This window comes from Salmo salar, chromosome 17 (assembly GCF_965601325.2).
Source record: "Salmo salar chromosome 17, fSalSal1, whole genome shotgun sequence".
Classification (NCBI taxonomy): Eukaryota; Metazoa; Chordata; class Actinopteri; order Salmoniformes; family Salmonidae; genus Salmo; species Salmo salar.
In genome coordinates, this window is record NC_138307.1 from 53,067,976 (window position 1) to 53,189,118 (window position 121,143).

At 44.0% G+C, this 121,143-nt stretch overlaps 1 protein-coding gene and 1 pseudogene across 7 annotated transcripts; both read right to left on the minus strand.

The window, feature by feature from the left end:
- Positions 1-2,535: 2,535 nt before the first annotated feature.
- On the minus strand, positions 2,536-91,181 carry LOC106576123 (pleckstrin homology domain-containing family A member 5). Of its 7 annotated transcripts, XM_082963853.1 has the most exons (29): positions 91,029-91,181; positions 79,933-80,016; positions 58,083-58,202; positions 54,511-54,652; positions 43,157-43,261; positions 39,044-39,116; positions 37,251-37,351; positions 34,204-34,319; positions 31,824-32,921; positions 19,774-19,949; positions 19,115-19,452; positions 18,817-18,900; positions 17,756-17,875; positions 17,050-17,103; positions 15,595-15,675; positions 13,385-13,450; positions 13,114-13,194; positions 11,079-11,228; positions 10,826-10,927; positions 10,575-10,727; positions 10,129-10,317; positions 9,348-9,486; positions 8,967-9,100; positions 8,504-8,704; positions 7,690-8,313; positions 6,546-6,697; positions 6,177-6,343; positions 4,499-4,633; positions 2,536-3,904 (listed from the first exon to the last, which is right to left on the minus strand). In XM_082963853.1, exons 4-28 carry the CDS (start codon positions 54,589-54,591, stop codon positions 4,539-4,541), a joined length of 4,680 nt encoding a protein of 1,559 aa, XP_082819979.1. In that variant the 5' UTR covers positions 54,592-54,652; positions 58,083-58,202; positions 79,933-80,016; positions 91,029-91,181; the 3' UTR covers positions 2,536-3,904; positions 4,499-4,538. The 7 variants fall into 7 exon arrangements, with proteins under 7 accessions (XP_082819979.1, XP_082819980.1, XP_082819981.1 ...); XM_082963854.1 differs by lacking the exon at positions 58,083-58,202; XM_082963855.1 differs by lacking the exon at positions 15,595-15,675.
- LOC145861455 (toll-like receptor 13) lies at positions 24,066-24,888 on the minus strand (annotated as a pseudogene).
- Positions 91,182-121,143: the final 29,962 nt, after the last annotated feature.

The following is a 121,143-nucleotide window of genomic DNA, read 5'->3' on the forward strand; positions in this document are numbered from 1 at the left end:
TAAAATGATTATATAGAATTCTTGCCACCAACAAAATGTTGAATATTTGAGGCATAAAATCGTCGAAGCTCTGCAGATTTTGTTGTGAGGATACAGAATCAATAGACCATTTGTTTAGATGTTGCCCTCGGGTAGCCTGTTTCTGGTCTCAGGTTCAGGAATGGCTGAAAATGCATAACATTGATCTAGAAATAGTACTGTTAGGAGATCTGGAGAGACCGGGTCAGTCAATTACTAATATACTAATACTCTTAATAAAAGTATTTATCTTCAACTCGCAATCTGTGGATTCTATTCGATTAGACAGATTGATATTGAACGTTAAACATCATAGCATAGTTGAAAGATATATGTTGCGTAGAACTTTGAAGAGGGTGGCCAGCAGAGATAGGTGGGATGGGCTGAGGGAAGCTGAGGGTTGGGATGTGGAATTGGAGACAAGTGGGAGTGGAGTTGCTGTGCGGGAGACAGAATGATAGTCAAAAATAAGTAAAAATAAAACAATAAAAAGTACGTTTGAATGACACTGAGGGGCAGTGTTTTTACAGCTAATGCCGGTGTTGTGCCGAAAATCTCCCCCCTTCTAATTTCCATATTTTTGTGGCTAGAGTCAAATACTTTCTGTGGCACACATCAGAGTCAAATACTTTCTACAGAACGCACTTCACGTCAGGATAGGAAACCGAAATTAATAATTAATGTATGTGTGTTACATTAAACAAAGAGGAGGGAGTAAAATGTTGGCAAGCAATAAACATTTCAGAACAACTACTAGTCGAATAAGACATGGGAGAGATGACGAATTTTGGCAAAGAGATTTATTTATAGACTAATACAAATCAGTAGCGGATTTAGGTACGGACGACATGGGCAACCGCTGACCGCGGCGGGGACCGGGGGCGGGCGCTGAAGGGGGGGTTCACCCAGGGCGCCATATAAGCAAGAACCGCCACATACACTTGAAACAAATAGCCAAATCGAAAACTGCATACAAAAATGCTTTCTGCTACTAAGAACAGTGAAATGTAGGCTAAACTGACAACGGAGTGAAGAGCAGAAATCTCAACTAGCAAGCAAGTCCCAGCAATGAAGAACGGGAAGGGGGGGAGAATTCTGGCAGGGGGGAGATTTTCGGCACAACAACGGTTTGCCTGAGGCTGATGCCGTGCAGGTATTTGTACACATGCATACACACACACTCATTCAAATAAACGCATACAAGAACACACACATACATATACAGTTAGCATTGCTGTTATGATTTTAGTTGTCGTTGATGTCCATTGGAGGAGGGGGGTCACGAACGATTGAGGGACAGCTACTGGGGAACTGTGGGGGGATCTTGGAGGGTTCGCGTTCACGTTTTTTGGCCTGGTGGGAGACCTGTCAAAGTGCCCTTGAGCAGGGCATTGACTCTGGATGCTTCTGTGTCGCTCTGAATGGGAGTCTATTGGATGACTGGTATGGTGTAGCTGTTGAGCTGCAAGTATATTGTATGTTTTGGGCATTCAATAAACATTAAAAAATAAAAAGTGTTCCAGGAAACAGAACATTGGCCCTGGAATTTCACTTTAAATTATGTCAATCACCCATTAACACATTTCAGTCATAAATGTAGACAATTCTTACCACCATACCGGTGCTCCACTCTATTAGTAGGCCTAGCGTATGTGTAATTATGTTTTTGTATAAAGCCTTGATTTTTATGCAAATTCATCAAAGCAGATATATTTTATTTTCTTCTTGACCTCCAGGCCTTATTCTGTTGTACAAGTAATGTAGGAGTTCATGACCACATGTAAAGGACTCTTCCAAGTACAGGCATTGCCATTCAAGAGACCATTCCAATGTCCAGTCCATGTTGGACTCCATTGCTGAAACTTGATGGAGTGTCTGCACTGACTGATATTCAGTGGACCCCAAGAAGAGTAGCTAATGGGTATCCTAATAAAATACTAAATACGTAAGGTGGTAGGGATTAGGAACTATAGGGTAGGAGGCATGGAAAGGGTAGGAACTAGTGGAAGGAGTGGAATGGAACCAGGCCCACGTATCCAGTGTGCTACAGGCCGGGACCACAAAAGATTCACAGCCTCATTAACATAGCTACTCATGTGTGTCCAGCATGAAAGGAGGGAGGGGGAAGGGAAGAAGGTGGAAGGATGGGGAAAGAGGGTGAGAATGGAGGTGACTGACCTTACTGTGTCGATGACCTGAGTGGATTGGCTGCATCTAGTCTTGACAGTGGCATTGTCCAGAGCAGAGATCATTCATTTACCAAGTGGAAGGCCAGAGTCCCAGAGTCCCAGTCCCTCAACGGATGCAGAAAAGAGCTTCTTGACCTTTAAAGTTTGTCAATGTCTCGTCTTCAGCACCATCAGAGCTTCGATCATATCAGTGACCAGGAAATCATATTTGTAACATGATAAAACCAAAACAGCAGGAAGCATTGGAAATGGAATTCCTTCTATCTCCCAATGTTTAAAACAAATGTAAATATTTAGCTTGTGTCATAATATAAACCCCACCACAGCATTTAAGAACATCAACATTTATTTCACATGATATAAAACAGATGAGATATGAACATTTTGCATATTAACTCTAATAATAATAACCTCATACTTATAATTTCTGCTCTGCTCTTTCTATGGTGTACATCATTTACACAATGAAACTTTACATTTTATGTACATTATATTTTAATGTCCTGGAGGAACAAAACACCTGCTTATTGCTTATACATGTGCTATTCTCTTCTCTCTGTCCAGGACTCCACACAACCAGACAGAATCTAACACACAACCCTAATCTCATAAAACTATTTTCTCTCTCTTCTATATTTTACTTTAAATATATCTCAGCCGTAGAAAAAAAAAACAGAGAAGCAGATCGATTCTAACCCAGGACATTTACGTGTGGTTGTCAGCGGCGACCAGATCCCGATCCTCCCGACATAAATAAACACAACCTTTATAAAATATTTAAACTCTGTCCAACAGCAGCAATAGGGTGGCACCTTATTGAAGTATAAACCCATTGTATAGTTAGTTCATTCTATATGTTTTATATATGTATATATTAACAACTTCTTTGAACAATGAGGGAATGTGCGGTGTAAAATATGTGGAAAATGAAACGTTTAGGGCCTCAGGTTAAAAACTTAAATGGGAGTAAAACCAGTAAAAAAAGACAAGAGCATATGGCGCCCCCGTGTGGTTAAAGGAAAGCACTGCCTTAGTGTGTGTAGATTTGGTGCTTCGCCCTCTCAATAGTGTGTGATTGTGGGAAGACCTCAAATGCATACTCCTCCCGTCCTCAGATCCTTGTCTCCTTCTCAAAACCCATTAGATGAGAAAGCCAGATATCCTTCCCCTCTGACCTTCTCCTCCAGTGGGATTTGAGAAGGAGACGAGGAGACAGGACACAAGTAGTATGCAATTGAGATCTTCCCAGTGTGAGACTCCTCTAGTGCTCTTATTTACAACTGTACAGTCCTCTCCTTTTCACAGCAGTGCTCTGCTCATAGACACTCAAGACATCCTCACAGAACATGTCCAAAATAACAGACCATCATAATACCTGTAATAAGCATTGGAAATGTAATAATAATCATCATCATCAATTATCACTCTGGTAATACTATCTTGTCCTCTGATATCTCTGTGTGAATGAAAAAGTTTTGCATCACAGTTATTGTGTAGGCCGGCAGTAAGTAATACGAGCAGGCCTGTGGATCTACTCTTTCTATCTGTCTGGCTACAGTCGTTTCTATACATACAGAGAGATACTGGGCATGCTCTGTGCAGACTGGCTGGTGCCATCATGGCTCTGTAGGATGCCATCTTGGGTCTCCAGGCTGGCATCGCTTATGAGTCACTGCTCACCAAGGTCAATGTCTGGGCTGCAGGGATACGTGCAAAGAGAGGGAAGAGGTGAAGAGACAGATGAGCACACACAAAAATAGCAGAGGTCACAAGCCTCAATGTCTACAAAAAAAAAATGTTGAGAAAATGTTTACGCTGACATGACTAGATAGTGCTTTTCGCTTAGATGACAAATTATGGCTGTGTTTAAATGGCTGGTGTGATGTTGCCTGCTGGTAAGATCTGTGTCGATTGGAGGGTAGATCTCTGAGGGCTGAGCATTGCATCCTGAAGTTGAGGTTAGGGGGTTGATGGGTAGAGTTATTAACTCCTACAGTACATATTACCTCAATTACCTCAACTAACCGGTGCCCCTGCACATTGACTCTGTACCGGTACCCCCTGTATATAGCCTCGCTATTGTCATTTTACTGCTGCTATTTAATTATCTGATACTTTTATTTGTTATTCGTATTTTTTGTTGTTGTCTTTTACATTTTTTTAAACTGCATTGTTGGTTAGGGCTTGTAAGTAAGCATTTCACTATAAGGTCTACACCTGTTGTATTCGGCGCATAACATTTGATTTGATAAAGGTCAAAGGTTGTAGGTAAGGACAGAGAAGTCTCTTACTGAGTGTAGTTCAGTTCACAGAACCACCTCCTCGACACGTCTACACACACATGAAGTGGGATCCGTCAGTGAGTTGAGGAGGAGATGGAGGAGCGGGAGAGGAGGAGGACTGGGGCGGAAAGGGCAGGCTTTTCACTGCAAACAACACACACAGTACCAGTCAAAAGTTTGGACACACCTTCTCAATCAAGGGTTTTTCTTTATTTTTACCATTTTCTACATTGTGGAATAATAGTGAAGACATCAAAACTATGAAATAACACATATGGAATCATGTAGTAACCAAAAAAGTGTTAAACAAATCAAAATATATTTTATATTTGAGATTCTTCAAAGTAGCCACCGTTTTCCAGCTTTGTAACTCTTGGCATTCTCTCAACCAGCTTCATGAGGTAGCCACCTGGAATGCATTTCAATTAACAGGTGTGCCTTGTTAAAAGTAAATTAGTGGAATTTCTTTCCTTCTCTTCTGTATACCTGGTAAAAGACCAAGTCATATTATGGCAAGAACAGCTCAAATAATCAAAGCGAAACGACAGTCCATCATTACTTTAAGACATGAAGGTCAGTCGATGCGGGAACATTTCAAGAACTTTGAAAGTTTCTTCAAGTGCAGTCTCAAAATCCATCAAGTGCTATGATGAAACTGGCTCTCATGAGGACCGCCACAGGAAAGGAAGACCCAGAGTTACCTCTAATGCAGAGGATACGTTCATTAGAGTTAACTGCACCTCAGATTGCAGCCCAAATAAATGCTTCACAGAGTTCAAGTAACCGACACATCTCAACATCAACTGTTCAGTGGAAACTGTGTGAATCAGGCCTTCATGGTCGAATTGCTGCAATGAAACCACTAATAACGGACACCAATAACAAGAATAACTTGCATGGACCAAGAAACACAGGCAATGGACATTGGACTGGTGGAAATCTGTCCTTTGGTCTGAGTCCAAATTTGAGATTTTTGGTTCCAACCGTCGTGTCTTTGTGAGATGCAGAGTAGGTGAACGGATGATCTCTGCATGTATGGTTCCCACCGTGAAGCATGGAGGAGGTGTGATGGTGCTTTGCTGGTGACACTGTGTGATTTATTTAGAATTCAAGGCACTTAACCAGCATGGCTACAATAGGATTCTGCAGCGATACGCCATCCCATCTGGTTTGGACTGGTGGGACTATCATTTGTTTTTCAACAGGACAGTGACCCAAAACACACCTCTAGGCTGTTTAAGGGCTATTAGACCAAGAAGGAGAGTGATGGAGTGCTGCATCAGATGACTTGGCCTCCACAATCACCCAACCTCAACCCAATTGAGATGGTTTGGGATGAGTTGAACCGCAGCGTGAAGGAAAAGCAGCCAACAAGTGCTCAGCATACGTGGGAACCCCTTCAAGACTGCTGGAAAAGCATTCCTTATGAAGCTGGTTGAGAGAAAGCCTAGATTCTGCAAAGATGTGTTATTTAATAGTTTTGATGTCTTCACTATTACTCTACAATGTAGAAAAATAGTACAAATACAGAAAAACCCTTGAATGAGTAGGTGTCCAAACTTTGACTGGTACTGTACGTAAGTGCTTTGACATTTATCAGTTATATATCAATCAATCAATCCATCAATCATTCCATCAATCAATCATCATTAATTAACAAAGCAATCTTCTGACTGTGTTCTCTTACCTGCCATCAGGTTGTTGAGTTTAGCTCCCTCTACTGGTAGTTCATAGGATATGTCAATGTTGTTCCCCTGGGTCTCATGCTCCGGGGCCTCCCCTTGCATCACCTCACTCTGCATCATGTCCTCCTCAAGTTCAGGAGTCAGTGCTTCTGACACAGCAGCTGGCAAACTGGCACAGTCACACCTTCACATTCAGGCCTTATTCCAATACTTACAAATGCATCCTTCCTTACTGCCTTTAATGAGGTAGTCACTGATCTAAATACAGTTGGATGAAGGAAGGGATGGTTTTAAAGTATTCAAACAGGGTCAAAGTTGCTATCGATCCAGAGAGGCTAAGATATGTCCTGGTGAGGCCCGGCTAGTCTCACCTGTTGTGGGGAATGAGGGTGTTGGGAGTGTGGGTGTTTCTCCTCTCTGCCTCCCTCTCCCCCTGCTGTCGATGTTGTCCAGGGATCAGGTACTGTACATACAGGGGCTTCACACCCTGATCTGATATCACCATCATCTGGGTCTCTGACACCTGCAACACACGGACAGTGGGATAGACTGTAGTCTGGGCTGTGTTCAGGAGGTACCAAACAGGAAAATATGTTTTGAAACAGAGCTCTTATTTTTGCACTACTGAACACCGTCTTGGTGGTCTAATGTCAATCCCTAGCAGCGACCTCTTCGATGTTTGGGGATCTGAACAAACCGGGTAGGTGTAAGGCACCACTCTGGTCCTTGAGTAACTCCAGCAGTAATTTTTTAAAATTCTAACCCCTGACAAGCACACCTGTTTCAAATTGTCAACTAATCATCAAGCCATCCATGAGTTGAATCAGCGACGTTTGCCCGGGACTACAAGAAAGAAATGTGTACTGTTGAGGATCCACAAGGACTGGAGTTGAGACACATTGGTATAAGACACATGGTGATAACCAATGGTCTTAAGCAGCTTTCGCCATATTATTTTTAAACTGGGCTACTAAATTAGAGGACATTAATTGAGCCAACTGCATCATCAGATCATGAGATTCCGTGGAGCTCAGGCCAGCTCTGGGAGGTCTCTCTCTCTCTCTCTAGCCCAGTGTGAGTCACCACGGCTGGGCTGAGGCCCAGAGATAAACCCCTAAATCCAGCCTGGATCCTCCTCACGCCCACAAAGCCTCCCAGATCAGATTAAAGGACATTAACACGGAGACCAGGCTGCCAACACAACACAGCCATTTACTCCCTAAAACCCTGAAACACTCTTAGCTCAACGTTATTGGATTAGATATAAATTTGTACTTGTACAAGTCTTTCCTCTATCTCTGAATACTCTCTTTGAAAACATTCATTTTTCAGTTAAGGAACACAGTGCTCGGTGCATCCTCGGTATGGATCTTTCTTATTTATACAGAGAGTTACAGTACACCATGCTGACTCAGTCACCACTCCTACTAGTCATAAACATACATATCAAATGATATTGTCTGCCATACATATTCTGCTCTCTGGTGGTCTGTGTGAGTAGGGACACTCTCCTACCTCTGTGTCCATGTTGGAGCTCTCCGTCTGGGGCTGTGACTGCTCCTCACTCAGCCTGGGGACAGGGATGACATCCACCTCCTCAGCTCTGTAGCTGATCTCCTCCACCACAGTGATTTCCATCTCCAGCTCCACCAATGCAGCCTTGTCAACATCTAACGCCTCTTCTGAAGACACTGCAGTCCTCTCTCTGACTAGTTCTTCAGCTGCAGCTCTAGCCCTCTCCAATTCTTCTGCAGCTGCTGCCACTGCGGCCCGGTCTCTCTCCAGCTCCAATTCTGCAGCCCTGTCCAACTCTTCTTCTACAGCCACAGCAGTCCTGGCCATATCCTCTTCTACAGCCACAGCAGTCCTGGCCATCTCCTGCTCCACCACTGCAGCCACCTCAGTCATGTCTCGCTCCAGCTTTTCTATTGCAGCTCGACCCCTCTCCATTTCTTCTTCAGCAGCTGCTGCAGCCCTGTCTCTCTCCAGCTCCAGTTCTGCACCTCTGTCCCTCTCCAGCTCCACTGCTGCAGTCCTGTCCCTCTCCAGCTGCTCTGTAACTCGGTCTCTGACCTCCTCCAGGTCTTGCAGTGCTGCCTCCAGCTCCTGGGTGTCTGTGGAGAACACCTCCAGCCTGACCTGCAGTAGACACACATGCCAAATGAATAACTCCGTTTTACAGTCTGTACACAACCACGTTCAATTCTGTGAAACATGGTTTATCAACACACGCACAGACACATGCACCCCCCCCCCCAGCTTTCTCTGTCATCATGAACACATCAAGTCCTATCAAACACACACACACACCAAACCGAGGAGGACTTACCTGTGTAATGAAGGGGTTCTCCTTGGAGAAGGATGGAGAGCGTGAGGGGGAGATACTGCTGCTACTTCTCTTCTTCTCCCTGAGCGAGGCCTGCTGGTGTCTCCTGATCCTCTCCAGCTGCTCCTCTACACTCATCCTGGCTCTGCCGCTCTCCCTCTCCCCCGGACCACAGGTCTGCTCCACGGCACTGTGAGGACGCTCCTACAGGGGGAGCAGTGGAGCAGGGATCAGTCACGTTGGATTATTATTACGCTGAGAATGTTTTATCTGCCTGGTGACATATTATGTCCTTCTCCAGCTCTTGAGGTGGTAGAAACGGCAGGGAACGAATAGCAACAGTAGCACTTCAGAATCCAAAATCAGTGCTGTCCTGTCTATCAAAAAAAAGTTTCTAATATGTTTTCTAGGGTCAGTTTCTAGTTCTGTTCCCCTGCTATTCCCTAAAGTGCTGAGTCAGACTTACAGTCCTGGGGTCAGGCTTCTTGCTCTTCCTCAGGGTGACGTAGGAGGCGATGGTGCAGGACTCTGGGGGGCTCATGGGGGATTTGGTCCTGGGGGGCACGATACCCACTGGGTAGACTGGTACTCCTAATGGGACTGGGAGGGGGACGAAGTCAGTTACAATGCCATTAGGGGTGTTGAATTTTTTTATATTCAGTTAATAGAGTACTTATAAGCCCTTTATAATTCATACTTATAATATTCTTTATAAGTTGACCTATGGAATTTATAATTACTTCTTGAATTCACTGAATTACAATAGTTTTGACCCTAGCACGTATCCAGCTTGAAACAGCGGAGGCAGCGTGACCAAACTGGACATTGTTGACAGACATTGACTGACCTTTAGTGGCCGGAGGCTCCTTGTCAGTGGTCAGCCCTGTCTGTAGTCTGTCATTGTCCTCTCCGTTGTTATCGTCCACCTCCTCGGCCACAGTGGTCAGCTCTGGCTCACTCTTATACAGACGGTAGTCTGGGCCTTGCTGTAGAGGGACAGAGAGTCAGCATACTGAGAGGTACACACATAGGAAACACCCGCAGGTCACAAAGTGGTCACGATGGATGTGACCGATGGATGGTCGAGGGAAATTTAAAACGGAGCAGAAAACAGTTAACTGACACTCTAAACACTAAAAGTAGTCACACCACAGCACAGCACTCAGACACAGTCAGAATCACACACGCTTCCAAGGAAAGAAGAACAAGCCAAACTGAAGAGCAAACAGATGATGAACCAAAGGAATGAACATGTCAAACTCAACACTCCAGGGTAAGAGGCAGGGAAAAACCTGAATGTCTACAAATGGTAAAACAAATGACAAATGATTCAGAGCAAATGAAAGAGTCACAACGGTGACCCAAGTTGGCGATGAGAGATGAACCATGTATGGGGAGGGTAAAGGTAGAGGGTCAGGGGTCAACTTGTACTGGTCTTGTACAGAGTAGGATAAAGCTGCCCCTAGACACTGACCTAAGATCAGTTTTGTATTACCTCGCCCTAAAGGTTAAGATTAGAATTTGGTGAAGTTAAACAGATCCTAGATCTGTGCTTAAGGGCAAGTAGCGATGATGAAGCACAAGGACAGGGGTTGAAGGGTCAGGCGTGACGGGTCAGCGTGTCTTACACTGCTGTGTGTTCCGTTCCTCTGGCCGTGCTTGCTTGTGTGTGGTGGGGGACGGGCGCCCGAGGGGGAGGGAAGGGGGGGTACAGCGGGAGGGCGCTCTGTTGAGCCGTAGGACTGGGGGAGGGGCGGGCGTGGGGGCTGACGGTCACCCTCCGTAAGAGAACAGAGTGACCGGAACAAGGTCACCGGCTGCCGCATGAGGAGAGGATAGATAGAAAGTTGTTGTTGTTGAGACACTCTTGGGACAACAGTAAGCCACACCACACAAGAGTATTAGACAGATCAGCACAGTCTCCTGTGGTATTGAGTGGAGCTGTCTGGCTCACATCCGTTTCACATGTAGGCTGCGGACAGCTCTAAATCAGTTCACAAAGACTCCATGCACAGATTATATACAGTATTTATCTGGTGTTTTTCTTTATCCATAGAGTAGAAGTGAGACTCACCTCATTCTTCTGTAGGTTTGAGATGGGTTTGGAACCAAGGAAACCAGTGTCAGTGGTCCTCTGGGGTTTGTTCTTGGCCAGAGCCTCCATCACATCCTGGATCCTCCACAGCTCCTTCTGGATCTGGACATGCTGCTGGCTGGGAGGTTCTGTCTGCTCACACAGTGACAGAAAATGATTAAAAACACTCTCCATCTTGCAAATGCATGTTTGCATGTGTGTGAGTGGTTGAGAGAGAGAGAGAGTCTTACCTGTGGGCTGCCCAGGGCCTCTAGCTGTTCCAACAGATTGGTTTTGGCCAGAGAGACGCCAGACTCCATTTTATCATAGTCCCTCCACGACCGCTCCAACTCCTGAGAGACGAGAGGGTGTCACTACTAGACAGCCTGTGTGTGTGTGTGCGTGTGTTTATGCACTGACTCACAGCATTGACCCTGGAGAGATCTTGACAGGTGCTGATCAGTGTGTGTGTGTGTGTGTGTGTGTGTATACATATGAACTCACAGTGTTGACCCGTGCCAGTTCTCTACAGGTACTGAGCAGTCCATTCTGCAGTACGTCTCTCTGCTGTATAAGGCTCTGTACGGCCGCTGGGTTGTCAGAGCTCTGCTCTATCTCCTGACTGGCAGACAGCAAAGCCGTCTCCAGGGTGTGCTGCAGAGAGACAGGAAGAAGAAGAAGAAGACAACGACACAGGTCAGCACAACATCTACAACTAACATTTGTCTGACGACTACACACAGAAACACAAACAGAACCACAGGCAAAGAACCAACCAAACATTATCATAGCATCTCCACCATCAAAAGTGTGTACCGCCACTCCAACGACCCTAGGGGGCAGGCTAGGGCTGCTGTCTGAGAGGGAGAGAGTTAGTTCCCAGCTGTGAGTTTGCTAGCTAGTCTATACACTGTGGTACAAGCCAGGCAGAGGAGGGTTGGTAGCGTTGGAGAGACCATGACAAAGTATTCATACCCCTTGACGTATTCCACATATTATTTTGTTACAGCCTGAATTCAAAATGGATAAAACCCCAAAAAAAGTCACCTGTTTACACACAGTATCTCATTTACATAAGTATTCACACCCCTGAGTCAATACTTTTTCGAATCACCTTTTTCAGCGATTACAGCTGTAAGTCTTTCTGGGTCTCTAGGTCTCTCTTCAAAATTCTTCAAGCTTCTTCAAGCTCTGTCAAATTGGTTGTTGATCATTGCTAGACAACCATTTTCAGGTCTTGTAATAGATTTTCAAGCAGATTAAAGTCAAAACTGTAAATCGGCCACTCAGGAACAATCACGGTCTTCTTGGTAAGCAACCCCAGTGTAGATTTGGCCTTGTGTTTTAGGTTATTGTCCTGCTGAAAGGTGAATTAATCTCCCAGTGTCTGGTGGAAAGCAGATTGAACCAGGATTTTCTCTAGGATTTTGCCATTGCTTAGCTCCATTCAGTTTCTTTTTTATCCTGAAAAACTCCCCAGTCCTCAATGATTACAAGCACAAGCATACCCATAACATGATGTAGCCACCACTATGCTTGGAAACATGGAGAGTGGTACTCAATAATGTGTTGTATTGGATAACACTTTGTATTCAGGAGAAAAAGTGAATTGCCACATTTGTTTGCAGTACTACTTGTAGTAAACAGGATGCATGTTTTAGAATATTTTATTCTGTACAGGCTTCTGTCTTTTCAGTCTGTCAATTAGGTTAGTATTGTGGAGTAACTGCAATGTTGATTCATCCTCAGTTTTCTCCCATCACAGCCATTAAACTCTAACTGTTTTAAAGTCACCATTGGCCTCACGGGGAAATCCCCAAGTCGTTTCCTTCCTCTCCGGTAATTTAGTTAGGAAGGACGCCTGTATCTTGGTAGTGAATAGGTGTATTGATACACCATCCAAAGTGTAATTAATAACTTCACCATGCTCAAAGGGATACTCAATGTCTGCTTTGTTATTTTATTTTTACCCATCTACCAATTGGTGCCCTTCTTTGCGAGGCATTGGAAAACCTCCCTGGTCTTTGTGGTTGAATTTGTGTTTGAAATTCACTACTCGACTGAGGGACCTTACAGTTAATTGTATGTGTGGGGTACAGAGATGATTATTGAGACTATTATTGAGTCCATGCAACTTATTATGTGACTTGTTAAGCAGATTTTTACTCCTTAACTTATTTAGGCTTGCCATAACCAAGGGGTTGAATACCTATTGACTCAAGACATTTCAGCTTTTCATTTTTATTAATTTTTAAAAGTGTCTAAAAACGTAATTCTACTTTGAAATTATGGGGTATTGTGTGTAACCAAGTGACCAAAAAAATCTCAATTTAATCAATAGTAAATTCAGGCTGTAACAAAATGTGGAAAATGTCAAGGGATGTGAATACTTTCTGAAGGCACATTATCTCCTTCAGTCTCGGCACTCTCGCTCCTTCTCTCCCTCTGTGTGATAAAGGTCTACTCCGGCCTCAGATAGCCCAGTGTGTGTGTGTTTGTGAAGCAAGTTGTCAGGTGAAAGTCTGTGTACAGTAGTTACCTTCTCTCTGTGTAGTTGCTGTAGTTTCTCCTCCTGTGTTCTCACCACTTGGTCCTGCTCACACAGTCTGCTCAGCTTAGTCTGAAACACACACACACACACACACACACACACACACACACACACACACACACACACACACACACACACGCACACACATGTTGGTAAGAATTATGCATTGAATTAGGATTTTTCCAGGAAGCTGACCAGTGGGAAAGGAATACTTTTCCCTCTACCTAGACAAGACAATAATAAAAGGACTTGGTCTTACGTCTATGTCGATGTCCTCTGGCCTCTGGTGGCTGTAGGAGTTGTCTTTGTAGTCCTCAGGGCTGATCTGAAACACCAGACATCCTTAGAGACACACATGCTGTGTTTACACAGGCAGCCCAATTGTGATCTTCTTTTCACTAAATGGTCTTCTGACCAATCAGATCTGCTCTGAAAAAGATCTGATTTGAAAAGATCTGATGTGATTGGTCAAAAGACCAATTAGTGGAAAAACATATCAGAATTGGGCTGCCTATGTGAAAACAGCCACAGTCAGGGGACCGCAAAACAACCTGTAATACAGACCCATGACATGGGGTGCTTCTCAATAGTCTACTTGTCTCCTTGTTAAAGAACTGGACAGGTGAAAGCACATTTCTAGTAGGTATCCACCATATTGCTTACAGCCATCCCATGTCTTCCGATCAGTGCAGATGAAGGAGATGACACGAGGAGAGGAGGCCACAAGAGTATTGAGATGCACCCATGGTCTGGTTATTCATTTGTGATGTGATTTTCGTGGTAAATATCTGTGTCCTTACAAGAGTTGTCCACAGGGTCAATGAAGCCCAGAGAGAGAAGAGAGAGAAGAGAGAGAGAGGGATGGTGAAATGATGGAGCTCTCCATGCAATTTCATTGACCTTCTTATGACTTAACAGCACTTCGGATACAACTTCTCAGCCCAAATGTCCATTTCATAATAAGGAGTGTCAGGCCCCCTCTGCTGGGAAATCAGATTGTGTTTTCCACCTCACTAGCATCATTGATAACAGTCCTACTGATGGAGGCTCCAGGGGTGTGAAGAAGCTATGAAGAGGACAGGAAGCTGGCATCAGGAGGTCACCAGAGACTAGAGGATGTTCTAACACACACACACACACACACACACACACACACACACACACACACACACACACACACACACACACACACACACACACACACACACACACACACACACACACACACACACACACACACACACACATACCCTTAAGAGAGGCTAGAGGGCTGCTGTAGTGGTTGGCTAGGCTGGATGTATAGTCCTCTGTGCTGGCAGCTCTGTGCCCTGTGCCACACTAATTACCGTCCCCTCTGTGCACTCTTCATTACTGTCCCCCGGTACACTCTGTCATGGCTGGAGCTTGACTAATGAAAACCTCTAAAAGACCTGGGCTAAATCTGGCCCTCACGGAGGCACACACATTACCGCACACAGTCACACATCCCGCGCACACACACACAGCTGGGAAAACCAGCCATCCTGACACTCCTGACTACTTCAGTTAAGGAGCAGGCAGGTGATTTTCAACCCCAGGACGGCTAATGAGGGGGAGGTTTAAGAGAGCAGGGCTGAAGTCATACCTGTAATAAAGTGATCATATAGCACAGTGGAAAGGCCAGACTATGGACCCCACACAGTACTCCCTCCAGGACAATTTCCCCAGCTAAAAATAAAATACCCCTGCACTCATCACTTTCATTCACTGTTACACTATTGGGCCACCACCCAAATAAGGAAGTCATTGTATTTGATCAACTTTTTATTTAAGCTTTATTTAACTAGGCAAGTCAGTTAAGAACAAATTCTTATTTACAATGACGGCCTAGGAACAGTGGGTTAACTGCCTTCAGGGGCGGAAGGACAGATTTTTACCTTGTCAGCTCGGGGATTCGTCCAGCAACCTTTCAGTTACTGGCCCAATGCTCATACCACTAGGCTACTTAAACAACAGGTTTTGCATTGAGCTCTTATCATACCCACATAGACAGACTGAACATAATATTCCAAAGCGCAGAGAAGAGAGGTGTTGATTTGACTGTGATCGTACAGCGCCAAGCCAACATAGGATCCATCAACAACAGCATTGGTATTGCAGGAAGATGGGGTATGGCTCTAAGGTAACATCCACCATAATACCCAACAGCAACAATACCATCAAGTTACAATGAGGTAGGATGGGCATGGCTACGTAGCATCCACCATAACTCAACCTCGGACTGATGAATAAAGCAAAAATGGATGACGAGGTTGTGGTGTAGTCAAAACAACACATGAAGGTACATATCAAACAATGTTGGGATCATGACACCGGGAAGAGGGGAAACCGACTGACTGCATCCAACGTGTACAAAAACAGGAGGGATCGATGATGGAGGGAGGAGAGGAGTGCGGGAGAAGAGTCATTGGTTTGCCAATAAGACCTTACTTGGTGGTACAGTTGAGGCCTTGGAGCAGAGTTCTCAATCATAGTGTGAATCATGAAGATTAACGGCTCATTGTCCTTCGTCTAGTGGGAGATCGACGTTAGGTAGGGTGGAAGGGAGCAACAACACACAACAGTACAATATAGGTGTTAGTTATTGAAGACAGCAGCACAGCCTAGAAAGGATCCATAGAAATAAAGAACACATTGTTGTCATAAGGTACTAGTGATTGAGTGAGACGGGGGCTTGAGCCAACAACCCTGGGGCCATAGCTACCACCTGTACCATAAAGGCCCAGAACTGTTGGGAGAAGTCCTAGTATGTTTACAGTACATACAAGGAGGCTACAGTTGGGTCCAAAGACAATATTGCCAGTCCCTCTCAGCAGACGGAGGAGAGACATAACGGTCCTGCTTTTCTTAATATCATCCCGACCAATAATTACCAACAAACAGCAAAACAATTGCATGCATCAGAGCCTACGGACCAGGGGGAAGGAGCACGGCGGTGAGATAAAGTTCATTCATAACCGCTGTGAAATTGTCTGCCATTAGAGGTGAAAGCCTTTGAAATGGCAGATCAAATCATTTCACATTTGGTTAGAGGGGTCCCAATCAGACTCCGTGAAGTCACTAAGTGAGGTCCCTCGTGTACACATGGTAGAGTGGTTTCTCCTGCTACACATGACCTTTTCAGAAACAGGAACTAAATTATTTACCAGTTCTAAACCAAAAAACAAACGGCACCTTTAGACGTCTGCCCTGATTATCTGTGCCTGAGTGAGCGTTAGTCAGAACGTCAGTCGCGAGGCCTAGCCACTTTACCTGAAACCCCGGAGGTTGTTTCCATACAGTCTTAATTACATTATGATAATGACATGACTAGCTTACTACAGGTACACATCATCAAGTTAAAAACGTAATGAGAAAACACAACATCCCTTAAGGTTCCCTTCATCCTCAAAAGTTGAAGTTTGCTCTCGTGCTTTCTCAAGCTTGACTTCCATTTACTTTTTTATAAAGACAGTTCTCCAGGGACTGTACGAACTATACAGCACAAAAACATACGAGTAAGCTTATTAGCTTAGGGCAGCATTACCATGCCAAGAAAGGCGTTTTAAACATTTTAAACAGTATTTTTTTTACTTTTCTTGTACTGAGCTAGACAATATGTCCTCCCGTGGGAATGCAGGTTTGCGCAGCTCCTATTCTGCAGTGAACGGTATATGCTTCAGGAGGGCCGGAGAGAAAAGAGTGAAAAGGAGAAAGTATAGAAAAGAGAAAAAGGAGGCGGCCCTGGTATTTGAGTCACTAATAACCCTGGGCAGCGTGAGAGCAGCTGGGTGTATTGACCAACCCCGGGGAGTGCCTAACCCTGAGAAACACACACACACACAGATAGACAGAGAGAGGGAGACAGAGACGGAGAGCAACCAGAGATAAAGCAGTACTCCTCACCTGGCTCTCCAGATACATGAGGTTCCTCTGAAGGTGATGAGACAGAACCTCACTCTAACATCAGAAGGCAGTAGAGAAAGAGGGAAGAGAGAAGAGTCAGACAGGAGAGAAAGAGAGAAGGGAGATTGAGTAAGGGAAACGGTAGGAAATAGAAGTAGAACTGGTACAAGCTGATAGTGAAAGATGGAGATGAAAGAGGAAGTCACTACTGTGGCTTTGGCATTAATCCGAAACATGAACCACCCCCATTTACTGTTGATTACTGAGCTAAACCAAACCATGCAAAACCCACTGCAAGACGATTTGTTCACCACACATCAAATCAAACTACTTACCAACACTTTCCTCGTAAAGGTTATGGGAAACCACAGCAGACAACAAGCAGGCAATCACATGATACTCATACCATGCTGTCCTCTGCATGTCAACAGATCAAAAGATGAAATCAAGGCCAGATGAACACAGCACACCAAAGGGTTGAAAGGAGTTCAAAACTCAACCAAAACTCAACCATACACCACTGAACCACACAGGTAGGAGCAAACACATAATATGCATTCACTGGAATGCATGGCCTGCTCATAGAGCCTTGAGCTGCATGGAGATGGCACATCAACACCCAACCACACACACACACACACACACACACACCACCCCTGGAGGTGACCAATGACATGCTGTGTATGTGCACCCTCCTGATGCTAACCTTGGCGTTGGGCCCCTCCATGCTCAGGATCATTAGCTGAGCCACAGTGTGCTCCCGGATGCTGTTAAGCTCAGCCTGTTGCCGACGCAGCTTTATTAGCAGCAGGGTCAGCTCCTCTGGCTGTACAACGCAGCGTAGACACAGAGGAGATACCGAGACAGTCAATTCATCCAGCGGTCGATCAATGAACAAATACATTAACCAAACCTCTCTTGATTTTCCATTTTCGACGATTTTAAACTGAGGAAAAGTAGTGTTCGCTTTTGTAATCCCTGCCCTAACCTATGTTTCTAACCAGGACTCTGACAAGTCTTTAGGGACAAGATGCCTTTGGAAACACTGGTTTTGGGTCTCGGCCTGTGCTGGGGCTGGGTTATAAGACTTGCACCTTTAGAGAATCTGGCTGAAATAAACTCCCTCAGTCTCCTGACTCCAAATGGAGGTGAAAAGTGAGAGAATATATTCAGTAACAGTAAAAGCGATCATTTCAAATCACTTATCACAAATATTTCTCATCAACTGCAGTGCGAAGCCGCCGCTCTGTGCGCCTTCCACTGGAGTTAGACAATCCCAATAATATTCAGAGAGTTACAAAATGAACTGTGCAGAATATCAATCTCTCCGGCTCATTCTAGTCTACTCAATTTGAGAGGACAAAGTCAAAGGCAATTTCATTGGTGCCACTGTCTCTCTCTTTCCGTATCATCACCAAGACAATGCCATTATTTTAATCAAATTGTGTCTGCTACTGACAGAAATAACAGATGCTTGCAATAAAAAGACAGCAGAGAATGTAACAAGGCACATACTCTGACAGAAATGCAGTACACATACAGGCTATCCATTGTAGCATGACAGAACGACAGTAATACATGATAGCTTGTGTGCTTGTTTTTATTCCTGTCACAAAAACAGATTTGTATTTGCTTCCCATCGAAATCATACCAATAGCATAACTATCATTCACAATGCATTGTTGCCGAGAGAAAAGAGGACAGTGGAGAGGAGAACAAGAAAGCAGAGAAGAGGTGAATGAGGTAAGAGATAGTTAGGTGACTCACCGTCTTGCCCTGTAGTGACTGTGGGGTAATGGTCTGCACTGGGATGCCTGCTGGCATGGATCGGCGGTCAGGTGGGTAGTTATACTGAGAGAGAGAGAGAGGCAGGACGAGGACAGGATGCTCTGTTACATGTACTGATTTCAACTGGCCGACAAGTAAAATGAATGCTTTATTAATAAACTAAATACCTACTGCCCAATGCAGAGCAATTCCAGTCATTTCTGTGTTAAAACCCCTGGTGATTATTTGGATGTGTAAGACTGGCTTAGATGATTGTGGTCCATTCTCTGTCAGTTACCTTGGTGAGGTGAGTCCTGTGCCTGCAGTCTACAGTCATAGTCTGGTCCCCTCTGAAGACGGGTGAGGACACCTCGGACCTAGTCGACCCTGGTGGGTTGTCTCTGCGGTGCTGGCCCGGAGGGGAGAAGGTGTGGTAGAGGGCCAGGGATCCATGGGAGGGGGATGTGGGGATGGAGTGGGCCACCCCCTGGTGCTCAGAGATGTTCCCCATGGTCTTGGGGCTAGGCAGGGTCCCGTAGTGGCCTGGTGGTGGTGGGCCCTGCCTGGAGAAGGCCTGCCTCTGCTGCCACTCATACAGCTGCCACATAGTGTCGTCCCTCATGGAGCGCCTCTTGTCTGCATTTACAGTTTTACATTTTAGTCATTTTGCAGAGGCTCTTATCCACACAGACTTTAACTAGGTTAAAACAACCAATATATCGCAATCATTACAAGTAAAACCGTACAACCTCAAGATAGCCACTATCTGCAAAATCAGTGCCAGAAAGAAAAGAAGTGTGAGTGCAAGAAAGACAAGTATAACAGCAAAGTCTTCAACTGCGTCCCAAACGGCACCTTATCCCCTATAGTCCCTGGTCAAAAGTAGTGCACTACATAGGGAATGGGGTGCCATTGGGGACATAAACTTTACTGTTGTACTTGGCTAAAACCCATCACCTGAGTTGGATGTGGGAGCCAGGGCGCGGTCGTAGACGGAGCCGGCCACGCTGCAGATGCTCTCGGGTCGGGACAGCATGTTCCTGGGGAGGGTACGGTAGCCCTCGGGGTAGCGGGGAACGATCTGGGCATGGTGGCTGGGCATGTTGCGGGGCAACGTCTGGTAGGAGGTGATGCTGGAGGACAGGGGGACAAGGAGGGGGAAATCAGTCAATGAATCAGCTAATAAAACATGATTTTCAATAGCATGATTTACAAATACTTTGATCAACCAATCAATCCACTCATATAGCATTTTATAAACTGGGTGGTTTGAGCCCTGAATGCTGATTGGCTGACAGCCGTAGTATATCAGACCGTATACCACGGGTATGACGCGATGTGTCGTGCCTATGAACAGCCCTTAGCCATGGTATATTGGCCATAGACCACACCATCTCATGCCTTATTGCTTAAATATAGTTCTAGAGAAGAACCTGGGCCCCTAAAGAGCAAAAATAGGCACTTAGTAGTGCAAGTACAGTACGCTTACTGCCTCTCTCTGTTAGTCTTAACAGTACTGTACAGCACGCTTACTGCCTCTCTCTGTTAGTCTTAACAGTATTGTACAGCACGCTTACTGCCTTTCTCTGTTAGTCTTAACAGTACTGTACAGTACGCTTACTGCCTTTCTCTGTTAGTCTTAACAGTACTGTACAGCACGCTTACTGCCTCTCTCTGTTAGTCTTAACAGTACTGTACAGTACCTACTACCTACTGTAAAAGGCACTGTACAGTACCTACTACCTACTGTAAAGGTACTGTACAGTGCCTACTACCTACTGTAAAAGGTACTGTACAGTACCTACTACCTACTGTAAAAGGCACTGTACAGTACCTACTGTAAAAGGCACTGTACAGTACCTACTACCTACTGTAAAGGTACTGTACAGTACCTACTACCTACTGTAAAGGTACTGTACAGTACCTACTACCTACTGTAAAGGTACTGTACAGTACCTACTACCTACTGTAAAAGGTACTGTACAGTACCTGCTACTTAATGTAAAAGGCACTTGGCTCCAGCTCCCTCTCACAGGAAATGGGCTGTAGGTAATAAAAACCAGTCTTAACCATTTAACTGCCTCTTCTTAAAAAACATGTTGAAAGAAATATGTCACCTTAAATTCCAAGTACGAACGACTCAAATAATAACATCTAGCAGCTTTGTTTTACAACTAGATGTTAATTTGGGAAATTACAGAGCTCTACCAGGCGCTTGAGATGTCAAGAGGGTCATACCAGCAATGTCATATTAGAATAGTAATTTGCATAGCATTTTTACTCATCACAAGAATATTATATACATTAATTTAGATCTCCTTGAATTGCTTTTATACAGTAGATATGTTATTATGTTAATAAGAACGATGTCAAATTTGAACAAATCATGGTAATTTTGTGTCCATTTTTAGGTGCTGTATAGCGCAATGTCCCCAAAATAGTTCTTTCATTTCTAATGATCCAGGTTTTTCCACCATGTTTCACACGTTCAGGCTACCTTTTGAGATCATGTATGACTTAGTGCATTTTTTTTGTACTAGTATAGGCAAGTAGGAGAGTTGTTCAGATTTCCTATTTTCAATACAGAACACACATTTACATTTTTTAAAATTTATTTAGTATAAATATGGGTTACAGGAAAGCTTATCAGGCGTCTGTAAATAGAGGAAGTTCTTGGAAATTATCTTAGCAATGAAGATCTCAGCAATAATGCTACAGGCACATACACACGAACACACACCACATGTGGAAAGGGAGGAGACAGAGCAATGTGTCCTCCCGCGACTAAGTCTTCTTGACCATTTTGGAGTGCCGCCATTTCCTAATGTTCTTGAACTTGGGATTTCACTTGAAGTATGTCACCATAATCTGCTACTGTCGTCTTCTCTATGGGCTTATTTATAACAGAAGCGATCAATGGCAAAGATCAGAGGTTCACCCTCTATACATTTCTATGGACAGCCGCTGTCATGACATTTCTCCAAACAGCCTTTTTCTGCTCACTGGAGAATTAAATGAGGAAACAAGTCGAGATCGGATCATGGAAACACAACACTGAAAGTAATGCACTCGTTGTTTGACAAAATAAATGTAATATAGTACCCAATTTGAAAAAGTAATGGGTTACTCTACTCTGTTACTCATAAAAGTAATCGGATTACGTAACGAGTTACCTCCAGGACAAGATTCATCCCAATAAATGCCAACCTGCTGCCTTTATAACTACATTATTACACTGGGAGGACGCATGTTTGGCTCGCCGACAGACTCCACTCTGGGTCGATATCATACTGTACTCACTGACAGGTATCTGGTCGACTCTATAGGAATGTACAGTACGACGGAAGCAAATTGCGTGGCGGAAAAAGTAGCAGAAGTCCTGAGATTCGTCTGCCGCGCCCTCCGCTCTGTAAATCTACCCACCCACCTAGGCAGCGCCGACATTAACAGCTTTCCAGTCTGATCCCCCTGGCTTTCCCTGTGACAATGTCATGTGTGTGCAGCCCCCTAATCTCTATGGAGTCCATAGTCACCTTGATAAAGAACGGGACCCCCTGGTCCGTCTGCAACTTTCACCCTGGACGACCACTAGGAAGACCTGGGGAGGGCTTAACTTGTGGCTAGAGAGATGCTTCTGTGACCAACTGGGTATGAACCCGGGTCTACTACTTATGTTTGCCCACAGAGCTCAAGCCTCAAGGAGCTAACATAAATTCTTCAGGTCTTAGGCAGGTTACTCCCAGTATAAGCTTCTCTGTGGCTTATACTGATAAGGCTGTACTCTCCATCAGACGCCATAATAATGGAGGCTAGACAGCCATAACAGGCCTACTCTGTGGCCTACCATAGTCGGTGCATTGCTGGTCTAGGCAAGCTGCTGAAAACTGGTCTGATGAGAGGACAGTTCTCTGTGGTCTTTGAAAATATAAATAACTCCTTCTGCTAAGGCAGGGCAATTGTTTTTTGAAGGCACAACGCAGTCAAAAGTGAGATTTTCCTGTGCTTTATAAATATTTACACACAATGAGGTTGGAATTATACTGTGAATATGTGAAAATGATAATGCCCTTTTAGTGTAAGAGCTGTTTGAAAAGATCGGCTGAGATTTCAGCCTGTTTTGTTGGGATGGAATTTTGCCTGCCTGGCGACGTCACCAAATCTTGCTTGAGAAATTGCTATTTGCTAAAACCCAATTTTTATTTCATTTTTACCATTTTAATTGAAAACAATCACTGTAAGGTACTTAAATGTTAACAATATACAATAAAACTAGGTTCCCTCCAACTCACAAATATAGCGCAGAAATAACTTAATTGTCCAGAAAGGGAGACACCTCCCTACACCCATGAGTTAAGAATTGTTGTAGTAAACCATATACAGGCAAAACATTTGTTAAACAACTAGCAACTAAATGTATGTACAAACCTCTGATCTATGTTAAAATTAAAATAAATGGTTCATGGTTATTCATGCATTGTCATTCAAAGCAGCATACAGCAGATGGTCACATTGGTTTTACCCTGATATACGACAAAAATAGTATACAACCAGTGATGGAGCCTTTTTCAGGTCCTCTAAGCAACAAAGACGCAAACAAACATATGTGTTAGTGATAAGGTGTTGAATTTCTTTTTATAGGAACTGATTGGAGACAAAAAAATAAACAGGCTTATTTAATTTAAGGAATCAGAATTGTCTAAACAAACCTCAAATACCGGTAGACGTTTTGTACCGAGGATTATTAAATTATTTTTTTAAACTTTTTCTCCCCAATTGGTAGCTACAGTCTTGTCCGTAGGGAAGTTGCAGCTTTGGGACTCGGTAGAGGCGAAGGTCGAGAGCCATGCGTCCTCCGAAACACGACCCTGCCAAGCCACACTGCTTTTTGACGCGGAGGAAGGAAACACTGTCTAGCTGGCGACCGAGCTTGCAGGTGCTTGCCCGCCCCAAGGAGTCAGCCTGCAGGCGCTCGGCCCACCATGAGGAGTTGCTAGAGCTCGATGGACGACGCTGGGCCAATTGTGTGCCGCCTCATGGGTCTCCCGGTCACGGCCGGCTGTGACACAGCCTGGGATCGAACCCGGGTCTGTAATGACGCCTCAAGCACTGCAATGCAGCGCCTTAGACTGCTGCGCCACTCGGGAGGCTCTTAGTACCGAGGACTTTTAACTGCAAATGCAATACCTCAACAAATCTGCTAACATTATTTGTCTCAGCATTAATACAAGGTCCTACATAAACATCTGATCTCAGGCTTCAGTTGGAGGTTTCAGTTTAGCCAACAGTCTGTCCCAGAATGCCTGGTGCTGATGGGGGTCCTGGGGCCAGTCCAGATAGGTCCTAGTCTTGACCAGGCGAGCCAGTCTGTGGTGGGGAGACAGCCGGCAAAGGGGGATCTTCTCCAGGAAGACCAGGAGGAGGATGTCCCTTTGCTCCACCTGCAGCCTGGAGGAGGCCAGCTTCATCTCCAGGGAACACCAGTTACTGTGCAGGTAGTGGCGACTGACCAGGCAGAGTGTGCAGCGGCTCCGGTAGAGGCTGTCTGTGATGTTCTCCACAATGTCCTTCCCCAGCTGGAAGTCCCTGCAGGCTGTGCAGACAGAGGCGTAGGAAAGGGGGACCCCTCTTCTCCAGGTTGGGTAGTAGCTCCTCCACCACCCATCGCTCGTCCTTCCGGCTGTAGGAGACAAACGCATCGTAGTGGTAGCGCCCCTGGTGTTTGATCGCGTTGCCTCCGACAGCCAGCCAAGGATGATGTCGTAGAGATGGAGGAGGTAAGGACCAGCCAGATTATGGACCAGCACCACAAGCATGAAGAACAGGACTCCCAGGCCAGTCACAGCAAAGAGCACAAAGCCCACCTCTGTTGTGCAGTTGGCTTCTGTGTACTTGACAAAGTTAGGTGTGTCTAGTCCATTGTCTGACAAGCATATCAAGTCCTCTAAATTATACATAACTTCATGATTAAGCATGATCACTTCAACCAGCCTGTACCCCTTTGCCCATGCAATGAGCCAAGCATTGTCACAACTGCAAAAAATCTGTAATGTATCAAGTATCAAATACTTTAGGCTAGAGAGAGGTTCAGTAAAGCTGTAGATTACATGATAAATGTTCTCGATACGCAAATATAATGTTTTCAAGGATTTAAAGTCTTTAGTTAAACCCCCCTCCAAAGAGTCAATCCTGCAGTTTGAAAGTTTCAGAACCTCCAGTTTGGTCCGGTTGTGAAAAATGATGTCGGCAGAACGCTGTATTAAAAGATCCACCTGTATTAGAGTCAGTTTCCTCAGGTGAATCAGCTGATTCATTGATGTTAAATCCACTTTTAGCTGAAAGCTTTGATCTGTACACAAATGTCTCCACAGACCTGAAGTACTTTCCCATGAATTCAGATCCACAAAGGAATTCTTCAGCATCAGCATTAAGATGGGTTACAGACTGAAAGAAGGGTCTGTCACAGTCTTCAAAATGACACTGTCTGGCCTTTGAGTTGGAGACTCAGGTTCTGTTTAGATGTGACGTTACTGCCAATGATCAACTGCATTGGCCTCATACCTGAACTAATGTACAGATGAGTCAGGTGACTCAGAATGTCACCGAATACAAGTGTCAGATTCAGCTTGATCACAGGTTCTCTTGGTGGATAGTTCAACTACCCCAGAAACACTCGTCTCAGACATGTAAGTTGTGCGAAAGACATTGCTTCAATATTGTAGATCTGTGGATTTTCCCTGAGGTCTAACAATGTCAGACTATGTAAATCAATAAACGTGTTTGCATATAACTGGGTTATATTATTTTGTGTAATGTTTAAGGACTCCAGATTTGCCAATCCGAAGAAAGCAAAGTCTTCAATGTCTGAAATGAAACTACACGATAAATCTAGAGACTGCAGGTTCTCAAGACATTAGTATTAGTATAAAATAATATAATTTCCCAATTTTGTGAGCATACAATATAGCTCAAAATTTTATACAATCATCATTGCTAATCTTAATCCTTTTAACTCTCTTCTTGAAAAACATATTGTTGATAAAGTAAGCATTCCTATAACTTAAATAACAACTGCCAATATTTTTTTTTTACAACTTCATATTTATTCTGGAAATTACAGACCTCTACCAGACTGTTGAGGAGTCAAGAGGGTTATTACTAGCAAAGCCATATTAGAATGGTAATTTGCATAGCATTTTTTATAATCTAAACAATATTTCTAAATTTACTTCAGGTTTGCTTCGATGGCTTTTATATGTAGGTTAACCATTGTTAAATGAGGACTGATGTTATGGTAATTTCGTCAGTCCAAACATGAAAAATCAATTACATTGAAATTCATGCGTTTTCAGGTGGTTTATAGGGTGCAATGTCCCTCAAAATGGTTCTTAAATTTCAAATGATCCAGGTTCTTCCACCATATTTTCCACATATTCAGACTACATTTTGAGAAAATTAAGTGCAGTTTTCAATTACTATTATATTGATTATTTTATAGGCGACCTTAAGTCTGAATAATGATTAATTGACCCCATGGGTCATGAAATGTGGTTTAACACCAATTTATGCTGCCTAATATAATGAGTTGACAACAATTTAATCACATTTTTCACCAAGTATTTTGAAGAAAAAAAAAAGATTAATCCACCATACATTTTACCCACATATAAACTAGTTGGTTGAGAACATTTAAGAATTCTTGCTTTATAGCCTTTTACATTTTAACTATTTATTTTCATATTCCTACTCTTCAATGTCTAACAGGAATGGTGCAACTGAATTCCTGCCTATTATCCCATATTTTTGGTGACTGATTTTGAGTTCTCTTACAGCCCTCTCAGTGGGCAAAGTGCCAAAACACTAAACTGCAGAAACCCAAAAGGATACAAATGATGTAAATTTTTGCAAGAGGGCTGGGGGAGTTGACCAATCAATAGGGATGTGCAGCTTTCCCTTTCAAGGCAATTCGATACCTCCAGTGCCTTCGGAAAGTATTCAGACCCCTTGACTTTTCCACATATTTGTTATGTTACAGCCTTATTCTAAAATTGACTAAATAATTAAAAATCCTCTACACACAATACCCCATAATGACAAAACGAAAACAGGTTTTTAGAAATGTTTGCAAATGCATTAAAAACACAAAACAGAAATAACTTACTTACATAAGTATTCAAACTTATGTATTGAGTCTATGAGACTCAAATTGAGCTCAGATGCATCCTGTTTCAATTGATCATCCTTGAGATGTTTCTACAACTTGGAGTCCACCTGTGGTAAATTCAATTGATTGGACATGATTTGAAAAGGCACACACCTGTCTATATAACATTCCACAGTTGACAGTGCATGTCAGAGCAAAAACCAAGCCATGAGGTTGAAGGAATTGTCCATAAAGCTCAGAGACAGGATTGTGTCAAGGCACAGGTCAGGGGAAGGGTACAAAACATGTCTGCAGAATTGAAGGTCCCCAAGAACACAATGGCTTCCATCACTTAAAAAGGCAGAAGTATGGAACCAACAAGACTCTTCCTAGAGCTGGTCGCCCAGCCATACTGAGCAATCAGGGTGGAAGGGCCTAGGCCAGGGAGGTGACCAATAACCCAATGGTCACTCTGACAGAGCTCCAGAGTTCCTCTATGGAGATGGGAGAACCTTCCAGAAGGACAACCATCTCTGCAGCACTCCACCAAAATCAGACCTTTATGGTAGAGTGGCCAGATGGAAGCCCCTCAGTAAATGCATGACTGCCCACTTGGAGTTTGCCAAAAGGCACCTAAAGGTCTCTCGGACCATGAGAAACAAGATTGAATTCTTTGGCCTGAATGCCAAGCGTCATGTCTGGAGAAAACTATGGTGAAGCATGGTGGTGGCAGCATCATGCTGTGGGGATGTTTTTCAGCAGCAGCGACTGGGAGACTAGTCAGGATCGAGGCAAAGATTAACAGAGTAAAGTACAGAGAGATCCTTGATGAAAACCTGCTCCAGAGCGCTCAGGACCTCAGACTGGGGCGAAGGTTCACCTTCCAACTGGACAACAACCCTAAGCACATGGCCAAGACCACACAGGAGTGGCTTTGTGACAAGTCTCTGATTGTCCTTGAGTGGCCCAGCCAGAGCCTGGACTTGACCCCGATCTAACATCTCCGGAGAGACCTGAAAATATCTGTACAGCGACACTCCCCATCTAACCTGACAGAGCTTGAGAGGATCTGCAGAGAAGAATGGGAGAAACTACCCAAAAACAGGTGTGCCAAGCTTGTAGCGTCAAACCCAAGAAGACGCAAGGCTGTAATCACTGCCGAAGGTTCTTCAACAAAGTGCTGCGTAAATGGTCTGAATACTTATGCAAAAAAACAGTTTTTGCTTTGTCATTATGGGGTATTGTGTGTAGATTGATGAGGGAAACAAAACAATTTTGTCAATTTTAGAATAAGGCTGTAATGTAACAAAATGTGGAAAAAGTCAAGGGGTCTGAATACTTTCCGAATGCACCTGTAGATACATGGACTCTGATATGACACAGAAATGATGCGTTTAGTTTGAACCTTTCATTTTTGATTAGAGAACGAATCGATGTGATTCGATATGGTTCGCTGCACTAACATTTGTTGCATAAATACATTTATTTTCCATTCTACATTAAAATCTGCTGTTGATGGAGCTCATGAGCTGGGCCTCTCTGAGCTGGATCTGTATGAGCTGACACGTGTGTGTGTGTGTGTGGACGTGTTTAACATATATAGCACAATTTGGGATTTCACTACCATCAGTTCTTAGAGTGATTTTCTCTTCTCCTTTCTTTACGGCCATGAAGTGCGCCTCTCAAAAGTGATTGCTGTCCTCGTTATGAAATGATCAACTTTACCCTGTATATCTAAAAATGACCATATACACTGATTGTTTAAAAAACGATTGCCGATAGAGAACCTGAACAATCAAAATAAAACCTGTTGTAAGCCCCGTTCAGCAGGTATAGCCAGATGAGAGTTGTGTTTCCGGTTTATTTCACACAATTTTCAACAGCGAATAAATAACAATAAACTAGCAAATTACATAGGTTGTCACTCAACTATTAAAGCCTAAGATCACACGAGCCATTTTAGCATTTGCAAGCTGAAGGTGGAGCACAGATGTGCAAGATCAGGAACAGGCTGCCTACCTTCGCGTTGGTCAGCGTGCGAAGCTGCGCACAGTGCGCAGTTTGACTAGGCTACTGATTTTGCCTGGGGGTTGTTCGGCTTGCAAATGTAGACATTGTAGATCAATGACCGTCAACACAGTTACATGTGGTTCGACACTGTTGTCACCAAATATTAGGTATTTTCGGAAGGCAGAAATAATGTAATATGAGCATAAAAAAAATGCTGAACCGACGATTCTTAACATTTTAGTAGATTTTTGGACCGGCATGCAAAACACGCTCTACCTGCCGGTTGAGAATATTAATTACCTGTATTTACATTTTTGCCATTTATCAGACACTCTTATCCAAAGTGACTTCCAGGACCAATTAGGGTTAAGTGCTCTGCTCAAGGGCACATCGACTGATCTTTCAACTCGTCGGCTCAGGGAATCGAACCAGCGACCTTTCGGTTACTGGCTCAATGCTCTTAACCACTAGGCTACCTGCTGCCACTAATTACCTGTGTGTTTATCTAATTAAGGCATTATGCTAATAAGTCCCAGCTTTAGCTTTACCTTTCCTTTATATACCTGGGAGACACAATTAACGGCTGGGTTATTAACATATCACAGACACACTCAGGTCTTTATCAGGAGAGGAGAGCCATGGATAGGTCATGACATCATTACAGTAAGAGGTGATTGGCTACTAGTGTTAATATGAGTCAGTGATTTGCCAAAGGTACAGTACTTTCTAGCTAATAAGTCACTACATGCCAGTGGAGTGACAATGTGCTTATTAACAAGGCTAAGTACCAGACACAAAGACACCAACGGCCTTTATGAAGTCTCAAAATGGTGTCCAGAAACTAGCCTGTATATGATAAGTAAAAGCATATCCCCTTGAGGATGAGACAGAGCATCTGACAGTATTATAAGCCTACAACAACTGCATGGTAAGAGTCCATTTGGCATTACAACAGTAAGCTAAAAGGGACAGGGGACATTAAGAGAACAGGGGGCTCAATTGAACCAGTCCATTGTTTGTGCTGTTTAGCATCAGTTCCTCTGAGTCCTTCCTCTTTTCAGAGGCTTAATTGCCGTAAACAAATGCAGTTTAATGGATGGTAGAGAGGGAAAATGGAAAGTAGGGCGCTGGCTCTAATCTGTATTCTCGCTGGCTCTGAGACTAGGCTATAGCAGAGGCTGCAGGCTGAATGTCTGGGCTCCTAATATGGGCTTAGTATAGTAAATTCACAGCCAGAGAGTTGGGACAGAGAGAGCTCAGTGGTAAAGAAGACATAACCTCAAACACAGCCAATAGCCAATGTCATACAAGCACAGGGGCATAAAGTATGCATCTATAACCTATGTTCTACAAACACAGGCACATACGGTCTTCCATAGAGCCCAGTGAGCTATAGCTATATGGCTCCCGAGTGGCGCAGCGGTCTATGGCACTGCATCTCAGTGTGAGAGGCGTGTCACTACAGTCCCTGGTTTGAATCCAGGCTGTATCACATCCAGCTGTGATTGGGAGTCCTATAGGATGGCGAACAATTGGCCCAGCGTCGTCCGGGTTTGGCTGGGGTAGGCCGTCATTGTAAATAAGAATTTGTTCCTTATCTGACTTGCCTAGTTAAATAAAAAGGATAAATAAAAAAATAGCCAATACCTTTACCGGACAGCTATCTTCAAATACATAATAATAAAGTCCTGTACTAGGTGCAATTGATATGAATTTCATTGATCTATATTTCACAGTACAACAGCTCTAATATCTCACCTTGCTGCCCACAGTTCAAATAGAAGCTTGGGACCTGAGCGTTTGCTTTGCACTGCTATTGTACACACTATCTCCGTCAAAGGGAATTGGAAACGTGAGAACACCAGATTGTTGGAATAACACAGAGAGGGAATCAGTATTTACACGTACCAAATGGCACCCTATTCCCTATGTATAGCACTACTTTTGACCAGATCCCTATTGGCCCTGGTCAAAAGGAGGGCACTACATAGGGAATAGGGTGCCATTTGAGACACAGCCAAAAAACATGTCATCAGGAAGTTTCCCTCCTATTCCCTCGGCTGTTATAGAGGACTGATGATGATGCAATAGGAGCATTCAGCGGTGCTCTACTTGTAACAGGGACACAGGTCCATAACTTATTCATCTAAAGGAATGGGAGGAGGAGACGAAGAGACAGGGAGCAAACATTCCCTCGCTCCTGTTCTCAAACAAGCCCAGCAAAATGAGTGCATGATCCCTGACGACATACAGCGGTGACATGAAAAGCTTTTAGCTCTCGAGGCCAAGGATGCTAGAGTACTGAGCAGAGACAGCGAGGAGAGAGAGAGAGAGAGAGAGAGAGAGAGAGAGAGAGAGAGAGAGAGAGAATGAAAGAGAGAGAGAGAGGGGTATGGTCAAGATAAAGAGGTCTGGGAGATATAGCCACGAGCAAAGAGGTTGTTTTTTATTTCTCTGTCTCTGTCCGCCCGGTACTCTTAGAGACATCCTAACCTCTAGATGGCTGGCTGACTCACTGACAGAGCGCACTGCAGACACAGAGGTGGATTTTGCTTGTTAGATATTACTGCATTGTCGGAACTAGAAGCACAAGCATTTCGCTACACTCGCATTAACATCTGCTAATCATGTTTATGTGACCAATAAAATTTGATTTGATTTGAGGTGGTTTTTGCTTTGACAATGAGTTTGCACTATCTGAGAGAACAGTAACAGATTTCAGAGAGGCATGGGTATGCACAGACCAATAAAGAAACAGACAGACATACAGAAACACAACCAACCCCAACACACAACACCCCAAAACACACGGGTGTGCACGCAGACAGACAGACAGAAAGACACACCAACCCCATACCTCCTGGTATCGTCATCCTCTTGTGTCCTCTGGGTCCTAACCCAGTTCTCCAGCTGCCTCATGGAGTTGGTTCTGGTCAGACTCTTCTCTGGCTCCTGGGCTTGCTGGTTATGGGTCTGGTTCTGAGGCGGGTCCTGGGCCTTTCCTGCTCCTCTGCCCAGGGTGCCTACCACCTCCCCTGGGCTGTGGTCCCCAGCCCGCTCCCCAGAGCCGTTGACCTGATGTGGGGCCATGTGCTGGGAGACCTGTACCTGGCGGGAGGCTGTAACTGCTGCTGCGATGGCTGCTGCCTGGGCTGGTTGGAGCTTGATGCTGTTGATTTTAGTCAGAGGCCTCTCAGCACTGCCATCCCTCTGGAATCCATACTTGTTCCCTTCACGGAGGGTTCCATACTTATCCACTTCCCTAAGGGTACCATACTTATCGAGCGTCCCATGCTTCTCTCCATCCCTCACGGTACCACACTTACTCCCTTCCCGTAGAGTTTTATACTTCTGTCTTTCATCAAGGGTCCCATAACGATCTGACCGATCTTTCTCAGTCATAGACGTTTGTCTTTCTACCCCTTTCTGGAGGTTGTATTTCTGTCCATCTTTCTGGAGGGTGTATCTCTCTCCTTCTTTTTGCAGTGCATATCTCTCTCCATCTTTCTGTAACATGTACTTCTCCCCGTCTTTCTGAGGTGCGTATTTCTCCATCTGAACATCTTTAGGCACAGAATATCGTTCGCCTCCATCTTTCTGCAAGGAATACCGCTCCCCGTCTTTTTGCAGGGCGTACCTCTCTCCGTCTTTCTGCAAAAGGTACCTCTCTCCGTCTCTCTGCAGCGTGTAGCTCACCCCGTCTTTCTGAAGGGAGTATCTCTCTCCGTCTTTCTGCAGGGTGTAGCGTTCCCGCTCTCTCTGGAGGGTGTGTTTCTCGGGGTCTTTGTGTTTCCTGTCCCCATCTGTGCGGTCCATGCTGCGGGTGATGGAGGGCTGGCGCGGCTCAAGGTTCCTCTCGTTGTTCTGGATCTCTGGTCGGGTCAGAACCCGGTTGTGGTTCAGGATGTTGTTCACCTCCTGGGGACAGCAGCGGTCCACCTTCAACTTATCCAGTCTGGGAGAGAGAGAGCAGGGAGGGAGCGTGATGGACGTGAGAAAAGGAGGGAGAGAACAGGGATTGACAGGGATTGGAAACAGTAAGAGAAAGAAAAAAAGACAGATGAATGATAAAAAGATGAAGATAAATATACATCAACAAGCCATTACCAGGCAGGTTCACAGAAAAACATATTTTCGCATTCCAACAATGGACTCCTGCTGTGTGGGTGTCAGGCGTTGGGCTCTACTGCTACGTCTACCCTCCTCCAACCTGCCTGACTATATGCCTGCCTGCCTCGGGGGACCAGAGAGGAGCAGAGAAAGTGAGTGGTTTTTAAAACATCACTGTCTGTCCTCAGCACTCTGAGGGCACAGTGAGACATGGCTACTTTGACTGAGCAGCCATTCACTGCTGCAACCTTTCAGTCTGTTACAGAAAGGCCATTAACAGGTCTGGTACTCCAGAGGGAAATAGCTCAATTCTAGGCTGGCCACAGTCCTTTAACGCCTACTGCGCTCAGGGACAAGTCACAGTGACGGCCACTGGTGACTGCTAATCTAATGCCCCAGTACTTTATGCATTTCTACCTGGGGTTTTCCTAGTATTTCTCAGTGAGGTAAAGGTACAGTAATGGCAGTATGTCCAATTTCTATTGCCAGACTTTAAGATGAGAGCAGTGCTGAAGTACTTGCAGTGTGCAGACATACAAACAAACCTCCAGACGCGGCCTGCATCACGCCGCAATGATGAAGCTAGGACTGCTGGTGTGCTGTGCTTCCAGGACAGTGAAGAGAAGGTGTCACTGTCTATCGGAGTCTCTCCAGAGTATAAAGCTCTGTATGCCCATGTCGATAAGCCTTCACGAACAGCTCACGGCTAAAACACTGCAATTACCAACAGCACTAAAAGTATTTTGTTGTATGGAGTGTGAAGTGCAGAAGCAAGAAGAACTAACGCTTCAATTTTGTTGCCTCTGATGTGCCACACCAACAGAAGAAAGAAAGTTTGACTGGAGGCAGTGAGGATGGATACCATTGCTGTGCTGTATAGCCCCAAAGGTATAGCTTCTTCTTCTCAGCAATGCATCTTCAACACACCATCTGGTAATTGTCTTTAAATTTATGCGATTTCTCGCTTCTGCAAGAAATACTGCAGTCTTTCACGGCTGTCCATTTACTTACAAAACAAATGCAATCGCTGTTGGTAGGTTTCATTGCCATAGGTCAGGCAATCAAGGCTGGCTGGCTGCTATAGGAGGGATTTGGGTTTGTGGGCAGTTCTATCTGGGTTTACCCACCTTCTGATTGGCTCTGTGTGGACCAGGGCTGCGTCCGTCATCACTTTCATCCAGGACTCCATGTCTTTGGCCGTGTCTGTGCAGAAGTAGTATGTCCTCATGTTGGAGTGGGTCGCCTAGCAGGGAGAGAGAGAGGGAGAGTTGGTAAGACAGAGGAGTGTGAGGAAGGTAAGTGGGTAACCTTGGCAAGACCACAGGGAGTGTTTACATCACCTTCTTTGGAAGAGGTGTGCATGTGTTTGTCAGTCTGTCTGTGCACACACGCCTGTGTGTTTGAGCGTGAATGTGTGTGTGCATCCCTACCACTCCAAGGCTGTGTAGCTAACTTTAATTACCTGCTAAGGCTTAGGACCATAAATATGAGCGACAGGAAGACACTCCAAGCTGAGTGTTACTCTCGTTTCCTGCTGCAGAGGCAGAGACTGACACTAAGTCAGCGTCCCAATTGGCACCCTATTCCCTATACAGTGGCTTGCGAAAGTATTCACCGCCCTTGGCATTTTTCCTATTTTGTTGCCTTACAACCTGGAATTAAAATTGATTTTTTTTGGGGGGGGGGGTTTGTATCATTTGATTTATACAACATGTCTACCACTTTGAAGATCAAAATATGTTTTATTGTGAAACAAACAAGAAATAAGAAAAAAAAAAAAAAACTTGAGCATGCATAACTATTCACACCCCCAAAGTCAATACTTTGTAGAGCCACCTTTTGCAGCAATTACAGCTGCAAGTCTCTTGGGATATGTCTCTATAAGCTTGGCACATCTAGCCACAGATTTTTGCCAATTCTTCAAGGCAAAACTGCTCCAGCTCCTTCAAGTTGGATGGGTTCCGCTGGTGTACAGCAATCTTTAAGTCATACCACAGATTCTCAATTGGATTGAAGTCTGGGCTTTGACTAGGCCATTCCAAGACATTTAAATGTTTCCCCTTAAACCACTTGAGTGTTGCTTTAGCAGTATGCTTAGGGTCATTGTCTTGCTGGAAGGTGAAGCTCCATCCCAGTCTCAAATCTCTGGAAGACTGAAACAGGTTTCCTCAAAAGAATTTCCCTGTTTTTAGCGTCATCCATCCTTCCTTCAATTCTGACCAGTTTCCCAGTCCCTGCAGATGAAAAACATCCCCACAGCATGAACCTGCCACCCCCATGCTTGGTGTTCTCGGGGTGATGAGAGGTGTTGGGTTTGCGCCAGACATAGTGTTTTCCTTGATGGCCAAAAAGCTCAATTTTAATCTCATCTGACCAGAGTCCCTTCTTCCATATGTTTGGGGAGTCTCCCACATGCCTTTTGGCGAACACCAAACGTGTTTGCTTATTTTTTTCTTTAAGCAATGTCTGTTTTCTGGCCACTCTTCCGTAAAGCTCAGCTCTGTGGAGTGTACGGCTTAAAGTGGTCCTATGGACAGATACTCCAATCTCCGCTGTGGAGCTTTGCAGCTCCTTCAGGGTTATCTTTGGTCTCTTTGTTGCCTCTCTGATTAAGACCCTCCTTGTCTGGTCCGTGAGTTTTGGTGGGCGGCCCTCTCTTGGCAGTTTTGTTGTGGTGCCATATTCTTTCCATTTTTTAATAATGGATTTAACGGTGCTCCGTGGGATGTTCAAAGTTTCAGATATTTTTTTTATAACCCAACCCTTATCTGTACTTTTCCACAACTTTGTCGCTGACCTGTTTGGAGAGCACTTTGGTCATCGTGGTGCTGTTTGCTTAGTGGTGTTACAGAATCTGGGGCCTTTCAGAACAGGTGTATATATACACTGAGATCATGTGACAGATCATGTGACACTTAAATAATGTCCAGCTGTGTGCAATCTAACTAATTATGTGACTTCTGAAGGTAATTGGTCGCACCAGATCTTATTTAGGGGCTTCATAGAAAAGGGTGTGAATACATATGCACGCACCACTTTTCCGTATTACATTTTTTTCAATTTATTGAAAGAAGTTATTTTTTGTTAATTTTACTTCACTAATTTTGACTATTTTGTGTATGTCCATTACATGAAATCCAAATAAAAACCCATTGAAATTACAGGTTGTAATGCAACAAAATAGGAAAAATGGCAAGGGGGGTGAATACTTTTGCAAGGCACTGTATAGTACACTACTTTAGATCAGGGCTAGTGTACTATATAGGGAATAGGGTGCCATTTGGGATGTGCCCTAACACACAGCAGAGGAGAGGACAGACAGTAGGGGATGTGGGGGGGTAGAGAACGGATGGGTTTGTTACTGAGTTATAGACGGTGTCAATGTGTAGGAGTGAATCGGTGTTGACTGTGATGATTGTGTGAAACGGTATGTGAGGATAACATGCTCAGAAGGTGGATATAGTATTGTATCAGTATATACTTTCCTTCATATTCTCTCTGCCCATCTTGCTCCAATCACTCTCTTGCCTATTGAGACTAGAAAATCTATTGACTTTATCATGGATCTACGCACAAAGAGCTCTCCATATAAAAAACGCATTTCCAGAGATTCTCTGAAAGGAAAGACCAAAAGCGCAGAAAAGTGTGTGTGTTACAGTGTGTTTACACTAGAAAGCAGCATCGCGTGGTGAAACATAGAAGCCATTCACTTTCAATGGAAGGAAAGAGAGAGAAGAAGAGTGGGCGAGGGCCCGTTGAGCGATGCGAGCATGGGCGAGGGAGCTGAACAGGATGAGACTAAAGCTGAACTATTCGAATCCTACACGATATCGCGACGTGAGTGACCAATGGCTTCCAATAGCTTCCAATAGCTTCCTACCCTTAATGGATTGTCTGACAATGGCTGTTGATACATAGCACTACAATAATTCAGTACAAAAGCAATAACTCTGCTGTGGTATACAGCGGGAAGATGTGCTTCCGCGTAAACTACCGCTGTCTATCACAAAAAAAGGTTAGTTTCTTTACAGATATCCATACATTATACAATCCAGACTGACGGACAAGGAGATACGGAGTTATTTTTCGGGCTCCGCATTGCAACCACCTAGGCCGTCCACTCGCGGAAGCGCAGCGTCCTTAATAGGGCTGTGTCTGTGTGTACAGTACTGACCTTGAAGGCGTATTTCCTGCTGATGTGGTCGTCGACAGACAGCATGGAGATGTGGAAGCTGGGCAGCAGGATACTACCCAGAATGCCCTCCTCCTTCTCATCTACAGGACAGAGGATGAGAAGAATCCTCATATATGGTTTATAATGTCGATACAGGCTTTGGAATAGTGCATTATGGTCCATCTGGTGGAAGAAAGTCGGGAGAGATCAGAGGAGGGGAACTATCAGCATTCTAACAGGACAGTGGACACTGGATGTACCAGAAACATAAAAGGTGCCTACGAAGTTCTGACGCATTATCTTCGGTCTGGGCGTGTTAACCGTCTCAGATAGGACCATTTAAGCTGGAGTTTATCAGAGCATGGCAGGGAGGGTTGAGCATGGCGGGATGTTCACTTTCTTTCTTTACTAAGAACCCCCAAATCCCGGGCTTACAGCATGTTACACAGTAGGGTACCCAAACCAGACAGAACAACAAAACCGTTTCTCCTCAGGCAGCTTTGCCAAACAGCTATCATTTCGCAGTCAAATTGAATCCTAACAGCGCAACTTGGTAAACAAATACACTGACTGGGGTGTGAGAGCATACAACAGTGTTACTACCGCATCAAAGACAGACAAGTAAACAATGATGGAATCAATCCCTCTGCTTCTCAGAGTGTTACGTAAAGCTGGGTTGTATAATGCCAACAGTGTGTTGTAACACACCATCTGTAGAGTGCAGCATGACTGCAGCAAAACCAACAGAGCCCAAACTCAGCTTCAGGGTTTACTTTAAACAGGCAAGTACAGCAGAATTCCCTGCAGCACTCCATCCCCGCTTCTGCCCCGCTCGCTCTACTGCTGCTGCATTATTAACTGAGAGGAGAGGGAGAGAGATCGAGAAGATGAAATGAGAACACAGCACCTCATCCTTCTGAAAGCAACACCTCTACTCACATGTATATACTGTATTACCTCAATGACCTACCTCGTACCCCTGCACATTGACTCGGTACCGGTAGTCCTTCTATACAGCCTTGTTATATTTTTACTGTGTTACTATTTCCTTTTTTAGTTAGCAAATATGTGTCTTCTTTTTTTTAACTGCACTGTTGGGAATGGGCTTGTAATTAAGCATTGCACTGTCAAGTCTACAACACCTGTTGTATTCGGCACATGTGAACAATAACATTTGATTTGATTTAAAAATGGGGTTTCACTAGATTCTACAAAGAAGAAGCAAGGTGACCTTGACCTTTAAGCTATGTGGTGATATGAATAGATTTGATTTGATCATTCTGTGGCGACAGAGATCCTGACCAGAGCCGAACCATCAGTCAATCAGACATGGTCATTCATATTCCCCCAACAACCTCTTTCCTTCCTGCCTGCAGATAGACACAATTCCTAGTCAAAACCTTACCTTTGAAAACTCATTGACAGACAGCACTTAAGTTCAAATGAAGTGAGTGAAGAAGATAAGAGCGCGAGAGAGAGCTAGATGTTGTTATCAGAAAGCATAGCACGTCAACACTCTTAAGAACTCTTCTCTCGTCTCTTGGTTTGCCAATAAACAGGAAATTCCCCTCCGGGCATGTCATGAAAGAGCTGGCTGATTGCACTCTGGGACCATTTAATTTGAACAATTTATGGAAATTAAACTCTCTGAAACCTGGGAGAATTGTGATATGTCTACGTCTGCAACAAATACGTTTGCCTTTTACTGCTAGCTATGATGCACCTGGTGGATGTCCTATACTCAAACTTTGACCGTGTGTAGCGTTTTGAGTGTGTGTGTGTGTGTGTCTCACCTCTGTAGTAAAACAGGCACATGTCAGACAGCACAAACCACCTCTTCTTCCATAGCTTCATCCCTGTGCTGTCCTACAGGGTAACAGAAGATAGGAGAATCCAGTCAGATACTGAGAGAGCAAAACATTTGGTAGAAGCGCTTCCTTGCCCTCTGATAAGCTAGGTGAGCCCTTCGACAATAATTGGCAAATTGCTTCCATCTATTCAAGCATTCGCTATCAGATCTAGTGCATAGAGCGGTGTTCCTCAATCCTGGTCCTGGATACCTATAGGCTACGCTTGTTTTTCATCTAGACCTACCTTGATTTGCTGAATTAGATGCGTAAGTAGAGCTAGGCTAGAACCAAATCCTGCACACCCTGCTGTCCCTCCAGCTCGGAGTGGCCAACTCTGTCACGGAGTTCAGGAAGTAACGTACACACTCCCTCTGATCCCAGACGGTTTCATTAACCACAGCTATCTCCTCCCACTGAAGCAAATTGGCCCGATTTAATTTATATTTTTAATAACTACCAGACAAGTTTCCCATTTCTGTTTTCATAGCTGTGTGTGTGTGCTTCAGTTGGCTTTAGTCTCTAGATAATAAGCTCCAGTCTATTCTCTAACGGCTTCTCTTCTAACGTTGCCTTTCTTTTTTATTCATAACATAAATAATCTAAGACTGTTTTGTTGTTTTTCTTGTTTTCATATTCAACTTCTTTTGATGCATGAGTAGGAGTACAAAGCCTTGCCACCATACATAAACTATGTCCCCTTTAAGAGAAGACTTTGGTTGTCAGGTTTGAGAAGGAGAAAAGGCACGTCTTTCGAGAGAGAATCAATGCAGCTTTGAAAGGGTAATTCAGCATGGTAGAGAGGGAAGCATACAGGAGAAAGGTTATTGACAACAGTCCGACTCTAGTTGGAAACTGAGTGATGCGAATGTTGATAGTTGTCAGGGAGTGAGGGAGTGTGGGTGTGTTTGTGTCTTGTGTGTGCCAGGGGGTCGAGACACATTGACAAATTGACCCACAGCCAGAGCTTGGTGAGGGAGAGGAAATGCTCAAGTTGCATTGTACAGGTTGAAAGATAACGAGCAAAATAGCTCAGCCACCACACGGTTGGTCGAGCAAGTCTGTAAAGTGACCTGATTAATTGAGACAGAGAGAAAGAGAAAAAGTTACATCCAATCAAGGATGGTTGTCACTTTGCTTGAGGGACCAGGCCACCGTATCAGTACTAGCTAAAACAAAAGACTCAGGCTATGTAAATGAGAATGACAAAATGATGCATCAACATTTAGACTGAATACAATTGCCAGATAACAAGAGAGGAGGTCACTCTGTGGCACCCCATTGAGGAACCCTGTGGAACCCTGTGCCACAGGAACCCTGTGGCACCCCATAGAGACTGCCAGAGGTCCGGACAACAGGCCCTCCGATTTGACACACTGAACTCTATCAGAGAAGTAGTTGGTGAACCAGGCAAGGCAATCATTTGAGAAACCAAGGCTATTGAGTCTGCCGATGAGGATGTGGTGATTGACAGAGTCGAAACCTAACAGACGGGGGTGTGTGTGTGTGTGTGTGGAGTCTGATGCTACACATTTAATCTTTACTAGGCAAGTCAGTGAAGGGGTTAGGGTCCCAAACACCCTCCCCATTATTGATTAAGGGGACCTTAAGATTCATATGTTTTGCTGCAGGCCTTATAATAAGATACTGTTGCTATGTGTCTACAATCTCTGCCACTAAAGGTTGAACAAGCATCTATATTAGTCTTTGTGGTTAAGCCCTGGCTGTTGTGAGAGTGTGCTTGCAGGCTGGGTCTGAGTCATACCGAAACTAGATAAAGAGAAGTAACCACTGTCTGGTTTTGACATTTTGATCTTGTGTGACAGTGGACAATGCTAATCAATTCAGAGAAGCTACTGTACTAGGTTACTTTATAAGGTAACCTCAGCTTATTGTTACACACATACATTGACGTAGGTGATCAAACCACTAGGGAGTGATCAAACCACTAGGGAGTGATCACATGTATAAAATCAGCTGCACCCTTAGGTGGGGTGCAGAACTTACTCTGAAACATACGTGCTGTGTTCCCGTTGTCAACTTCTGTCTGCAATTGCATTAATAAATGTTTGACTGATTTACTTAAAGAAGATATTGTCTGATTGCTGATTTCACCAATAATCCAATGATTGACAAGGAACAAGGAACCTACCCCGACATCAGTTAAGAACAAATTCTTATTTACAATGATGGCCTACACCGGCCAAACCCGGATGACGCTGGGCCAATTGTGCTCCCCCCTATGGGACTCCTAATCCTGGCTGGTTGTGATAAGCCTGGATAAGCCCCGATGACATTGTCACATTCCCTTTGAGTGTGTGTGTGTGTGTGTGTGTGTGTGTGTGTGTGTGTGTGTGTGTGTGTGTGTGTGTGTGTGTGTGTGTGTACAGTGCCTTCAGAAAGTATTCAGACCCCTTGACTTTTTCCACTTTGTTACGTTACAGCCTTATTCTATAATGGATTAAATAAATACAAATCCTCAGCAATCTACACACAATAACCCATAATGACAAAGCGAAAAAAAGAAAAAAAACTGAAATACCTTATTTACATAAGTATTCAGACCCTTTGCTATGAGACTCTAAATTGAGCTCAGGTACATCCTGTTTCCATTGATCATCTTGAGCTGTTTCCACAACTTGATTGGAGTCCACCTGTGGTAAATTCAATTGATTGGAAATGATTTGGAAAGGCACACACCTGTCTATATAAGGTCCCACAGTTGACAGTGCATGTCAGAGCAAAAATCAAGCCATGAGGTCAAAGGAAATGTCCATAGAGCTCCGAGACAGGGTTGTGTAGAGGCACAGATCTGGGGAGATCTGCAGAAGGGTACCAAAACATGGAAGCTTGGCCAAACTAAGCAATCGGGGGATAGGGCCTTGGTCAGGGAGGTGACCAAGAACCTGATGGTCACTCTGACAGAGCTCCAGAGTTCTTCTGTGGAGATGGGAGAAACTTCCAGAAGGACAACCATCTCTGCAGAACTCCACCAATCCGGCCTTTATGGTAGAGGGGCTAGACAGAAGCCACTCCTCAGTAAAAGGCACATAACAGCCCGCGTGGAGTTTGCCAAAAGGCACCTAAAGACTCTCAGACCATGAGAAACAAGATTCTCTGGCCTGATGAAAGCAAGATTGAACTCTTTGGCCTGAATGCCAAGCTTCACGTATGGAAGAAACCTGGCACTATCCCTACGATGAAGCATGATGGTGGCAGCATCATGCTGTGGGGATGTTTTTCAGTGGCAGGAGACGAGTCAAGATCGAGGCAAAGTTGAACGGAGAAAAGTACAGAGAGATCCTTGATGAAAACCTGCTCCAGAGCGCTCAGGACCTCAGACTGGGGCGAAGGTTCACCTTCCAACAGGACAATGACCCTAAGCACACAGCCAAGACACCGCAGGAGTGGCTTCGGGACGAGTCTCTGAATGTCCTTGAGTGGCCCAGCCAAAGCGCGGACTTGAACCCGATCGAACATCTCTGGAGACATCTGAAAATAGCTGTGCAGCAATGCTACCCATCCAACTGGACAGAGCTTGAGAGGATCTGCAGAGAAGAATGGGAGAAACTCCCCAAATACAGGTGTGCCAAGCTTGCAGCGTCATACCAAAGATGACTCGATGCTGTAATCACTGCCAAAGGTGCTTCGACAAAGTTCTGAGTAAATGGTCTGAATACTTACGTAAATGTGATATTTCCGTTTTTTGTATAAACTTGTTTTTGCTTTGTCATTATGGGGTATTGTGTGTAAATTGATGAGGAAAAATAACAATTTAATCAGTTTTAGAATTGATCCTATGTGTGTGTGCATGTGCAGGTGGCTATCCCCTCAAAGCCCTGTCACACAGACTCTCTCATCAACCCACTGAGGAAGGCTGTGTAGGCTGCACACTTCCACCAACACCCACTCATCATCACACATACTGCAATCAGCCATTTGATTTGCTCAGGTTCTGCAATTCTCTAGATTATATTCAGAGTAAATTGCAATGAAGAAGTAATTCAGTCAAGTTGTTCTATTCTGGGAACTACAAATGATGTACAAACTTTCCAATACCTGTTTGTAAAGCCAGTTGCTCTTGACCGCCGGGGCATTGGGATTCCTCTTAATAGAGTTCGACCTCTTGCCAAAGTTATGGACCTTTTTGTAAGACCTTGAAGGCTGAAAATATAAAATGGACAATCAGTCAGTATACTGTATATAAAAACATTTATATACAGCGCCGTGAAAGTAAAAAGTATTTGCCCCCTTTCCGATTTTCTTTATTTTTGTATATTTTTGATACTGCATGTTATCAGATCTTTAACCAACACCTAATATTAGATAAAGGGAAGCAGAGTTAACAAATAAAATATTTGTACTTATTTTGTTTACTTAAGTAACAAAGTTATGCAACCGCCAATTTCCCTGTGTGAAAAAGTAATTGCCCCCTTACACTCAATATCTGTTTGTGCCACCTCAGCTGCAATGACTGCAAGTAAATGCTTCCTGTAGTTGTTGATCAGTCTTGTTGTTGATCAGTCTCTCACATCGCTGTGGAGGAATTTTGGCTCACTCTTGCATGCATAACTTCTTTAACTCAGCAACATTTGTGGGTTTTCAAGGATGAACTGCTTGTTTCAAGTCCTGCCACAACATCTCATTTGGGATTAGGTCAGGACTTTGACTAGGCCATTCCAAAACTTCTAATTTGTTTGTTTATAGCCATTTTCATGTAGACTTCATTGTGCGTTTTGGATCGTTTTTATTACATTGTTTTATTTAACTAGGCAAGTCAGTTAAGAACAAATTCTTATTTACAGAACGACATATTTTTGCCTTGTCAGCTCGGGGATTTGATCTAGGAACCTGTCGGTTACTGGCCCAACGCTCTAACCACTAGGCTACTATCATTGTCTTGCTGCATTACCCAGCTGCGCTTCAGCTTCAGTTCAAAGCATCCCCAAACCATCACACTACCACCTCCATGCTTGACCGTTGGTATAAGGTTCTTACTGTGGAATGCAGTGTTTCGTTTTCGCCAGGCATAATGGGATCCATGTCGTCAAAAAGTTAATATTTTGACTCATCTGTCCATAGAACATCTTCCTAGCGTCTTGATGATCATTCAGGTGCTTTTTGGCAAACTTGAGTCAACTTTTTGGACAACATGGGTCCCATTATGTCTGGCGAAAACCAAACACTGCATTCCACAGTAAGAACCTTATACCAATGGTCGAGCATGGTGGTGGTAGTGTGATGGTTTGGGGATGCTTTGCTGCCTCAGGAACTGGACGATGGGTCATGCAAGACAATGATCCAAAACACACAATCAAGTCTACATGAAAATGGTTAAAAAGAAACACATTTTAAGTTTTTGTCATGGTTTAGTCAAATTCCAGACCTAATCCCAATTGCGATGTTGTGGCGGGACTTGAAAACCTACAAATGTCGCAGAGTTAAAGCAGTTCTGCATGCAAGAGTGGGCCAAAATTCCTCCACAGAGATGTGAGAGACTAATCAACAACTACAGGAAGTATTTGGTTGCAGTCATTGCATCTACAGATGGCACAACCAGTTATTGAGTGTAAGGGGGCAATTACTTTTTAACACAGGGGAATTGGGTCTTGCATAACTTTGTTAATTAAATAAATAAAATAAATACACTTTTGGGGGGGTGATTTGTAAACTCAGGTGCCCTTTGTCTAATATTAGGTTTTAGTTAAAGATCTGATAACATTCAGTATAAAAAAATATGCAAAAACAGAGAAAATCAGAAAGGTGGCAAATACTTTTTCATGGCACTGTATATATACACTGAACAAAAATATAAACACAACATGTAAAGTGTTGGTCCCATGAATCATGAGCTGAAATAAAAGATCCCAGAAATGTTCCATTCGCACAAAAATACCTTTTCTCTTAAATGATGTGCACTAATTTGTTAACATCCCTGTTATTGAGGATTTCTCCTTTGCCAAGATAATCCATCCACCTGACAGGTGTGGCATATCAAGAAGCTGATTAAACAGCTTGTCACACAACACAATGTCACAGATGTCTCAAGTTTTGAGGGAGCGTGCAGTTGGCATTATGACTGCTGGAATGTCCACCAGAGCTGTTGCCAGAGAATTTAATGTTCATTTCTCTAACCTAAGCCGACTCCAATGTTGTTTTAGATAATTTGGCAGTACGTCCAACCGGCCTCAACAGCAGACCACGTGTAACCATGCCAGCCCAGGACCTCCCCATCCGGCTTCTTCACCTGCGGGACGTCTGAGACCAGCCACCCGGACAGCTGATGAAATTGAAGAGTATTTCTGTCTGTAAGAAAGCCCTTTCGTGGGGAAAAACTAATTCTGATTGGCTGGGCCTGACTCCCCAGTGGACGTGCCTATGCCCTCCCAGACCCACCCATGGCCCAGTCAGGTGAAATCAAAAGATTAGGGCCTAACTAATTTATTTCAGTTGACTGATTTTCTTATATGAACTGTAACTCAGTAAAATCGTTGAAATTGTTGCATGTTGAGTTTCTATTTTTGCTCAATATATATACAAATACATTTCTGAAGATGCATAATTAGAGGAGAGTTACAAATTCATTCAAAATATCCTCCTTCATCAAATCAAATCCAATTTATTTGTCACATACACATGGTTAGCAGGTGTTAATGCAAGTGTAGCGAAATGCTTGTGCTTCTAGTTCCGACCATGCAGTAATATCTAACAAGTAATATAAACTAACAATTTCACAACAACTACCTTATACACACAAGTGTAAAGGAATGAATAAGAATATGTACATAAAAATATATAAATGAGTGATGGCCGAACGGCATAGGCAAGATGCAGTAGATGGTATTGTCATGACGTTGGCCTCTTTGGGTACAGGAAGGACAGTTGACCCCCTCCCCTTTGTACCATTCCCCAACCTACCTTCCCCCCAACCCAGACCCTGTGTGAAAGGGTTGTAAAAACCCTAAGAGGAGAATCTCCTACCACATGTTTCATAGAGAGACAAAGGAAATTCTTCTAACTCATAGAATTGGAGAACCGAGCGACATGTGTGTTCTGGAGAAGGTATGGAAGATTGGTAAAGAATCCAGCTACGAACTGGTCCGCTTGGTACAATTTTGTGATACTCAGAAGAGACAATATAGCCATATTACCATAAAACTGTTTATATAATAGCCTCAGCTTGAGACTTGCATCATAATGGTTGTATAAAATGTATTAATAAGGATAAAGCTATTTGTAATACATTGAGATGCTATGTACGGATGTTAATGTGATAGAATTGGATTTCTGTACCAAGCTTCACTCAGCCATCGGCACGCCCCCCAAGGGACACAGACAGGACCAGGCGTCATTTGACAAGCCTGTTCAAGGGTCACTATAAAACCCACCCTGATTTACATTTCTTGAGACCAGGCCTCCACTCCATGGCCAATAGGTTTTACCATCCAATTCCTCTACTGAAAGTGAACTACACCACGTGGTTAACTTTTAGACTATCGAGACCGACAGAATAAGAACAAGTCTTTGATATTAATTATTAGTCTGCAGCTAAGTAAATTATATCATCGAACGCGAAGACCAACGAAACATCCATTCTATAACGACATTAATGAATGTCGCTTTGAAAGATCCATTCTAACCGAGAGAGAGAGGAGAGAGAGAGAGAACTCTCCATCAGAACGACGCTCGAACAAGGTTCCCGACGACACATGAGCGTAAATATATATCGATTGCAATTGTTCCCGAATGAGCGAGCCTTCAATTGTCAATTGTTAATATAAATGAACTCTGTGTACCTTCTCAGCTGACCGTTTATGACCCATTGTCTAACAGACCAGCCATGCCTGTTAGCCATTAGGGCACATTACTATACCAATCCTTTGTGACGATAATTACTGTTTGTATGTTTTCTGTTAATTACTTAGTGTAGTAAATAAATGATTTTAAGACAATTGATGTATGGATGATTTTAGTAAAGACTGGGTTCGTGCAGATACAACAATTTACGACGTTTGGAATGAGACTGGACTAGAGGTAAAATACACCATTTAACCTGTTAGGGCTAGGGGGCAGCATTGACACGGCTGGATAAAAAACATACCCGATTTAATCTGGTTACCACTCCTACTCAGTAACTAGAATATGCATATACTTATTACATATGGATAGAAAACACCCTAAATTTTCTAAAACTGTTTGAATGGTGTCTGTGAGTATAACAGAACTCAAATGGCAGGTCAAAACCTGAGAGATTCCTTTACAGGAAGTGGCCTGTCTGACCATTTGTTGAACTTCTTTTCCATCTCTATCATTTACTAAGGATCTCTGCTCTAACGTGACACTTCCCACGTCGTCCATAGGCGCTCAGAGCCTGGGAAAAAACAGAATGTCGTCATTCCAGCCCCAGGCTGAAACACATTATCGCCTTTCTCAAGTGGCCGATCAAGAGACACTAGCTTATGCGCATGACCCCGACCGCCCCCGCCTTTGGGATTTTTTCCTCTGTTTGCCGAAAAGGAGATTCCCTGTCAGAATATTATCGCTTTTCTACGAGAAAAATGTCGTAAAAATTGATTTTAAACAGCGGTTGACATGCTTCGAAGTACGGTAATGGAATACTTAGAATTTTATTGTCACGAATTGCGCCAAGCGCGTGACACTTCTTTACTATTTCGGATAGTGTCTGGAACGCACGAACAAAACGCCGCTATTCGGATATAACGATGGATTATTTTGGACCAAACCAACATTTGTTATTGAAGTAGCTGTCCTGGGTGTGTATTCTGACGAAGACAACAAAAGGTAATGACATTTTTATAATAGTAAATATGATTATGGTGAGTGCTAAACTTGCCGGGTGTCTAAATAGCGAGCCCGTGATGCCTGGGCTATGTACTTAGAATATTGCAAAATGTGCTTTCACCAAAAAGCTATTTTAAAATCGGACATATCGAGTGCATAGAGGAGGTCTGTATCTATAATTCTTAAAATAATTGTTATGCTTTTTGTGAACGTTTATCGTGAGTAATTTAGTAAAATGTTAGCGAATTCCCCGGAAGTTTGCGGGGGGTATGCTAGTTCTGAACGTCACATGCTAATGTAAAAAGCTGGTTTTTGATATAAATATGAACTTGATTGAACAAAACATGCATGTATTGTATAACATAATGTCCTAGGGTTGTCATCTGATGAAGATCATCAAAGGTGAGTGCTGCATTTAGCTGTCTTCTGGGTTTTGGTGACATTATATGCTGGCTTGAAAAATGGGTGTCTGATTATTTCTGGCTTGGTACTCTGCTGACATAATCTAATGTTTTGCTTTCGTTGTAAAGCCTTTTTGAAATCGGACAGTGTGGTTAGATTAACGAGAGTCTTATCTTTAAATGGCTGTAAAATAGTCATATGTTTGAGAAATTGAAGTAATAGGATTTTTAAGGTTTTGAAAATCACGCCACAGGATAGCCGTGGCTGTTACGTAGGTGGGACGAATTCGTCCCGCCTAGCCTAGAGAGGTTAAACCAGAAGATAATCGGCCTATACTATAATATAGATAAGTTATATTAGGAAAATTATAACTTTGTAATCTGAATATTTTCCTTGGTGCCCCGATCTCCTAGTTAATAACAATTAAACGATTAATCAGTTTAATCGCGTGATAATAATTACAGGGAGTTAATTGATAAACATGTCTTCAGTTTAATGGTACCCCAAAGACACGACAGTATAGAGTACAGTATATACATATGAGATGAGTAATGTAGGGTACCGTAAACATTATATAATATAAAGTGGCTAATGATAAATTGATTACATCAATTTCTCCATTATTAAAGAGGCTGGAGTTCAGTCAGTATGTTGGTATGAGCCACTCAATGTTAGTGATGGCTGTTTAACAGTCTGATGGACTTGAGATAGAAGCTGTTTTTCAGTCACTTGGTTTCCGCATTGATGCACCTGTACTGACCTCGCCTTCTGGATGATAGCGAGGTGAACAGGCAGTGGCTCGGGTGGTTGTTGTCCTTGATGATCTTTTTGGCCTTCCTGTGACATCGGGTGGTGTAGGTGTCCTGGAGGGCAGGTAGTTTGCACCCGGTGATGCGTTGTGCAGACCTCACTACCCTCTGGAGAGCCTTCCGGTTATGGGCGGAGCAGCTGCCGTACCAGGCGGTGATACAGCCCGACAGGATGCTCTCAATTGTGCATCTGTAAAAGTTTGTGAGTGTTTTTGGTGACAAGCCGAATTTCTTCAGCCTCCTGAGGTTGAAGAGGTGCCTTCTTCACCACGCTGTCTGTGTGGGTGGACCATTTCAGTTGTCCGTGATGTCTACGCCGAGGAACTTAAAACTCTCCACCCTCTCCACTACTGTCCCGTCAATGTAGATAGGGGGGTGCTCCCTCTGCTGTTTCCTGAAGTCCACGATCATCTCCTTTGTTTTGTTGACATTGAGTGTGAGGTTATTTTCCTGACACCACACTCTGAGGGCCCTCACCTCCTCCCTGTAGGCCGTCTCGTCGTCGTTGGTAATCAAGCCTACCACTGTAGTGTCGTCTGCAAACTTAATGATTGAGTTGGAGGCGTGCATGGCCACGCAGTCATGGGTGAACAGGGAGTACAGGAGAGGGCTGAGAACGCACCCTTGTGGGGACCCAGTGTTGAGGATCAGCTGGGTGGAGATGTTGTTACCTACCCTCACCACCTGGGGGGCGGCCCGTCAGGAAGTTGCACAGGGCGGGGTCGAGACCCAGGGTCTCGAGCTTAATGACGAGTTTGGAGGGTACTATGGTGTTAAATGCTGAGCTGTAATCGATGAACAGCATTCTTACATAGGTATTCCTCTTGTCCAGATGGGTTAGGGCAGTATGCAGTGTGATGGCAATTGCGTCGTCTGTGGACTTATTGGGTTGGTAAGCAAATTGGAGTGGGTCTAGTGTGTCAGGTAGGGTGGAGGTGATATTGTCCTTGACTAGTCTCTCAAAGCACTTCATGATGACGGAAGTGAGTGCTACAGGGCGGTAGTCATTTAGCTCAGTTACCTTAGCTTTCTTTGGAACAGGAACAATGGTGGCCCTCTTGAAGCATGTGGGGACAGCAGACTGGGATAAGGATTGATTGAATATGTCCGTAAACACACCAGCCAACTGGTCTGCGCATGCTTTGAGGACGCGGCCGTGAATATGCCTTCTGGGCCTGCAGCCTTGCGAGGGTTAACACATTTAAATGTTTTACTCACGTTGGCTACAGTGAAGGAGAGCCCGCAGGTTTTGGTAGCGGGCCTTGTCAGTGGCACTGTATTGTCCTCAAAGCGAGCAAAAAACTTGTTTAGTCTGTCTGGGAGCAAGACATCGTGATCCGCGACGGGGCTGGTTTTTCTTTTGTAGTCCATGATTGACTGTAGGACCCTGCCACATACCTCTCGTGTCTGTGCCATTAAATTGCGACTCCACTTTGTCTCTGTACTGACGCTTAGCTTGTTTGATTGCCTTGCGGAGGGAATAGCTACACTGTTTGTATTCGGTCATGTTTCCGGTCACCTTGCCCTGATTAAAAGCAGTGGTTCGTGCGTTCAGTCTTGCACGAATGCTGCCATCCATCCACGGTTTCTGGTTTGGGAATGTTTTAATAGACGCTGTGGGTACGACATCGCCGATGCACTTGTTAATAAACTCGCACACCAAATCAGCGTATTCGCCAATGTTGTTGTTCGCCGCAATGCGGAACATATCCCAGTCCACGTGATCGAAGCAATCTTGAAGCGTGGAATCTGATTGGTCGGACCAGCGTTGAACAGACCTGAGGGCGGGAGTTTCCTGTTTTAGTTTCTGTCTATAGGCTGGGAGCAACAAAATGGAGTTGTGGTCAGCTTTTCCGAAGGGAGGGCGGGGGAGGGCCTTATATGCGTCGCGGAAGTTAGAATAACAGTGGTCTAGGGTTTTGCCAGCCCTGGTAGCACAATCGATATGCTGATAGAATTTGAGGAGCCTTGTTTTCAGATTAGCCTTGTTAAAATCCCTGGCTACAATAAATGCAGCCTCAGGATATGTGGTTTCCAGTTTACATAGAGTCCAATTAAGTTCTTTCAGGGCCGTCGATGTGTCTGCTTGGGGGGGAATATACACGACTGTGATTACGATCGAAGAGAATTCTCTTGGTAGATAATGTGGTCGGCATTTGATTGTGAGGAATTCTAAGTCAGGTCAACAAAAGGACTTGAGTTCCTGTATGTTGTTATGATCACGTCTCGTTAATCATAAGGCATACACCCCCGCCCTTCTTCTTACCAGAGAGATGCTTGTTTCTGTCGGCGCGATGTGTTAACCTGTTGGGTCTAGGGGGCAGCATTTGCACGTCTGGATAAAAAAAATGTACCCGATTTAATCTGGTTACTAATCCTACCCAGTAACTAGAATATGCATATACTTATTATATATGGATAGAAAACACTCTAAAGTTTCTAAAACTGTTTGAATGGTGTCTGTGAGTATAACAGAACTCATTTGGCAGGCAAAACCCTGAGACATTTTCTGACAGGAAGTGGATACCTGATGTGTTGTATTGACTTTAAACCTATCCCATTGAAAAACACAGGGGCTTAGGAATATTTTGGCACTTCCTATTGCTTCCACTAGATGTCACCAGCCTTTACAAAGTGTTTTGAGTCTTCTGGAGGGAGATCTGACCGAACAAGAGCCATGGAACGATGATGTCCCATTAGACACCTGGCGCGCGAGTTCATGTTGGGTACCCTCGTTCCAATACGTTATAAAAGAGTATGCATTCGTCCACCTTGAATATTATTCATGTACTGGTTAAAAAAGGCCCTAATGATTTATGCTATACAACGTTTGACATGTTTGAACGAACGGAAATATATTTTTTCCCCTCGTTCATGACGAGAAGTCCGGCTGGCTTACATCATGTGCTAACGAGACGGAGATTTTTGGACATAAATGATGAGCTTTTTTGAACAAAACTACATTCGTTATGGACCTGTGATACCTGGAAGTGACATCTGATGAAGAGAATCAAAGGTAATGGATTATTTACATAGTATTTTCGATTTTAGATCTCCCCAACATGACGTCTAGTCTGTATCGCAACGCGTATTTTTCTGGGCGCAGTGCTCAGATTATTGCAAAGTGTGATTTCCCAGTAAGGTTATTTTTAAATCTGGCAAGTTGATTGAGTTCAAGAGATGTAAATCTATAATTCTTTAAATGACAATATAATATTTTACCAATGTTTTCTAATTTTAATTATTTAATTTGTGACGCTGACTTGACTGCCGGTTATTGGAGGGAAACGATTTCCTCAACATCAATGCCATAGTAAAACGCTGTTTTTGGATATAAATATGAACTTGATAGAACTAAAAATGCATGCATTGTCTAACATAATGTCCTAGGAGTGTCATCTGATGGAGATTGTAAAAGGTTAGTGCATCATTTTAGCTGGTTTTATGGTTTTGGTGACCCTGTCTTTGACTTGACAAAACATTACACACAACTCTTGTAAATGTACTGTCCTAACATACTCTAAATTTATGCTTTCGCCGTAAAACCTTTTTGAAATCGTAAAACGTGGTTAGATTAAGGAGATGTTTATCTTTCAAATGGTGTAAAATAGTTGTATTTTTGAAAAATTTGAATTTTGACATTTATTTGGATTCAAATTTGCCGCTCTTGAAATGCACCTGCTGTTGATGGAGTGCACCACGGGTGGCACGCTAGCGTCCCACCTAGCCCCAAGAGGTTAAGAAACCAGGTGGCTGTACCGACTCAGATAGTGTGTCTCGAGTGAGCCATGTTTCCGTGAAACAAAGAACGTTACAGTCTTGGATGTCTCTCTGGAATGCTACCCTTGCTCGGATTTCGTCTACCTTGTTGTCAAGAGACTGGACATTGGGGTAGTATGCTCGGGAGCGGTGCGCGATGTGCCCGTCTACGGAGCCTGACCAGAAGACCACTCCGTCTGCCCCTTCTTCTACGGCGTCGTTGTTTTGGGTCGCCAGCTGGGATCCGATCCATTGTCCTGGGCGGTGGGCCAAACAGAGGATCCGCTTCGGGAAAGTCATATTCCTGGTCGTAATGTTGGTGAGTTGACGTTGCTCTTATATCCAATAGTTCCTCCTGACTGTATGTAATAAAACCTAAGATTACCTGAGGTAACAATGTAAGAAAAAATACATAAAAAAAACGAAATACTGCATAGTTTCCGAGGAACGCGAAGCGAGGCGGCCATCTCTGTCGGTGCCGGAAGTAAATATAGGTGAATACCGTTAACATGCATTTGGCTATTTGGTGTTAATAAACAAATAAATAAACAAATAAAGTTAAAAAGCAACAGAAGGAAGAGGTACAGTATTCACCTCATTAAACTAGCCCATTCTACAAGACCATCTTTACTGAGAGAGAGAGAGAGAGAGACTAATTTACAGCATTGCAGCAGCTTCTATCCATCCCTACAGCAGCAGAGCATAGCGCTACAGTAGCTCGACCCACAATAGAGTTCCACAGTGTGTCACAATAACCAAACAACCTAGCAATCGAACAGGGAAATGGTTCCAATCCAGTATTTGTAGTTCTTTATGATAGCCACATTAGCAGCTAATTAGCATTAAAAAAATTTTGGGGGGGGTTAATCCAGACGAATATATTGATAAAAGTCACCTTGTCTGAGTGAGATTTACACGGTTATCAAAACATCGCGCCAGGGTAAGCCTACACAATACACAGCCCTTATTTTAAGTGTGTCTAAATTCCCAGATGGAAAAAATGAATGGTGGAAAAATGACTGGAACCATTTGACCGCTAGAGTTTATGGGTATTATGACACCTCCACCGTGGAGCTCTATGGTAACTCGTCAATAATTACAGCTCATTAATAAATACATGCCACCAAGCTATACTTTTGGTCAGTGTAAGCAGAAGTAAAAAATCATTAATTCATGAAAGTCTTTTCATTTGATCAAAGCATCCATATTTATACACCAGTCTATTAAGCATTTATAGACTGACACGCTGTGACAGGGCTGGGATAATCCAGCATATATTTTCTCATGTAGAGTCCCTGTTCTGATACTCTCTGTGGACTAATACAGCTCTCACAACATTGACTTAATGGCGAAAATGGGAGAGAGCACTGACCCCACAAGACACCTCTCAACATCCCAGAACTGGGACCTCTATCTCCCCTCTCACAGGCCCCTATTAGCCAAGTCACTCTTGATACAGTACATTAAATCCAACCCGGTCCTTGTACATGCACCAGAATTGCATGACATCCCTTACAGTGGCATCCATATGCTCTTTAGGAACCACCAACTTCTAATCCTCTCAGATCTATACTAGTGCTTAGGGCATGGGTCTAGTGGTCTATTAGGGGTAGGATGTACAGGCCGACATGGAGCTCTTACCCGTGTGGCAGGGCTGCTGCCAGGGTAGGTGCTGTAGTCTGACCCTCCTGTGTAGTTAGACGCCTCGCTCATGGTGCTCATCGGGCGCTCCTTCTTCACTCGGTCGCTCTCCTCTGATGGAGCCTGCTCTGGAGCCTTAGGCCTGGGTGGGGTGGGGGGGTGGGGGGGGGGGGGACACAGAGAAATCCAGGTGGACATGAGAAAAGCGACAAGAAGACTACACAAATGAGGCTGGGACTCAACTTCTGTGGGATTAATGGGCGGGTTAAGAGGCGACACGGTGCAACTGTGTGTGTGTGTGTGTGTGTGTGTGTGTGTGTGTGTGTGTGTGTGTGTGTGTGTGTGTGTGTGTGTGTGTGTGTGTGTGTGTGTGTGTGTGTGTGTGAGACACTGATTGCTCTGCGAATGAGCTGCCTAACGGCCAAGCCTGTCTACCTCTATCGGTTCGGCAGTTTAAACTCCAACCACACTGAGAGCCCATCTCTGTTAGAGCCAAACCCTGCCGTTAGAGAAAGAGGAGAGAGAGAGAAAGAGGAGGCAAAAAGAGGAGGCAGGCCCCATAAATCAAACCAATTACTCACTCTGTCTCACATCTGATATATTCCTCCAAGTCAGACCACTTTAAATCGCCTGCCAACTTTGCCTGACAAACTAAATGGCCTCAAAGTCCATGTCCCAAGGCCAATACCAAATGCAGGAAAGTTCAAGATCCCCCAGGATAAATTACCCAGCACCATAAAGGTTTTAATGCTTACAACAACAGTAGCAAATAATAAGCTAAACTTGCCTATAAATCTTCCTATTTGCAGAGTTGATACATCTAGTGTTGTATTCAGATCAGTATTGTCTCTGAGCAGTGGACTATATTCTGTGGTATCTGGAGCGTGGAGGGGGGTAGAGAGAATATGTGTATCGGTCTGTCTGGGAGATAATAAAGCTGGGTTTTAGGTCCCCAACTCACAGGAACAAACACCTTGAACATGAGGGTACACCGCTGATTTCAGCCCTGGTAAAGGATAAGGTATGACAATCCACTCTACCGTCTTCTCCCCTCTCCTGCCAGCTATCATTCCCTGAAGCTTGACAAATATTATCCTACATTTTCGCTTACCCCCATTCCTCTACTGTAATCGTCACCTCTCCAACCCGCCATATAAACAGGTCAGCCTGTATGTCCGTCAGAGTCTGTGACATGATTGAACCATGTGTATGACGCTTGCATGCAGGGACGTTGCAGGACTGGTCAGACAGGACAGGAGGTTATAACAGGATTGTTATGACAGGTATGTGAATGTAACTTAGACATGTGAACGTAGGGGCAAGGTTACTTCACAGATACACATCAGTTCAGCTTGGTGTTCAAAAACACAAAGGCCAGACCACAAATAGGATAGCAATGGCTGCTGTTTACTTACACACAATGATACATGCATTGTTAACAATATGCGGAGTGTACAAAACATTAGGAACACCTTCCTAATACTCCACCCCCTTTGGCCCTCAAAACAGCCTAAATTCGTCGGGGCATGGACTATACAAGGTGTCGACCGCATTCCACAAGGATGACTCCAATGCTTCGCACAGCTGTGTCAAGTTGGCTGGATGTCCGTTGGGTGGTGGACCATTCTTGATACACACGGGAAACAGCAGCGCTGCAGTTCTTGACACCCTCAAACCGGTGCGCCTGGCACCTACTACCATATCCCATTCAAAGGCACTTAAATATTTTGTCTGGCCCATTCACCTTCTGAATGGTACACATACACAATACATGTCTCAATTGTCTCAAGGTCTAAAAATCCTTCTTTAACCCGTCTCCTCCCCTGCTCAGTCTATGTCATGGAAAGAGCACGTGTTCCTAATGTTTTGTACACTCAGTATATATCAACATTAAAAACCTATTTATAGTGAATTGCTAGATAGATATATAGACGTTATTATCTTCAAAGTGGATAATTGTCTTCACAGCCCATTTGACTGGATTAACCTCCATTGTGGCTTTACATTCCTTTATACAACGCATGCCCGGGGTATTCCCTAAATGCTTGTCAAATTATGTTTCTGTGGGCTGGTGAACCGTGCGTGACCTTCCAAGTCACACGGATTATCACGAGTTAATTCAAGCATCTGTGAGAGAATGAGGGATATTAACAGATATTAAATGACACTCTTCTTAGCTGAACCTGGAAAGTCTCCAACTTCAACGCCTGTCTCCAGTCTAGGCTTTCCAGCATTAAAGTGTGTGTGCGTACTTCAAGCATTTCCAAGTGCGTCAGAGGCAGGCCCAGTGAATAGGTCTGTGAATTGCGGGGCAATTGACTCCAGTATGAGTGGGTGACATCAGTCCTGATGACAACATCAAAAGAACTGAAGAGTGACTCATACAAATCATGCTTAGATCATACAGTCTTTCTATAGGCAATCACTCTCTTTGTCACTTTTCGCTCTCTCGTTTTCCTTTTCTATAGACCTCTTTGTTCCTCTCTCGCCTTAATGATGCTTCTCTTTTTCACCCTCTATCTCTCCCGCCATCTGTATGGCTCCACCTTCCCCGTCTCCCTCCCACACCCTCCCTCTCTCTCTGTTACCTCTGCTAGTAGAAATCCCTAGCAGTAAACCGGAGTATGATCTCTCTGAGAAGCACTGTCGACCCACACAGCCAGGCTCCCAGATCATACAGCCTCTGCCTCATGATCAATGGCCCCTGTGTGTGTTAGTGTGTCAGCAGGGAGGATAAGAGAGAAAAATGAAGATAAAGGTTACAGAACATGCCTTAGAAGTGAAGCATTTCTCAAAGCTGCATTGTAGTTTGTTACTGTCCGAAAGACCTGGGTTCAAATAGTATTGGTTTTCTTTCCAATACTAGTTTCTGTCTGGAGAATCAAATGGAGAGTTTTGCATCTCCGTGACAATTCCTTTGCTCCAAGCAAGCCCTACAATTATTAAGTATTTGAATGAAAAAAAATACTATTTGAACCCATGTCTGCTGTCTGTCTATGCAGGGTCTGTTTAGCTAAATAACTAGTGACTGTGTGTCAGTCTGAACACTGAGGCTATCATTATCTGAGAGGTAAATGGTAGACCCCGTTGTGAGGAACAATTATATAATTTGATTCAGGCTTGGAGACAGAATGTATTTTACCCATTGCGATCACACACACACACACACACACACACACACACACACACACACACACACACACACACACACACACACACACACACACACACACACACACACACACACACACACAATAGTAGTTTCATGATGAGAGCTAAGCTTGATTTTTTTCTATTTAATATACTTAAAGACAAATCGGAAGGTAAAATAAATCTTGCCCATCTTAGCATTAGCAACGCATAGCAGGATTTCAGGCAATCCAACACACGGCACACGCAGCATACGGTTGGTTAGTGGTTGGACTGACTTAATGAGACAGCGATAGAGGCAGGACTTCCAGAGAGATGAATTAGCTGGGGTTCTCCACAGAAAGACAGATGAAGAGGCTTACGCTTAATAGCAAGGTAGAGCAAAGCATCCATCCAGCCCATAGGCATGTATACTATATTACCTGTTTGATACAGGGTCTGTAACCGGGTGTGTAACCGGGTTGACTGTAACAGGGTTGACTGTGACAGGGTTGACTGTACCAGGATCTGTAACAGGGTGGACAAGCTTTGCAGAAGTCACGCTAGAAAACAAAAAGGGAAGGAAACAAAATTACCTGAATTAAAGAATAATATCAAACAATATAACCTGAAAATATCAAACATATGATAAACGAATTATATGTAATCGTGACATTTAACAAATAAACATTCACATCAAACTTAAATGAAATTATAATTGTAGTCTTCAGGCCACACATTCTCTAGATGCTTTTCCCTGAATATCCATCGTGAAGAGAACATTACAATTGCATTGATATATGCCATTTAGCAGACACTTTTATCCAAAGCTTAGTCATGCGTACGGGTGGTCCCAGGAATCGAACCTACTATCCTGGTGTTGCAAGCGCCATACTCTACCAACTGAGCTACAGAGGACCATTGCGGTTTATATTACATAAGCCCATTACCTAGCGCTAATTGACTGTTCCCCTCTAGGCTACTGGCAGCTCTGTACTGTAATTAAGGGGATGGGTTTGTTGGGAGGACAGTCCCTTCTTTCCTACTTCCTACCACCAGTCTCTCTCTCTCCCTGTGCCATATGAAGGCTGCCCCCTGCATAGCCCCTAGCTTTAGGGCTTCTTCCCTTGCTTGCTCACATTTGGATGCCACGCAGCGTTCAAATATATCATCATAATATGGTAATTTTGCAGATGCTTTTATCCAAAGCCACTTACAGTTAACACATACTGAGCGTGGCTCATGTGGTTATCACATCTAGTATTCAGGAGAATTGCACATCAGAAAGCTGACTCCCACCTAGCACGAAATACAGTGGTCCTTTCTCATCTCGTCTTGAAGCAAGACAGGTTTCATATCAACAGCTCTGATGGCAAAACCATCATAAGTTTAATACCAACTCAGGCTGCCATCTTCCTTTAGCATGCACTATATGTGCTGTGATATCAATATCAGTTTCCCTACAGAGTAAAACTAGTTTATTGCTGTCCAGCCCCTTCCTCCCCTCAAACCTAACTGCAGTTTGGTCTAGCATTAAAATGTGGCAAGGTTAAACATTCTCTGTGAATTGATTAATATATTTTAGAGGGGGAAGATAGGGGAGAAAGAAGAGAGGATGATTGACAGGGATGGAGCAAGAGAAGAAAGAGGGAAGAGCGAGAAAGGACAGAGGAAGACCAGACGGAAGAAAGAGAGCGAGGAAGTGGAGAGTGAAAAGAGGAATGCCTTCAGAAAGTATTCATACCCCTGGACTTATTCTACATTTACAGCCTCAGTAAAAAAAAAAAATAATAATAAATCACACCCATCTACACACGATACTCCTTAATGCTAATTTATTGAAAATGAAATACAGAAATAGCTCATTTACATAAGTATTCATCCCCCAACCAAGTCAATACTTTGTAGAAGCACCTTTAGCAGCGATTACAGCTGTGCGTCTTTCTCAGTAAGTTTTTAAGTCTCTTTCCACTATTGGATTGTGCAACATTTGTCAATTATTCTTTAAGCTCTGTCAAATTGGTTTATGACCACAGCTAGACAACCATTTTCAGGTCTTGCCATAGATATTCAAGTAGATTTAAGTCAAAACTGTAACTTGGCCACTCAGGAACATTCATTGTCTTCTTGGTAAGCAACTCCAGTGTAGATTTTGCCCTGTGTTTTAGGTCATTGTCCTGCTGAAAGGTGAATTCATGTCCCAGTGTCTGGTGGAAAGCAGACTGAAATTGGTTTTCACCTAGGATTTTGCCTGTGCTTAGGTCGATTACATGTATTTTTTATCCTGAAAAACTCCCCAGTCCTTAACGATAACAAACATACCCATAACATGATGCAGCCGTCACTATGCTTGGAAATATGGAGAGTGGTACTCAGTGATGTGTTTTGCCCCAAACATAACACTTTGTATTCAGGTAAAAAAGTGAATTGCTTTGCCACATTTTTGCAGTATTACTTTAGTGCCTTGTTGCCAACAGGACGCATGTTTTGGAATAGTTTTATTCTGTACAGGCTTTCTTCTTTTCACTCTGTTATTTAGGTTAGTATTGTGGAGTAACTACAATGTTGTTGATCCATCCTCAGTTTTCTCCTATCACAGCCATTAAAATCTGTAACTGTTTTAAACTTAGCATTGGCATCATGGTGAAATCACTGAGCGGTTTCCTTCCTCTCCAACAACCGAGTTAGGAAGGACGCCTGTATCTTTGTAGTGAATGGGTGTTTTGATACACCATTCAAGTATAATTAATAACTTCATGTTCAAAGGGATACTTTTTAAATGTTTACTCATCTACCAATAGGTGCCCTTCTTTGCGAGGCATTGGAAAACCTCCCTGGTCTTTGTGGTTGAATCTGAGTTTGAAATTCAGTGCTCGACTGAGGGACCGTACAGATAATTGTATGTGTGGGGTACAGAGATGAGGTATTCACTCAAAATCATGTTACACAATATTATTGCACACAGAGTGAGTCCATGCAACTTATTATGTGACTTGTTAAGCACATTTTTACTCCTTAACTTATTTAGGCTTCCCATAACCAAGGGGTTGAATACTTATTGACTCAAGACATTTCAGCTTTTCATTTGTAAACATAATTTCAATTTGACATTATGGGTTAGTGTGTGTAGGCCAGAGACAAAACACCTAAATGTAATCCATTTTAAATTCAGGCTGTGACACAACAAAATGTAGAAAAGTCAAGGCATGTGAACACTTTCGGAAGACACTGTAAATCTTGCTGTGATGGATGATGAGAGCAAGGCCTCTCCTTTACCCAGGGTCATTGCAGAGGTGGCAGACATTTTAAATCTAATTCAGATTGCAGAATAAGTTGTGAAGAAACACATGGCCATTAAAGTTGCAATATGCAGAAATCGTTCCACCCTTTCCTGGTTGCTAAAACTCTAATGGTTCACCTAATTTCAGTTTATGTGACAAAATAAGCTAGTAAATTGTAGAGAATCATTGTACCATCTAAACCACTGAAATATATTTTCCATAACCAAAAATATTGTTTCTTCAGAGGTTTGAAACTGGTGTACAAAACTGAAAGTAAAAGACGTATAAACAAAACTTTAGAACGGGAAGCATAGAAATAGCTCACATAAAAACAGATCTACCGCTTCTTAGACTTGCTTTCAAGTAGAATGATAGCTCTATAACTCACTTTCTATGTGAATTTGGTCGGGTCACCCAAAAAGTGACATATTGCGACTTTAAGACTTCATTCAATCAAATGTATTTATAAAGCCCTTCTTACATCAGCTGATATCTCAAACTGCTGTACAGAAACCCAGCCTAAAACCCCAAACAGCAAGCAATGCAGATGTAGAAGCACGTGGCTAGGAAAAACTCCCAAGAAAGGCAGGAACCTAGGAAGAAACCTAGAGAGAAACCAGGCTCTGAAGGGTGGCCAGTCCTCTTCTGGCTGTGCCGGGTTGAGATTATAACAGTACATGGCCAAGATGTTCAAACGTTCATAGATGACCAGCAGGGTCGAATAATAATAATAATAATCACAGTGGTTGTACAGGGTGCAGCAGGTCAGCACCTCAGGAGTAAATGTCAGTTGGCTTTTCATCGCCGAGTATTCAGAGTTAGAGACATTAAAGAGTGGAAGACATCAAAGTTGGGGAAATAAATAGGAAACTTGAAAATATTACAATATAAATGGTGAAAGGGTATAAACTAATGAGCCAAGAAGTTAACTTTTGAATACTTTCTTTTGTCTGGATATTAGGCACAAACAACACTACACTAAGTGACATTTCTGCACTATAAAGTGGAGCTCAGTGGTTTGTGCCTGAGGTCTAAGGAGATTAAAGCAGAGGTTTATCACACTGTAAATAACTCATTACAGGGTCTGGCTGGACCAGGGGCACTGATCCTATTGAGAAAGAGAGAGAGCGAGAGAGGAAGAGAGAGAGAAGAAAGTTGTAGAGAGAGAGGGAGTATGGGGTGTTGGAGGGACAAAGGGAGAGACGAAGCATAAGGAGGAGAGTAAAAGAGGGAGAGAGGAAGAGTGGGGGAATATGGGTGAGTCAGAGAGGGACTGTGGGCGACAAGTGGAAAGAGATGGAGCGAGAGGTAGACAGGGAGAGAGGATGTGTGGGTTGAAGAAGTGTAAGTTGGTTATCAATGAGGGGTGCCTCCTTCATAACACCATTAATCCACATTACACCCTCTATTACGTCTGTAGGGAAGGTGGAGGTATGTGAGGGAGAGGTGACATTTATCTGAAGTAGATGACTTTTCATCCCCTATTCGCTTCTAAAACTTTCCTTTTCAGAGATAAAGATTCTTATACTAGAGCTTTATAAAAGGTGTTTTGACGTGTCAATCACCTGGGAGAACGGTGATAGTGTCAACCAGGATTCAAGGACAGCAGTTCAGTTCAAAGAACGTTAAGCGAACACACTTTCAAAATGCAGTGCTGGTCATGAAGCAGACGTTGCTCTACTCCATTTATTTAATTCTATATCCAGTATATTATATCACCTTTTATCACCTGCTGCATTAGTCTCTCATAGCCACTGTTATTTTGCTATTGTTTTTACTATTTTAGTTTATATCTGAATTTATCTTGATTTTAAATTTGCGTTATTTTATTAAATAAGCACCTTGAAATGCATTTGCTGTAAGAAAAGTGCTATATAAATGAAGTTTGATTGATTGATAATTCAGTCTTCAGACAGACCGAGAGAGACTGAGTGACAAGGCCGGACAAATTAACATTGCTTTGTTATCCGCTCACGGATAGGCAGACACTCACTGGATAATCAGGATGTGAAGTTGTGTTTTTCCACTGGGAAGAACGAACACATCATTTGCTTTCTCTTGTTTCAAGTATTCTGTTATGTCGTTCTCACAACGTGCAAGGGGATGAAAAGAAAGTGGGTCTATATTATGAAACACCAACACATTGCGGCAGTCAAGGCTTGGTCAGCCAAAGAACCCTAACGAAGGCGGTAGTGTCGAGTTGGTGTTTGAGATTTTTATTTTATTTATTTTTATTTCACCTTTACTTAACCAGGTAGGCAAGTTGAGAACAAGTTCTCATTTACAACTGCGACCTGGCCAAGATAAAGCAAAGCAGTTCGAGAAATACAACAACACACATGGAGTAAAACAAACATACAGTCAATAACACAGTAGAAAAATAAGTCTATATACAATGTGAGCAAATGAGGTGAGATAAGGGAGGTAAAGGCAATAAATAGGCCATGGTGGTGAAGTAAATACAATATAGCAAGTAAAACACTGGAATGGTAGATTTGCAGTGGATGAATGTGCAAAGTAGAAATACTGGGGTGCAAAGGAGCAAAATAAATAAATAAATACAGTAGAGGAAGAGGTAGTTGTTTGGGCTAATTATAGATGGGCTATGTACAGGTGCAGTAATATGTGAGCTGCTCTGACAGCTGGTGCTTAAAGCTAGTGAGGGAGATAAGTGTTTCCAGTTTCAGAGATTTTTGTAGTTCGTTCCAGTTATTGGCAGCAGAGAACTGGAAGGAGAGGCGGCCAAAGAGGAAATGGCTTTGGGGTGACCAGAGAGATATACCTGCTGGAGCGCGTGCTACGGGTGGGTGCTGCTATGGTGACCAGCGAGCTGAGATAAGGGGGGACTTTACCTAGCAGGGTCTTGTAGATGACCTGGAGCCAGTGGGTTTGGCGACGAGTATGAAGCGAGGGCCAGCCAACGAGAGCGTACATATCGCAGTGGTGGGTAGTATATGGGGCTTTGGTGACAAAACGGATGGCACTGTGATAGACTGCATCCAATTTATTGAGTAGGGTATTGGAGGCTATTTTGTAAATTACATCGCCGAAGTTGAGGATCGGTAGGATAGTCAGTTTTACGAGGGTATGTTTGGCAGCATGAGTGAAGGATGCTTTGTTGCGAAATAGGAAGCCAATTCTAGATTTAACTTTGGATTGGAGATGCTTGATGTGAGTCTGGAAGGAGAGTTTACAGTCTAACCAGACACCTAGGTATTTGTAGTTGTCCACATATTCTAAGTCAGAACCATCCAGAGTAGTGATGTTGGACTGTATTCAAGAGCAGTTGGAGGCCACGGAAGGAGAGTTGTATGGCATTGAAGCTTGTCTGGAGGGTTGTTAACACAGTGTCCAAAGAAGGGACAGAAGTATACAGAATGGTGTCATCTGCGTAGAGGTGGATCAGAGACTCACTAGCAGCAAGAGCGACATCATTAATGTATACAGAGAAGAGAGTCGGCCCAAGAATTGAACCCTGTGGCACCCCCATAGAGACTGCCAGAGGCCCGGACAACAGGCCCTCCGATTTGACACACTGAACTCTATCAGAGAAGTAGTTGGTGAACCAGGCGAGGCAATCATTTGAGAAACCAAGGCTGTTGAGTCTGCCGATGAGGATGTGGTGATTGACAGAGTCGAAAGCCTTGGCCAGGTCAATGAATACGACTGCACAGTATTGTTTCTTATCGATGGTGGTTAACATATCGTTTAGGACCTTGAGCGTGGCTGAGGTGCACCCATGACCAGCTCTGAAACCAGATTGCATAGCGGAGAAGGTACGGTGGGATTCGAAATGGTCGGTAATCTGTTTGTTGTCTTGGCTTTCGAAGACCTTAGAAAGGCAGGGTAGGATAGATATAGGTCTGTAGAAGTTTGGGTCAAGAGTGTCCCCCCCTTTGAAGAGGGGGATGACCGCAGCTGTTTTCCATTCTTTGGGAATCTCAGACGACACGAAAGAGAGGTTGAACAGGCTAGTAATAGGGTTGCAACAATTTCGGCAGATCATTTTAGAAAGAAAGGATCCAGATTGTCTAGCCCGGCTGATTTGTAGGGGTCCAGATTTTGCAGCTCTTTCAGAACATCAGCTGACTGGATTTGGGAGAAGGAGAAATGGGGAAGGCTTGGGCGAGTTGCTGTGGTGGGTGCAGTGCTGTTGACCGGGGTAGGGTAGCCAGGTGGAAAGCATGGCCAGCCGTAGAAAAATGCTTATTGAAATTCTCAATTATAGTGGATTTATCGGTGGTGACAGAGTTTCCTATCCTCAGTGCAGTGGGCAGCTGGGAGGAGGTGCTCTTATTCTCCATGGACTTTACAGTGTCCCAGAACTTTTTGGAGTTTGTGTTGCAGGAAGCAAATTTCTGCTTGAAAAAGCTAGCCTTGGCTTTTCTAACTGCCTGTGTGTATTGGTTTCTAACTTCCCTGAAAAGTTGCATATCACGGGGGCTGTTCGATGCTAATGCAGAACGCCACAGGATGTTTTTGTGTTGGTTAACCTGTTTGAGATAGGGGGCAGTATTTTCATGGCCAGAAAAAACGTACACGATTTAATCTGGTTACTACTCCTGCCCAGAAACTAGAATATGCATATAGTTAGTAGATTTGGATAGAAAACACTCTAAAGTTTCTAAAACTGTTTGAATGGTGTCTGTGAGTATAACAGAACTCATATGGCAGGCTAAAACCTGAGAAGATTCTATACAGGAAGTGCCCTGTCTGACAATTTGTTCTCCTTCTAAGGCATCTCTATCAAAATTACAGCATCTCTGCTGTAACGTGACATTTTCTAAGGCTTTCATTGGCTCTCAGAAGGCGCCAGAAAGTGGAATGAGAGCTCTCCAGTCTCTGGGCGAAAAACAGCAGGAGTTTTTGTGAGTGGTCCTTCTGAGAACAATGACACTGGAGCGCGCGTGCACGAGACAACTCCATGTTTTTCTTTCAGTGTTTGAATGAATACAACGTTGCCCGGTTGGAATATTATCGCTATTTTACGTGTAAAATAGCATAAAAATTGATTTTAAACAGCGCTTGACATGCTTCGAAGTACGGTAATGGAATATTTTTTTAAATGTTGTCACGAAATGCGCCGGCGCGTCACCCTTCGGATAGTGACTTGAACGCACGAACAAAACGGAGCTATTTGGATATAACTATGGATTATTTTGAACCAAAACAACATTTGTTGTTGAAGTAGAATTCCTGGGAGTGCATTCTGACGAAGAACAGCAAAGGTAATCCAATTTTTCTTATAGTAAATCTGAGTTTGGTGAGGGCCAAACTTGGTGGGTGTCAAATTAGCTAGCCATGATGGCCGGGCTATGTACTCAGAATATTGCAAAATGTGCTTTCACCGAAAAGCTATTTTAAAATCTGACACCGTGATTGCATAAAGGAGTTCTGTATCTATAATTCTTAAAATAATTGTTATGTTTTTTTGTCAACGTTTATCGTGAGTAATTTAGTAAATTCACCGGAAGTTTGCTAGTTCTGAACGTCACATGCTAATGTAAAAAGCTGGTTTTTGATATAAATATGAACTTGATTGAACAAAACATGCATGTATTGTATAACATAATGTCCTAGGAGTGTCATCTGATGAAGATCATCAAAGGTTAGTGCTGCATTTAGCTGTGGTTTGGGTTTTTGTGACATATATGCTCGCTTGGAAAATGGCTGTGTGAATATTTTTTGCTGGGTACTCTCGTGACATAATCTAATGTTTTGCTTTCGCTGTAAAGCCTTTTTGAAATTGGACAATGTGGTTAGATAAAGGAGAGTCTTGTCTTTAAAATGGTGTAAAATAGTGTAAAATGCATTTGAGGTATTTGTATTTCGCGCCATGCTATACCATTGGATATTGGTGAGGCGTTCCGCTAGCGGAACGTCTGTCCCTAACAGGTTTTAAGGGCAGTCAGGTCTGGAGAGAACCAAGGGCTATATCTGTTCCTGGTTCTACATTTCTTGAATGGGGCATGCTTATTTAAGATGGTGAGGAAGGCATTTAAAAAAAAAATAACCAGGCATCCTCTACTGATGGGATGAGGTCAATATCCTTCCAGGATACCCGGGCCAGGTCGATTAGAAAGGCCTGCTCGCTGAAGTGATTCAGGGAGCGTTTTACAGTGATCAGTGGAGCCACTGACCCATTACGGATGCAGGCAATGAGGCAGTGATCACTGAGATCTTGGTTGAAAACAGCAGAGGTGTATTTAGAGGGCAAGTTGGTTAGGATGGTATCTATGAGGGTGCCCGTGTTTACGGCTTTGGGGTTGTACCTGGTAGGTTCATTGATAATTTGTGTGAGATTGAGAGCATCAAGCTTAGATTGTAGGATGGCTGGGGTGTTAACCTGTTGGGGCTAGGGGGCAGTATTTGCACGGCTGGATAAAAAACGTACCCGATTTAATCTGGTTACTACTCCTGCCCAGTAACTAGAATATGAATATAATTGTTTGATTTGGATAGAAAACACCCTAAAGTTTCTAAAACTGTTTGAATGGTGTCTGTGAGTATAACAGAACTCATTTGGCAGGCCAAAACCTGAGAAGATTCCAAACAGGAAGCACTCTCTCTGACCATTTCATGGCCTTATTGATCATCTCCTAACAAAAACAGGGGATCTCTGGCATGACGTGACATTTTCTAACGCTCCCATAGGCTCTCAGAAGGCGCCAGAAAGCTGAATCGTGGCTTTGCAGCCCATGGCTGAAAAACATTAGCGCATGTTGATAGTGGTCGATCTCAGGACAATGGGACGGGGCGCGCGTGCCCGAGTCGACTCCATGTTTACTTTCTCTCTCTTTGAACGAAAACCACCACTCCCGGTCGGAATATTATCGCTTTTTTACGAGAAAAATTGCATAAAAATGTATTTTAAACAGCGGTTGACATGCTTCGAAGTACGGTAATGGAATATTTAGAATTTTGTCACGAAACGCGTCGGGCGCGTGACCCTTATTTACCCCTCGGATAGTGTCTTGAACGCACGAACAAAACGCCGCTATTTGGATATAACTATGGATTATTTGGGACCAAACCAACATTTGTTATTGAAGTAGAAGTCCTGGGAGTGCATTCTGACGAAGAACACCAAAGGTAATCAAACTTTTCTAATAGTAAATCGGAGTTTGGTGAGTACCACACTTGGTTGGTGTCAAAATAGCTAGCCTGTGATGGCTGGGCTATCTACTCAGAATATTGCAAAATGTGCTTTCACCGAAAAGCTATTTTAAAATCGGACATAGCGATTGCATATAGGAGTTCTGTATCTATAATTCTTTTTTGTGAACGTTTATCATGAGTAATTTAGTAAATTCACCGGAAGTGTTCGGTGGGAATGCTAGTCACATGCTAATGTAAAAAGCTGGTTTTTGATATAAATATGAACTTGATTGAACAAAACATGCATGTATTGTATAACATAATGTCCTAGGGTTGTCATCTGATGAAGATCATCAAAGGTTAGTGCTACATTTAGCTGTGGTTTGGGTTTATGTGACATTATATGCTAGCTTGAAAAATGGGTGTCTGATTATTTCTGGCTGGGTACTCTGCTGACATAATCTAATGTTTTGCTTTCGTTGTAAAGCCTTTTTGAAATCGGACAGTGTGGTTAGATTAACGAGAGTCTTGTCTTTAAAAATGGTGTAAAATAGTCATATGTTTGAGAAATTGAAGTAATAGCATTTCTAAGGTATTTGAATAACGCGCCACGGGATTCCACTGGCTGTTGAGTAGGTGGGACGCAAGCGTCCCACCTAGCCCATAGAGGTTAAGCATGTCCCAGTTTAGGTCACCTAGCAGCACGAGCTCTGAAGATAGATGGGGGGCAATCAGTTCACATATGGTGTCCAGAGCACAGCTGGGGGCAGAGGGTGGTCTATAGCAAGCGGCAACGGTGAGAGACATGTTTTCAGAGAGGTGGATTTTTAAAAGTAGAAGTTCAAATTGTTTGGGTACAGACCTGGATAGTAGGACAGAACTCTGCAGGCTATCTCTGCAGTAGATTGCAACACCACCTCCTTTGGCCGTTCTATCTTGTCTGAAAATGTTGTAGTTAGGGATGGAGATTTCAGAGTTTTTGGTGGTCTTCCTAAGCCAGGATTCAGACACGGCTAGGACATCCGGGTTGGCAGAGTGTGCTAAAGCAGTGAATAAAACAAACTTAGGGAGGAGGCTTCTAATGTTAACATGCATGAAACCAAGGCTATTACGGTTACGGAAGTCATCAAAAGAGAGCGCCTGGGGAATAGGAGTGGAGCTAGGCATTGCAGGGTCTGGATTCACCTCTACATCGCTAAAGGAACAGAGGAGGAGTAGGATAAGGGTACGGCTAAAAGCTATGAGAATTGGTCGTCTAGGACGTCCAGAACAGAGAGTAAAAGGAGCAGGTTTCTGGGGGCGATAAAATAGCTTCAAGGTATAATGTACAGACAAAGGTATGGTAGGATGTGAATACAGTGGAGGTAAACCTAGGCATTGAGTGATGATGAGAGAGATATTGTCTCTAGAAACACCATTGAAACCAGGTGATGTCATCGCATGTGTGGGTGGTGGAACTGAAAGGTTGGATAAGGTATAATGAGCAGGGCTAGAGGCTCTACAGTGAAATAAGCCAATAAACACTAACCAGAACATCAATGGACAAGGCATATTGACATTAAGGAGAGGCATGCTTAGCCGAGTGATCATAAGGGTCCAGTGAGTAGTGAGGTTGGTTGGGGTCACAGCGATTCAGACAGCTAGCCGGGCCATGGGTATTTCCGTCGGTAGATTAGCGGGGTTCCGTGTGGTAGAGGGGACCAATAAAATTGGCAAAATAGTTATAGAGGCCCAAGAAAAATGTCCGATAGACCTATTCAGACAGCAGCCGGTAAGACAGCTAACGAATAGCGGGCCGCAGTTAGCAGATGGGCATTCAGGTTACGTCGTGACGGAGGGGCCAGTTGGATAACTCCCTCGGGCAGATAACGTCGGTAGTCCAGTCGTGAAGGGGGATGGGGCTCCGCATCAGCAGTAAAACGGGTCCGGATAGGTGATTGTAGCCCAGGAGTGGCTGATGGAACTCTTCAGCTGGCTATCTCCGGAATAATTGGTGTTTGCTCCGGGACCGATGTTAGCTAGCTAGCTGATATCTGAGTAACTGTTGGCTACAAGATCCCGGTGTGATTGTTCAGAGCTTGCGGTAGAAATCCGGGGATATGGAGAGAAAATAGGTCCGGTATGCTCTGGTCTGAGTCGCGTTGTACAAAACTGCCAATAGCTTTTCGAGCTAAAGGATAGCTGATGACCGCCAACCGTGGTTAGCTGAATACTAACGTTAACCACAGAACTTAAGTAAGAGACGCGGTGTCGCTCAACAAACGGACTGAAGGGCCACGGTTAGGAGTCGTGAGCTCTCCTCCACAACACCTGGGCTGGGCTTCACCGGCATCTGTTGTGGATTTCAGATTTGAGGTGAATAATATTTAAATAAACCAACAAAAAAAAAAATTGGTGAGGCGGGTTGCAGGAGAGTGTTTTGAAGTTGAGATTTTAGAAAAAAATATATAAAAACGATATGCGAAGAAAAGATGTAAATATATATATATATATATACACACACACACACACACGGGACACGACAAGATGAGGACAAAGGACGTCTGACTGCTACGCCATCTTGGGATTGTGTAGGTTGAAAGAAACTTTTTATACAATTGAATTTCCTTTATATGACTGATGTAAGAGCATCTTTTCCATTTTTGTTCTCGTGATCGGAGGTGACCCTCGTTCGCACAAACCTTTTTGCCTGTCACCAACACACCTCAATCTGTTATATTTGACTTTCTCGCCTCAGTTCCAATTAACAGTTTACACACTGAGGAGAATATTTGCATATTATCCTCAGACACCTCAGTGCAGTGCTAATAGAAAGAGCAGACATGGGTTCAAATAGAATTTGAAATAATTTAAAATAACTTAGATGGGCTTGATTGAGCTTGCCTGCCGAAGTGGAACCAATGGAATACTCACAAAAGTCCAAACCATTCCCACCTGGCACTCCAGCCAGGCTAAAGCAAACGCTAAAACAAATGGAATTTTAATCCAAGTCTGAGGAGGAGAGTGTGACAGAGGGGATAATTGGGACGGGGTGCAGAGCAGATTGGAGGGGGGTTATCACTCAACGGCACAGCCAGGAAGGAAGGAACAGACTACAAATCTCCAAAACACCTAATGTTCCATCCAGAAAAATAGAATTCGAACTGAGTCATGACTGCATCTGAGATGGACCATATAATTGCCTAAATTCTTTGTTTTTGAGGTAAAGTGAGAAAATGGCTGCCAAGCTTAAGCAATTTCTCCATCTCTCTCTCCGGCTCTCAGTACATGTCTCAGTCACTCTCTCTGTCTCTGTCCGTCACTCACCCTCTGTCTCTGTCCGTCACTCACCCTCTGTCTCTGTCCGTCACTCACTCTCTGCATCTGTCCGTCACTCACTCTCTGCATCTGTCCGTCACTCACTCTCTGCATCTGTCCGTCACTCACTCTCTGCATCTGTCCGTCACTCACTCTCTGCATCTGTCCGTCACTCACTCTCTGCATCTGTCCGTCACTCACTCTCTGTATCAGCCACTCACTCAGTGAGTCACTCTCAGTCTCTGTCTCAGACTCAGTCTCTCAGTCACACACACTCTGTCTCTCAGTCACACACGCACTCTGTCTCTCAGTCACACACACACACTCTGTCCCTGTCACTCAGTCTCAGTCCCTGTCACTCAGTCAGTCAGATTCTCACTCAGTCAGTCAGATTCTCACTCAGTCAGTCAGATTCTCACTCAGTCAGTCAGATTCTCACTCAGTCAGTCAGATTCTCACTCAGTCAGTCAGATTCTCACTCAGTCAGTCAGATTCTCACTCAGTTTCTCAGTCAGTCAGTCATATTCTCAGTCAGTCAGTCAGTCAGTCAGTCAGTCAGTCAGTCAGTCAGTCAGTCAGTCAGTTTCTCAATCAGTCAGTCAGTCAGATTCTCACTCAGTCAGTCAGATTCTCAGTCAGTCAGTCAGATTCTCAGTCAGTCAGTCAGTCAGATTCTCAGTCAGTCAGTCAGTCAGATTCTCAGTCAGTCAGTCAGTCAGTTAGATTCTCAGTCAGTCAGTTAGATTCTCAGTCAGTCAGTCAGTCAGTCAGATTCTCAGTCAGTCAGTCAGTCAGATTCTCTTTCAGTCAGTCAGTCAGTCAGTCAGATTCTCAGTCAGTCAGTCAGTCAGTCAGATTCTCACTCACTCACTCACTCAGTCAGTCAGTCAGATTCTCACTCACTCAGTCAGTCAGATTCTCAGTCAGTCAGTCAGATTCTCAGTCAGTCAGTCAGATTCTCACTCACTCACTCACTCACTCAGTCAGTCAGTCAGATTCTCACTCACTCAGTGAGTCAGTCAGATTCTCAGTCAGTCAGTCAGATTCTCAGTCAGTCAGTCAGATTCTCAGTCAGTCAGTCAGATTCTCACTCAGTCAGTCAGATTCTCACTCAGTCAGTCAGTCAGATTCTCACTCAGTCAGTCAGTCAGATTCTCACTCACTCAGTCAGTCAGTCAGATTCTCACTCACTCAGTCAGCCTCTCAGTCTCAGTCAGATTCTCACTCACTCACTCACTCAGTCAGTCAGTCAGATTCTCTCTCAGTCAGCCTCTCAGTCTCAGTCAGGCTCTCAGGCTCAGTCAGCCTCAGTCAGTCAGTCAGTCAGTTTCTCAGTCAGTCAGTCAGTCAGTCAGTCAGATTTTCACTCACTCAGTCAGTCAGTCAGTCAGTCAGTCAGTCAGATTCTCACTCACTCAGTCAGTCAGTCAGATTCTCACTCACTCACTCAGTCAGTCAGTCAGATTCTCACTCACTCAGTCAGTCAGTCAGATTCTCAGTCAGTCAGTCAGTCAGTCAGTCAGATTCTCAGTCAGTCAGTCAGTCAGATTCTCACTCAGTCAGTCAGTCAGTCAGATTCTCACTCACTCAGTCAGTCAGTCAGTCAGATTCTCAGTCAGTCAGTCAGTCAGTCAGTCAGTCAGATTCTCACTCAGTCAGTCAGTCAGATTCTCACTCACTCACTCAGTCAGTCAGTCAGATTCTCACTCACTCACTCACTCAGTCAGTCAGTCAGATTCTCACTCACTCAGTCAGCCTCTCAGTCTCAGTCAGATTCTCACTCACTCACTCAGTCAGTCAGATTCTCTCTCAGTCAGCCTCTCAGTCTCAGTCAGGCTCTCAGGCTCAGTCAGCCTCAGTCAGTCAGCCAGTCAGATTCTCACTCACTCAGTCAGTCAGTCAGCCAGTCAGATTCTCACTTACTCAGTCAGTCAGTCAGTCAGTCAGTCAGTCAGTCAGATTCTCACTCACTCAGTCAGTCAGTCAGATTCTCACTCACTCACTCAGTCAGTCAGTCAGATTCTCACTCACTCAGTCAGCCTCCCAGTCTCAGTCAGATTCTCACTCACTCACTCAGTCAGTCAGTCAGATTCTCTCTCAGTCAGATTCTCTCTCAGTCAGCCTCTCAGTCTCAGTCAGATTCTCACTCACTCAGTCAGTCAGTCAGATTCTCTCTCAGTCAGCCTCCGTCTGTCACACACTCCCTCTGTCACACACTCCCTCTGTCACACACTCCCTCTGTCACACACTCCCTCTGTCACACACTCCCTCTGTCACACACTCCCTCTGTCACACACTCCCTCTGTCACACACTCCCTCTGTCACACACTCCCTCTGTCACACACTCCCTCTGTCACACACTCCCTCTGTCACACACTCCCTCTGTCACACACTCCCTCTGTCACACACTCCCTCCGTCACACACTCCCTCCGTCACACACTCCCTCCGTCACACACTCCCTCCGTCACACACTCCCTCCGTCACACACTCCCTCCCTCTCTCCCACTCACTCTCAGTCCCAGTCAGTCAGTCTGTCACGCTCGGCCTCTCGGTCACGCTCGGCCTCCCGGTCACGCTCGGCCTCCCGGTCACGCTCGGCCTCCCGGTCACGCTCGGCCTCCCGGTCACGCTCGGCCTCCCGGTCCCCGTCACGCTCGGCCTCTCGGTCCCTGTCAGTCAGTCTCTCACTCTGTCAGTCAGTCAGTCAGTCAGTCTCTCAGTCAGTCAGTCAGTCAGTCTCTCAGTCAGTCAGTCAGTCAGTCTCTCAGTCAGTCAGTCAGTCAGTCTCTCAGTCAGTCAGTCAGTCTCTCAGTCAGTCAGTCAGTCTCTCAGTCAGTCAGTCAGTCAGTCTGTCAGTCTCTCAGTCAGTCAGTCAGTCTCTCAGTCAGTCAGTTAGTCAGTCAGTCTCTCAGTCTGTCTCACAGTCAGTCAGTCACTCAGTCAGTCAGACACTCAGTCTCTCAGTCTCTCAGTCAGTCAGTCACTCTCTCAGTCACTCTCTCAGTCAGTCAGTCAGTCAGTCAGTCAGTCACTCTCTCAGTCACTCTCTCAGTCAGTCAGTCAGTCAGTCAGTCAGTCAGTCAGTCAGTCAGTCAGTCAGTCAGTCTCTCAGTCAGTCAGTCTCTCAGTCAGTCAGTCAGTCAGTCAGTCAGTCAGTCTCTCAGTCAGTCAGTCAGTCAGTCAGTCAGTCACTCTGTCAGTCAGTCAGTCACTCTCTCAGTCAGTCACTCACTCTCTCAGTCAGTCAGTCAGTCAGTCAGTCAGTCAGTCAGTCAGTCAGTCACTCTCTCAGTCAGTCAGTGAAGAAGGTTAAACCAAGGCCGTATACCTTTTAAAGGGTTAATACATTATGTTATGATAAACTGTAAGGTTTCCTCTTCAGGAGACCTCTGTGTGTGTGTGTTAAAACCTGTTTTGAGTGTTGTGACCTTCAGACACTATCAGAAGGTGTCTACATTCAGACTCCTCCTGTCTGGATCCCACCATGGTTATCTGGTTCTCCGAGAACACAAGGCTGCCATAGACCTGATGAAACCAGCCACCTGTCAGAAGATGCTTACACTCGTTCACATTGTTATGACTCTATACTTGTGATGAAAGGTCAAGTTTCGGTCAAACCCACTTCTGAGGTTTTACTTGCTGATGGTTCCTGCTGTCAGGGGGAGGTTAGATTTATTAAAATGTTGTTGCTACGGAGAGTTACGTAAGTGGGATTGGGGAGGCTATATGAGTTACAGGATTTCTTAGACATTTTACAGAACTTGGGGAGTACTATCATTAGAGGTCGACCGATTAATCGGAATGGCCGATTAATTAGGGCCGATTTCAAGTTTTCATAACAATCGGAAATCGTTATTTTTTTTTTTACACCTTTATTTAACTAGGCAAGTCAGTTAAGAACACATTCTTAACTGGGTTAACTGCCTTGTTCAGGGGCAGAACGACAGATTTTTACCTTGTCAGCTCAGGGATTCAATCTTGCAACCTAATTTGCCAGAATTGTATGTAATTATGACATAACATTGAAGGTTGTGCAATGTAACAGGAATATTTAGACTTAGGGATGCCACCAGTTAGATAAAATACGGAACGGTTCCGTATTTCACTGAAAGGAAAAAAGTTTTGTTTTCGAGATGATAGTTTCCGGATTCGACCATATTAATGACCTAAGGCTCGTATTTCTGTGTGTTTATTATTTTATAATTAAGTCTATGATTTGATAGAGCAGTCTGACTGAGCGGTGGTAGGCAGCAGCAGGCTCGTAAGCATTCATTCAAAGAGCACTTTCCTGTGTTTTGCCAGCAGCTCTTCACTGTGCTTCAAGCATTGCGCTGTTTATGACTTCAAGCCTATCAACTCCCACGATTAGGCTGGTGTAACTGATGTGAAATGGCTAGCTAGTTTGCGGGGTGCACGCTAATAGCGTTTCAAACGTCACTCGCTCTGAGACTTGGAGTAGTTGTTCCCCTTGCTCTGCATGGGTAATGCTGCTTCGAGGGTGGCTGTTGTCGATGTGTTCCTGGTTCGAGCCCAGGTAGGAGCGAGGAGAGGGACGGAAGCTATACTGTTACACTGGCAATACTAAAGTGCCTATAAGAACATCCAATAGTCAAAGGTATATGAAATACAAATCGTATAGAGAAAAATAGTCCTATAATTCCTATAATAAATACAACCTAAAACTTCTTACCTGGGAATATTGAAGACTCATGTTAAAAGGAACCACCAGCTTTCATATGTTCTCATGTTCTGAGCAAGGAACTTAAGTTAGCTTTCTTACATGGCACATATTGCACTTTTACTTTCTTCTCCAACACTTTGTTTTTGCATTATTTAAACCAAATTGAACATGTTTCATTATTTGAGGCTAAATTGATTTTATTTATGTATTATATTAAGTTATAATAAGTGTTCATTCAGTATTGTTGTAATTGTCATTATTACAAATAAATAAAAAATAAATAATACAAATAAATAAAAAATAATTACAAAAAAATAAATAAATAAATAATAAAAACAAAAATCGGCCAATTAATCGATATTGTCACAAATAATGTCGTTGTGTTGAAGGGAGGACCAATACGCAGCGGGAATGTGGATACTCATCTTTTTAACTTCTTTGGGCTAGGGGGCAGTATTTTCACATCCGGATAAAAAACGTACCCGATTTAATCTGGTTACTACTCCTGCCCAGTAACTAGAATATGCATATAATTATTGGCTTTGGATAGAAAACACCCTAAAGTTTCTAAAACTGTTTGAATGGTGTCTGTGAGTATAACAGAACTCATTTGGCAGGCAAAAACCTGAGAAGGTTTCATGCAGGAAGTGGCCTGTCTGACAAGGTGTTGTTGTTCTTGCTTCTGTTTATTGAAGAGTCAGGATCTTAGCTGTAACGTGACACTTCCTACGGCTCCAATAGGCTCTCAGAGCCCGGGAAAAACCTGAACGATGACGAGGCAGCCTCAGGCTGAAACACATAATCGCCTTGGCAAGTGGCCCATCAGAGGACAATGGAATTAGGCGCGTGCCCGATTCGACCCAGTGATATATTTTCCTTCGGCTGTTTACCTAATTGCAGATTCCCGGTCGGAATATTATCGCTTTTTTACGAGAAAAATGGCATAAAAATTGATTTTAAACAGCGGTTGACATGCTTCGAAGTACGGTAATGAAATATTTAGAAATCTTTTGTCACGAAATGCGCCGTGCGTGCGACCGTTATTTACCATTGGGATAGTGTCTAGAACGCACAAACAAAACGTCGCTGATGGAACATAACTATGGATTATTTTGGACCAAACCTACATTTGTTATTGAAGTAGAAGTCCTGGGAGTGCATTCTGACGAAGAACAGGAAAAGTAATCAAACTTTTCTAATAGTAAATGTGATTTTGGTGAAGGCTAAACTTGGTGGGTGTCTAAATAGCTAGCCCTGTGATGCTGGGCTATCTACTCAGAATATTGCAAAATGTGCTTCATCTGAAAAGCTATTTTAAAATCGGACATATCGAGTGCATAGAGGAGTAATGTATCTATAATTCTTAAAATAATTGTTATGCTTTTTGTGAACGTTTATCGTGAGTAATTTAGTAAATTGTTAGTAAATTCGCCGGAAGTTTGCGGGGGGTATGCTAGTTCTGAACGTCACATGCTAATGTAAAAAGCTGTTTTTTGATATAAATATGAACTTGATTGAACAAAACATGCATGTATTGTATAACATAATGTCCTAGGTGTGTCATCTGATGAAGATCATCAAAGGTTAGTGCTGCATTTAGCTGTCTTCTGGGTTTTTGTGACATTATATGCTAGCTTGAAAAATGGGTGTCTGATTATTTCTGGCTGGGTACTCTGCTGACATAATCTAATGTTTTGCTTTCGTTGTAAAGCCTTTTTGAAATCGGACAGTGTGGTTAGATTAACGAGAGTCTTGTCTTTAAATAGCTGTAAAATAGTCATATGTTTGAGAAATTGAAGTAAAAGCATTTCAAAGGTTTTGAAAATCGCGCCACAGGATTCAACTGGCTGTTACGTAGGTGGGACGAATTCGTCCCGCCTAGCCCAGAGAGGTTAATAAAACACGAGTAAAGCATCCACAGGAAAAAACAATAAACAATACTCACGACAAGAACAGTGTGGCAGGCTAAACAAAAGCAGTGCTTACAAACAACTACCCACAACCACAAAGAAAAACACACACCTGTTTATAGGACTCCCAATCAGAGGCAACTAGAAACACCTGCCTCCAATTGAGAGTCCAGCACCCAACCTACACATAGAAAACCTACCTAGAACCTACACACAACACAAAACCTCTGCCACGTCCTGACCAAAACGAATACAATTACTCCCTCTGCTGGTCAGGACGTGACAGGTATCGGCTTTTTTGGCCCTCCAATAATCGGTATCGGCGCTGAAAAATCATAATCGTTCGACCGCTAACTATCATATACTGTTATACTGTACTCTATATCAACTTCTGCCTACAATTGTATTACTAAAAGGATAATTTTAAGACTTAAACAAACAGTCTGTTTCCTTTCCATTACTAATGTATGTTTGATAATTATATAGATCTGATCATTTGTTGAAGAAATTGACCAACATCACCCTCTCTGTCACTCTCTCTGTCTCTCTCACACTGTCTGTCACGCTCGCTCACTCTCTCTGTCACGCTCGCTCGCTCTCTCAGTCACTCTCCATTCTCCACTATCACTACAGTGGTGGTTGGTCTTACAAAAACAATATATTGTCAACATAAAAAAAATATATGAACGACATCGTGATTTAGCACCACCAAATGGTATATTGTGCAGACTCTGGTTAGCTACCTAGCAGCTAACTAAGATTTAGCTGTCTGCAGTTCTGTTCATTCCTACTCAGTGCAGGATAGAGAAGGCAGTTGGAGGCAGGTGGAGGCTGAGAGACACCATTCTCTGTCTGTTTGGAAGGCTAGAGTAAACAACTCTGGCGTCTCTATACACATGCACGTACATGCCCGCACACACACAGCAAGCTAGACAGGGCAAACGGTATTGACTTTGCTGGAGGACAGCTTGCAGGGGGAGAAGAGAGAGGAGGGTGCATTGGGTAACACTGTCTGTTCCGGTTGAGGATGCTCCGGACAGCTCTAAAAGGCCTCTGAGCCTGAACCCCGAGATGTACACATACACACAAAGACAGACCTCTCTACTCCTACGCTCCTCCCTCGCTTCTCCTCCCTCCATCCTCTCTCTACCGTGGGCGTTTATGGAACATGTGTCTGAGAGCCCTTATCAGAGCTCGGCAATAAAGATGATTGGAGAAGTAGCAACGCTGCCTTCCATTTCCAAATCCTCTCCAAGAGTTCTGCAGTTGAACCAAACACACTCCCGTTTCCCTTCAGATTGAGTTTGAGCCACAGACAGGTAAGGTGAATGGTGAAGCAGCAACGCAGCCTTCCATTTCAAAAGTCTCCGGTCTCGCTGAACTACAAGCAGCTAAACCCAAACCAAACTCACATTTCCCTGTGATTTCTTAACGTTTCTTTAGAAGAAGGGAGACAGAGGCATAGTTCATCCATCTTCCGCAGGGTGCTTTGTGTGAAGCGGAGGTCTGGCACTCTGGATCAGACGTCACAAGACTCTTCAACACCTCCAGGAGTACAATGCACTCTATATTCCATAAAAGCCACTCTTCTCACAGCGTCTCAGTCAATTTACAATGGCATAAAAGCTCAAACTGTGAATATATGCCATTGTGAATACATGCGCAACTACTGAATGAATATTTGATGTAAACACGACATAACCAATTTAGTACATCATTTAACATGTAATATACTGTGGCGTGATCTGACAGTAATGTGGGCCCTGAAGCATTACTGGAGGACAACGTTGTGTGTTTTATAAGTTTCATATGAATGTGATTTGTTGAAAACTTCCCTGTATTTCAACTCACACTGTGACATTCATCTTTTGCCATAAAGAATGGACACACGATGGCAGGGGTGAGCCCAACCCGGCATTATAGGTTCATGTGTGTGCATGTAAGTCCACTTGTGGGTATGTCATTCCACTGGCATGTATGTTCCAGTCATTCCACTGGTCAGGGAGTGGGAGAGAAGAGACTTACTGTTCGTTGACGACAAAGATGCAGTTGTCTTGTGAAGGAAGACCAGAGACTGGATGCTTACAGGTCACCTTCCGCTCATTGTGACTAGAGAGAGAGAGAGGAGAGAGAGAGGTGGGGGAGAGGGATGGGGGGGCAGGGAGAGAAAGGGATAAGGGCGGTAAGAGAGAATAGAGAGGGCACATTAGACCACCAAAATCATACATGGAGTAGACTTAATAACAGCATTGTTAACCATATTACCCATTGTCAACCAGCCAATAGTAACCATATTACCCATTGTCAACCAGCCAATAGTAACCATATTACCCATTGTCAACCAGCCAATAGAAACCATATTACCCATTTGTCAACCAGCCAATAGAAACCATATTACCTATTTGTCAACCAGCCAATAGTAACCATCATACCCATTGTTAACCAGCCAATAGTAACAATATTACCCATTTGTCAACCAGCCAATAGTAACCATATTACCCATTTGTCAACCAGCCAATAGAGGAGCAGTAGGACGATGAGGATTAGTGTCTCTCTCCACACTACACAATGTCCTGTTGAAGAACAACGAACAGCAGACACAATGCCTACACACCTTGAGTGGGGGGTGGTGCTGAACTTCAGCATGGCAGCCCATCTGTTTTCTGACCTAGGTCAAACACTGTTCTATACAGCACCATCTAACATAGTTCTTCCACTGACACTATCCTCTCTTCTCTTCTCTCACGTGACGAACAGCTACCCAGCCCAGCCGTGGATCTTCAACACTGCTGCAGAATACAAATGATCTACCCCTCCCTAGAAGCCCCTAACTGCTCCAGTCATATGCCCTAGATCACAAGAGCACAGCTAACAGGCTGTTTCACAGCAAGTTGTGACCTATCTATAAATACAATTACAGCACCACAGCCAGTCAGACAGAGAGAACACAGACAGAACACAGACAGAACGAGAGACCTCTGTAGCCGGCCCTCTGTAAGACACAAGCAGAGTGGAGTGGAGGGGAGGCAGGGGAACGCTTAGTGCTGATAAAGACTAGAGAGAACAGAGCTCTCCTTTCTGCTCCAAAGATGCAGCCATGCACACACACACACTGAGGGTAGGAGGACAGACTGTACAGACAGAGAATACGCTTGTCTCATGGATTTAACAGTTCTCTAGGCTCATCTGGACATGGATGGGTATCTGAAAGAGAGAGTGTACTGTATATTTATCAGTTGCTTCTCTCTGGGAGGCCTCAGTGTGGGCTGGGACACACACTGTATGATGCCATGGACCCACACACACACACACCGTATATGATATCCCTGCAGGCGTACCGAGTGTCTCAGCTGGGCTGTAGTTAGCTAGGCTTGTGGCTGAAACACCTGGTTTCATCTGTAACTTGCTAAAATACCACTGCCACACACACACACACACACACACACTGGCATTCTCCACTGCTGTAGGGCCTGCTGTAGCTCTTGTGCAATACAACACACTTCAGTTAATTCAACACTGGAGCAAGAGGATAGTCTGGCCTGCAGGAGTCACAGATGGAGATGGAACACTCCTCTCTCTCTACGGATCGGTCTCCTACTAAGGCCATGCCAGGGGGTCTGCCGGGCTAATCTGCCCAGTGAAGCAGCAGTGTTCGTGGGCTTGGTCTCTGGACTGTGGCCCTGCTGGAAATGCTCCAGTCCTGCCATCCAGGACACAGTCACAGCTGAGCCACAGAGACATGTCGTCTGTACTGTCTATTATTAACTGCGCTCCATGTCTCCCATCTGTCACAGAGAATCACAAAGCACAATCACTCAGAACCACGACATGATAGGATCTGCTTTTATTCATCACTTCCTGGAGATTACCCAAGTGCATGTGTGTGTAAGTGAGTGTGTGTAGTGTGTGTGTGTGTGTGTCAAGGCTGCGGAGACACCACCAGGGGGTCTCAGAAGTGTTTCCACTTGGCCTTTTTTCCCCCCACTTCGAGTAACAAGAAATCAAGATGGCAATGTGGAGGGGGAAGCTGTACTTTCTCTTTGGTTCGACATGAAAGCGGTGCGAAGACAATGATCATCAGTCAGAAAATCAAACAACTGCATCCTCCATGGGTCTCCAGTATCAGAGAGCAACATCCATTTCCACTGGTTAAAAGGAAAAGTAATAATGTATTTCTAGCCTCTGAGGACAACTTATATACACTCACTGTCAGACTCAGTCATGCTAAAAGTAATAACGTATCATGAAATTACAACCTGGGGCTTGTCAATTAAAGCAGCAACAGACTTCAGCCTCTGAGCCAAAACACATATATAAATGACCAACAAAAATATTACCTCAGATTTTATGCACCATTTTCCCTCCCAGATACACTGGTGTTATTATGTGTGATGTGGGGCAAGCCATGCCATAACTAGCCGTAACTTGAATTACTGCTGGATCACACCACACACACATTGCTTAGAGTCGACAGAGGAGGCTGAGGCAGAGAGAGATAACGATCACCTTGAATTACAGCCATTAAATAAGTCCGCAGAGTACCTTAGTGTCCTCTTCAGCGAGGCATCACATAACTATCAACAGTGGCTGTATGTTTTACTGATTTTCTGACCATTGCAAGGTGAAACAACAGAAGGGTTTGAAGTACTGAATTATATTGAATTCTTTTGAATAGCTTTTCTGTTACCCCCCTCCCGCAGAAAGAGGATGATCTATTCTCTTTAACATGCAAGCAACGTTGAGTACAAGGACAGGAGCTGAATTGTAAACAGACAGGGAAATAAACCAGAGAGAGCAGTGTTTTATGTCACCGCTTTTTTCTGAAATGTCATTGTTTCTGCTCCGGTGACTGGTCTGTTGCAGCGCTAGGTAGGTAGGTAGGTAGGTAGGTGGCCTAGCGGTTAAGAGCGTCGGGTCAGTAACCGAAGAGGTTGCTGGTTCGAATCCCCGTGCCGACAAGGTGAAAAATCTGTCTATGTGCCCTTGAGCAAGGTACTTAACCCCAACAGCTCCACGGTCGCCTTCAATAATGACTGATCCCTGGCCGTGACCCACTCCACTCTCCGTGACCCACTCCACTCTCAGTGGGGAGTTGGGATATGAAACAACAAAAAAATAACCATTTCACATCTCGCACTCGAACAGCAGTGAAACAGTACAAATATAAGTACCCCCCCATTTGACCTTCGAGGTCGGTAGGCAATAAGGAACATACCGTGAGGATTACACCACCTGTCAACTGTCTGTCCAACAGGAATGTGAAAAACTCCAGGGCATTTAATCTCAAAGAAAAACTCCTAGCCCTACCGATAACGGATGCCTTCAAACTCTGAAACAGCCTGTGTTCAGTAGGGCACACTGTAGAAACACGTTTTGGAAGGGAAAATCTGTGTTCTTATTGTACAAGTATTCCCAGAATGTTTCCTTCACAGTGGAATGTTGTTTGCCATCACGCTGAAGTCAACCCAGGTCTCAGTATGGCCTCTGATTAGTCTTCTCGGTGTTATGCTAATTGTGCTTGGTAGGAAGGACTGAGGGACCGAGAGAAATAATGTGTTTATTGGAAAACGCTGATAAAAATCAACAGGCACTTCTTCCACCTCTTCATCCCTCCCTGCCGCCTGCTAACACGCAGCACAGCACAACATTACAAATCACCCTAATTGGCTGTAAACAATTTTTCAAACGCCGGCCGCTGGCGATGATGGAGGGAGATTGGGAGAGAAAACAGAGAGAGAGAGAGCGAGCGAGAGAGAGATTCAGACCAGAGATAGAGACCGAGAGAGGGAGAGATATAGACTAAACTGAGAAAGAGCACAGGAGAAGTAATCACCCAAAAACAGAAAAGGGGGATGAGGGGGTGAGTGGAAGAGAGGAAGGGAGGATGAGGAGGAGAGGAAGCGGGGATGAGGAGGAGAGTGGAGGATGTGGAGAGGGCCAGCGGGAGTCTGCTACTCTCTGATAAGTGCCCCAGTGCGTTGTGGGTAATAACAAGCCCTTGTGTGAGGATTGTGGTGGTTGTTTCTTTATTATTAAATGAGGAGAGACAAACTTATCACACAAGTCAGAGTAATACTTAAACTAAATCTTTATTCGCTTATTAATAAGGAGAGCAGGTTACACACACACACGTGAATGTTGTGAGTGCTCTGGTCAACGAAGGACTGGTCGACGAAGCACCCTCAGATGATTCGTCAAGAGCCCCGACACATCTTTTATAGCAAAAATACACCCCCTTAGTCTACATGACAAACAACAGATGTGTGGAATGGGTCACAAGGTTAGGATTTGTATGAACGCAATTAATAATTCACAGCAGACAGTATCTGCTGTAAAGACTGTTCTCATTGTGTGGAAACCAGGGTCTGGCCCCCAAACAAGGTTCCCCTCATCATTATCTATACCCGGGCCATCTCCACCCTGGTACCTCCCAGCACACAAACACCAACTCATGCAATGGAATGCTGTCTTTCGGCGTTATCACCAAAAGGCATTGTAAATAAACTGGGCACCCAGAGTCCAAACGCAGAAGACCATGCACGAGTGTTCTAAGACCCCTATTCCATAAAACAACCATTTGATGCAATACCAGTATTATAACATAAGCTTGTAATTTCGCTCTCACAGGAGCATACACACCACTGTCATAGGGCCTACATAACCCTGACATAAGAGGTCAGGAGCAGGAGGAGCCCCATCAATCTTATGATGACAGCTAATCCATAAGACGTCAGAAACATTCAACCACATGTAAAATGTCAGACCATGTTTGTTCCCCTGCATGTATGATTCGCTCTGCTCTAAATGCCAAGTGAAATGTTACCTTGGTCAAATGGCAATAGCGCAGGCCAGGGCCGGGCCCTTCTAAATGTCTTCCTCCACAGCGGATGAATGACAAGTCTTCTGATGTGCAAAGTGTGTTTACGTCTCAGTGTTCGGTTCTGTACAGGCCCGGCATTGAGAGAACAATGTGTCCATATTCAGACCCTTGTCTCAGTATTCTGCTATTATAAAGGCTGAGGGTCAGTCAACAATTGCTAATCCGCTCCCTGTAGAGCCCCCTGCCATTCACACTGCACCCTCTGGCACCGCTGCGTAACCTTTCAGAAAGGCCACTGAGACAGACCTTCCTCATTTCCCGTGCACTCTCTCTATCCCTCTCTCCCCACGCCTCGCTCTCGCTCTATTCAACATCCTCTCTCCCTCTCTGCATCCTGCTCGCTCTCTCAGCATTCAGAGTAGCACTCTGACTCACCCATGACATGTACTGTACACCTTTCCTAGGGAGGAGAAAAGCTCTTTAAAAACCGTCAGATACTGCCTCCACTGCACACAACCCAGGCTGCAGCAAACACACGCACACGCACATGCACACACCAAAACAACCACTGTAGGGTTTGGCTTTGGTTGGCAGTATTCTAAACAATAACAAAAAGCACTTCTAATTGCCATCAAGCGGATGCCATCTTAATTTTCCTTCCTTTCATCATCGTCAGCAGATCTATGAATAAACAGTCCTCCTACAGAACGCCATCCTCTCTTCTGTTCCTCGTGTTAATGTGATGCCTTCCATGGCAGTATGTACTCTACATGACCAAAAGCATGTGGCCACCTGCTCGTTAAACATCTCAATCCAAAATCATGGCCATAAATATGGAGTTGGTCCCCCCCTTTGCTGCTATAAACAGCCTCCACTCTTCTGGGAAGGCTTTCCACTAGATGTTGGAACATTTCTGTGGGGACTCACTTCCATTCAGCCACAAGAGCATTAGTGAGGTCAGGCACTGATGTTGGGCGATTAGGCCTGGCTCACAGTTGGAGTTCGAATTCATCTGAATGGTGTTCAATGGGGTTCAGGTCAGGGCTCTGTGCAGGCCAGTCAAGTTCTTCCCAACCGATATTGACAAACCATTTCTGTATGGTCCTCGCTTTTTGCACGGGGGTATTGTCATGCTGAAACAGGAAAGGGCATTCCCCAAACTGTTGCCACAAAGATGGAAGCACAGAATCGTCTAGAATGTCATTGTATGCAGTAGCGTTAAGATTTCCCTTCACTGGAACTTAGGGGACTAGCCGAACCATGAAAAACAGCCCCAGACCATTATTCCTCCTCCACCAAACTTTACAGTTGGCACTATGCATTCGGGCAGGTAGTGTTCTCCTGGCATCCACCAAACCCAGATTCATCCGTCAGACTGCCATCACTCCAGAGAACGCGTTTCCACTGCTACAGAGTCCAATGGTGGTGAGTTTTACACCACTCCAGCCGACGGTTGGCATTGCGCATGGTGATCTTAGGCTTGTGTGCAACTGCTCGGCCATGGAAACCCATTTCATGAAGCTCCCAACAAACAGTTCTTGTGCTGACGTTGCTTCCAGAGGCAGTTTGGAACTCGGTAGTGAGTGTTGCAACCGAGGACAGACGATTTTTACGCGCTACAGCACTCGGTGGTCCAAAAGGGGGCATCCTATGACGGTGCAACGTTGAAAGTCACAGAGCTCTTCAGTAAGGCCATTCGGCTGCCAATGTTTGTCTTTGGAGATTGCACGGCTGCTCAATTTTATATACCTGAAAAAGCCAAATCCACTAATTTGAAGGGGTGTCCACATACTTCTGTATATATAGTGTATCTGTTGAGGCAGCCCACTGTGCTATGATGAGGTTTGGTGACAGTCTCTCCAACACAGAGACGCCTTCTGTTAGAAGAGCCACTAACTAAAAACTCCAACAAGCACTTCAATTAAATCACAACTACACATTGACATAAGAACGAAATCCTAGTGCCGCTACACGAGAATGCCACACTCTACCACTATTAACTGAAAAGCCTATCGAGGGACAAAACACCTTGTATCATTTGAAATGAACATTAAGTGCACTAAAACAGTTAGGCTATTACTTACAGTACCAGGGAGCACCTACTGTAAAACAACAGGATCCAGGGTGAGCTAAGCTAAGGCAGATAGCTAATACAAAGCTGATTCCCACTAGCTGCCCTCCACATCACCGACAACTTGCTAAAGCTCATTTTTTGAGAAGGGGGACGAGAACAAATCTCCTTTGTTGCTCAATCAAAAAGTAATTCCTACACATACAATTCATAATCAGGTTAAGAGTGAGAGCTTGGGCTGATAATACAGTACGCAGTGTGACAAGTCCAGGGCCAATGTTTACATACCAGCTGATTTGATATAGATTTGCGTCCCAAATGGCACTTATTCCCTATATAGCGCACTAGTTTTGACCACAGCTCTATGGACCCTTGTCAAAAGTAGTGCACTACGTAGGGAATAGGGTGCCATTTGAGATGTACATCGTCTCCTGTAGGGGTATGACGTTTAAACAAATGTGTGATCATTAAACTTTAGAATGTTACTACAAAATTGAAATCACAGTGCCGTTATCACAAAACTACCACTAACAGGTCCTGATAATCATCATACTGGCAAAACATTTTTTTTTTAACAAATACCTAAACACAACAATGCTGTAAGTAGCTGAACACCTTTCAAATGATTTGCCACAGATATAAAGCGCTCCGCACGTCATCATCGTTAACAGTTGGAATAGCAGAGTGAGAAAGGCAAGCGACAGCTGCGAAGTCCTGTATGGCAGTACTTTGAGAGGTTAAATGAGAAGGTGATGAAATGTAAACTTTTGCGAGGTGGAATTGAGCTACAGTGGCAGTACAGGAGCTGAAAGGGAGGCACCGTGAGACCCAAGCCGTCGCTAGCAGCAGTGCTTTGAGGGACGATGTGAGAAAAACACAGCACAGATTGCAGTTGATATGCAGCCATTGTAAATGGTAGAGGATGTCGGCTTCAATGCCCTAACGACATATCTAGAACCAGACTACTAGATGCCATGTCGAAAAAACGTGATGGCCTTGGAGTAAATTGTACAATGATTGCTCTTCAAGTACAAAACACACACTTTCAAACAACATACGTGGCCTTAACACAACATGTGGTTGGACATCTATGAACACCCCGTTATACATCACTGAAACGAGCCCTCACATTGATGGGAAGTATACTGACAACAGAACATTGAGAGTCACAACAGAGAACCTAGAACGGCATTAATACCGTCGTTGCTGAGTGGGTGGAGGACAGCAGTAAGGTGAACGCTGTCTGGTAGGTAGCCAGGAATCCAGTGGATTGAACTGCATTGCCCCCTAGCGGTCACACCTATTGTAAATTCACCTCATTATGGGTTTTTTCCCCTTCATTTTTTCCCGTTTAAACTACAAAACAAATGTCAGTTTAAACATTAAGAACATTTTTACATGCGTTACGTCCCTAGTTACCTGTGACAGTATGACAGACTCTTAACGTAAATTCTGGCCAGCACACCGGTATTCAACACTTGGTCCTGGATTCCCAGATTAGAAATGACATTTCAACAAGGTGGCATTTAAAATGACATGGCAATCTCCTTTAGCCTTTTCTAATCTGCAAATAACAGTCTGCTATAACCCATCCATACGAATGGATGATAATTATGAATACACACACAACACAGACTTGTAGCAACTAGCTTCTATAGCTCGGCACTGCAACAGCATATGGACTCCGATTCACCTCAGAGAGCAGAAAATAACCCACAGTTACATATTAAATAATGCAGTCAGGAAAACAGCACGGATAAAACCCAAACAAGTCAAACTGCTGAGGTATTTCATCCTCTGCTGAGTGTGTTGCCAATAGTAACCGCCACGGCAGATGGCTGATGTTATGTAGTTCTATGGCGGGGGGGAAATGGAATGCCAGGCTGTGAATGGTTCAGAGCAACTTTATTTGATTTTCATGTCTAGATAGAAGGACAGTTCAAAAGAAGACGTGGGAAAATAACAGATACATAAAATTAATAACAGATGGAAGAAATTAGGTCAGGATTGGGCCACAGAGGTGAGCGGCTTCAGTCAGGGTCACCATGGAGACGGAACTAGAGTGCCACATGTTGCCCTCTGTCTGTCAGTCCGTCAGTACATCCATCCAAGGTCCTGTCAACCACTTTCTGTGTCTCTAATGGCACCTTGGTCCCTAATATAGTGCACTACTTTTGATCAGAACAGAGCCCTTATATGCTTGTGGCTCATGGGGCAAAAGTCGTGCACTTACAGGGAATAGGGTGTCTGCCAACGGGCTCCTCTTGTCCTTGTGATGGAGATGCTTGGAGTCTTACAGTGCTCTAATTTCTCTGACTTCTCTTAATTGGTCCAGTTGATAAATAGGGCATTAAATCAGGTGAACACATCCATTACTGACTGACGGACGGACTGACAGACGGACTGACAATCTTCATATTACATTCGCTTTGGTCTTCCAACAATATGCGGGAGGAAACAGCACAATAGCCACAAACTGCGACGTGAATTAACTATATTTAGCCTATATTCCCGGTATAGCCCCAGCTTAATCTGCATTGGATGGCTCTTAAATGCACTGCTACTCACAGAATGTTTGAGATAAAGTTATGGTACTGTGTGCATTTCATAAAATGCTCACAGTCCATCAAATGCTCACAGTCCATCAACCAATAATACTGCTGTCACACCCTGATCAGTTTCACCTGTCCTCGTTATTGTCTCCACCCCCTCCAGGTGTAGCTTGTTTTCCCCAGTGTATTTATCCCTGTGTTTCCTGTCTCTCTGTGTCAGTTCGCCTTGTATGTTTCCAAGTCAACCAGCGGTTTTACCGTTCTCCTGCTTTTTGCATTCTCATTTTTCTAGTCCTCCCAGTTTTGACCCTTGCCTGTTTCTGGATTCTGTACCTGCCTGCCTGACTATTCTGCCTGCCTTGACCACGAGCCTGTCTGCCACTCTGTACCTCCTGGACTCTGATCAGGTCTTGACCTTTTTGCCTGTCCACGACCAGTCTCTTGCCTACCCCTTTGGATTAATAAACATTAAGACTCCAACCATCTGCATCCTGTGTCTGCATTTGGGTCTCGCCATGATATCGCATGCCTCTGATTCTTTTCCTGTGTTTGGTTCAGACTGCGTTCTCACCTGCAGCCAACCACACCATGGTAAGAATGGAATGGGACCGAGAACACCCTTTTTGAGTGAACCACGGTGCGTTGTTTAGCGCACTCCTGAGTGCAGATGGTGTCCACAACAGTCTGACCTAAGGGTGAAAGTTCCCTAAAAGTCTACCTTCCTTTAAATAAATTCTATAAGCCCACACACAGAAAATGTCTGGATACTTAAAGTAATTACGTGTATCCCCAAATGGACAAGGGCATGGTGAGATTGATAGCTGCTTAATTCCAAATGGTAGAAACAGAAACTTCCTAATTAATAGAGCAGAGGAACCCTGACAGAGGAGTGTAGGGAGACAAATCAACATGGACTCAGAGAGCTGACCAATGAGATGCATGGAGCTGGCTGAGCGAAATACATGGTCCCTTTGGCATCACTGAACCCCAGCTTGTTAATACAACTTTAATCTGATTCCCAATGGGACGCAGGGAACAGCCTGACACCCCTAACGACCCGCTGTACACCACAGGAAAGAGAGCGATAACATGGCTCCAGAATGAGACGGAATAGCAACAATTTGATGGAGAGAAATGGAGACAAGCTCCCATTCTATTATCCCCAAGGGGTCTGGGCAGGTTAAATGAACTATAGACAGATAGAGGAGAGCAAAAGAGAGGCTGAGTAACAGCGGCTATGGGATGCTGTAAGCAAATAGAGCTGAATGCATGATACTAAATATAACAATCAAATACAATAACATTTACAGTTTCATAATTTAACCCTGTCTTTTAAGATTGCTTTAGCCTACTATCCTATTGGCATTGTTACACAAAGCAGCAACGACAGAGCACAGTATATCACAACAAATGGTAGAGTTCCCTATATGGAAGAATCTGAGCATCAGTCCTATTTTGAGCAGGCATCCAGTGTGTACTTCATAAAATATGCATAATGTATGACAGCGCGTGGGCTACCGTGAAATATAGCCTGTCATACCAACAAGGCATCACATTACCGCACTCATAAATAACAATGCCATTATTTAATTATTTCAATAGCCTATAGAATAAACAAATCATATCCAAGCATGACTACAGAACATTACTAAATCATCTCCGGATAGTGTTTACTTACGAGAGGACGCCTGCGGTGGAGAAGCCAGTAAAACTGGTGAAATAAACGCAGTCTTTCCAGATGCGGACTGGGTGAGAGCAGCGCACTTCAGTGACCGCTCACTGACTGGCGCGCTCTTCCTCGCCCGCTCTGTTAAATGCGCGCCGCCGACCGAGCTGGAACAAATCTGCCGCGCTGTGCGTTTGTGACTTTCAAACCTAATTGAAGCGCGATGTAATGCACGGATAAATTGAATCGTTCAGAGCAGATGTGTCATCACGTGTGCGTTGAAAAACACGGAAGAGGCTACAGATATTACGAGCGGGGTGCCTGGCTGTATATGTGTGACCGCTGGTGGCGTGCAAAATGCAGTAGACACACGCAAGTTAACAGGCTCATCTCAATGTAAACTATAGACCTAATCTTTTAGAGCTATCGGAACATTACATGGTAACAAAATGACATCTAATGCATGGCGTCTCCTGAGTGTAAATAATAAGGTAAGCCTACATGCTTCTGCTCCAAAGCTAGGCCTATATCATTAACTTAATGCGTGATGTTCCTCTGGAGTCCCATCTAACATGTATTCATTCCAGGCTGTGATATGATGTGTTACTATAACACAGTGCACTACAGTGTGTAAATGGATAACAAGATCCTGAAGTTCAACCACAAGCCAGGGCTCTTTCTAATAGAAAGCAGACAATGGTTGTGGAGGGGCTAATCTGCTCCCCCCAGCTTAGTGCTGTTATTCAGGCCTGGAGGAGGAGAGGAGGAGCAGTGGTGATGGAGAGGAGAGGGGATGCCGGGGGCACAATGGCTCCAGAGAGAGGACTTGTTTAGTGTGTATGTGTGTCGGGAAAAGAGACAGGACGCCAGCTTAAACCAGGGTAGGAGAAGGCTGAGAGTAAGGCTCATCACTACATATTCTCTCTACACAGAAAACTCTATTGAACCCTGCTGGGGCTCCTCAATAGTTTTAAATAGCAGAGGAAAACAACCAACCTGGCATGGTTAAGAAAACCAACTAGAATTTCAACAACTACAATTGGTGCCACAACTAGAATTGGTGCCACAACTAGAATTTCTCAGAATTTCTCCCCTATGTGGAAGCTAGGTGAATTGTAACAGCAATAGGCTGCATTCAAAACCAATCTCCCCCATCCCATTTTCCCATAACATGGCGGAGACTCGTGCTTGAGCCTTTTACTTTAGGTTTCGGTCAACCGGCTTCAAAAAATATACTTTTCATTATTGAAAAGATTTTTACAGCGATGATTCCCTAAACTATTCAGTGCTTGTTTTGCCACAAACTGAAATTAAGTGTTCAGTAAAGAATTTTAGCAACCAGGAAATGACAGAGCAATTTCTACATTGGCCACTTGACCTAGATGATAACAGCCACAAAGTCAAAACAGCTTTCACATTTTGATAACAGATGCAACTTCGGCAGGAGAAATCAATAGGCAAATATCAGTCAACCACAACGGCCTTCCCTGTGGCTCAGTTGGTAGAGCATGTTGTTTGCAACGCCAGCATGGTGTGTGCAACGCCAGGGTTGTGGGTTCGATTCCCATGGGGGGGCCAGTACAAAAAAAATAATATATATATAAATATAAATAAAATAAATTAAAAAATGCATGAAATGTATGCTTTCACTACTGTAAGTCGCTCTGGATAAGAGCGTCTGCTAAATGAATAAAATGTAACACTGGTGGTTAAGTAATACTGTGAAACACTATAATTCCACTATTACTCCAGATATATTATGGGCATTTTCTGAAATTACAATGCAACATTTAAAAAAAATCCTGTGTAGCACCTTTGATGCTGACTCATAGAATGCCGTCTCGTATAAAACTCAGAGGAACAACCTGACCTGAACTCCGCCAGATAGAAGGGAGGTGGGAGGAAGGCGTGATGGTGAGGGAGGATGAACAATACCCATTGGCAGTGATGAGGTCAGTAGAATGGAAAAGTCCGCTAGATCCACCCTGCTTCAACTGTCCAGGAAACAACAGGGGGCATGCGTTTGAAGTCTAAACCCATATGTGCGTCCCAAACGGCACCCTATTTCCAATATAGTGCACTACTTTTGACTAAAACTCTAAATTCAGAATTCTACATTTTTTGTATTTTTATTTAAAATACTCCCAGTAAGTGTATCTGTCCAAACCCAGAGGCAGCGCCCACCGGACGTATGGTACTTGATTTGAAAAACGTCTGCGCAGTATTTTATCAAGTAAAATGTCTGCTAATTAAAGAGATTGCTGAGTTTCAGCTGTCAGCATTACATATCCATCTCCTTCTGTTGATAAGTGAAACAAGCTTCTAAGCAGAATATTTTGGTTAGCAGCCATCTGTATGCAGAGACCAAGTAAGCAGAGACCGACAAACTTGCAAAAGTGCGCACGCACGCACACACACACACAAACAGACGTAAGCACACACCACGACGAGGAGATAAAGGAGTGAATCAATGACAAGAGCCTATGGGCGTTGGAGATGGTGTGACTGTATTATCATATGTAGGTTCTCTGGTCTCTGCTGCTGTGTGCCAGTCAGCAAGTGGTAAAGGAGATAGAGTTAACAAAGGCCTCTTCTATCCTCCTGTCTTCTCTCCTCTCCCCACTATAACTGTCACAAAGAGATTACGGACGTGTTCCTATAAAACCCAAAATAGTTTCATATTTTTTGGCCGACTACATTTCCTGTTCTGTTTTTTTAAGGAGCTGCGATTAAATGTAAAAAAAAAAGTTCCATCAACAAAGTTGTACTTTAACTTCTTATCTAATGTGATGAGTTTGAACCTGTAAAACCCAATGCCCTTAACCTTAATGTATCCTGTAGGTTAGTGTTTCCCAACCCTGGTCCTCCAGTACCCCAAACAGTACACATGCTTATTGTAACCCTGGACAAGAACAGCTGTCCAACTAATCATCAAGCCCTGAGTTGAATGAGGTGTTTGTCAAGAGCTACAATGAAACTGTGTACTGTTGGGGGGTACTGGAGAACCAGGGTTGGGAGACTGCTGTAGGCAACCTGAATTCATTAGAGTGAGATGCTAGTTCAGAGCAGATACAGTATTTAACAATGGGGGCAGAAACAGAAACAGAGGGAGGAGGGTAGTCAGTAACCCCAACAGAGAGAGGGGGGAGAGAGAGTCGTCTCAAATGGTACCCTATATAGTTCACTACTTTTGACCTGAGCCCTATGCTGGCCCTGGTCAAAATGAATGTACTATGTAGAGAATAAAGGTGCCATTTGGACACACAGGGAGTTACTCTCCTGTCATAGTGATACTTACTAGGGAATTTTAACAGGCTAGGAGAGGAGAGGGCAATAACACGAAGGTCAGTCACTGAAACAGCCTGCTTGTTACCCTCAGACAGAGGTCTTTAATGAAGCCAATATAAACAGTATGTTCATTAGAGGATTAGCATTAGCAGCAGGGGTAAACACTGATGGCTGAGTTGTGGTAGAGAGTTTCAATAGAGAGGCTGTACGAGGTTGATAACACACACACACACCCACACACACACACACACACCAGACTACTCTGCTCTTCACACACACGTGACTTGTCTGTTTGGTCACGTGTTGCCCAGACAGATTGCCGGGGCAACAGGTGAGGTAGGCCACAGTGCAGCAACGTGACATTTACTGTGTCCTTTAGCAGAGGGAGGGAGGGAGGATAGAGAGGAGAGGGAGTAGAGATGGTTTGAGAGGATGGATGAAGTAATAGGGAAGGGAGTGGGGGAGAAGATGGGGAAGCGATTGAGGAAAGGATGGGAGATCATAAGATGATTGAGGGTGGCTTGTGGGTGGATGGAGGGAGGAGAGGAAGGATAGCAGGCAGCCAGGCTTGGCTGTCCTGCTCCACCGGAGCCTAGCAGTGGGGGGGGGGGGGGGGGGGGGAGAGAGAGAGAGAGAGTAAAAGAAAAAGGGGTTTAGGTAGTGGGCGTGGTTGCTGGATCTTAGAGACACTTTTAGTGGCCAACATCTTGGCGGTGTAGAGACATTGATAATATTTAAGCCAATTTCCTGCAATTCTATACATTTCTCCATGGAACTGAGAGAAATTGTTTTAGTTTTAAAAGCACATTTTCCTACGATTCTACATATTCTACCATGGAGCTGAGATAGTTTTGTACAGTTTAAAATCTAATTACCTGCAATTCTATGCATTTTGCCATGGCTAATGCACCTAAATTCATTGCTTTCAATTCTCTCTGACTGTCTAAGCTTTTATTTCTGTGATTTTTAGTTCTCAAATATTATATTATTTACGCACACACACACGCACACACACACACACACGCACACACACACACACACACATATATATATATACATATATATATCTATCTCTACTGCTCAAAAAAATAAAGGGAACACAAACAACACATCCTAGATCTGAATGAAAGAAATAATCTTATTAAATACTTTTTTCTTTACATAGTTGAATGTGCTGACAACAAAATCACACAAAAATAAATCAATGGAAATCCAATTTATCAACCCATGGAGGTCTGGATTTGGAGTCACACTCAAAATTAAAGTGGAAAACCACACTACAGGCTGATCCAACTTTGATGTAATGTCCTTAACCTGTTGGGTCTAGGGGGCAGCATTTGCACGTCTGGATAAAAAAAATGTACCCGATTTAATCTGGTTACTAATCCTACCCAGTAACTAGAATATGCATATACTTATTATATATGGATAGAAAACACTCTAAAGTTTCCAAAACTGTTTGAATGGTGTCTGTGAGTATAACAGAACTCATTTGGCAGGCAAAACCCTGAGACATTTTCTGACAGGAAGTGGATACCTGATGTGTTGTATTGACTTTAAAGCTATCCCATTGAAAAACACAGGGGTTTAGGAATATTTTGGCACTTCCTATTGCTTCCACTAGATGTCACCAGCCTTTACAAAGTGTTTTGAGTCTTCTGGAGGGAGATCTGACCGAACAAGAGCCATGGAACGGTGATGTCCCATTAGACACCTGGCGCGCTACTTCATGTTGGGTACCCTCGTTCCAATACGTTATAAAAGGCTATGCATTCGTCCACCTTGAATATTATTCATGTTCTGGTTAAAAAAGGCCCTAATGATTTATGCTATACAACGTTTGACATGTTTGAACGAACGGAAATATATTTTTTCCCCTCGTTCATGACGAGAAGTCCGGCTGGCTTACATCATGTGCTAACGAGACGGAGATTTTTGGACATAAATGATGAGCTTTTTTGAACAAAACTACATTCGTTATGGACCTGTGATACCTGGAAGTGACATCTGATGAAGAGAATCAAAGGTAATGGATTATTTACATAGTATTTTCGATTTTAGATCTCCCCAACATGACGTCTAGTCTGTATCGCAACGCGTATTTTTCTGGGCACAGTGCTCAGATTATTGCAAAGTGTGATTTCCCAGTAAGGTTATTTTTAAATCTGGCAAGTTGATTGCGTTCAAAAGATGTAAATCTATAATTCTTTAAATGACAATATAATATTTTACCAATGTTTTCTAATTTTAATTATTTAATTTGTGACGCTGACTTGACTGCCGGTTATTGGAGGGAAACGATTTCCTCAACATCAATGCCATAGTAAAACGCTGTTTTTGTATATAAATATGAACTTGATAGAACTAAAAATGCATGCATTGTCTAACATAATGTCCTAGGAGTGTTATCTGATGGAGATTGTAAAAGGTTAGTGTATCATTTTAGCTGGTTTTATGGTTTTGGTGACCCTGTCTTTGACTTGACAAAACATTACACACAACTCTTGTAAATGTACTGTCCTAACATACTCTAAATTTATGCTTTCGCCGTAAAACCTTTTTGAAATCGTAAAACGTGGTTAGATTAAGGAGATGTTTATCTTTCAAATGGTGTAACATAGTTGTATTTTTGAAAAATTTGAATTTTGACATTTATTTGGATTCAAATTTGCCGCTCTTGAAATGCACCTGCTGTTGATGGAGTGCACCACAGGTGGCACGCTAGCGTCCCACCTAGCCCCAAGAGGTTAAAACAAGTCAAAATGAGGCTCAGTAGTGTGTGTGGCTTCCACGTGCCTGTATGACCTCCCTACAACGCCTGGGCATGCTCCTGATGAGGTGGCGGATGGTCTCCTGAGGGATCTCCTCCCAGACCTGGACTAAAGCATCCGCCAACTCCTGGACTGTCTGTGGTGCAACGTGGCGTTGGTGGATGGAGCGAGACATGATGTCCCAGATGTGCTCAATTGGATTCAGGTCTGGGGAACGGGCGGGCCAGTCCATAGCATCTATGCCTTCGTCTTGCAGGAACTGCTGACACACTTCAGCCACATGAGGTCTAGCATTGTCTTGCATTAGGAGGAACCCAGGGCCAACCGCACCAGCATATGGTCTCACAAGGGGTCTGAGGATCTCATCTCGGTACCTAATGGCAGTCAGGCTACCTCTGGCGAGCACATGGAGGGCTGTGCGGCCCCCCAAAGAAATGCCACCCCACCAAACCGGCCATGCTGGAGGATGTTGCAGGCAGCAGAACGTTCTCCACGGCGTCTCCAGACTCTGTCACGTCTGTCACGTGCTCAGTGTGAACCTGCTTTCATCTGTGAAGAGCACAGGGCGCCAGTGGCGAATTTGCCAATCTTGGTGTTCTCTGGCAAATGCCAAACGTCCTGCACGGTGTTGGGCTGTAAGGTAGCGGTCCTGCTGCTGGGTTGTTGCCCTCCTACGGCCTCCTCCATGTCTCCTGATGTACTGGCCTGTCTCCTGGTAGCGCCTCCATGCTCTGGACACTACGCTGACAGACACAGCAAACCTTCTTGCCACAGCTTGCATTTATGTGCCATCCTGGATGAGCTGCACTACCTGAGCCACTTGTGTGGGTTGTAGACTCCGTCTCATGCTACCACTAGAGTGAAAGCACTGCCAGCATTCAAAAGTGACCAAAACATCAGCCAGGAAGCATAGGAACTGAGAAGTGGTCTGTGGTCTCCACCTGCAGAACCACTCCTTTATTGGGGGTGTCTTGCTTATTGCCTATAATTTCCACCTGTTGTCTATTCCATTTGCACAACAGCATGTGAAATGTATTGTCAATCAGCGTTGCTTCCTAAGTGGACAGTTTGATTTCACAGAAGTGTGATTGACTTGGAGTTACATTGTGTTGTTTAAGTGTTCCCTTTATTTTTTTTTGCAAAAAAAATAAAAATAATATATATATATACATACATACATACATACATACTAGTTTTAGTTTAAACTGAAAGTGTTTTTCAATCCTGAAATTTACACTGCTATTAAAATCCGCCCAAGGATTTCAATAGCAGGACAATCCCTGGAAAGAGAGGAGGATGGAGGGAAGGGGAGAGAAAGCCATAGGTCCTCAATGCCACCAGTGTCCCAACAACACAGTGTAGCTGAACCGAGACCCATCATGTCCGTAAGACTTATTGTCATACACTCTCAGCCAGGGCCTTCATGGGGTATTGCATCCCCATGCATAAGCTGCACTGGGAGGAAAGACAGACACACAGTAAATGACACCATATGTTTGAGACTTTTACACCCAACCCAATCAGTGTGACCAGTGGCATATTAAAAAATACATTGAGTAGACTTCAGACTCGTCCATTTGTGCTGAAACACACCCAAAGGAACACTGTGGGTCGAAACAGCCATTTATTTCAGAATATCATTACTGAAATTCTGCCAGAGCTAAGCAAACACTTCCAGAATAAAGCCGGACTTTTCTTCTCACTGTCTCCAACGGTGTGTTTTAGTGTGAATAATTCACTGAGGATTTCACTGATAATAAAAATCATTAACAGTGAGTCTCACAGGACTAAACAAAATGACACATTAAAATTTGATACAGACCTCAATAACTGCAGAAACAGCATAATGTTTGTGAGGGGAATGGGATATGATACACTGTAAAGGGGTTTGAACATGTCAATACCATGGTTCTGCACTTCCTTCCTGTCTCTCTGTGATGTAACTTCCTGTTTCCTGTCCGAGTGGGCATCCAAGTATAGGTGGAGAGGGACAGGTGAGTGGGCTGGCATGAGGCAGGAGGACAGTGTGCTAGCTAGAGTACAGCATGAATCATAACATTGTGATGACTAGGGTTGTTCCATCCCCATTCTATAGGCTGGGGTACAGTTTGTTATACGTCTACTGTTCTATCAGTCACACTTTAGCTCATTGATGGGATGTACACGGTAACTGCCAAAATAAAAGGAAACACTTGAGTAAATGAGGGAAAGAATGCATATTGAAAGCAGGTGCTTCCTGTTTATTAAGCAATTATCATCCCGTCATGCTTAGGCTCATGTATAAAATGCCCAGTTGCCTATTATTTTGGCTAATATGGCTGGAAGGAGTTCTCAGTGACTTTGAAAGAGGGATCTCAAAGGAGCATAGGGTATTTAAAGTGTGAGTGTGTGTGTGTGTGTGTGTGTGTGTGTGTGTGTGTGTGTGTGTGGTCTCAGTCACCAGATATCTACCTGTTTTCCACCACCATGAACAAAAAACACCAAATTATGGAATTTCACATGGAAGAAGGGTGTTGCATCCCTCCAATAGAGTTCCAGACACTTGTAGAATCTATGCCAAGGTGCATTGAAGCTGTTCTGGCAGCTCGTGGTGATCCAATGCCCAACAAGACACTTTATGTTGGTGTTTCCTTTATTTTGGCAGTTACCTGTATATGGATGTTGTTTGTGTGCCGAATATGGCTGGGAATAGCAAGCACTACATGTTGGTCTGCTACAGATGCACCTGTCATGGGATCGTTTGAATGCAGTATTTCTGTAGTGAAACTGGGGCACAGAAAGTTGTGTGTCTATGTATGCACTACTAACCACTATATCCAGAGGCGCACAAACGCTGACAGACAGATTTCCCTCAGATTACACAGACCCACAAAGAATTTGAAAACAAATCCAATATCTATTGGGTGAAATACCACAGTGTGCCATCACAGCAGCAAGATTTGTGACCTGGTGCCACAAGAAAAGGGCAACCAGTGAACAACAATCACCATTGTAAATACAACCCATATTTCTGTTTATTTATTTTCCCTTTTGTACTTTTAACTATTTGCACATTATTACAACACTGTATATATACATAATGACATTTGAAATGTCTTTATTATTTTGGAACAATTGTCAATGAAATGTTTTAATGTTCATTTTGTATTGTTTTTCACTTTTGTTCATTATCTATTTCACTTGCTTTGAAAATGTAAACATACGTTTCCCATACCAATAAAGCCCTTACATTGAAAGAGAGAAACCGCAACAGGCAGAAGTTTACACCAGAGGCGAGAGAGGGAATGAAATATGAAAACCAGTGGGCAAATAGCCTTTCTCCCTCTCTCCATCTCTCCTCTCCTACGCAGTGTGTTACATGTCTCTCTCGCTACCTGGCAGTGTGAGTCTTGCTGTATGATTCACAAACAGCAGCCAGATCACTAATGCCACTCTCTGTAGCAGAGTAGATATGTCAGGTTGTAGTAGTGTTCATAGTAAGCACCTGTGTGTGTGTGTGTGTGTGTGTGTGTGTGTGTGTGTGTGTGTGTGTGTGTGTGGATACATGACAGCGAGAGAGGAGAGTGCCGTGTTTGGGTCAGGGTGAGAGAACCACATCCACCGTCATTAGAGATATTTTATGCCACTGAGGTTTGATTAGACTGGGAGGGAGAGAGACTGTGTGCAATCACTAATGCCTGGAAGAGCATGTGTGCTCCGCTGGGCTGGCTTTCCCCACAAGTGTAACCTCATCAGGCGCACACGTGTGCGTGCAAGCGAATATGTGTGTGCGCCTGTGTGTATAGCTTCTGCAAAACTCCAGCCTCAGTGTCCGCTGAGAGTTGTCTCTCAGGCGAGGCAGAAGAGAGGAAGTTGCTGTAATTTTAAACATCCTATTAAAAGTATAGCACTCTAGCAGCAAGGCATTCATCTTCAGATGAGACATCTCTGTCCACTGATGCTGCATACACTTAGCATATCTCAGGTGGCATATTACTGTAGGCTAAATCAGTGGTAAAACCCAGCATTTTGGAATTACAGTCTGCAATTGTTTTTAGGCCAGGCCACATTGTATTGATCGATGCAGACAAACAAAATAATAACGTACAACATGAATAAACCTCAAGATATAAAGCACCATACAACAATTTAACCTGTTAGGGCTAGGGGGCAGTATTTGCACGGCTGGATAAAAAAATGTACCCGATTTAATCTGGTTACTAATCCTACCCAGTAACTAGAATATGCATATACTTATTATATATGGATAGAAAACACTCTAAAGTTTCTAAAACTGTTTGAATGGTGTCTGTGAGTATAACAGAACTCATTTGGCAGGCAAAACCCTGAGACATTTTCTGACAGGAAGTGGATACCTGATGTGTTGTATTACCTTTAAACCTATGCCATTGAAAAACACAGGGGCTGAGGAATATTTTGGCACTTCCTATTGCTTCCACTAGATGTCACCAGCCTTTACAAAGTGTTTTGAGTCTTCTGGAGGGAGATCTGACCGAACAAGAGCCATGGAACGATGATGGCCCATTAGACACCTGGCGCGCGAGTTCATGTTGGGTACCCTCGTTCCAATACGTTATAAAAGAGAATGCATTCGTCCACCTTGAATATTATTCATGTTCTGGTTAAAAAAGGCCCTAATGATTTATGCTATACAACGTTTGACATGTTTGAATGAACGTAAATATATTTTTTCCCCTCGTTCATGACGAGAAGTCCGGCTGGCTTAGATCATGTGCTAACAAGACGGAGATTTTTGGACATAAATGATGAGCTTTTTTGAACAAAACTACATTCGTTATGGACCTGTGATACCTGGAAGTGACATCTGATGAAGAGAATCAAAGGTAATGGATTATTTACATAGTATTTTCGATTTTAGATCTCCCCAACATGACGGCTAGTCTGTATCGCAACGCGTATTTTTCTGGGCGCAGTGCTCAGATTATTGCAAAGTGTGATTTCCCAGTAAGGTTATTTTTAAATCTGGCAAGTTGATTGCGTTCAAGAGATGTAAATCTATAATTCTTTAAATGACAATATAATATTTTACCAATGTTTTCTAATTTTAATTATTTAATTTGTGGTGCTGACTTGACTGCCGGTTATTGGAGGGAAACGATTTCCTCAACATCAATGCCATAGTAAAACGCTGTTTTTGGATATAAATATGAACTTGATAGAACTAAAAATGCATGCATTGTCTAACATAATGTCCTAGGAGTGTCATCTGATGGAGATTGTAAAAGGTTAGTGCATCATTTTAGCTGGTTTTATGGTTTTGGTGACCCTGTCTTTGAATTGACAAAACATTACACACAACTCTTGTAAATGTACTGTCCTAACATACTCTAAATTTATGCTTTCGCCGTAAAACCTTTTTGAAATCGTAAAACGTGGTTAGATTAAGGAGATGTTTATCTTTCAAAGGGTGTAAAATAGTTGTATGTTTGAAAAATTTGAATTTTGACATTTATTTGGATTCAAATTTGCCACTCTTGAAATGCACCTGCTGTTGATGGAGTGCACCACGGGTGGGACGCTTGCGTCCCACCTAGCCCACAGAGGTTAATGTGTAACATAATATGTTGTAGAAAGTTGTAACAAGCTGTCATGGTGATGGATCATGGATGACTATCAAATCTGCCTCAAGTGCTTCCTGAAACGGAAGGCAATCTCATGTCAGTGAGAAGACATTGTGATAACCATTGTTTGGAGAGAGACGGAGCGAGATAAAAGCCCAGGAGAGATGACTCAGATTCACAGCCAGTCATTTAATGACCACTCACTCTAACTACGTTTTGAGTGGTTCTCTATGTTTTCCACATGACTGCCCTGCTGCTAAACTGGTGCCGTGTGTGTACGCATGTGCCTGTCTATCGGTCTGCCTGCATGCCTGTCTGTCTATAGCACCTCTTAGTGAGACTATGGAACAACACCAGTTTCCAATCATAGAACATATGGTTGAAGCGGACAGTCAAATCCTTACAAATGGATCTAAGAGCGTTACGAGTCTAGACTCATCTCAGTGAATGTGCTAGCGTATAATAACGTTGTCTGGGAGGTCTCAACACCCTCACTATAATGTCAGGGAGAAAGGGTAGGGAACAGGTTCATCAACAGAGAGAGGGGATGAAGCTCATTAGGAGTTTTAGAAACAGGTCGTCTGACCTTAATCATAAACTGTGCGTTTGCGGTGAGTAAGATGTTGCTCTGGGCAACCAGGCCTTTCAAGCTCAGCGGCTGTGTCTCAGATAGTTTGGTATAGTATAGTGCACTACTTTGATGAGTAGGGATAAGTGGCCACTATATTTGAGAAATAGCCACTCAAAAGTGGGTAACTATATGGGAATGTCATTTGAGATTTTAGTTGTTTTATAGGATAGGGCAGGTATTCCTAAACTGGGGTACGCGTTTCAAAAAAATATTTCACATTTTCAAACGGTCCATTTAGATTTTCCAAGGGGCATGTACATTTGGGTGGGGTTTTTTTTCTATCCTGGGTAGCCTCGTTTCACTGCCAAAAATAAAATGAAACCATCTAGTGTTCAGCGAAATAACAACACAATGTCAAATACAGGTAGCCTAGTCAAACAATTAACATCACTTTAACCGTTACTCTCTCGCGGGAATTCCATTAACGGTCCATATGTAGCCAAACGTAGCTGCTGCTCATGTTGGTATCTGTACTGATGGCGCAAAAGCCATGACAGGGAGACATAGTGGAGTGGTAATGCCCGTGCAAGCAGTTGCTCCCGACGTCACTTGGGTAAACTGCAGCATCCACCGAGAGGCTCTTGCTGCCAAGGGAATGCCTGACAGCTTGAAAGACGTTTTGGACACTACAGTGAAAATGGTTAACTTTGTTAAAGCAAGGCCCCTGAACTGCTGTGTTAAAAGCTTTTAAAACATACAGAAGTGCACTGGTTATCAAGGGGCAAAGTATTGACACGTTTTTTGGGGGGAATTGAGAGATGAGCTTAAAGTTTTCTTTACTGACCATAATTTTCACTTGTCTGACCTCTTGCATGATGATGAGTTTCTCACACGACTGGCCTATCTGGGCGATGTTTTTTCTCTACTCAATGATCTGAATCTAGGATTACAGGGATTCTCCACAACTATACTGCTCAAAAAAATAAAGGGAACACTTAAACAAAACATCCTAGATCTGAATGAAAGAAATAATCTTATTAAATACTTTTTTCTTTACATAGTTGAATGTGCTGACAACAAAATCACACAAAAATAAATCAATGGAAATCCAATTTATCAACCCATGGAGGTCTGGATTTGGAGTCACACTCAAAATTAAAGTGGAAAACCACACTACAGGCTGATCCAACTTTGATGTAATGTCCTTAAAACAAGTCAAAATGAGGCTCAGTAGTGTGTGTGGCCTCCAAAGGCCTGTATGACCTCTCTACAACGCCTGGGCATGCTCCTGATGAGGTGGCGGATGGTCTCCTGAGGGATCTCCTCCCAGACCTGGACTAAAGCATCCGCCAACTCCTGGACAGTCTGTGGTGCAACGTGACGTTGGTGGATGGAGCGAGACATGATGTCCCAGATGTGCTCAATTGGATTCAGGTCTGGGGAACGGGCGGGCCAGTCCATAGCATACATGCCTTCCCTCTTGCAGGAACTGCTCACACACTCCAGCCACATGAGGTCTAGCATTGTCTTGCATTAGGAGGAACCCAGGGCCAACCGCACCAGCATAAGGTCTCACAAGGGGTCTGAGGATCTCATCTCGGTACCTAATGGCAGTCAGGCTACCTCTGGCGAGCACATGGAGGGCTGTGCGGCCCCCCAAAGAAATGCCACCCCACACCATGACTGACCCACCGCCAAACCGGTCATGCTGGAGGTTGTTGCAGGCAGCAGAACGTTCTCCACGGCGTCTCCAGACTCTGTCACGTCTGTCACGTGCTCAGTGTGAACCTACATTCATCTGTGAAGAGCACAGGGCGCCAGTGGCGAATTTGCCAATCTTGGTGTTCTCTGGCAAATGCCAAACGTCCTGCACGGTGTTGGGCTGTAAGCACAACCCCCACCTGTGGACGTCGGGCCCTCATACCACCCTCATGGAGTCTGTTCCTGACCGTTTGAGCAGACACATGCACATTTGTGGCCTGCTGGAGGTCATTTTGCAAGGCTCTGGCAGTGCTTCTCCTGCTCCTCCTTGCACAAAGGCGGAGGTAGCGGTCCTGCTGCTGGGTTGTTGCCCTCCTACGGCCTCCTCCATGTCTCCTGATGTACTGGCCTGTCTCCTGGTAGCGCCTCCATGCTCTGGACACTACGCTGACATACACAGCAAACATTCTTGCCACAGCTCGCATTGATGTGCCATCCTGGATGAGCTGCACTACCTGAGCCACTTGTGTGGGTTGTAGACTCCGTCTCATGCTACCACTAGAGTGAAAGCTCCGCCAGCATTCAAAAGTGACCAAAACATCAGCCAGGAAGCATAGGAACTGAGAAGTGGTCTGTGGTCCCCACCTGCAGAACCACTCCTTTATTGGGGGTGTCTTGCTAATAATTTCCACCTGTTGTCTATTCCATTTGCACAACAGCATGTGAAATGTATTGTCAATCAGTGTTGCTTCCTAAGTGGACAGTTTGATTTCACAGAAGTGTGATTGACTTGGAGTTACATTGTGTTGTTTAAGAGTTCCCTTTATTTTTTTGAGCAGTGTATATTCAATGTGCGGGAAAAAATTGAGGCTATGATTAAGAAGTTGGAGCTCTTTTCTGTCTGCATTAACAAGGACAACACACAGGTCTTTCCATCATTGTATGATTTTTTGTGAGCAAATGAACTCAAGCTTACAGACAATTTCAAATGTTATATAGCGAAGCACCTGAGTGAGTTGGGTCCGCAATTACGCAGGTACTTTCCCAAAAAGGATGACACAAACAACTGGATTCGTTATCCCTTTCATGCCCTGCCTCCAGTCCACTTACCGACATCTGAACAAGAGAGCCTCATCGAAATTGCAACAAGCGGTTCAGTGAAAATGTAATTTAATCAGAAGCCACTGCCAGATTTCTGGATTGGGCTGCTCTGAGTAGCCTGCCTTGGCACATCACGCTGTTAAGACACTGATGCCCTTTGCAACCACGTACCTATGTGAGAGTGGATTCTCGGCCCTCACTAGCATGAAAACTAAATACAGGCACAGACTGTGTGTGGAAAATTATTTAAGACTGAGACTCTCTCCAATACAACCCAACATTGCAGAGTTATGTGCATCCTTTCAAGCACACCCTTCTCATTAACCTGTGGTGAGTTATTCACAATGTTCGACAAACAAATACGTTTTTATATGTAAGATGGTTAAATAAAGAGCAAAATTATTGATTATTATTTTTATTTGTGCCCTGGTCCTATAAGAGCTCTTTCACACTTCCCACGAGCCGAGTTGTGACAAAAACACACTCATTCTTATGTTTAATAAATGTATCGTATAGTGTGTGTGTGTGTGTGTGTGTGTGGCAGGCTTACAATGATGGCAATAAACAACATGTGAGAGTGCGCTGACCCTGGTGCTAGAAGGGGTACGCAGCTGGAGGTTGAATGTTTGAAGGGGAACGGGACTATAAAAATAGGGATAGGGCATTCTCCTGGATGGACTGTCCTACTCCAGTACCATGCTGTTTCAGTCTAAACTAAAGCACTGTCTGAAATTTAACTAATTCAATCACAAGGGGTTGTAAACATCTACTATGACATGCAACAACACAAAGCTCTCTGCATTGGCGCAGATTCCCTTCTTCGTGCAGTACCTCTATACTGCTCCAACTGGAATCTGCCAGCAAGCCTTGTTTTGGTTGTACAGCCATGGAAGAGTGTCATGCTGTGCTGAACTGATCCCCCTCTATAATTCCACATGAGAAGAAATGCTGGTGAGAGGGGAGGGGCCAAGGGGAGGAGCCAACGAGAGGGGGAATAGTGGTGCGGGTAATGAAGGTAGAGTTTATGGGATTAGATGCATGTTGTGATTAAGCTGCACGACAACAAAATCACAATCACAATTAGTGAGTGAGTGAGAGACTGTGTGTGAGTGTGAGAGAAAAAATAAATAATGCTTCATCACCAAATCCAATAAGATGAAGGTGACAGACAAGCTGACTGAGTAGAGATTCTACCCAGCTGATTCTAGCTACCTAACTTCTAGGTTCTCTCCTACAGACATTCTAGTTCTACTGATTGACAGGCTCTGTCACAATGCACAGGGGGAAGTTCAACACTCGCTCAGTCAAGTGAATCAGCAGCGGTTAAAGCTCTCTTGCCTGACAAAGCTTTCAGAAGACCTTATGCCCCACACACACGACACACACACGACACACACACGACACACACACACGCGGTAATGAGTTTTTGCATGCTCTAACTGCCTCTCTGTCAGTCAGAATCAGGCACAGTGTTTAGATTACATAACTACATCCTCACGGGTGTGGGTGTGTGTGGTGTGTGTGTGTGTGACTAGACATCCTCCCCGCTGTATGCGCAGCTGAAAACCATGGGAAGAACCACTCCGAGCCGTCATCCTGCAACATGTAGCAAAGCTAAAAATCCACTCTCTTTCGCCATTCTACTGTTGCCTGAATAGGTTTGAGACTGGAGGAGTACGGACATGAAAAAGGACACTTGGATCATTTCTATCTTGTCTGTTTAAGACACACCAGTTGTATAAATGTTCCCTGTCTGTTCTGTTGAACTGTTTAAAAGCACACAGACACCCAGGCTGATGGTGAAGAGACAGTGTAGCCTCCCTATATTTGAGTGCATACGATCTCAGCCAAGAGGTCTGGACCTTTATGGCACAGACAACAAATACATTGTTGCTTGCTGGTTCAAGCCTGGCTGTTCCCCTTCAAATCGCTACAAAGGTATGGCTATTGCCTTCCCTCGTCGCCGTGAGTAATGTTGACTGGATGAGAGACAGAAGTGCATCTTCAGTGTCTGCATCTCTGCATTACATTCACAGCTCTGTTAAGGCAATTACAGCTGAATGCCAGGCCTTCCCTCCAATCCACACAATATATAATAGCTGTCCTGCTGTCTCAGTCAAAAAGCAAATAAACCCCTCTATTGGGATTATCAATCATCACCAAGGGACAGCAGGATCTGGTTCCTATTGTTTTATATCTGGTGAGATCAGCCCATGTAATATCCTTTCTCCTCACACCTGAGTCCACACACACACACACACGCAGACAGATCAACTGTCAAATGAATAATATCTGTATGATGTTTGGGGGAGGGGGGGGGGGGGGTGAGGTGACTAACACATCCAAGTGCAATGGGAAAATAGCATTATCATAGCAATACACTGTCTAGCATTGTAATGAATGGATTATAATGCCAATGCATAATGGGTAATATGTAAATGGTTATTGTCCAGGTGTTCAAAGTGCTTTATATTGTTCGGGCTACAATGTTAATCAGATAATATGAGAATACAAGGCAAAGAGAGAACTGAGACAGAGACAATGGTAATAAAATGAAACCTTCCACTTGTTTCTCATTATGTAAATGTTCCAGACAATTATCAGCCACAATCAGACCTGCCTGGAGTCCCCATGACTACGGACCAAACACGTATTTTGTGTGTTTCTCTCTCGTGTGTGTGTGCGCAAGTACGTGCATGCAGGTGTGTGTGTACAGTCGTGGCCAAAAGTTTTGAGAATGACACAAATATTAATTTCCACAAAGTTTGCTGCTTCAGTGTCTTTAGATATTTTTGTGAAATGTTACTACGGAACACTGCAGTATAATTACAAGCATTTCATAAGTGTCAAAGGCTTTTATTGACAATTAAATGAAGTTGATGCAAAGAGTCAATATTTGCAGTGTTGACCCTTCTTTTTCAAGACCTCTGCAATCCGCCCTGGCATGCTGTCAATTAACTTCTGGGCCACATCCTGACTGATGGCAGCCCATTCTTGCATAAACAATGCTTGGAGTTTGTCAGAATTTGTGGGTTTTTGTTTGTCCACCTGCCTCTTGAGGATTGACCACAAGTTCTCAATGGGATTAAGGTCTGGGGAGTTTCCTGGCCATGGACCCAAAATATCGATGTTTTGTTCCCTGAGCCACTTAGTTATCACTTTTGCCTTATGGCAAGGTGCTCCATCATGCTGGAAAAGGCATTGTTCGTCATCAAACTGTTCCTGGACGGTTGGGAGAAGTTGCTCTCGGAGGATGTGTTGGTACCATTCTTTATTCATGGCTGTGTTCTTAGGAAAAATTGTGAGTGAGCCCACTCCATTGGCGGAGAAGAAACTCCACACATGAGTGGTCTCAGGATGCTTTACTGATGGCATGACACAGGACTGATGGTAGCGCTCACCTTGTCTTCTCCGGACAAGCTTTATTCCGGATGCCCCAAACAATCAGAAAGGGGATTCATCAGAGAAAATGACTTTACCCCAGTCCTCAGCAGTCCAGTACTCTGTACCTTTTGCAGAATATCAGTCTGTCCCTGATGTTTTTCCTGGAGAGAAGTGGCTTCTTTGCTGCCCTTCTTGACACCATGCCATCCTCCAAAAGTCTTCGCCTCACTGTGCGTGCAGATGCACTCACACCTGCCTGCTGCCATTCCTGAGCAAGCTCTGTACTGGTGGTGCCCCAATCCCACAGCTGAATCAACTTTAGGAGACGGTCCTGGCGCTTGCTGGACTTTCTTGGGCGCCCTGAAGCCTTCTTCACAACAATTGAACCGCTCTCCTTGAAGTTCTTGATGACCCGATAAATGGTTGATTTAGGTGCAATCTTACTGGCAGCAATATCCTTGCCTGTGAAGCCCTTTTTTGTGCAAAGCAATGATGGCACATGTTTCCATGCAGGTAACCATGATTGACAGAGGAAGAACAATGATTCCAAGCACCACCCTCCTTTTGAAGCTTCCAGTCTGTTATTCGAACTCAATCAGCATGACAGACTGATCTCCAGCTTTGTCCTCGTCAACACTCACACCTGTGTTAACGAGAGAATCACTGACATGATGTCAGCTGGTCCTTTTGTGGCATGGCTGAAATGCAGTGGAAATGTTTTTGGGGGATTCAGTTCATTTGCATGGCAAAGAGGGACTTTGCAAATAATTGCAATTCATCTGATCACTCTTCATAACATTCTCAAGTATATGCAAATTGCCATCATACAAACTGAGCAGCAGACTTTGTGAAACATTTATATTTGTGTCATTCTCAAAACCTTTGGCCACGACTGTACATGAGAACTGCATACTGTGTGTATGATGTGGAAGAAAAGATAACTGTGAGCCAGCCAGCCAACCAACTTTCCTTCTCTTAAATCTGAGATATTTTTTTCTTCTCGCCTAGACCCAGTGGACATATCAGGCAGTGTAGTGAACGACCCGGAACCTTTTATTCTGGCTAAAACAAATCCCAGGCAAATAACGTTTCAAAGAGGAACTGCTATGCCTCCGAATCATTATGCAGGAGTTAGCGACCATGCTGTGTTCACCTTGACAGCCCACTCAGGGTGTGTGTGTGTGTTCATACATTCGTGAGCCTGTGTGTGCGCTTAGCTAGCCGTCTCCTTCCTCTGCAGCTAAGAGCAGCTCTCAGATCATCAGAGACACTGGTCCCTCGCTTCTGAAATGTACTACACAGCACAACTGTGGGCAAACATGAGAGGGGAAACTAAAGAAACAGGAGAGGAGGAAAACATGAGAGAGGAAACTAAAAGAACTACAGAATCTGTAATGGGTAGAGGTTTGAAAGAGTAAAGGAGAGGAGAAAAATGAGCTTTGGTTGCCCTACAGCTCACACCACCAGGAGGAACTGTGGTGAATATCAACACTGCTTATAACAGACCATATTCACCCCGCCTGGGGTCAGGCTGGGTGAAAGGGGATATTGTATTACAATGAAAAAGTGAGGGATTTGGAAGATCATTGCTGATGGACCTTTGGGGAACAGAGTATATCTACAGGATGGTAACGTAGACCGCTAAATCTCCGTTTTCAGAACAAGTCCCTGTAGGTTAGTGTGGGGAATGAGCTACCTGGAAGCACACGCCAACATTCTACCAGAAGACACGATTTCTTCTGTAAAAATGCATCACTTTATAGTTTTGGCCTTGGAGAAAGAATCTTTCTTAACATCACACCTCAACAACACCTTTCAACTAAAGATCGAAGCTGAGCCAAGAACAGAAATGAGACCTTGAGAGTTTCACTCAAACACTTGACGATAAACACAGAGAGAACAGCTTTCCATCTCCCCTTGAGAGGTAAAATAAGCGATATTAAATTTCTCCATTTCCGTAAGGCAATGCATCTGCATCTCATTAACGACAGCATAGAACTCCACCGCAGAGAAGAGAATCGACCGTAACAATTACATTTCATTACCTTCCCCTCTCCAAGGCGGGTCCATTGGCATCCACTTAACCAAACACAAATGTGATTTCACTCAGGTGCCACGGCGACGCCTCATATTAGACATCTTTATTGTGGTAGCAGTGGGATTCACAGCTGTCCGGTCGGCTCTGGTCTGTCTGTTTACCTGATAAATGTCATCATTAGGCTGCCTAGGCAACGGGTGGGGATTACAGAGGCATCTTAACCGTCATCTGAAATATCTTCCCTTATCTCACTGTAGGAAGTCAGAGGGTTTTAACGATAACAGAACGAGGACAATAAATGCCTCGTCTTATCTATAGTTAGGAGTTTTAGATAATATCACCAAATGATCCTCTAAATGAACCCTTAAAAATCAGAGACTCAGTGTGGAATAACAATACAGTAGCCTGCAGGAGATTACTTTCACCCCTAACCTGATCACACAGTACGGGAGGGTGTGCTGTTAATGGTGTGGGGTATGTTGCTGGGGGAACCAAAATGGCGTATGAGACCATTATATGATATAAAGAACTAGAGCCAGAATGGAGGGAGGTTTGGGGCTGGGTTTCAAATAGACGCACAGCACAGAGATGGTTACACAATCACACCTTAGCTGCACTCAGCTCGACAGCGCCCCCTATCTCTCCGTCTCTCCTGGGAGTGTACGTATTTGTCAGTGTGTGTTTCACCCATTGCAATATCTGCCAGACACAGTGTGTATGTTACGGACAGACTGTGTGTGAGTGTGCGTGTGTCAGTTGTGTAGCCCATAGGCAGCAGACATAGGTAGACAGGCTGTAAGTGGTCTCTACAGACTCATCACAGAGGCAGGCAGTATTGGGAGAGACTGGCTGTGTTATCTGAAACCCCACTCTACACACGGTAATTAGGCAGAAAGGTAGAACAGCTGTCATTAGTCTAAAATTGCTGATGGGAAAAATGAAAACACTCAGCCCATAATGTCCAGTGGTCTGCCATTCCCTGACACATTTTTACTAATAGGTGTATTTATTAATTGATAATATCAAAGTAGTTCCCCAAAAACGACATTTCTGTAACATGTTCATCTTAATGCTGTATATTAAGTTAACATCTAACACACCTGTGCGTTTTCCACGCAGTGTATTTTTAAGTGCTGTTAATTGTTTTGGGGCCATGTAGTGGACACCCCTTCAAATTAGTGGATTCGGCTATTTCAGCCACACCCGTTGCTGACTGGTGTATAAAATCGAGCACACCGCCATGCAATCTCTATAGACAAACATTGGCAGTAGAATGGCCCGTACTGAAGAGCCCAGTGACTTTCAACGTGGCACTGTCATAGGATGCCACCTTTCCAACAAGTCAGTTTGTCAAATTTATGCCCTGCTAGAGTTGCCCTGGCCAACGGTAAGTGCGGTTATTGTGAAGTGGAAATGTCTAGGAGCAGCAATGGCTCAGCTGCAAAGTGTTAGGCACAGAAGCTCATAGAACAGGACCGCCGAGTGCTGAAGCGCGTTTATCCTCGGTTACAATACTCACTACAGAGTTCCAAATGTCAGCACAAGAACTGTTAGTCGAGAGCTTCATGAAATGGGTTTCCATGGCCGAGCAGCCACACACAAGCCTAAGATCACCATGCACAATGCCAAGCGTCGGCTGGAGTGGTGTAAAGCTTGCCACCATTGGACTCTGGAGCAGTGAAACGCGTTCTCTGGAGTGATGAATCACGCTTCACCATCTGGCAGTCCGACAAACAAATCTGGGTTTGGTGGATGCCAGGAGAACGCTACCTGCCCCAATGCATAGTGCTAACTGCAAAGTTTGTTGAAGGGGGAATAATGGTCTGCGGCTGAAAGACCCAGAGAGCGAGAGAGAAAGTCGGCAAGAGACCCTCCTTCAATGGGTTTTGAGAAGGAGGTGATGAGAGAGGACGCGAGGAGTATGCAATTGAGTTTCTCCCAGGGAGGGATGGAAGAGGGAAAGAGAGGAAGGGAGAAAGAGAGAGATGGTCCAACTGCCGTGAGCGGCAGTACTTCAGGGTCCGTGTTGTCATGGTTACCATTCTGCACGCACACACACGTCAAACACTACACTGAGCTGCGAGTGTGTGTGTGTGTGTGTGTGTGTGTGTGTGTGTGTGTGTGTGTGTGTGTGTGTGTGACTGAAAATCGTGTTTGAGTTGGTAGAGGGAGAGACTGCATGCCAACAATAATCCGTCCCATACTCTGACACCCTGAAATGTCAGCCCCCTTCCCCTAACAGTCATCCATAAAGACAGGAAAACACCAGTCACTGGTGCTGCCTTTAGGTAAAGGATGGAGCACCAAGAGAACCAGCAGACAAAACCTGCTACACAAATAACTATGAGATTGATAACACAGACAGAGAGAGAGAGAGAGAGAGAGAGAGAGAGAGAGAGAGAGAGAGAAATGATTAGCCATCTCTAAACAGCCATATGGGTCCATGAATAAACCAGACAACATGCTGAAGGCAGAGAGGAACATCCCTTTAGTTACACACATGTCCACACGCATGGACACACACGCCAATCTATCAACACACCATTGGATATTCTTCCTATACACCAGCTACTCCCGCCACAGAATGCATCAAACCACATCTCCGATGGCACTCACAGACTGAGTATGCATATGCACAATGTATATTAAAAACGCAAAGAATAGAAAAAACAATTACAAACATTATTAAACCAAGACAAGCAAAGGCTGGGGAAAAAACTGCTGTTATTCAAACCAAATAGCTTACCTGTTGGAGTAATGGTGGAGGCACAGCAGGACATGGGAAAAGAGAGAAGGGATAAATACATTAATGAGGGTTCTCTGCCGTCTACATGTCCACATAATGACAATACATCATCATAATAATAATAATAATAATAATAATACACACTGGATATTAGAAATACAGTACAGGTCAAAAGTTTGGACACCACCTCATTTAAGGGTTTTTCTTTATTTCTACATTGTAGAATAACAGTGAAGACATCAAAACTAAGAAATAACACATATGGAATCATGTAGTAACTAAAAAAAAAGTGTTAAACAAATTTATATTTTATATTTGAGATTCTTCAAAGTAGCCACCCTTTGCCTTGATGACAGCTTTGCACACACTTGGCAGTCTCTCAACCAGGTTCATGAGGTAGTCACCTGGAATGCATTTCAATTAACAGGTGTGCCTTGTTAAGTTCATTTGTGGAATTTATTTCCGTCTTAATGCATTTGAGCCAATCAGTTGTGTTGTGACAAGGTAGGGGTGGGATACAGAAGATAGCCCTATTTGGTAAAGACCAAGTCCATATTATGGCAAGAACAGCTCAAATAAGCAAAGAGAAACTACAGTCCATCATTACTTTAAGACATGAAGGTCAGTCAATCCGGAACATTTCAAGAAGTTTCTTCAAGTGCAGTTGCAAAAACCATCAAGCGCTATGATGAAACTGGCCCCATGAGGACCGCCACAGGAAAGGAAGACCCAGAGTTACCTCTGCTGCAGAGGATAAGTTCCTTAGAGTTACCAGCCTCAGAAATTGCAGTCCAAATAAATGCTTCACAGAGTTCAAGTAACAGACACATCTCAACATCAACTGTTCAGAGGAGACTGAGTGAATCAGGCCTTCATGGTCAAATTGCTGCAGATAAACCACTACTAAAGGACACCAATAAGATGAGACTTGCTTGGGCCAAGAAATACAAGCACTGGATATTAGACCGGTGAAAATCTGTCCTTTTGGTCTGATGAGTCCAAATTTGAGGTTTTTGGTTCCAACCACAGTGTCTTTGTGAGACGCAGAGTAGGCGAATGGATCATCTCTGCATGGTTCCCACCGTGAAGCATGGAGGAGGTGGCTACTTTGAAGAATCTCAAATATATTTTGATTTGTTTAACACTTTTCATATGTGTTATTACATAGTTTTGATGTCTTCACTACTGTTCTATAATGTAGAAAATAGTACAAATAAAGAAAAACCCTGGAATGAGGTGGTGTCCAAACTTTTGACTGGTACTGTAGATTGTAGAAAACTGAACTACATATTAATACATAACATTGCATGATAAATGATCATGCAACGTTATACAGTATGTAAAGGGTGTGGTGTAAACTACATTTGGAAGACCACCTTGCTTGAGAATTAAAGACTTGTGTTATCAGTCAGAACTAATGCCTAGGCTTTAGCTCAATGGGCCAACATGGTCTTTTAAGCCAAGCAGAGGACCTGGGTTTGATTCCCGCTCAGTTACAGCTTCATTGTATATTGAGGGTACATTCGTCAGGCTCGAGGTCTCCACTTCAACAGAGGGCAAATACAACTCAAGCCAACTCAACACTGTCCTCTAGTGGGTATCTTATACAAGCACAGCTTCTGAAATACAGACGTCATCTGCTCACAAGTCTGCTCTATGAGCACAGGCGCCACTTGTGTTTTGATTATTTGTTGTCAGAGAAATACACTTTTAAAGAAATCCTGTCACAGCAATACTCCAATTATCAGTACCGTCCTCACAGTAAAAATAAACTCTCAGTACAAAAAGTTGTAAAACTTTAGTCCATTTCAAGGTAAAATGGAAATGTGGCTTTGGCTTTCGATACAGATTCAATCCCAACAATAATATACATGACAAGTACACCAAGAACCCCCAAAACTAAGGACAAATGGAATGGTTTGCTTTCGCAAAACGGTAGAAAAACAAGATAAAACGACGAACACATATGGTAATAATCCACATTCACACTGGGAGCTGAGATAACTCCAACACTGATATGAGGACAGTGTTCTAAAGCAAAGCCGGTGTTTGAGGAACACCTCTAGTCATCTAAATGTAAAAGTGATGGGATGCTGCCAGGAGACACACCCTGGTGAGACCAGGCAGAGAGAAGACAGAGCCAGCCAGCCAGCATGTCTTCCTACAGAGAGAAGACAGAGCCAGCCAGCATGTCTTCCTACAGAGAGAAGACAGAGCCAGCCAGCATGTCTTCCTACAGAGAGAAGACAGAGCCAGCCAGCATGTCTTCCTACAGAGAGAAGACAGAGCCAGCCAGCCAGCATGTCTTCCTACAGAGAGAAGACAGAGCCAGCCAGCATGTCTTCCTACAGAGATCTGTCTCTCACACTCTTACTCTCCCACTGATGTACTCTCCCACTGATGTACTCTCCCACTGATGTACTCTCCCACTGATGTACTCTCCCACTGATGTACTCTCCCACTGATGTACTCTCCCACTGATGTACTCTCCCACTGATGTACTCTCCCACTGATGTACTCTCCCACTGATGTACTCTCCCACTGATGTACTCTCCCACTGATCTCCACAGAGATCAGTCTGGGTTCACTACACTGACCATACTCACAAACTAAAACAAGGCAATGTACACACACACACACACACACACACACACACACACGATGACAGAAACATGCAGATGTGCATAAACAAACAGTCACACACACACTAAATTGTATGAACAGCCACCCTAGTGACAGTCAGGCAGTCAGGAGGGAGATTAAACAGTAACAGATGTGGTTGACAACAATACCATTTACAGGACAGTGCTGCTGCTAGGCTAGTGGTCAGATTACCCATGTTATAATCTGAGGTTATGGCCTGAGAGGTTGGTGCCCTCTAGTGGTCACATGGAGCTACAAATCAGGCAACTTCCTCTCTGCTCCCATCTCTCTCCTCTCCCACCCCCTCCTCTCCCATCCCCATCTCTCTTCTCTCATCCCCATCTCTCTTCTCTCATCCCTCTTCTCTCATCCCCATCCCTCTTCTCTCATCCCCATCCTCTTCTCTCATCCCCATCCCTCTTCTCTCATCCCCATCCCTCTTCTCTCATCCCCATCCCTCTTCTCTCATCCCCATCCCTCTTCTCTCATCCCCATCCCTCTTCTCTCATCCCTCTTCTCTCATCCCCATCCCTCTTCTCTCATCCCCATCCCTCTTCTCTCATCCCCATCCCTCTTCTCTCATCCCCATCCCATCCCCGCTCCTCTCCAATCCCGCTCCTCTCCAATCCCGCTCCTCTCCAATCCCGCTCCTCTCCAATCCCGCTGCTCTCCACCTCATTTCTCCTCTGCTCCGCACCTCCTTTTCCTTCTCTCCTCCCCATCTCCCCTCCCCATCTCTCTCCTCTCCCATCCCTCTCCCATCTCTCTCCTCTCCCATCCCCATCTCTCTCCCATCCCCATCTCTCCTCTGTTCCCCATCTCTCCATCCCGTCCCCTCCCCTCTACCATCCCCTCCCCATTTCTCTCATCAACTGCCCTACCTAATCAACTCTTCATACAGCAGTTCACTCCATAAGGGAATGGTTCTGTAGCTAACTACTCAACTCTATACAGACACCACAGTAAGGTCTCTGAACGTCTGACTCAACAGGAGTCTCCCCCTCTCATCTCTCCCATTCCTGCCTCTTCAAATATGAGATCAGTACATTAATAAGGGCCTTATAATACACATCAAATATCAAAGTGTTAATAAGGGGGCGGCTTTTGAAGTGTGGGTCATTTGAATATGAAGATGGCTGGTTTGAAGACACGTGTGATTGAATGACCCATACTACACATTACAATGAGGGCAGAACTCACTTGTGTGTTATGTAGAATACACATTCAACACACACACTACTGACCGATTAGGAATCTGTTTCATTTTCCAGGTGGTACAGAAACAGGTGTCTCAGTGAGCAATCAGTCATTCAGACTGTGTAATTATAGTTAGTAATGGCTCACAGTTCTATCATAAATTATTCTCCACTAATAAATTACAGTTTCCACATGGTGGAAATACATCTTGGGTAAAACATTTAAAATACTGGAAATAGCACTTTCCACCAGAATGATATAATTTATTGAAGCTGAAGAAAGGGAGAGTAATGACAAAAGTTTTCCAAACATGCATGCTCTGACAGCAGACACAGAGAGAGCGAGAGCGAGGGAGAGCGAGAGAGAGAGCGAGAGAGAAAGAGAGCGAGAACCCTGAGCCTCCTCTAGCATAGCAGCTCTGATGTATTCCAATGGACCAGGAACATCATTAGGGACTCATAATTACGAAGAGAAACTGAAGGCTGCACCAAGCGGCTCCATTACAACCTGCTCCTCTGAGAGGACTGTGACAGGTTGATCAAAGACGTCTGTGTGTGTGTGTTCTCTGGTGCAGTAAGGCCACGTAGCACAGAGACAGGAAAAGAGGACGGATGAGGAAGAGAAGGGATGATGCCTGAGTAATGTCTACAATTCGAGTGTGTTTGAGTGCGTGTGTGTGTGTTTGAGTGTGTGGCACTTACTCTGAGGTATCAAGAGTAGGTGGTTCAACAGGCAATAGCTTGTCATTACATTGTTGAGTATGAAAGTGGGTATGTTGCAGGTCCCACTATAGAGAGCATCAGGCCCAATGCTTCCACATGGCTGATCTCGTTTTCCAGCAGTATGTCAAAATGAATACAGAGTGTAATGAAATCCTGTAACGAGGCTGTCCAACACAATCATTACTCAACACATAATGAATGAATCGAGTGAAGCCTGGTGACCTGTGGACACACACACACACACACACACACTCGTATTCATGGACACACACACAGCACTAAGCTGCATACTGATTCCTTAGTTCAGACTTACAGGGTTGATTATTCTGCACAGTGAGAAGACAATTTTCTGCCTCGGAGACGAAACAAGCTCATTCTTCTGTTCCGACGCTTTACCTAACCAATGTTCTCCAAAAACACACTGAGCGCCAACAGGGTTTGTTTACCCCGACGTTTATTATCTAACAGATCCACAACGTCGGTCTGATCTTTCTCAATGAAGACAGAGACTGCCCTGCAGCAAAGACGGATCTAGGCCAGGGATCAACAACTAGATTCAGCCGCGGGCAGATCATATTAGCAAATCATTTGTACGCCGAAAGAAGTGCAAACAGAGATATTTGACTGAAACATAATCATTTCAAACCTTGCGTACATTTGTCTACCATCACGTGTCTCGCTACTTTGCGTGGGAATACTCGGGGACCGATTTCCAAAATGAACAATCACTTGGAGCTGATTGGCTGGTGTTTTTACAGCGTTTTAATGTCCAACGATGAACATTTAAAAAAAATAAAACCAGACAACTTGGGGGGGCCAAATAAAACCACCGGGCCGTCAGCTGGGGAATCCGGATCTAGTCTATTGGTCGATGGATGGATGGTAAAATAGGGCTTGTGCAACGCCATGAAAACCTCAACTGATAACAGAGATGAAGTATTCTATCCATCTGTGTTTACCACAGAGCAGAGAGAACTGTAATGCAATAAGCCCTCAGTGATGGAATTCTCCAGCTCGGTGTTCCTCCATAGCAACAACACACACGTAGAGTCAGGAAGTAGTAACCGTAGATGCAATTAGCTACTGTACCGCACTCTGGGAGAGGGAACATGGCAACCACAATTAGAAACCAGGGCAAATGTTAATTACCTTTCACTCACTCCCAGTCGTTAGGGAGAGAGGGAAGAGAGAGAGATGGAAGAGGAGAAGAGAGGGGGAGATGGGGGAGAAAGAGAGACAGAACCATGCAGTGCTTACAGGGGTAGTGAGTTTCACCATAAACTTTTACTGATTCCTTTTTCCTGGCGTCAGACGGAGAAATGCACACTTATACAAGGCTGATGAGACCTCCAAAAATCAACACGCACACTGACACAAACACACACACTCTCTTACCATAAGAAATGGGCATCATCAGTCAGACTATAATTTCACTGGTAGATGAGATGATGGAAAAACATGTACATACAGACAGGCCAAAACTATTTGCTAATCCGGCTACTCCTGAGTGTTAACAAACCACATTTTGTCTCCCTGATGTTAAGCAATGGCTCGAGGAACTGGACAACCACTTCCTTTTAGAAAACGTTATGCATTCAAATCAAACCCTGCTATTCTGCCATTTGCTTTTGTTGCAGTACATAGGTACTACACCTCATTCCCAGTGGTGAATTCCACTCATAACGCAAAAACTCAAACATGTAAATGAATGCATTTTTTTTCAAAACATGCCACTTCAACTGAGTGGGTCTTTCAGTTGCTTGTTGATTGACAGTGTGTGACTAAGAGAGAATGAATAATGAAACTTCTCAGGTCTCTGTGAATGAAGAGGCTCAACCTCAAAAATGAACCAACATGTGAACTAGCTCCAGACAGTAGGATCAAGGTATTTGCCTTTTAGGAGAGAGTACAGGGTGGATCAACACTAAGGTTTACCCAGGCTACGTCTGGGCCTCAAAATGGCATAAGTCCTGGTCAAAAAACACAGAACAGGGTGCCATTTGGGATGCAGGTAGTGTCCTAAACACGGAACAGGGTGCCATTTGGGATGCAGGTAGTGTCCTAAACACAGAACAGGGTGCCATTTGGGATGCAGGTAGTGTCCTAAACACGGAACAGGGTGCCATTTGGGATGCAGGTAGTGTCCTAAACACGGAACAGGGTGCCATTTGGGATGCAGGTAGTGTCCTAAACACGAAACAGGGTGCCATTTGGGATGCAGGTAGTGTCCTAAACACGAAACAGGGTGCCATTTGGGATGCAGGTGGTGTCCTAAACACGAAACAGGGTGCCATTTGGGATGCAGGTAGTGTCCTAAACATGGAACAGGGTGCCATTTGGGATGCAGATATGTGTTCTGACAAGAGGGGCTTGTCTGATAAAT

Excerpts from the sequence above, each read along its gene's own strand:
- LOC106576123 (XM_082963854.1), bottom strand. The coding sequence starts at position 54,591 with ATGAGCACCATGAGCGAGGCGTCTAACTACACAGGAGGGTCAGACTAC. Across the intron at positions 19,950-31,823 it reads GAGGATGACGATACCAGGAG|CATCACCTCCTACCAGACGT; the intron begins GTATGGGGTTGG and ends CCTGTCCTCCAG. Across the intron at positions 10,728-10,825 it reads AGGCCCTGGGCAGCCCACAG|ACAGAACCTCCCAGCCAGCA; the intron begins GTAAGACTCTCT and ends CTGTGTGAGCAG.